This window comes from Erinaceus europaeus, chromosome 12 (assembly GCF_950295315.1).
Source record: "Erinaceus europaeus chromosome 12, mEriEur2.1, whole genome shotgun sequence".
Lineage (NCBI taxonomy): Eukaryota > Metazoa > Chordata > Mammalia > Eulipotyphla > Erinaceidae > Erinaceus > Erinaceus europaeus.
The window spans coordinates 87,119,857-87,241,752 of NC_080173.1; the positions used below are offsets into that span (position 1 = coordinate 87,119,857).

Here is a 121,896-nt window from a genome sequence, read left to right on the forward strand (position 1 = left end):
GTTGAATATAAAACATTAATTCCCCAATAAAGACATTTTTAAAAAGTGCCTGTTCTTTTTCTTGGGGGTGGGGTGAGTTGGGATGGGAGGACAGAACCCTGCATATATCTGTTCTTTGGATTCTTCTTCACACCAAAGTTATTCTTTCTTTCTTTCTTTCTTCCTTTCTTTCCTTCTTCCCTTCTTTATTTTTCTTGCTACCAGTGTTATTGCTGGGGCTTTGTTCCTGTATGATGAATTCACTGCTCCTAGTGATTTTTTTCCCTTTTTAAAAAATTTGATAGGGGTGAAACTGAGAGGGGTAGGGGAGTAGAGAAGAAGAAGGACAAGGAGAAGGAGGAGGAGGAGGAGACGAAGAAGAAGAAGAAGAAGAAGAAGAAGAAGAAGAAGAAGAAGAAGAAGAAGAAGAAGAAGAAGAAGAAGAAGAAGGATCTGCTAAACTGTTTCATTTCTTATGAAGCCCCCCCAACACACACACACAGGTGGAGACTGGGGGCTTGAATCAGGCTCTTGTTCATGGCACAAGCCAAGTTTTATGTTACACTGTCCTCTTAGTTAATGAGTTGGCTTTTTAAAAATATCTATTATCTTTACTTATTTATTGTATTGGGACAGCTAGAAATTGAGGGGGAGAGGGAGAGAAAGGAAGAGAGAAACACAGAAATACCCTCATCACCACTCTCAAAGTTTTTCTTCTGCATGTGGGGGCTGGGGGCTTGAACCTGGGTCCTTGCACATTGTAACATGTGTACTCAACCAGGTCTGCCATCACCTAGCCTTTGTTAAATATTTTCTTTAATATTCACATTTTATACTGATAGCGCTTAGAAATTTACTTTTAAAAATGATCCTTTATTATTTTTCTTAAAAGAGGTGGGCTCATTTTATTTGCTCTGGTCTCCCCCTTTTCTTAGCCGGCATCCATAAGAGGGGGAGGTGTACCTTTTTCAAGGGTGCACAGTTTACCGTTTTCTTCTTCCTTGGCTGAAAATGAACACACTGTCTAAGCATCTGACAGCAGCCCATGTTTGGCTGTGTGCACTGCTGGATACCTTGCATTTATTAAACAAGGTGTTTAGCACTGTGGGGAGGGGGCTAGAACGCTGTGCCCTCCTGATGGAGCCCAGGTTTCAGCAACAGAACTCAGACTTGCTTCTCTAACAAAAGACCCAAGACTTGCGAGCTTTGCTTACCTTCATTTATTCAGATTTAAAAGATCTACTACCTTTCTGCCCCCTCCCCGAACCTCCTTCCCCAGATCCTTGATTCTGTGCCCAAATGGGTCTCTAAAACACACAGGTACACACACAGGCACACACACGCACACGCACACGCACACGCACACGCACACGCACACACACATCTCTTCACCCAGAGCTCAATCTTATTTGATAGGGCCTCTTAGTCTTCATTTTTTCTTTTTTCTTTTTTAATTTTTAAATTATTTTTATATGTTGGATAGAGACAGCCAGAAATTGAGAGGGAAGAGGGTGATAGAAAGGGAGAGAAGGGGGTCGGGTGGTAGCGCAGCAGGTTGGGTGCACATGGCGCAAAGCGCAAGGACCGGCTCCCCACGTGCAGGGGAGTCGCTTCGCAGGGGGTGAAGCAGGTCTGCGGGTGTCTGTCTTTCTTTCCCCCTCTCTGTCTTACCCTCCTCTCTCCATTTCTCTCTGTCCTATCCAACAACAAACGACTTCAAAAACAATAAGAACCGCAACAAGGCTACAACAACAAGGGCAACAAAAGGAGAAAAATGGCCTCCAGGAGCAGTGGATTCATGATGCAGGCACTGAACCCCAGCAATAACCCTGGAGGCAAAAAAAAAAAAAAGAAAGAAAGGGAGAGAAACAGAAAGACACCTATAGGTGGGGAGCTGGGGTCTCGAACCAGGATCCTTGTGTAAGTCCTTGTGCTTTGCACTATGTGCGCTTAACCTGGTGGGCTACCACCCGGCCCCCTGGGGGCATATGCTCTTTATGTAGCTATCTAACTAGTTTGTTATGAATGTTATTTACTGTCTCTCTCCAAGAGACCCTAAGTCCAAGGCAGGAACCATACCATTTGCTTACTCTTCTCCCCTCATTACTCTGCTCAGTGTTGGATATTTGGAGGCGACAATAATCATTATTTGATGACTGACAGATGGATTCTAAAGCTCAGGTTTAAAGGCGGAGTAGGGAGAGGTTATGAGTGAGGGAGGGTTAGTGCAGGGGAGGACTGCGGAGTGAATTATGGGTAGGAATGCATGGCGTGTAACTCACAGTCCAGTCTCTTCCGCTCATGTCCGACAGCCTGGAGTTGGGTATTACAGTCATCAATCCTGAACTGTCTTGCCCATAGCTTCGTCTGCATCTTCCTTCTGACTAGTCTTGTCAGGGTGACCTTCCTTTGTGCAACTATGCTACAGATTCCTGAAATGTGCTCCCAGAGTCCATCCCAACACCCAGCAACTCCACAGTTTGGCAGTTTCTCCAAAGGACCCAGCAATTACACTCCTGGGTATTTATATGCCCAAGGGAGACAGGAACTTACACTCACAGAGGAGCCTGGACAAGAATTTCCGAAGTCACATTATTTAGAACAGCCCAAAGGTAAAAACAATCCAAATGTCCATCAGTTAACTCCACTACTGACTTTGAAGGTGGAAGACAGAGTCCAAGACAAGGAATGGGGCAGTTTTTAGGACCAGAGAGTAGCCTTAGTCTTCAGGAAGAAAATGGGACCCTTAGACACCCCTCCCCCCCCAGACATCAGCAAGGACCTGGGTTCTGTCAACAGCCTGAACAAGCTGGAAGTGAGTTTTCCTCCTGCCTCTCTGACAAGGATTGATCGATATCTTGGTTTCAGCCCACTTGAGCCCATTTAATCCCACATGGATGCCTGACCTACTCCTGAAAGAAAACCAGAGTGTGCTGGTTGAAGACTCCAGGTTTATAAGAACTGGTTGCACAGACTGAAAAGCAAATAAAACTTTGCATGGCTTCCCAGCTGACTTGCACGTTTCTAGACTCAGCTTATTTCCTTACCAAACTTTTCAACTGGCTATTTGTCTCCCTAGAGGGTGGTGTCACATTCCACATGCCTCCGAGCCTTCCTCTGACCATTTCTGACTCACTGGTCTACTCCAGGAGCCTTCTCCATTGCAAAACATGAATGTACAGAGTTCAAACTAAGGGAAATGTAGAGTCATTGTAACCGAGAGAAGTGAACATGGGGATTATGCTAAGCTAGTGTCACATCTGAATTTTGGTTCACGCTCCTAGAGGGATAAGTGATAAGGGAAGTAAACCAGAGGGCTCTGTATTCCCATTCCATCAGGACCTGAAGTATGTCACCAGGAATCTTGTTTTTATACCATCAACGAAAGGAAAGCAAATCTGGAAAACATAAGAGGAATCCAAGCACTGTTTCTCTTATCTGAGAAATAAAAGGAAAAAAAAAAGGAAAGATGCCCTGAAGTAGTAATACATGTAGGACTGAGTTAGGAAATAAGTGAAGGCAAGACCATTAAAAAATCAGAAAAAATCTGTGTCTATATAATTATAGAATCAACCTGTATCGGTGACCTTAGAAGAACTACTGCAGTTTCCAATGGAGGGGATGAGGGCATAGAACTCTGATGGGGGAAACTGTATAGAATTACACCCCTATTGTCTTACAATTTTGTAAATTAATATTCATTCACTAAAAAAACATTAAAAAATAAAGCAAAGACATTTTATTTATTCATTTTAATGAGAGAGAGAGAGACACACACACCAGAGCACTAGTTCAGCTCTGGCTTATGGTGGTACTAGGCATTGAACTTGGAACCTCAGAGCCTCAGACATTAAAGTCTTTTTTGCATAACTACTATACTGTCTCCTCAGTCCAGCTGTTGACTTTTAAAAGCTTGAATATACCATGCTACTCTCTCCTGCCTCCACAGTTTCTTCAGAGAATGTCTGTCTTTGTTTCTGTGGCAGCTTGTACAATTTTTTCTTTGTCTTTAACTTTTTTTTGTCTGTAACTTTTGATCATTTCACGATGATGTGTATTGGTGTTATCCTATTTGGGTTTAGTAATCTGGGAGTTCTCTCTGATTCTCGAACATCTAGAACTTAACTACATACCAGATTTGGAAAAATTTCTGCTACTGTTTCTTGGAGTATGATTTCTGCTCCATTTTTTTCTCTCCTCTCCTTATGAGACCTCAATAATTCTAATATTTGCTTTTCTAATGGAGCCTTCGATCTCATAGTTACCTTGTTTTTGTAAACCTTTTTATTACTACTTTGAAGTCAAAGTGTGGTTCTCTCTTCGACATGGGTAAGTCAACTTTCTTGCTATTTGAGGCAGGAATACATTTTAAATGTCTAAAGTTCATACCCTGTAATTTTGTTTTCAAGTTTTTAATTTTCCTTTGAATTCATGAATTTCTTTCTTAATCCATTTCTTATTAAATTGAGAGCTTTGCATTTCTTCAGATTTCCTGAAAATGAACTTCTTAAGTTCTTTCTCTGATAGCTCTTCTGGATCTGTACTATTAAGTTTCTGGCTGTCATCTTGGTTTTGCAAGACCAGTGATCTAGTTTTATCCATCTGTTCTGGTTTTTGTTGTTGACCAACAGATGGTGCTGGGTTCTTCTTTGTATGTATGTATGGAGAGAGGAGGAGTTTTGAAGAAATGACATAGTATTATGGTGCCTGATATCCCTTAAACAGAGCCCTAGTTCAGTGGGAAGTTGAGGTGGTAGAGGGGTATAAGGTATCCCAGACTGCCTCCTCTTCTCAGATTGATTCCTGAAATTAGAAACCTTGCTGTGAGGTCAAAGTCACTTTCCCATCTGCAGGGTGGTCTGATTCAATTTCAGGATCTCAAGGGAAGCTGGAGCATCTTAGAACTTGTCAGCCTTCCATGATGCCACAAGGGCATAGCGTTTAGTTCCCTGGTTCCCCTGGATGGTCCTTGGAGTTAACTCAAGGGTCTGTGACTTCTACAACTCTAAATAGTAGCCTTGAGCACCCCTGCCCACCCCCCCTTTTTTTTTACTACTTGGTCCCTGAGTGGTTCTGTGCAGGGTCTTTACATCTGTCACATGGATTTGAAGTGATTGCAGATATGATGCGTGCCAGCAGTTCAGTCCCACATTTCTGCTGAGTCTTCTCTCCCTCTCCTTCTGCTCCTGTTGTTCCCACACAATCAACAAACCTTCAGACAGTATTTTGCATTTTTTTTCTTTACCAGAAATTCCAAATGTTCTCTGATAAAATTGGTAGAGTTATTTTGTTGTGATATTTGTTTTTTTGGGGGAGAGTCAATTTTTAGAGACTAGGTTGCCACAGTAGCATTCAAGAAGCCCCCACAATAATTTATTTTCTCTCTCTCTCTCTCTCTCTCTCCCTCTCTCTCTTTTAAACTAAAACACTGCTCAGTTCTGGCTTATGGTAGTGCTGGGGATTGAACCTGACACCTCACAACCACAGGCACTAAAGTCTTCTGCATAATCATTATGCTATCACCATAGAATTTATTTCAATTTTTAATAATTTAGTGTCTCTTCTTCAGAAGGAAATTCCATTCAGTCCCTGAACTCTACCTTTTAGTTCTTAGAACGTGACCTCAGGTCTCTAGGAGCCCACCTTTCTCTTGGCTGAGTGGTCTTAGGCTGCTTAGTGTGGGTTCAGGTCTGGGGAGGAGATGCTGAGGGGCTGGGAATCTCTGCTGAGAAGGACCTGGAGTGGCATGTGGGGGAGTTGTGAGCTCTGTCTGACCCCTGCCTGGCCCCACTCCCAATGGGAAGCGCTCTCACAAGTGCATGATAATCTCTAAGGCTTCTGGATTTGCTCTGTCCCCCGCCCCCCTGCCAGGGCTTGGGGATGAGTGTGTGGTTTTGCTTATTTTTCCCTTGCTGCCAAGGCCCTGTGCCTTCAAGATTCCACCACTTCAAGATTCCACCTTTGCTTTCCAGGTAGAAGGTAAAAGACAGAGAGAGAGGGAGAGAAAGAGAGAGACAAAGAATGAGAGGCATCACAGCACTATTTCACCACTTGTAAAGCCTCCCCTTTTCATGGTGGCTTGAACCAGGGTCCTATGTCATAGAAGGTTTGCTCTCTACTGTGTGAGGCTCCTCTGGCTTTTGCTTCTAATGAAGGAATTTGTCACAGAATTTCTTCTGCCCCAGAAATGGGCCCCTTGGAGACCTGAAAAATGCAGTAATTATGCACACATGTTACACATGTATTTGTGAAGACAAGTTTGTGTGTGACTACAGGAATTCTAAGTGTGACTCTTCTTAGATGAGTCAGCATGACATTTGACTATTATTATTTTTTTTTTACTTATTCCACTTAACATAATCATCTCCAGCTCCATACATTCTATCCCAAATGATACAACCTCATTTATTCATTTGAGAGTATTGTTATATAATCCCATAACTTTGTTATTGTTATTTTATATTAATTATTATTATCTTTATCACCACCATGGTTATTGCTGGGTTTTGGTGCCTGTGTGATGAATCCATTGCTCCTGGCAGTTATTTTATTCCTTTCTTGTTTATTAGGTAAGACAGAGATAAATTGAGAGGGGAGAGGGAGATGGGGAGAAAGAAAGAGAGAGTTACCTGAAGACCTGCTTCATAGCTTGTGAGGCTTCCTTCCTGTAGATGGGAGCAAGGGCTTGAGAACTATAATGTGTGAGCTCAACAGAGTGAACTACCACCCGGTCCCTAAATCTCATGTCTTATTTATCAGTCATCTGCTATTAAATGTTTATATTGACTAGTGTTATGAATATATATTAAATTATAGTATAGTATAGTATATTTTCTTTTTCTAAAATTTATTTATTGAGGAATTAATGTTTTACATTTGACAGTAAATACAATAGTTTGTACATTCATAACATTTCCCAGTTTTCCATATAACAATACAACCCCCACTAGGTCCTCTGTCATCCTTCTTGGATCTGTATTCTCCCCACCCACCTACCCCAGAGTCTTTTACTTTGGTGCAATACGCCAATTCCAGTTCAGGTTCTACTTGTGTTTTCTCTTCTTATCTTGTTTTTCAACTTCTGCCTGAGAGTGAGATCATCCCATATTCATCCTTCTGTTTCTGACCTATTTCACTTAACATGATTTCTTCAAACTCCATCAAAGATGGGCTGAAAACAATGAAGTCACCCTTTTTTATAGCTGAGTAGTATTCCATTGTTTACATATGCCACAACTTGCTCAGACACTCACCTGTTGTTAGACACCTGGGTTGCTTCCAGGTTTTGGATATTACAAATTGTGCTGATAACAACATATGTGTACACAGATCTGTTTGGATAGGTGTTCCTTAGGATATATCGCCAGGAGAGGAATTGCAGGATCATAGGGTAGGTCCATTTCTAGCCTTCTGAGAGCCCTCCAGACTGTTCTGCACAGAGGTTGGACCAATTTACATACCCACCAGCAGTGCAGGAGGGTTCTTTTAACCCCACAACCTCTCCAGAATTTGCTGCTGTCACTTTTTCTGAAGTGGTATCTCATTGTTGTCTTTATTTGCATTTCTCTGACAATCAGAGACTTGGAGCATTTTTTCATGTTTTTCTCAGCATTTTGGATCTCTTCTGTGGTGAATATTCTGTCCATGTCCTCCCCCCCATTTTTGGATGGGGTCATTTGTTTTCTTATTGTTGAGTTTGGCAAGCTCTTTATATATTCTGGTTATTACACTCTTGTCTGGTGTATGGCATGTAAAGATCTCCTCCCATTCTGTGAGGGATCTCTTGGTTTGGGTATTGGTTTTTTTTTTTTTTTGCTGTGTAGAAGCTTTTTAATTTGATGTAGTCCCATAGGTTTATGCTTGCCTTAGTCTTCTTTGTAATTGGATTCATTTCATTGAAGATGTCTTTAAAATTTATGTGGAAAAGAGTTCAGCCAATATTTCCCTCTAAGTATCTATTTGATATTTTTTGGTCTAACATCAAAGTCCTTGATCCACTTGGAATTTACTTTTGTATTTGGTGAAATATAGTGGCTCAGTTTCATTCTTCTGCATGTTTCAACCCATATTTTCCAACACCATTTGTTGAAGAGACTCTGCTTTCCCCATTTAATAGTCTGGACACCTTTGTCAAAGATTAGATGTCCATTGGTGTGGGGGCTTACTTCTGGGCTCTCAATTCTATTCCACTGGTCAGTGTGTCTATTCATGTGCCACTACCAACCAGTTTTGATGACAATGGCCCTATAATACAATTTGAGATCGGTGATTGTGATAACTCCAGTTCTGTTCTTTCTTCTCAAGATTGTTTTGGCAATTCTAGGTCTTTTCTGGTTCCACAGAAACATTTGTAGCATTTGTTCTATTCTCCTAAAAAATGTGGTTGGGATCTTGCTGGGGATAGCATTAAATTTGTAGATGGCTCTGGGTAGTATATTCATTTTGATGATGCTAATTCTTCCAACCCATGAACATGGAATATCTTTCCACTTCTTGGTGTCTTTTTCAATTTCCTTGAGTAATGACTCATAATTTTAAGTATACAAGTCTTTCACTTCTTTGGTTAGGTTTATTCCTAGATATTTTATTGTTTTGTTGCTATAGTAAAAGGAATTGATTTCTGGATTTCAACTTCTTCTAACTTACTGTTTGCATAGAGGAATGCCACTGACTGTGTATGTTAATTTTGTAGCCTGACAGCTTACTGTGCTACCTGATGATTTCCAAAAGCTTCTTGCTGGATTCCTTAGGTTTTTCTATGTATACTATGATGTCATCTGCAAATAGGGAGGGTTTGACTTCTTCTCTTCCAATCTGTATCCCTTGAATTCCTTGCTCCTGCCTGATTGCTATGGCAAGAACTTCCAACACTATGTTGAATAGTAATGGTGATAGTGGGCAGCCCTGTCTAGTACCTGATCTGAGGGGAAATGCTTCCAGTTTTTCACTACTGAGTATGATGTTGGCTGTAGGTTTGCTATATATTGACTCCACTATCTTCAGGAATTTTCCATCTATTCCCATTTTTTCTAGTGTTTTGATCATAAAGGGATGTTGTGTTTTGTCAAAGGCTTTCTCTGCATCTATTGATATGACCATGTGGTTTTTGGTCTTGCTTTTGTTGATGTGGTGGATCACATTGATTGATTTACATATATTAAACCAACCTTGCATGCCTGGGATAAACCCCACTTGGTCATGATGAACAATCTTTTTAATATACTGCTGTATCCAGTTGGCTAGAATTTTGTTCAATATTTTCGCATCTATATTCATCAGAGATACTGGTCTGTAGTTTTTGTTTTTGGTTGTGTCCCTGTCTGCTTTTGGTATCAAAGTGATGATAGGTTCATAGAGGCTGGAAGGGAGTATTCCAGTGCCTTCAATCTTCTGAAAGACTTTTAAAAGTAGAGGTACTAGTTCTTCTTTGAAGGTTTTGTAGAATTCATTTGTAAAACCATCTGGTCCAGGACTTTTATTTTGGGGAAGACTTTTGATAACTGTTTCAATTTCATTAGCTGTGATGGGCCTGTTAATGTTATCTATTTCCTCTTTACTTAGTTTTTGGAAGTTGGTAGGTATCTAGGAAATTCTCCATTTCTTCCAGGTTCTCTAGCTTAGTGGTATATAGTTGTTCATAGAAGCCTCGCATGACATGTTGAATTTCTGCGGTGTCTGTTGTGATATCTCCTCTCTCATTTACTATACGATTTATTTGGGTCTTCTCCCTTTTTTGTTTTTGAGTCTAGCTAAAGGCTTGTCTATTTTATTCACTTTTTTAAAGAACCAACATTTATTTTAGTTGATCTTTTGTATGGTTTTCTATTTTCAGTGTTATTGATTTCTGCCCTAACTTTAGTGATTTCTGTCCTTCTGGTTGCTTTAGGGTTCCTTTGTTCTTCTTCTAGGTCTTTAAGATGTGCAACCAGGCAGTTTATTTGTGCTTTTTCTTGTTTCCTAGTGCATGCTTGTATGGCTATGAACTTCCCTCTCAGTACTGCCTTAGCTATGTCCCAAATATTTTGATAGTTTGTGTCTTTATTTTCATTGAGCTCTTGAAACATTTTTATTTCTTCCTTGATTTCCTCTTTGACCCAGTTGTTGTTAAGGAGTGTACTGTTGAGCTTCCACATTTTGGGACTATTACTAATCTTTTGTTGATTGTTAAGTGTTAGTTTAATTCCACTGTGGTCTGAGAAGATGCTTGGGATGATTCCAATGCTCTTGAATTTGCTGATGCTGTCTTTGTGGCCTAACATATGGTCTGTCCTTGAGAATGACCCATGTGGACTTGAGTAAAATGTGTATTCCAATTTCTTGGGATGAATGACTCTGAAAATATCCAATAGTTCTAGTTTATACATCTCCTCATTTAGCTCCCTCATGTCTTTATTGATTTTCTGCCTGGATGATCTGTCAAGTCGAGAGAGTGGGGTGTTGAAGTCCCATACTATGATTGTGTTTCTGTTAATATATTGCTATAGCTCTTTCAGTAGATGTTTGATGTATTTAGATGGCTTCTCATTGGGTGCATAGATGTTAATAATTGTTAAGTCCTCTTGATTGACTGATCTACTGAGCATTAAGTAGTGTCCATCCGTATCTTTTTAAATTTTATTTATTTTAAAGTCTATCACGTGAGATATGAGATTAGCTGATCCTGCCCTTTTTTGTGGGCCATTGGCCTGTATGATAGTTTTCCATCCTTTCCCTTTGAGTTGTCTTGTTGAGTTAGGTGGGTTTCCTGTAGACAGCATATTGTTGGGTTGTGTTTTCTGATCCATCTTCCTACTCTGTGTCTTTTAATAGATGAATTCAGGCCATTGACATTTATTGATATCAAAGATTGAAGATATTTTAATGCCATTCTTGTAGAGTTTTAAAGTGTTCTGATATATGGCCTATTTATGTTGGTCTGTTTATAGGAGACCTTTCAGAACTTCTTTCAGGGCAGGCTTGGTGGTAGTTGAATCCTTCAGCTGTTGCTTGTCAGAGAAGGTTTTTGTGCCTCCATCTATTCTGAATGACAGTCTAGCAGGATACAGTAGTCTTGGTTGAAAGCCTTTCTCATTGAGCACTCTATAGATATCTTGCCATTCTCTTCTGGCCTGTATTGTTTGTGTGGAGAAGTCTGCTGTTTTCCTATGTAGGTGACTCTTTTTCTCTTGCATCCTTCAGGATCCTTTATCCTTATTCCTTTCCATTCTAAATATGACATGTATTGGTGTCTTTAAGTCTGGGTTAATTCTGTTTGGGACCCTCTGGGCTTCTTGAACCTTTATGTCTTTGATGTTGTCTAGACTAGGGAAGTTTTCATCAATTATGGCCTGAAGAATTCTTTCTTCCTTTCCCTCTCTTTCTTCCTCTGGTAAGCCAATAATGCGTATATTGTTTCTTTTGAAGTCATCCCATAGGTCTCTGTTGTTGTTTTAAGTATCTCTTAATCTCTTTTTGAAATTTCTTACCTCATTTTTAGTTGTCTCTAATTCATCCTCAATCTTGCTAATTCTGTCTTCAGCCTCATTTATTCTATTCTCTCTCCCCTCTACTGTTTTCTGGGGTTCATCTATTTTGTTACCTTGTTCTGATACTGTTTTAGCTTGTTCAGCTAGTTGCGTTCTTAGCTCAGCTATTTCAGCTTTCATCTCTCTAATAACCTTGAGATAATTAGTGTTTTCTTCCAGAGTCTCATTTGTTGTTTCTGCGTTTCTGATAACAATTCTTTCAAACTCTTTACTCACTCCTGTGATTATTTCCTTAACTAGTGTTTGGATGTTGATGTCATTATTTTGTGCTTCACCCTTTGGGGGGATTTTAGCTGGACTCTTGTCCCATTTCATTTCTCCAATATTTCTTCTTGTTGGTTTAGCCATTTTATATAGCATGTTATGAGGTCCCTCTCTCAGTACTTTTCAAATTACTGATCACTCTTGCCTGGATTGACTTGTGTCTAAATAAGGTAATTAAAGGGTTCACAGTTGTGGAAGTTGACAGTTGTTTTAATATTATTTTAATCCCTGAGTTGGAGCACAGTGGCTTAAAAGCCTCTTTTTTTTTTTTTTTCTTCCCTGTAGGCTATGGGAACCTGAGGGCTTTTAAACTATAAGTAGGCTTCTTAGCTTAATCACTGACTCCTGACCAAGGGGTAAAGCAGGGTGGGGCAGAGATTATCCAGTGGTTATGCAAAGAGACTCTCACAGCCCCAGTGCTAGGCCACCGAGGTATAGATCTTCTCCTGAGTTTTCTGGTTAGTTCTCTGTCCCCTGGTGTCATCATAGGGCCTCCCTGCTGCTGCTCCATATTCTGAGGGCAGAAGCAATGGGGACTCACAGTTGCATTTGGTGAGTCTCAGGGGAGTCCTCTCCTCCCTTGAGCTGTCTTTTTTTTGGTGAAACAGACTGGAGGTGTTGTCTCAACTGGTAAACTGCTGGACTGTTACCAGCCCCCTAACCTCTCCCTAGGCTCTTCTCTGTCCACGAGCCACACACCAGTGATTTGGTGGGTTCCTGAAGTCACTCCAGTCCTGTCTTGTGGTCCCAGGTGGTCTCCTTTGGTATTCCCTTGACTCTGATTCTTGATTTCCCCTCCTCTCCAAGCATATTTCACTCCCAACTACCTCCTCTGCACAGTCTTGCAGAGACAAAAATCGCCAGTGTTCACCCTACCTAAGGTCAACCCCCTACCAAAGCCCAAAGCAATATCCACCTTTTTCTCTTGGTGGCCTTTCCCTGGCTGTGTGCTCAGAGGTACAGGCTATACTAACCCACATGGGAGAAGGTAAGAGGAGTCCAGGTCCTTCTTAGGGTCAATAAAAAACAGGGCTTCTCAAAGTGTGGTGTGGGGGATTGAACCTGGGACTTTGATGCCTCAGGCATGAGAATCTCTTTGCATAACCATTATGCTATCTCCCTCACCTAAGAACAGCTTCAAGAGGGAAGAGAGACATGCTTTCGGAGTCTCTTCCCTTCATGGCCATGATAAACCTTCCTCTTCTTCCATGATAAACCACCAAAGAGAGAGAGAACTTAGGGATAAACTTACAGATTTTAATGTTTTCAGGACTGGGATACATTAAGGGGAGAACTAACAGGGGGTTTACTAGCAAGAAAACAGAGATGGGATTCCCAGAGGGGTGGGCTGGGCTGACTAGACTGAAAGTTCACTAGGAACTTTTTCTCTAAGAGTTTCTTCTGTCTCCAAACCTTCTATAGTCACTGGGTTCCTTACACTCGAACTTGCTGCTGTTCCTTTCTCTTTACCTCTGCCCAGATGTCTGACAGGTCTTGGATAAATTGCTGGATCTAATAAAACAAGAGATCTGAGTTAGCTCCACCCAGCAAGAGGCCAGCCCATTCAAAGACAGGCCATGCCTGGCTTAACTAGTAAGGTTGACAATTCTGAGTCATCAATTAAACTTAAATTGGATTCACTGTTTTCTGTTTTAAAGACCATGAAGTCAGTATGACACACGGGAAAGAGCGCTGCCTTGGAATGCAGGAGACTGAACATTCTAACACATCCCTGGGGCAAATTGCATCATCTTTCTGGAACTCAGTTCCTTCATCTTTGAAAAGGGAAGAGGGAAAAGGGTGGCCTAGCTGGCCTCTATGATCTCAGCTTGAAAATCTCTCCTTTTGAAGAGCATGTCTAGAGATAAGATCGTAGAGGCCAACTCCCAAGAGTCTGTCAGTTTTAATACTGTTAAATATCACACCAAATGCAGGGTGTGAGTGCCTTTGGTCAGAAGTGAGATGATTTTAGGTGGCATATGGCCATGGTATTAAATAGCTTTGTAGCACAGAGTGATAAAGTTATTTCTGGGGCAGTGGCACACCCCTTAGAATGCACATGGTACCATGTACAAGGACCCGGGTTCAAGCTCTTGGTCCCTACTTGCAGAGGCTGGGAGGTAGCTTTATGAATGGTGGAGCAGTGCTGCAGCTCTTTCTCTCTCTCTCTAACTCTCTCTCTCTCTTCCTCTGTTTTTTTTCTGTTTACATAAGAAGGGAAAAAAAGAAAGCCTCAAAGAACAGTGGAGTCACAGGGACAAAGCCCCAGAAATAACCCTGGTGGCAAAAAAAAAAAAAAAGTTATTTTCTTTTCAGTTTCATTTCATTACTTCAAAAGTAAGGGGTGTGGTCAAGGCTTGAACCTGGCACCACATGGGAGGTACTATGGCACTGAAGGAAGCTCTGCTGTGGTCGTGTCTCCTCTTTCTCTCTTTCTATGTGAATTAAAAAGCAGCCTGGAGGGGTGAAATTGTCCTTAGTTAAAGAAAATCCGACGATTTCTAATAAAATTTTACCAATTTCATAAGCTTGCTGGTCCCTTCCCATTAAAAAGTTATTTATTTACTTATTGAATAGAGACAGAGAAGAATCAAGAGGGAAGGGGAAGATAGTGAGGAAGAGAAATAGAGACACCTGCAGCCCTGCTCCACTGCCTGTGAAGCTTTCCTGCTGCAGGTGTAGACCAGCGGCTTGAACCTTGGTCTTTGCACACAGTAACAAGTGTGCTCAACAGGTGCACCACTACCTGCCCCCCCAACTTGTCTTTTCTTAGAGTAGACCTTGGATACAGATAAATATATATGAAAGATAGGAGAGAAAGGACTAGACATCACTCTGGTACATGTGCTGCTGGGGACTGAACTCAGGCCCTCATGTTTGAGAGTCCAGTGCCTTGGCCACAGGATACAGGTCTTCTGTGTCCCAGTAGAATTTAACAAGACTGTTTTGTACAAACAATGCACCCCATATAAGGAAGTCTTGCTCTGCCTGTGTTGGTTGAGGTCAACGGGCTTAGCTGTAATGCAAAGTTCTCCATGTCTGGAACCCAAGCCAGGACTACTAGCTGGGAACTTGTTGGAAATGAAAACTCATTTGGGTTCTCATCTCAGATCTTGGAGTAGGAGCTGGAGGTGGAGGGTGGGGGTGGGAGCTGGGTGTGAGCTCATGACTTCACTGGACCCATCCAGAGCTGCGTTGGATGCAGAGGGCCCAACTTTCTGACACCCACCCTGTCACCTACCATGTCCAGCTGTTTGTGTGTGTCCTCCACGGCCACCTGGGTTGTCTCTTTCAGTTGTTTGCTCACGATCTGGAAGAGGTTCAGTGTTGCCATCTTAATGGTACCAAGCAGGAGGGTCTTCTTGGCGGCTGTGTTCTGGATGTGTGCCCAGCGAGATTCCTGCAAAGCGGATGGGGCAGGGCATTATCAGGGAGTGTGTATGTATGAGTGTGTGAGTGTGTGTGTGTGTGTGTGTGTGTGTGTGTGTGTGTGTGTGATAAGAGACAGAGACAGAGAGAAACAGTGAGAGAGAGGGAGATATCCAGCTGCCTAAATCCTACTGCCCCAGTTACAGTGTGTGCATGTGACCCAGTTGCCGTGAAGTCCATTTCACCAGTGTGTGTGTGTGTGTGTGTGTGTGTGTGTGTGTGTGTGCGTGTTTTCTCCAGCTGCCCCCGCCCCAGCCTGGGCCCCTAACCCAGATAATGACGTCACTGCGGGCACGGTCAAAGCGCATCTGCAGGCGGGCCAGCTCGTTGTTGTGCTGCAGGATCTCATCGTCCTTCTCTTCCAGGTAGCGCGCCAGTCGCGCCTTGGCACGCTCGATGTTCTCCTGGCCCTCCTGGGCCGACTGCATGAGGTCGCGGTGCATGCTCACCAGCGTCTTGTAGCGTCCAATAACTTCGTGGATCTCTTCAAACTGCAGCGGAGATGGAAGGTGGGGTGGGGGTGTCACATTAAGCACGCTGCCCCCTAGAGGTCCCACAAAACTGCCCTGACCACCAATCGCTCGCTGTCCCCCCAACACCACCACCACTGCTTGACCTAGGGCCAGTCCATGGCAGAGCCTGTGAGGATGTTAGAGTCTGAATGGGCCTGACTACATGTTAAAACCACCCTAGGAGTTTTTAACCTGGCATCTACCTCTGGAAGTTCAGATTCACCAATAAGTCTGAAGTTGTTACAATAAAAAAAAAAAAAAATATATATATATATATATGAATATCACTGTAATCCATTATCCATTAACCTCCCAATGGAAAAAATAAATGAAAATAAAGGAATAGGGTAAAAAAAAATCAGTTGCTTCAAAATGGCCAAGTGGGAAGACATGGGGGTGTCTGTTCTGAGCTGATCACTGTCACAGTTAGGTGGAGTAGTGAACATTCAGTTGACTGTTCTATTTTTATATGTGCCTGGAATGTTCCACAATAAAAAGGCTGAAAAATCTCTCACTGATTGAAGAAAGTTACAGAAGGATAGGGAAGACACGATTCATAGCTTATGAATATGGAATCTATTGTCAAAACACGGAAACCAAGCATGAGTAGGAAAAATGAAAAATTAAAACACTTGGAAGGAGGGAGAGCAGAGTGAGGCCTGGAAAGGGACCCCGAAGAGGCTTCAGAAAGCGGTGTGTTTTCTCTCAGAACAAAGACTCAGGGGAGGGGGAGGGGTAGTGGAGGAGAAAGATTAAGATTTGACAAAGCGATGTATTGAGTGCAGGGGGCTGTTAGCCATTTCTCTATAATTTTTAGTGTGCTTAAAATAGCTTGAAAGGAATCAAGGAGAAAGGAAGCGAGAAAGAGAAGGAAGGATGCTGACTACAGAATGTCTGGCAAACTGGTAGCCTGGAATAAGGCAAAGATTAACTCTTTCTTTTTTTCTGCCCACGGGGAGATTTTTTTGTACATGTGTGACTTTTTTTTTTTTTTTTTGCCACCAGGATTATCAGTGGGGCTTGGTGCCCACACTATGAATCCACCACTTCCAGAGGCCATTTTTTCTATTTTTATTTGACAGGACAGAGAGAAATTGAGAGGGGAGATAGAGAAGGGGAGAGGAAGATAGGCACCTGCAGACCTGCTTCATGCTTGTGAAGCAGACACCCCAGCAGGTGGGGAGTGGGGGCTCAAAATGGGGTCCTTGTGCACGATATGTGCACTTTACCAGGTGTGCCACCACCGGCCCCTGATTCTTTTTCTTTTTTTTTTAACCAGGGCACTGCTCAACTCTGGCTCATGGTGGTACAGAGGACTGAACCTGGGACTTTGGAGCCTCAGGCATGACAGTTGTTTTCCATAACCATTATGCTATCTACCCCCACAATTCTAGCATTTTTGGCAGACTTTTTTTTCCTTTTCCATCAGATAGAGATAAAGGGGGTGTGGGACAGAGTGGGGAGAAACAGAGATAGAAAGAGAGAGGCCACTGCATCCTTCCGCTATTGATGAAGCTTCCTCTGCTCCATATGCTCCCATATAGAGCAGGCGGCTGCAGCCTGGGTCCTTGCACATGGAAAACTGCTCTACCAAGTGAGCCAGCTTCTAGACCCCACAGGAAAACTCTAGATTGGGTACATTGGTGGTCTGGAAAAGCAAGAGGCAGGGGCTGGGTTCCAGAAACACTTAGGAGGCAGGAGAAAGCAGATCTGCTGACTCATGGCTTTGGGGATAGAGGGGAAGAAAGCAGACCTGCTGACTCATGACTGTGGGGATAGAGGGAGGGGGGAAGGGCAGGCCCCAGTTCTCTCCAGGATGTGGGTCAGGACTAGGAGTGACAGTCATTCACCAACACTGGACACACCAAGCAGAGGGGCTGGCTTGTAGGCAGCAGGAAGCAGATAAGTTGTGGACTTGGATTGAGAAATAGGGAGCTGATATGAAGAAGAAATCCAAAGCTTTACAAATATGCAGAAACTGAAGGAATTCACCACCACCAACCCTGTCTTGCAGGAATTACTGACAGGAGTCTTAGAGGAAAAGCAGTAAAGGAACTCTAACTTCAAATGAGGTCGTCTGTGGTAGAATAGAAATGGGAACTCAACAACAGCAACTTAAGGAGCAAACCGATAGGGAAAGGGATGGAGGGAAAGACAGAGTGCTGTGACCAATGTGGGCGAACCGCGGCCAACCATCAAAGACCCAGACATCAGAACAAAACCTCTAAAATGGCAATCTTTGCCCCGCTATTGCTGGAAGCAGAAGTGCCCGGTGGGATAGGTCAGGAAGAGAGGGGTGGAGATTGGACGACTCCACATGGAGGTGGAACTTGGAAGACAGAGTTACGGAGAACACAGGATGAAATTTGGATTGGGGCCTGGTGCACTGCACCCAAAGCAAGGGACTCTGGGGAGGAAATGGGATAGGGAGTCCGGGGTAGAGGGGGCTCTGGGGTTCTTGATGGGAGTGAACTGGAGTATGTAGCAGGCATCTGCCATGCAGAACTGGGAAACCATACATATGTGTAGACAAATGTGCCATAATTCATTACCCTTCCAATAAAATTAAAAAAAAAACTGAAAAGGGTCTGAAGCTTCTATCTCCCCTGTACTTGGTGATGTATTTTTGTCTTTTTGGTTATTTTAATTGAAATAAAGGATTTTGCCTGCTCTGAATGCGAGCCTTGACAATGATCTGTTGCTTTAATACACATCTTCACTCATCCCTCCCACCCACCCCTAACTCTGCTGCGTTAGTAAACCAACAATTTACTGCACTTTAGAATGGAGGAAATAGCACATCTTTGGGAAACTGCTTACATAAATGAGCTAAGTGCTTCTATGTGGAAATTGCAGACATCTTTTGTCTCCTCATTCCCCCCCCCCCCCCCACACACACACAGGATGCAGAATCACAGGCCTCGAGAGTTCATTTCACTCTGGTGGGCATCCCCTCAATACTGCTGTCACATGGGGGTGCCGGTGGGGGTGGGTAGAAGAGACAGGCACTGGCACAGGTAGTACCCAAGGATTACTCAGAGAGGAAAGCAGGGGTGAGTCTGGGACACTGGGAGCCAGGAAAGTTCAGGCAAGATACTAGGGAGATGATGAACCCCCCCCCCCCCCGAAGAATCAGAGGAGAGGCCAGAGGGAAGGAAGATAGCAGGAGACAGACAGACAGACAGAGGCCCCAGACACGTGGGTGACACAACAGCGGGAGGAGGAGCAGCTCCTTGTCAGATGCTGCAGGATGTGGGGGGTGGGAAGAGGGCCAAGAGGGTCCCTTACCTCTGGGAGTAGGTGACTTCAGGAAAAACTGTTGGGGCTGGTGGAGTAGCTCACTTGGGTAGTGTGCTGACCCAGGTTTGAGCCCAGTCCCCACCTCATTGAAGGAGTGTTTGGTGTTTTGGTCTCTCTCTCTCTCTCTCTCTCTCTCTCTCTCTGCTATTGTTTTTATCTAAAGGAGGAGGAGGAACAACCATTATTAGTGGTGTGGTGACAACAGGGTTCAGGGCTAGTCCTGAGCAGGCGACCTAACATCTCTGTCTCTCCAGTGAAGTCACTGGAGTTTTGAAGTTTCTGCAGTTTTGAAACCAAAGAAAGACCCAACACTGGCCGCCAGCTATAGACCAATTTCTCTCCTCTCCGTGTGTTACAAACTCCTTGAGAGGCTGCTTCTGTCACGTATTTCTCCTCTTACAGAGAAATTCCTATCACCTGACCAAGCTGGTTTCTGCCCAGCAAGATCTACCTGCGAACAAGCCCTGGCCCTCTCAACTTACATTGAAAATGGATTCCAGAAGAATTTGAACACGGGTGCTGTCTTTGTTGATCTCACAGCAGCCTATGACACGGTCTGGCACCGTGGTCTCCTAGTCAAGATCTCAAGATGCCTGCCTCCATCGTTTCTTCTCCAAAACAGAAGATTCCGGGTGCATCTGGGTGACAAGTCTAGCAGATGGAGACTTGTCTCAAGTGGCCTCCCCCAGGGCTCTGTTCTGGCTCCTACGCTATTTAATATTTACATCAATGACCTCCCAGAAACTTCTTCAAGGAAGTTCATCTACACTGATGACATCTGCTGTGCAACTCAGGCATCCAAGTTCGACATCCTCGAGGAAACACGACAGACATGTCTCTGATATCTGATTACTGTAAAAAATGGCGACTAATCCCTAGCACTGCAAAAATGGTATCATCATCTGTTTTCCATCTACACCATGCCTCGGCCTCGCGTGAGCTTAATGTGCAGATTGGCGATATGAGAATCCGGCATGAAGCCCAGCCAGTCTATCTTGGCGTTACTCTCGATCGCACCCTGTCATTTCACGAACATCTCATAAAAACTGCAGCAAAGGTGGGCGCGAGGAATAACATCATTGCAAGACTGGCCAGCTCCTCATGGGGCGCGAGCGCTTCCACACTACGATCATCATCTCTGGCATTATGCTATTCCACTGCAGAATACTGTGCCCCAGTATGGTTCCGTAGCCCCCATGTCCACTTGGTCGATTCCAAATTATATTCCTCCATGAGGATAATTTCTGGAACCATCCGTTCCACTCCAGTTCCATGGCTGCCAGTCCTTAGCAACATCGCCCCGCCAGATATTCGTTGGGATGCGGCATCATCTAAGTTCATTTCCCACGTCTATGCTCCACCAGACCTGCCAATATACTCTGATATCTTCGCCCACCCTGTCCAACGCTTGACGTCTCGTCACCCAATCTGGTCCCCTACGCCTACACTGAACTTCTCTGTTCCCGACTCTTGGAAACAGAGTTGGCAGTCAGCTGAGGTCAAGAACAAACACCTCATCACAGACCCCTGCGAGCGTCAACCCGGCTTTGACCTAGCACGTTATGATTGGGCCCTCCTCAATCACTATCGAACAGGCCATGGCCGGTGCGCCGCTATGTTCCATCGCTGGGGAGCCAGAGACGACCCAAACTGCCCCTGCGGCTCCAGACAGACTATGACCCACATAGTCAACGACTGCCACCTCTCCAGATTCAAAGGAGGTCTCGAAACTTTACATCAGGTTCAACCTGACGCTGTTGACTGGCTACGGAAGAAGGGCAAACGCTAGAAGAAGAAGTGAAGTCACGGCTGGGGCAGCAGGCTGGGTATTCGGCACACACTGAGCACCCCAGCTCAGCATTAGGCTGGGTGTTTTCTCAGTCTTTCTCTATCTCCCTCTGCCCAGTTTGCTCTCAGGAGGGTGAAGATCAGGGGCAGATGAAGTCTGGGTCTTAATGTGGGCAGAGTCTGTGCTCCAAAAGGAAACCTCGTTCCCCAACACATGGTATAAACACATGACTTGTGAGGAGGCATTTGTGTGTGTCATTGACACAGACACAGAGATTCACCACCAGGCTCCCAGCCTCTCCAGGGACCTTGTTCAGCCACCTCCCAGGACTAGTGGCCATGCCTGGTGGAAGGTTCTCAGCTGCCTCTCCCATACCCCAACACCTTGTGAAGAGGAGGCAGGGCTGGGAAAGGCCCTCCCCGCTCTCACCTCAGAGTTCTCCACCACTTTCTCCAGATACTTGTTGAAGATGGAGTAGTCTTGCAGCTTGCCACTCAGCCGCTGGTGTTCCTGACGCAGGGCTGCCATTTCCTGCTTGGCCTTGGCCAGCTCCTTTATGTGATGCCTCTTGAGTTCCCGCTCCTTGTTGGCTTTCTTCAGGGCACGGATCCGCTTCTGATCATTCTCCTGGGGCCAGGGAGGTGGTATGGGTCAGGCACTGGCCCTGATTGGTCAGGACCCAGGCTAGTGGCACCCTCACAAGATCCCTGCCTGCCTAGTTCAGGCCAGGGCGTCTAGGGCATCCATGTGGACAAGGAGGTGTGGGGTCAGGATCTCCAGGGTTACCCACAACTTTATGAGGGGGTTTCTGTGGACTGAGGGGCCTGAGAACACAGAGGTTCAACTGCTGGGACAGGGGGCCAGTCAGGACATGAATCTGATGCTGTGAGACAGGACTGGGGAAGGGTGGGGGACCCCCAGTGCACAGTACTGGGCTTAGTGACTGGAGAGAACGCAACTCTGGGGAAGGCTGAATAAACCCTAAGTTGAGCTCAGGAAGCTTGCAGACAAAAGTCTTGCTTTTGCCTAGTGGTGGCCATTAGTCATAGGACAGAGCCCTGGGCTCAGACCTGGAAGGCCTGGCTTTTCTCCTGACTTGGTATTTTGTGCCTCAGTATCACTCATAGTAGAGCTGAGACACAGTGGCAACTCCCTTCCTTCCAAAAGCTGAGGCAATGGTGCTGGGGTGATAAGGTGACTAGCTGGGAGACAGATCTGCTTCAGAGGATCTGAGGGCGCAAGGCCATCCCGAAGGCCATGTTTCTAGTGGCACCAGGCCAAGGCAGGAGGAGATAATACAGGCAACTAATTCAATAGCCAGGAAGACAGAGGTGAGGGTTCATCCGCTAAAACTGGCCCAACTTCCCCTTCCTTCCCAAAGCTCTCCCTAACAAGAGTGGGGTCAAGGCCAACCTCACAATGCACTTGCGCAGTGCACCTCTGGGGATGGCAACTGGAGAAGGTACATGGAGCTCTGACCCAGAAACCCAGGAGAGGGAAGAGGTCCATTGTGTCACACTCCCTTAGGGGTCTTTTAAATATAGAGATGTCCAGGCTTGACTTGGGGCTTACTGAAACAAGGAGAAAGTCCTTGGTTGGGAGGTCTGTGTTTATAACCACAACACAGTAGGGCCTCTGCTAGCAGTTGGAGAAGCCCTTATGTCCTGCTGCTCCTAATTACTCCCAAAGTTCTTCTTCTTGGCCAGTGAGAAAGACTGGATTTTTGGAGATGTTGCCCAATCCACTCTTTCCCACTTGGTTTAGGCATATAGGGAGACAAGGTACTTAAGAGAAAGACTCCCAGAGACCAGAGGCCTGTAGTTATGTTCTGGGGATGGGCCAGGTTCTCAAAAATTTGCGAGTGCTGGCTGGATTGGACCTGGAGAAATCTGGATTTTATTATTATTATTATTATTATTATTTTCCTCCAGGGTTATTGCTGGGGCTCAGCATCTGCACTACAAATCTACTGCTTCTGGAGTCCATCTTTTTTCCATTTATTGTTGCTGCTGTTGGATAGGACAGAGAGAAATTGAGAGAGGAGGGAAGGACAAAGAGAAGGAGAAAAAGACAGACATCTGCAGTTCTGCTTCACTGCTTGTAAAGCAACTCCCCGGTAGGTAGGGAGCCGGGGGCTCAAACTGGGATCCTTACACTGGTCCCTGCACTTCCGTGCCATGCCATGTGTACTTAACCTGGTGTGCCACCGCCCGGCCCCTGGATTTTAATTTAAAAAAATTTTATTTATGGAGAAAGAAGGAGAGCGAGAAAGAACCAGGCATCACTCTGCTGCATGTGCTGCTGGGAATTGAACTTGGGATCTCATGCTTGAGAGTCTTATGTTTTACCTACAGCACCAACTCCTGGACCATAAAATCTGGATTTTAATTTGGTTGTTGCCCCTTTAAGGATCCATTGAGAGGAGTGATCTTGGATGGACTCTGATGCCTGGACATTTAACTGCCGTTGTCTGGACCTTCAGTGCAAGGATCGGGGTGGATGGGTGGATGAGGTCAGAAAACCAAAACTCTGATCCATCTTTGCATCCCTATGCTAAGTCTGGTCATGGTACATTCATTGATTATTCATTTATCATGGATCCGTCCACACATCCATCCCTCTGGATAAACTGAGTGTACCAGGTGCAGGCAAGGAAATAGCAGACAGTAATCTGGTGGAGCACGGACTGATAAGTTCACACGAAATAACAGACACTGATAAATGGGAAGGTCCAGGCATTACTGGAACACCGAGACATCTAACCCAGGGTAAGGACAGTGAAACTGAGAGGCAGGGGGAGGAGGAGGAAAGGAAGGAAGGAGGGAAGGAAGGAACAAAGGAGAGAGGGACTACTCTTTTAAACACACGAATGCAGTTTGAGCGTGCCTGACCAGCTGCAGTGGCCACATCTCTTCATACCTGGATGAACTGTTCAAATTTCTGGATGTGGGCCTTCAGCTGGGCCTCCTTGACACCCAGTTCCTCCCAACGCAGGTTCAGTGTTTCCATTCTGCGCTGGAATGTCTTGGGGTGGGGGCAGCAGAGAGGTCAGTAGGGTCCCTGATGTGAGCACTGATGAAGTCTCAGCTCCCCTGTCCAAGGGCACCTATCCCCAGGCCTGCCACTTTCCACCTCATATTTGATGCTGAGCAGAGCATTCTGAGATGTCTAGAACCCACCACCCAGAACATCTGGTTCTAGCCCAGCCATAAAAGCAAAGACGGTCCTCAGGCTCCCTCTAAGTCCCAAGACCACTCTGGGACCCCAAGCCCCTAGGTCCTACCTCCTTCTTCTGTTCCATAGCATGGTGCATAATCTTGGCCTCTTTTTTCTTTTCCAGAAGTTGGATGGATGGGGAATCAGACTGCTCCTCAGTGTTGGGGAACTTCCTGTCAGAGACATGGGTGGTGGTAGGGGCAGGGGGGGAATCTGTGGGTTCCCAGCACCTGGGGGCAGGCAGGGACTGGTAATAGCCCTAGAGACAGGCACCTATGGGCAGGGAAGGGGCTTGTCTCCCTACTTGGGCAAAAGTCCACATGGGTGGGCTGAGGGGGAGAGAAGGGTCATGCTAGATGGGGCTGGTGATGAGTCTGAGGGGTTGGGAGATTGGGGTCCTTGGGCTGTAGGAGCAGGTAGGAAGGTAGGGCAGGAGGTGGGTGTGGACAGTCTCAGGCCCTCAGACACTCACTGCAGCAGTTGCAGCAGCCGCTCGCCATACTGCAGCCGGAAGTACTCAGCCAGATCCTCTTCCTCCATGATGCCCAGACTCATGGCTATGGAGACCTAGTGGGCCAGGCAGCCAGATCTTCACAAAGTGTGGCTGGTGAGTCACAGGCGGCTCAGGGGGTGGTGGCTGGGCTCTTGCTCCTCCCCTCTTTCTAATTTTCCGGGGACGGGACCGCAGAGGGTGGTGGGTGTTTGAGAGATTCCAGGGAAGGTGGCTGGAGGCCGGGACTATTGGGTCAGAATGATGTGTTGGGGGGCGGTGACAGAGTTACGGTTACCTAGCAATCAGGCACCTGGTTCCTCAGGTAACTCATAGAACCCCCGGGCTTTACCCTCTGTCCCCATTGATGCCCCCCTTGCTGGGGCCTGACCTCCACCCTTGTCTTTACTCCCACAGAAAGCTGGAAGAAGTCTAGATCAGGGGCTGATTAGGTGTTGATGCCCAGGTCAGGAGGCAGGGCTGAGAAGGGGGGTTTGGTAGAGGGTGACCCAGTAAGCAGGCCTTTCCTGCACTCTGCACCCCAAACCCCCTCAGGTGTGTGTAAGGGTGAGTGAGGAGGCTGGGCCTGGGGCAGAAGTCCCAGAAAGAAGGTGAGGGAGGAAGCAGGGTACCTTGCTGAGGAAGGGCTGGAAGCTCAGAGAAGTGAGCTTATGGAAGGCAAGAGGAGGCCAGGGATAGAGAGGACAGTGGTGTGTGTGTGTGTGTGTGTGTGTGTGTGTGTGTGTGTGAGAGAGAGAGAGAGAGAGAGAGAGAGGGAGAAGACGGAGTGTGGGAGAGAGGGAGGAGGTGGTGGTGCGTGAGGAGGGGGTAGGCAAGAAGCCTGGAGACCTAAGTGGCTTCACACCCCCCCCCCCCATCGTCTCCCCCTGGAGAAGGACCCAGGGCAGGACGCTGTGGCAGACTCAGTGCCATCTCAGAGAGTCAGGACCTAGCACTATGAAGAAATGTCAAAGGGTGTCACATCAGTGTCACACATCGTTCCTGTTTACTTTATGTTGGTTGCCTCTCGAATTCTGTCGAAACATTGTGTGTGGATTTGTTTTGCCGGAGGTTTCCGAAGTTTCCATTGTCTAAATGTGACTCCTTGTGAGCGAGGTGTCTGTCTGCGGGAGGTAACGGCGGCGGCCCGACCTCGTGCTGCAGTGGCGGGTCCCCGCAGGCTGGGCGCGGACTCGGTGGAGGTGGGGGTGGGGGCGGGGGTCGCCGGCCGCTGTGCTCGGCTGCCCCGCGGCATTGCGTGTCCTCTGGCGCCCCCTGCGGCACCCCGCGGCTGAAAGCGGGACCCAGGAGGAGCGGGGACTTGGGGGCCTTGCCCGCCCCCCCAACCCGACTTCTTCCCACTGCCTCCCTATTTCAGAGGCAGCTGTTGAGGAGACTCCTGAGGATGTACACAAAGCCTTTCATAGGATGTCCCACACCCCACCCAGGACAACCCCCCCCTTCATGCTAACCCCCTCACCTGGAGGGCCGGCTCCTCAAAAAACAGAGGCAGGGATGGGCCTAGAAAAGTTCATGGTAAGTGAAATAAGACAGAAACAGAAGGATGAATATGGGATGATCTCACTCTCAGGCAGAAGTTGAAAAACAAGATCAGAAGAGAAAACACAAGTAGAACCTGAACTGGAATTGGCGTATTGCACCCAAGTAAAAGACTCTGGGGTGGGTGGGTGGAGGGGGAGAATACAGGTCCAAGAAGGATGACAGAGGACCTAGGGTGGGTTGTATTATTATGTGGAAAGCTGAGAAATGCTATGCATGTACAAACTATTGTATTTACTGTTGAATGTAAAACATTAATTCCCCAGTAAAGAAATTAAAAAACAAAACAAAACAGAGGCAGGGAGTCCCAGCAAGAGCATCACTAATGATCCTGAGCTCCTTAGAGTATTATCCTTAGACCTTGGCACACTTTGGGGGGTCTCCTCCCTTTTAACTGAGGGGGATTCAGCAATGCTGGCCCTTGAGAAGGAGGCTTCTCTGATAGTCAGTGTCCCCTGGTGAACATGCACATCCTTGTCGTGTCCGTGGATCATCGTCTCTTCAGGGCTTCCCACATGTAGGATCATGCATCTAGAAACAGATGCTTCTTGCTTTTTAAATTTGGATTCCCTTCCTTCCTCCCTCCCTCTCTTTCTCCTTTAAAAAATCTTTTTATTGGGAGTTGGGCGGTAGCGCAGCAGGTTAAGCACAGGTGGCGCAAAGCGCAAGGACCAGCGGAGTAAAGATTCCGGTTGGAGCACCCGGCTTCCCCCCCCTGCAGGGGAGGGCGGTGAAGCAGGTCTGCAGGTGTCTACCTTTCTCTCCCCCTCTCTGTCTTCCCCTCCTCTCTCTATTTCTCTCCCCTATCCAACAACGATGACATCAATAACAACAACAATAATAACTCCAACAATAAAACAAGGCAACAAAAGGAAATAAATAAATATTAAAAATATTTTTATTATCTTTATTTATTTATTAGATACAGCCAGAAATCAATTGGGGAGAGGGTGGTAGAGCTGGAGAGAGAAGAAGAGACATTTGCAACCCTGCTTTACCAGTTGTGAAGCTTTCCCCTGCAGGTGGGGTCTAGGGGCTGTAACATGTGCACTCAACCAGGTACACCACTACCTGGCACCCCCTTTTAAAAAATTTTATTAGTGACTTACTATTGATTTACAAAATTATAAGATGAATATAATACAGAGGTATAATTCTGCACTGTTCCCACCACCAGAGTTCTGTGTCCCCATTCCTTCCACTGGAAACTACAATAGTTCTCCCATGGTCACAGATGTGAACTGACTATTATTTCTGTAGCTGTCTATCTACATTTATATTTTCCCATGGCCCTGTCTTCTCTTACTTTCTAAATCACATCTACACCCGTTACTATTTTGAGTATTCTTCCTTTTTTCCTCTTTTCTCTCTGGGTCCTGATGGAGTTCAGAGGAAGGGAAGACAGAGAGGGGGAGAGAAAGACAGACACCTGCAGACCTGCTTCGCCGCTTGTGAAGTGACTCCCCTGCAGGTGGGGAGCTGGGGGCTTGAACTGGGATCCTTACGCTGGTCCTTGTGCACAGGTCCTTATGCTTGTCTCCACATGCACTTAACCAGCTGTGCTACCGCCGGACTCCCGAGTTCTGGCTTCTTTAGTTGCTTCTCTGATGGACATGGGTGTTGACAGGTCGATCCATACTCCCAGCCTGCTTCTTTCTTTCCTCCTTTGCCTGCCTGCCTGCCTGCCTGCCTTCCTCTCTCTCCTCTCCTCTCTCTCTCTCTCTCTTTCTCTCTCTCTCTTTTTTTTTTTTTTTTGCCTCCAGGATTATTGCTGGGGCTTGGTACCTACACCCCGAATCCACTGCTCCTGGAGGCTATTTTTCCCTTTTTGTTGCCCTTGATGTTTATCGTTGTTGTTATTATTGTAGACCTGCTTCACTGCTTGTGCAGTGACACCCCTGCAGGTGGGGAGCGGGGGTGGGTGTGTCGCTGCACAAGCAGTGAAGCAGGTCTATGGTGAAGTGAGGTTACAGGACATGTTGGCGGGGTCCTCTGCCCAGGGAAGTCAGATGGAATCATGATAGTGTCTCCCTTTCTTTTCTACATACACATACACGTCATCCTGCTGGGTATATTAACTCATGAAGTGATGTAAGTTTTGAGTTAGCAAGGTGGTAAATGGATAGTATACAATATTCACTTGCTATAGATCCAGCTCAAGTCCTATTTCTCCACCATTCAGGCCCATTTCCTAGAGATTACTGTATTCAGTAAATACTTATGTCAAATACCTGCAATGGGTTTGAGGAGCTTCTCAACTGGGGACTCAGTGAACATCCTGTTATGGTGGTTGTGGAGGAAACAGGAAACAGAGTCTAGTGACCACATCGGAGATGTCCTCATGGTCCTGTCTTTGCTACCCCCATGGTGAGAAGAGTGGGGAGATGTGAGGGGTAGAGACAGAAGAGCCAGTCAATGACTATGGACCCAGATCTATGGACATGCCATAGATCTTCCCAGTTGGACTTTTTTTTTTTTTAATACTCAAGGCTCTGTGGGCAGGAGGCCCAGAGTTTCTGAGTTTTCCAAGAGCCTGTAACACTACCTGAGACCTGGAAATGGTTACTGCCTCTACAATACAAAAAAAAAAAAAAAAAAAAAAAAGGCTACAAAATAGAACATAACTGTTTAAGAGAATGCACACACATATACCAGTCCAACTTCATCAGTTGTTGACTTTAGCACTCACACAGCATTTCACACATTTGAAACTCATCTGTGAATCTGACTTTCTCACTTCTCAAGGATCCCCCATTATGCATAGATCTGAAAGGGGCGGGTGTGGGGATCAGAGCAAACTGCGAATTAAGTGAGTTACTCATGAATAAATCATTCTAAAGGCGAAGTCCTCTCACTTGTCCCTTGAATTGTATTTGCTGTCAACAAGGGTATGCCTTGGTCTGCTTGCTGAGTCAATATCTAAAGTTTAGTTATGGGAGTCGGGCGGCAGCGCAGGGGGTTAAGCGCAGGTGGTGCGAAGCACAAGGACCAGCATAAGTATCCCGGTTTGAGCCCCACCTGCAGGGGAGTCTCTTTACAAGCGGTGAAGCAAGTCTGCAGGTGTCTTTCTCTCCCACTCTCTGTCTTCCCCTCCTCTCTCCATTTCTCTCTGTTCTATCTAACAATGACATCAATAACAATAATAAAAGAAAAATCAAGGGCAACAAAAGGGAAAATAAATAAATATAAAAAATTAAAAAAATAATAAAGTTTAGTTATGTTTCTTGTAGGGCTGAGTCTCTAGAGTTTAATCTGACAGGTTATCACTAATAGAATTGTGTCAGATCAGCAGCGTCAGCAAATGCAGCCTTCTTTCCACAGGCTAATTCCATCCTGGCAGTTGGCTGAGTCTGAAGACAGGCTTCTTCACTGGGAGGGGGTGGGGATGGGTGGTGGGATTTCCAGGGAAAGGATAAGGCAGAACCCTGCTTGTATTCACCTTGTATTCACCTCAGGCTAGTCTTTAGCTGACCCTGTCTCTTCCCCTCTCTGTCTCCCCCTTCCTCTCGATTTCTGACTGTCTCTATCCAATAAATAAATGAAGATAATAAAAAAATTAAAGAAAATAAACATCAAACCTGACTTTTTAAAAAGATAATATATTTCCCTCGAATACATACATATGTAGTAAAAGTGTAAAGAATGACTGGAAAAAAGTAAATAATGAATTTAGGGTAATGGCCACTGGCGCTGGTGAAGACAGGGGACTATCTATCACCTACCAACCTGTGCATGTATGTATTAGATTGGGCACCAGGACACACACGTTCAGAGGAGAATCAGGCGTGTTCAGGGTGGTATGGCTGTAGATAATGACATACATGTTCAATTTACTGTTCTATAATTTTGGGCATGTCAGAAATATTTAATAATAAATCAAGAAAATGGCTCACCTGTTCCTGTTGCGGCTGATCAGGTTTGTCATTCCCAGCACCTTTGCCTGCACGAGGTTCCTTATAGTCAGTGGCTTTTCCTTCCTGCCAACACTGTCTCTTTCGTTCCTTGAAACTTGATTGATATTCCACCTTCTAAACTTGACATCCACTCTTGCTAACAGCTCTCTCCTGTTGGATGTTTCCCCATTATGGATCTTTATCTCCTTGGAAACTATAGTTTAAAATTATCTCAGTGTTTCTTACTCACTGCCTCTTCATTTATTGCACGGAGTTACAGAATTTCAGGAATCAGAGCAACTTGAGATTATCTCTTCCAGAGTTCTCTGTATGTAAATGAAAAAAAGCAAAGACTTAGTGACTAAATTTTGAAGCAGGGCTTCTAAATAAGGCACACTATTTAGGTTTTCCAAAAGCTCCCAGACAAGGAGTTCTCTTTGCTCCTAGTTTGATTAGAAACCAGGAGATGGGACCAGACACGGGAGGGAGGTTGATGGATACCTGAACTGAACACAAAAACTGGAAGGAAAGCCAAAGGGAGGTAAAAACAGAACCTGCCCAGAGTCAAACAGATGGCAGCCCAGAGAGAAAGCATCTTACATGCAAGAAACAGTATGTTGACGTAAGACTTCTCAGTATCTGGAGTTGAGTGGTAGCACAGAGCGTTAAGCGGGTTAAGCGCACGTGTAAGGACAGGCTAAAGGATCCCGGTTCGAGCCCCTGGCTCCCCACCTACAGGGGGGTCACTTTACAGGCAGTGAAGCAGGTCTGCAGGTGTCTTTCTCCCCCCCCCCCGTCTTCCCCTTCTCTCTCCATTTCTCTCTGTCCTATCCAACAACGATATCAATGACAACAACAATAATAACAAAAAAACAAACAAAAAAACAAAGGCAACAAAAGGGAAAATAAATATTTAAAAAGACTTCTCAATATCAAAGTGGATGCAAGATAACAATGGAATGGTATTTTTTAAAATTAAAAAAAATTATCTTTATGTGTTTGTTGGATAGAGACAAATTGATTTGGGAGGGGGAGAAAGACAGAGAGATACCTGCAGCCCTGCTTCACCACTCACAAAGCTGTTCCCCTGCAGGGGGACCGGGAGCTCAAACCTGGGTCCTTGAGCATTGTAACATGTGCGCTCAACCAGGTGCACTGCCACTCGGCCCCCGGAATAGCATTTCAAGAGGACTTAAGGACAGAGGCTTTTAAACTTCTAGTGCTTGAATGCATTTTAACTACCATTAAAATATGAACATGAGCCAATATTGTGAAGTACATAAATTCTTCAAAAATTTATCACAGCAAGACTTTCTTTGAAACCATTTAACGATCTGTTGTCTTAAAAAAATATTCTTTGGATGTTTGGAGCTGGGGTCTTGTGCATACATGACTTCATGGCTCTGAGCTACTTTTTTCATTCAGATAAAGAGACAGAAGGAGAGCAGGTCAGGCGGTAGCACAGTGGGCGTGGCGTGAAGTGCAAGGACTGGCCTAAGGATCCCAGTTGGAGCCCCAGACTTCCCTCCTGCAGGGGAGTCGCTTCACAGGCTGTGAAGCAGGTCTGCAGGTGTCTATCTTTCTCTCCTCCTCTCTTTCTTTCCCTCCTCTCTCCACTTCTCTCTGTCTTATCCAACAATGGCGACATCAAATAACAACAATAATAACTACAACAATCATAAAACAAGGGCAACAAAAGGAGAAAAAAACCAGCAAAAATTAATTATTTTTTAAAAAGCCTCCAGGAGCAGTGGATTCATGGTGCAGGCAATGAACCCCAGCAATAACCCTGGAGGCAAAAAAAAAAAGTATCTAGGACTGGGAAGACATAATGGTTATGCAAAGGCCTTTCAAGCCTGAGGCTCTGAGGTCCGAGGTTCAATCCCCAGCACCACCATAAGCTAGAACTGAGCAGTTTTCTGGTAAAAAAAAAAAGAGAGAGAGAGAGAGAGAGACAGAGGGAGAGACATCACAGTACTGGAGCTTCTCCTGATGTCATAGCACCTCCCATGTAGTGCTGGGGCTCAAATCTGAGCTATTAGATGGCAAGGCATGTGTCCTATGTGGTGAACCATCTCTCTAGCCCCCCTTCCCCCAGTTTATCTTCTTAGTAGCTGTCCTGGGGATTTCAATTGGCATTTTAATTTTAAACAAGTTGGTTTGAATTGAAAGCAAGTTAATGATAATAGGCTATCAAACTTTTAGATCCAAATATACCTCAATTTCTTTCCTCTTGTGCTATTATAGACACTTTTTATAGAATATAAGTCTATCAATATTTTTATAATTATTGATTTACAATCAGATTAGATGTACAACAAAAATATCTATATATTATTTACTTCTACAGTTACCTTTACTAGTGCTATTTATTTTTCCAAACTACTGACAAATGTGCTTTATTACAATCTGAGAAACTCCCATGTGGGCAGGGTGGTGGTGCACCTGGTTGAGCACACATCCTACAACAAGGACCTAGGTTCGAGACCCCATCTGCAGGGGGAGAGCTTCATGAGTGGTGAAGCAGGGCTGCAGGTGTCTCTCTGTCTCTCTCCCTCTCTATCATCCCTTCCATCTCAATTTCTGGCTGTCTCTATCCAATAAAGATAATTTTAAAAAGATAAAAGTAAAAAAATAAAAAAAAAGACTCCTGAGAGTCGGGAGGTAGCAGATTGGTGGCGCAAAGCACAAGGACCAGAGTAAGGATGCAGGTTCAGTCCCCTCAGCTGCCCACCTGCAGGGGAGTCGCTTCACAGGCGGTGAAGCAGGTCTGCAGGTGTCTATCTTTCTCTCCCCCTCTCTGTCTTCCCCTCCTCTCTCCATCTCTCTCTGTCCTACAATGATGACATCAATAACTACAACAACAATAACTACAATAATAAAACAACAAGGGCAACAAAAGGGAATAAATAAATATTTTAAAAAAAAGGACTCCCTTTAGTAAAGCTAGAAGTTTCTGCTTTTATTTATCAGGAAATATCATAATTCCCATTTCATTGTTAAGATATTTTATTCATTCATTTATTTATTCATTTATTGGATAGAGACAGAAACTGAGATGAAAGGGAGAGATAGAGAGGGAGAGAGACAGCTCAAGCACTGCTTCATTGCTTGTGAAATTTCCCCACTCCCTTACAGGTGGGAGCCAGGGCTTTGAACCTAGGCCCTTGAGCATAGTAGTATGTGTGCTCAACCAGGTGTGCCACAATCTGGCCCCATCACCTTTTTTTTAAAAAAACTTATTTTAAAATTATTATTAGTGATTTAATAATGATTAACAAGATTGTAGGATAAGAGGAGTACGAATCCTTATAATTCCCACCACCAGATTTCCATATCCCATCCCCTCATCACCTTTTTTTTTTTTTAAGGAGAGTTTTGCTGAATATAGATTTCTTGATTCATAACAAAACAAACCCAGACATTTAAAAAGGGTGGGGGAGATAGCATAATGGTTATGCAAATAGCTTTGAAGTCCCAGGTTCAACCCCCCAGCACCACCATAAACCAGACTTGAGCAGTGATCTGGTTAAAAAAAGGGAGTTGGGTGTTAGCACAGCGGGTTAAGCGCAGGTGGAGCAAAGTGCAAGATCTGGCATAAAGATCCCGTTTGGAGCCCCCACTCTCCACCTGCAGGGAGTTGCTTCACAAGCGGTGAAGCAGGACTGCAGGTGTCTGTCTTTCTCTCCTCCTCTCTGTCTTCCCCTCCTCTCTCCATTTCTTTCTGTCCTATCCAACAATGACATCAATAATAAAAAACATTGAAAAATAATAGAATTCTTTTTTTTTCCCAATTTCTTCCGCTTCTTTCCTTTTATTTATTTATTTTTTTATTGGGGAATTAATGTTTTATATTCAACAGTAAATACAATAGTTTTTACATGCATAACATTTCCCAGATATCCTACTAGGTCTTCTGTCATCCTTCTTGGATCTGTATTCTCCCCACCCAACCACCCCAGAGTCTTTTACTTTGGTGCAATATACCAATTCTAATTCAGGTTATACTTGTGTTTTCTCTTCTGATCTTGTGAGAAAAAAAATAGAATTCTTGATTGATAATTTCCACCACCCCCCCGCACTCGTACACACACACACACACACACACACACACACACACACACACACACACACTTTGAAGATGTCATTCTGCTACTTTTGCTTGCTCGATTTCTCATAAGGAATCAGCTGCTGATCTTATTGAAGATTTCTTACACAAGATAGATGGTTTCCCTTTTGCCGCTTTCAAGATTTTTTTTTTTTTTTACTTTTATAAGTTGGACTATTGTGTATCTAGGTGTGAGTCTCTTTAATTTACTCTACACGGAATTTGTTAAGCTTCCTTGGTGTGTACCTTAATTGGACTCAAACCTGGGTCATGCATATGGCAAAGCAATGCACTATCCAAGTGAGATATTTTTCTTTTCTTTTCTTTCTTTTTTTTTTTTTGCCTCCAGGGTTATTACTGGGGCTCAGTGCCTACACTATGAATCCATTGTTCCTGGAGGCTATTTTTCCCCTTTTGTTGCCCTTGTCATTTATCATTGTTTTTGTTGTTATTATTATTGTTGTTATTGCTGCTGCTGTTGTTGCTGGATAGGACAGAGAGAAATGGAGAGGGGAGGGGAAAGCAGAGAGGGAGAGAGAAAGAGAGACACCTGCAGACCTGCTTCAGTACTTGTAAAGCGACCCCCCTGTAGGTGGGGAGTCTGGGGCTTGAACTGAGATCCTTACACTGGTCCTTGCATTTTGCACTATGTGTGCTTAGCTCGCTGCACTACCACCCCCCCCGTGAGTTATTTTTAAAAATTAATTTATTAGTGTCAATATTGATTTACAAAATTATCAAATAACAGGGGTATAATTCCACACCAATTCCACTACCAGAGTTCTGTGTCCCCATTCTCTCCACTGAAAACTGCAATAGTTCTCCCAAGACCACAGATAAGGATCGACTATTATTTCTTTAACTGTCTATATATTTTTATATATTTGCCCTTTTTTTCCCCCTATGGTCCTGCTTTCTCTTACTTTCTAAGTCACACCTACTACTTCTGAATGCTTCCCCCCCCCTTTTATTTCCTCTTCTCTCTCTGGGTCCTGATAGAATTGGAGTTCAGAGCCCTCTGGTCATCTTCCCCTAACATTTCTCCCCCTCTGGGAGTATAAACCAAAATTATTTATGGGGTGCAGAGAGTGGAAGGTCTGGCTTCTGTAACTGCTTTTCCACTGGACATGGGCATTGGAAGGTTGATCCATATCCCCAGCTAGTTTTTATCTTTCCGTAGTGAGGTAGTGCTCTGGAGAGGTGAGGTTCCAGGAAGCATTGGTGAGGTCATCTGCCCAGGGAGTTCAGGACGGAATCACAGCACTACTGCAACTTGGTGGCTGTCATTTAGTGAATTTCTGGAGAGGTCCCAGTTATATTTTGTTGAGTTTTCAGGTGGTTTTTTTGTTTGTTTGTTTGCTATTTTTTCCTAGTTTATCAGGAGCATGATCTGAAATGGTTACTACTCTATAGCCATGCCTCTAAATGATTTATTTTTTGCTAGCCCCAAAGTTTTTATTTTTAAGGTTTGCTTCCTAGGGGGATATCTGATCATCCAGTATAATTTAGTTTTGAGCTAATGATCAGTCTGAAGATTTCCATAAATGGCTTCTCTATTTGTCTTCTAGCTTTTTTTCACAAGGGGATCTTTGTCTGGTGGTAGGCATTCTTTCAAGCTTAATCACTTCATTTTAACTTTCGCTTCCGGAGTGCATAGGATGTGAAGGTCAGCCAGAGAGCAGGACCAGGGCTGTTTTCTAAGGTCTTTCCCAAGCATGCCAATGTACACAGTTATCTCCATGCCTAAGGACACACCAGATATTTGCAAAGTTCCCTGGGGTTTTCTAACTCTTCAAGGTTTGCTTTTAAATGTTTGTTGCTGTTAGCCAAACTCTCATTTGCACCAATGAAAACGACAACATTCGGCAGCTGAGATATTGCCAGGAGATTGTTGTTGTTTTTGGACCTGCCACAGGGATTTTTTTTTTTTTTCCCTCCTCACTGGGCTGACTTGTGTTAAGTCAAATCGCTACAACACCTTAGGAATGGAGATGTTGGTGGTAGTTGCTAATATGAACAAATATTAGCTCTAGGGATAAGAGGATTTTTAATGTTTTCTTTTAATTTATTTACTTATTTTTAATTTAATTTTTTATTTATAAAAAGGAAGCATTAGGGCAACAAAAGGGAATAAATAAATATTTTTTTAAAAAAAGGAAGCATTGACAAAATCATAGTATAAGAAGGATACAACTTCACACAATTCCCACCACCAGAACTCTGTATCCCATCCCCTCCCTTGATAGCTTTCCTATTCTTTATCCCTCTGGGAGTATGGACCCAAGGTCATTGTGGGATGCAGAAGGTGGAAGGTCTGGCTTCTGTAATTGTTTCCAAGCTGAACATGGGCGTTGACAGGTCGATCCCAGCCTGTCTCTCTCTTTCCCTAGTGGGAAAGGGCTGTGGGGAAGCAGAGCTCCAGGACACATTGGTGGGGTTGTCTGTCCAGGGAAGTCTGGTCGGCACCATGCTAGCATCTGGAAACTGGTGGTTGACAAGAGAGTTAACATACAGAGCCAAACAAATTGTTGACCAGGGATAGAGTTTTTAATAGAGCTCCAAAAGATGTTAGTCTTCTCCATCAGCATTAAAATAGCTGATTTTTTTATTCCTTATTTTAGATAGACACACACACACACACACACACACACACACACACACACACAAAGTGAAAGGGACCACAGCACCAACATTCCCTTCAGTGTGCAGGGGGCCAGGCTTGAACCTGGATTGTACACACAGCAAGCAGCACACTACCTAAGTGAGCTATTTCACCAGCCCTAAGACAGTTAGTTGACTCTTGATAACTTCTATGATACCAAATGTGTGTGAGAGAGAGAAGGGATGGGGATAGCTCCAAGTTAAAATGCCACAGACACAGACCAGGCAGTGGCGCACCTGGTTAAGGGTACACAGTACAATGTGCAAGGACCCAGGTTCAAGCCCCTGTCCCCACTTGCAGGGGGGAAAGCTTCACAATTGGTGAAGCAAGGCTATCGCTTTCCTTCCTTACTTCCCCTCTTGTCTCAATTTCTCTCAGTTTATATTCAATAAGTAAGTAAAAATATTTTTAAAAATTGCCACAGACACCACCATCTTATTTATGGTTAGCAATTGTTTAGAATTGTTTAAGTGCATTTGATCGCTTTGTTATAGTTTCATAATTTTACAGTGGTTGATTTTTTCATTGTTTAGCCAGTATTTTTTTTTAAAGATTTTAATTATTTATTAATGAGAAAGATAGGAGGAGAGAGAGAAAGAACCAGACATTATTCTTTACATGTGCTACTGAGAATTGAACTCAGGACCTCATGCTTTAGAGTCCAATGTTATATCCACTGCACCACCTCCCAGACCACTTTAGCCAGTATATATATATATGTGTGTGTGTGTGTGTGTGTGTGTGTGTGTGTGTATTTTAATGTCTCCAAGGTTATTGCTGGGGCTTGGTGCCTGCAATACGAATCCACTGCTCCCAGAGGCTATTTTTTCCCTTTTGTTGCCCTTGTTGTTTATCGTTGTTGTTGGATAGGACAGAGAGAAATCGAGAGAGGAGGGGAAGACAGAGTAGGGGAGAGAATGACAGACACCTCTCGTGAAGCGACCCCCCCCTCCCCCTGAGGTGGGGAGCCGAGCTCTAACCAGGATCCTTACTCGGGTCCTTGTGCTTTGCACCATGTGTGCTTAATTGGCTGTGCTACTGCCCCACCCCCTTAGCTAGTATTTTTGTTGCTTTTATGGAAGAGTGGATTACCAAGATCCTCAGTTCACCATTCTAGAGTTAGTCTCTCTTGAAAATTCTTTTTGCCCTGTCCCTCAACAGGGCTTCACTGCTGTGAAACCACTTTTTCAGAGAGAAATAGACAGAAAGCCAGAGGGAAAGCTAGCACAGCACTTCTGCAAGTGCAGTGGGGCTGGGCTCTAGGGCCAGATGTGTCCGTGACAAAGCAGGTGCTCTATTCAGGTGAGTCAGAAAGCATTTTTAAATAAGAATTTTTATGGGAGTTGGGCTATAGCGCAGCGGGTTAACAGCACATAGTACGAACTGCAAGGACTGGAGTAAGGATCCCAGTTCAAGCCCCGGATCCCCACCTGCGGTGGGTGGGTGGGGGGTTCACTTCACAAGCAGTGCAGCAAGTCGGCAGGTGTCTATCTTTCTTTCCCCTTCTCTGTCTTCCCTTCCTCTCTCGATTTCTCTCTGTCCTATACAATAGCAATAACAACAAGGGCAACAAAATAGAAGAAGAAAGAAAAATAAAAAAAGGCCACCAGTAGTAGTGGATTGGTAGTGCAGGCGCCAAGACCCAGTGATAACCCTCCAGGCAAAAAAGAGAGAGAGAGAGAAAAGAATTTCACAGCAATGAGTTTACCACTTCATACCTGTGAGAATGCCATACACTAGAAAGAACAGAAACAAAAAATGGGGAGCCAGGCAGTGGAGTAGCGGGTCAAGTGCACGTGGTGGAAAGCTTACAGAGCCGCATTAGATGGATCCCTGTTCGAGCTCCTGAAGTCGCTTCACAAGCGGTGAAGCAGGTCTGCAGGTGTCTATCTTTCTCTCCCCCTCTCTGTCTTCCTCTCCTCTCTCTGTCCTATCCAACAGCGACAGCAATAACAATAAAGACAAACAATAAGGGCAACAAAGGGGAAGATAAATAAATAAATAAATAAAGTTTTTAAAAAATAAACAACAAATGTTGGTGATGATGTGGTGAAAAAAGGCACCCAGGGAGTCGGCCGATAGCGCAGCGGGTTAAGCACACGTGGCGCGAAGTGCAAGGACCAGCAGAAGGATCCCGGTTCAAGCCCCTGGCTTCCCACCTGCAGGGGAGTCGCTTCACAGGCAGTGAAGCAGGTCTGCAGGTGTCTGTCTTTCTCTCTCCCTCTCTGTCTTCCCCTTCTCTCTCCGTTCCTGTCTGTCCTATTTAACAACGACGACATCAACAACAACAATAAAAAACAATAAGGGCAACAAAAGGAAAAATAAGTAAATATTGAAAAATTATTTCAAAAAATAAAAAAGGCACTTTAAAAAAGTTTTCTTTTCAATTTTTATTATCTTTATTTATTGGATAGAGATAGAAATCGAGAGAAAGGGGGAGACAGAGGAAGAGACACAGAGAGGCACCTGAAGCCCCTACTTGGCCACTTGCAAAGCTTTTCCCCTGCAGGTAGGGACCAGAGGCTTGAAGCCAGGTCCTTGTGGACTGTAATATAAGCATTTAACCAGGTGCGCCACCGCCTGGCCCCAAAGGGAACCCTTCTACATTGCTTTTCAGAATTTAAAAGAAGAAGTGGGTCCGGGCTGTAGTGCAGCGGGTCAAGTGCACATGGTGCAAAGTGCAAGGACCGGGGTAAGGATCCCAGTTTGGAGACCATTCACATGTTAAGCCAAGAGGAAGAGAGAGAGAGAGGAAGAGAGGAAAGCCCTCAGAGCTCTTACTCAGATCTTGACCAGAGAGGCTCACCTAGCAGAGAAATAGTGAAAAGCAGCTTACTCCCATGTTGACGTAGGCAAAGGGGGAAAAGCCAGGCCCATAGGTTTAGTTTCTAACACCCAAGCCCCTTTCTAGGCCACACCTGTCACCACTCCCATTTCCTGGTCAGCAGTTTCCTCCGCCCTCTTACTTCCTGACCCTCAACAGTAACACTATAAAGGTGTTCAAATCCTTCAAATTAAGGCACATGTTTAATGTTTAATTTGCCACAAACATCCCAGAGATTTTGGTGGGTGGTGACAAATGTGTTCTAAGATGAAAGAGGAAAAACAACAATAACAACAACAAAAACAACCTTAAAACAAGAAGATCAAAGAGGAAGAACTCATTTTACCAGTATTAAGATATACTATACAGTTAAGTGCTAAAGACAGTGTGACATTAGTCCAGAAATAAACAGACTAGTTAAATTAATTAATACCATGAGGTGGAGGAACAGGAAGGTAATTCAGTCTATGATATTTTAAAGTTTCATTAAACAGAGAAATAGAAATGTGGATCTCTATCTTAAACACATGTACAAGAAATCCTAAGTGGGTAAATGACTTAAATGTGAAAGATGAAAACTATGAAACTGATTTTGAAAAATGGAAGGCTTATCTTTGTAACTTCAGAGTGAGAGTTATTTAAGATAGACATTTAAATAAGAGAGAGAGATTTATCGTGGTCCGGAAGGTGGCGCAGTGGATAAAATGTTGGACTCTCAAGCGTGAGGTCCTGAGTTCAATCCCTGGTAGCACATGTACCAGAGTGATGGCTTGTTCTTTCTCCCTCTCTCCTCCTGTCTTTCTCATTAATAAATAAATAAAATCTAAAAGAGAGAGAGAGAGAGAGAGAGTTAAATAAAATCCTAGTAAATAGTGAGAAGAAAAATTTTTTGAAGGTTTAGTTACATCAAAACCAAAGATTCCTGGTCCTAAAAGGAAGCCTGAGATAAAGTAGACAGATGGGTGGCAGACTGGACAAAGTTATTTCTAGCATGAAGAATCAGCAAAGAATTAACATTTAGAACATTAAAGTCACTCCTGCAGAACAAGAAAGAAGACAGGAAGCTGATAGGAACAGAAACAACAGGATAATGTGGAAACCAGGACTGTAAGCTTCAGAGGTTTGCATTTAACTTCAGTTAAAATTGTAGTTGAAAGCAGAGGTTCCCCAACCACAGTGAGAAAACCTTGGGTGAGAAATACTTCTGGAAAGGCCAGATAGTAACTTTTGTTTTGTTTTAATATTTATTTATTTATTCCCTTTTTGTTGCCCTTGTTGTTTCACTGTTGTAGTTGTTATTGATGTCATTGGATAGGACAGAGAGAAATGGAGAGAGGAGGGTAAGACAGAGAGGGGAAGAGAGAGACACCTGCAGACCTGCTTCACCGCCTGTGAAGCAACTTCCCTGCAGGTGGGGAGCCAGGGGCTAGACCCGGGATCCTTACTCTGGTCCTTGAGCTTTGTACCACCTGCACTTAACCCGTTGCACTACTGCCCGACTCCCAGATAGTAGCCTTTGATCCCCTTGCTGGGGAGAAATCTAGCAGGGTCATAAGTCCCTGGAAATTTTGCCATTTCCAAATCATCCCTACTCCTGTAAAGGGGAAGAATGGTAGTCTTGGATTTTCACTTGCTCCAGTGTAAACTTCCCATCTCCCTCTCCCTCTCTCATTTTTTCCCCAAAGAGACCCATGTACACTTAATGTTCCTATCAGCACAATTTGTAATAGTCCAAACTTGGAAGCAACCCAGATGCCCAACAACAGATGAGTGGCTAAAAAAGTTATGCTATAGAGCAGGGGTAGGTAGCATAACAATTATGCAAAGACACTCTCATGCCTGAGGCTCCAAAGTCTCAGGTTCAGTCCCCCACACCACCATAAGCCAGAGCTGAGCAGTGCTCTGATAAACAAAATAATTTTTTTTTAAAAAAATAAAGTTTTGCTACACACACACACACACACACACACACACACACACACATATATATACATACAATAGGATACCACTTGGCTGTTAAAAAATGATGATGTCATTTCCTTTGCCTCATCCTGGATGGAGATTGAAGGAATCATATGAAGTGAGATCAGCCAAAAGGAGAAGGGCTATATATATAATAATACAGGATAATCTAACTCATAGGTAGAATGTAAGGAACAAGGACAGAAAGGAAAAACACAAGTAAAGCTTGGATTGGGTGTGGTTTATCGCACCAGAACCAAAGGACTCTGGGTGCTCCAGCAAAACATCAACTTTTCACAGCACTAAAGCATCAGAATTGAATTAGAAATTCTACTCCCAAGGGGACATGGTAGGCACGCTGGTCACTGTCCCCTCGCCGACCAGAGGTAGAACATGCAGTCATTTCTTTTCTTTTTTTTTTTTTAATATTTATTTTTTTATTTATTCCCTTTTTTTGCCCTACATGCAGTCAATTTCTCACTTGCTCTACACTTACTCTGACACCGACCCACCAACCCTCATCATGAACAAGACAGCACTAAGGTGGCCTGTTTTCTCAGGAAGAGATACCAAAGTTTGCTTTGGGCTGGCAGGGCTGGTTGCTATCTATGGGTCTCTCTTCCTAGCTTCTCTCCTGGAGTCTCTCTCTTTCACACAAAGCCTGTTCATCAATGGCACCTGGTCCTTGGTGTTTCTGTGAGTTTCTCTGCCAACTAGAGAGCTTTGGGACAAGCCCTCAGAGTCCTTTTGAACAAGGAAGCACAACTGGAGTTTTCTCTGTGTGTTTTGTGCCCTCTGGTGGAGAGATTCTAGACTTCAGTCTTGGTTTGCTCTCAGAAACCCTCTTTACTTTCAGTTTAGTGCTCTCCTATCTACTAAGGTGGAAATAGAAAAATGGTTTCTCAAACTCCAGAGGACCTTACCCTCTGGGCAAGGGTGGTAGGAAGGCAGGAGGTTAAGACTGAATCCCAAACATGAAATCACTAATTTGAAGGGGTATATACAACTATATCCACAACTACATTATTCATAATAGCCAAGGGGTGGACTCAGTTTAAATGCGGCGTGGAGAGATGATTGGATGAGGAAGCTATGGGATATATATTCCGTGGGATACTACACTGAAATGAAAAGTGTGCTTAGTGAAGGAGGTGAAAGACAGCTACCAATGGTTTTGTTTATACATGGAATCTCGAGAGCTGAGGTGCATTACCTTCCAAAAACAAACAAAAAACAAAACAAAACCAAACAAACAAAAAACAAAAGAAAGACTAGCCAATACTTAATGATGGCCTTCTTGGTCATTTGCAGACCAACTCATCACCTGGGGCCCACGTCAGGGGAACCCTTAGGTTTCCTCATAGTTTCAATGGCCTAGACCTCTAGTGCATCCCTCTCTCCACCACCACTGGTCACTTCCACCAGAAATGCCATTGTAAGCCCTCTTGGATTCTTCAGGACCCTCTTATGAACTACTAATGTCAGTGTTTCCCAGAGTGTCTTCCGGGAATACTAGTGTCTGAGAGCAGGTTATAAAGCCAGTTACTAAGGGGAATTACAGATCTGACAGAACCAAGTAAGTGACGATAAGGCCTTTCATGCTTAACCCGCTAATATGTTATACAGGTTCCTCAGAGGTTACCATAAGGCACATTGTTTCCCAATGTGGTTAGCCACAGAATGCTTTTATAATGTGCCTCCCAGCCCCCCTTCACTCCCACCCCCACCCTCGTTAGGAGAAAGACTTCTTAAAAAAAAAAAAAAACACTTGGGAAATAATAGGCCAAGTCAGCCTGAGCTTCTAGATTAATGGCTTGTTCAATATTTACTTTTCTCTTAGCTGGAACCAAGAATTGCTGAGAAAGTCAGACTTCATATCTCTGGTGGGCATCAGGCAGGGACCAAGAATTTCTTTCATCACGGGGCAAGGCAGTGGTGCACCTAGTTAAGTGCACACATTACAGTGTTCAGGGACCCAGGTTCAAGCCCTTGGTCCCCACCTGCAGGGGGAAAGCTTCACAAGTGGTGAAGCAGGGCTGCAGGTATCTCTGTCTCTTTCTATCTCCCCCTCCCCTCTCAGTTTCTCTATGTTTCTATCCAATTAAAACTGTTAAAAAAGAATTTCATTCATGTTTGATTCTGTTTTTAGAGAGTTGTTTATTAATGAGAGAGAGATGGAACCATAGCATCACTCTGGTACATATGATGCTGGGGATCAAACCCAGGACTTTATGCTTTTAAATCCAATGTTCTAGCCACCACTGGGGTCACAAAAATACCAGCTAGTTAATACAGCAAAAGTCAAACCTGGAAGTCTTTCTGACCTGGTCCTTTGTTCAACATGCAGACCTACTTTATAATCTCCATCAGGGTTTCTTCGGAACATTCCAGCACTCAACCATCATCCCTGCTAACTTTGGTTCAACTTCTCTCTTGGTATTGGTATTGGTCTTGTCTTGCCTTGTTCCGGTTGCCTATGTTTATTCTGTTAGATCCTCTGGCTGACCTTTGCCCCTGGTTCCTGACAGGGAACTCTTAAAGGCTTAAGTCCATCCAATTGTGAGAGTGTCTTTGTCAGACAGGGAGAGCCTCTCAGAACACACCTGTGCTTGTGCTAATACGATGACTCAGAATGGCAGCTGGTCAAGCCAGAAAGACTAACCATGTGATTAGAAGCTTGGGGGTGTTGAAGCATGTGACCGCAGCCTGGTTTCTGCAGGGGGTGGGGGGTGAGAGGCTGAAGATTGAGCCACAGATCCATGAGTCCTTGAATTGTGCCTATGTGGTGAGGCCCCAGTTTAAGCTCTGTGGGCACTGATGACCCAGGACGGTCATTCTCTGGGTGTGGTGTGTTCTGACTCCGCAGGGATGGGGGCACCACATGGTGAGACCCTCCCAGACCTCCCTTTCCTATTTCTTCCTCTGGCTGATTCTGATTTGTGTGCTTTGAGTGCACTGCATTTTATTCACTCTGTATTCCCCACAACAATGAGCACACATCTATAAAAGTGGTGCATTCAACTATACTGGAAACTGCCAAAGCCCTAGCTTCCTCAGCTTCTTTCCCACTTAATTCTTTTTCTTTTTTTTTTTTTTTCCTTCTTTTTCTCTGCCTCCAGGGTTATCGCTGGGGCTCAGTGCCTGCACTTTGAATCCACTGCTCTTGGAGGCTATTTTTCCCTTTTTGTTGCCCTTGTCTATTGTTACTGTTGTTGTTATTCTTGTTGTCATTGCTGTTGTTGTTGGATAGGACAGAAAGAAATGGAGAGAGGAGGGGAAGACAGAGAGGGGGAGAGAAAGATAGACACCTGCAGACCTGCTTCACCATTTTTGAGGCAACCCCCTGCAGGTGGGGAGCTGGGGGCTTGAACTGGGATCCTTACGCCAGTCCTTGTACTTTGCGCCATGTGTGCTTAACCCGCTGTGCTACTACCCGTCCCCCCAATAAATTCATTAGATCCATAAGTATTATGTATATGACCTGGAGGTCCTCATGTTCTTTCTTCAGCCTCAAGAACACTTACTCAGTTCTTAAAAATAAAAATAAAAAAAAGGCTGGGAAGACAACATAATAGTTATGCAAAAGACTTTCTTGCCTGAGGCTCCAGAGTCCCAGGTTCAATCCCCAGCATCCTCATAAACCAGAACTGAGCTCTGGTAGCTCTCTGTGTGTATCTTTCTGTCATTAAAAATAAATAAATGATATATTTAAATAAATATATTATATGTGTTATATAAAACTATATATAATATAGATATATGTATATTGGATAAAGACATAGAAGTTGAGAGAGAAGTGAGAGAAAGAGAGGAAGACCAGAGCCCCGCCCCACTAGGGAAAGACAGAAACAGGCTGGGGGTGTGGATCGACCTGCCAATGTCCATGTCCAGCTGAGAAGCAGTTACAGAAGCCAGAACTCCTATCTTTCATACCCTCAAAACAACTTTTTAAAAATATGTATTTATTTATTCCCTTTTGTTGCCCTTATTGTTTTTTATTGTTGTAGTTACTATTGTTGTTATCGTCATTGGATAGGACAGAGAGAAATGGAGAGGGGAGGGGAAGACAGAGAGGGGGAGAGAAAGATAGACACCTGCAGACCTGCTTCACTGCTTGTGAAGCGACTCTCCTGCAGTTAGGAAGCCGAGGCCTCCAGCTGGGATCCTTCTACCAATCCTTGTGCTTGGCGCCACCTGCCCGACTCTGTCCCCCCCCCAAAAAAAAAAAAAAAAAAAAAAAACTTTGATCCATATTCCCAGTGGGGGAGAAGTGATAAGAGGCAGAGGATAAGAGGCTCTGAACTCCAGCTCCATCATGCCCCAGAGAGAGCAGATGAAAATGGGAGAGATATTTAGATGTAGTAGCAGGGTTATATGTGGCTTGGAGGAGTAGAGAGAACTGGACCTGGGGAGTCAGGCGGTAGCGCAATGGGTTAAGCGCAGGTGGTGCAAAGCAGAAGGAAGAGGTTTGAGCCCCCGGCTCCCCCCCTGCAGGGTAGTCACTTCACAAGCAGTGCAGGTCTCTTCACCTCTCTGTCTCCCCCCCCCCATTTCTCTCTGTCCTATCCAACAACAACGACATCAATAACTACAACAATAAAACAACAAGGGCAACAGAAGGAAATACATAAATAAATATTTTTTTAAAAAAAGGAATGGGGGAAGATTATAGTTAAAAAAAAAAAAAAAAGAACTGGGCCTGAGCCTGGAAGGAAAGGAAAAAGGAAGGAAAGGGGGGCGATTATGGGCAGATGTAGACAGACAGTTGTAGAGATGACGGTTAACCCATGCCTGCAACCTTGGGAGAACCGTGGTGGTTTGCAGTGGAGGGACTGGGGATTCACAACTCTGGTGGTGGCAATGGTGTGGAATTATACCCCTGTTGACATGTAATTTTGTAAGTCAATATTGAGTCGCTAATAAAAGATAGAGAGTGAGAGGAAGAGACACTGACAGCATTGCTTCAGTGCTCATGAAGCTTCTCCCTCCCCCCATCCTGTAGCGGTGACAGGGGGTGGGGGGGAGGCTTGAAGCCAAGTCTTTGTGCATGCTAATGTGTGCACTCTACTGGGTGCACTACTGCCTGGCCCACCTACTCAATTCTTCACTGAAGTCCTGTTCTGCATACTTTTGTTTGTTCAGGAGGGACACATGTTTGGGTTTTACTGAGTTTTCTGTCTACACAGTAGTGTTACGAAATCCCCAGTAAATATCATTTTCCAGGTGTCTTAAATCTTAATATGTAAACTTTCCTGCTTTTCTCCACTTTCTTAGCCACTGAGCAGAGTAATCAAAGTCTCAGGTTCTGGTTCTATCAGACTGGGTCTGAATCCCAACTCTGCTGCTGATGACCTGTGTGGGATCAGACCAGTGACTGAGCCATCAGTCCTGCCACCTGTAAGTTGGAGGGGGTGACCTTGCTCTAAGGGTAAAGTGAGCTAGTACACATCAAGTGCTTAGAACAGTACCCAGCATACAGGCACCATGCAACCCTGACTGTTCTTTTCATAGTCCACTAAGAAAGCAGCAGGGAAGGGGGTCAGGTGGTAGCATAGTGGGTTAAGCGCACATTGCCTGAAGTGCAAGGACCAGCATAAACATCCCGGTTCGAGCCTCTGGCTCCCCACCTGCCGGGGAGTCGCTTCATGAGCGGTGAAGCAGGTCTGCAGGTGTCTGTCTTTCTCTCCCCCTCTGTCTTCCCCTCCTCTCTTGATTTCTCTCTGTCCTATCCAATGACAACGACATCAGTAATAACAATAATGATAACCACAACAATGGCAACAAAAAGGGGAAAAAAAGAGAAAAGAAAGAAAGCAGCAGTGAGACAGGCGGGGCTGGAAAGAGAAACTGAGTGAAGGAGTAAATGGATTAGCCATGTCAGAGTCACCTGAAGACTGCATGAAAAGTATGGAACTTGTGACCGTGGAGGTGGCATAGTGGATAAAGCACTGGGCTCTCAAGTGTGCGGTCCCAAGTTTGGTCCCCGACATCACATGCTTTGGGTTTTCTCGCTCTTAAATAAATCTGGAAATACAGAGAGCTTTTCAAAGAACCAGGAGCAGAAGAAGCAATCCGTAAGCCCCCCCCCCACGCTTGGCTGGCTCTCCCCCCACTTCCAGGCCTGTCTAAGAAGCAGCTGATGCAGCTGCAGCCCTCCGGGCAGTGGTGGGAGCAGACCCTTAGGCCAGGGGCAGAAGCAGCAGTTTTAGTTGCTGCAAATCCCAGAAAGGTGGTGCAGGTGGAGAAGCCCAGGGAATGAAGACACACCTGCAGGATATAACCATCCTGAATCAGATGGTGGGCAGTGTGTGTGTGGGGGGGGGGGGGAAGGGCACCTACAAAGCCAAGACCTTTAAGCCAGTGGACATCAAGGAGATGATGGCTTACCCACTGCGTGGGCCAGTCCTCCATCAGTTACGAGCCCTCAAGGCCCCGCTGATCCAGCATCAAGTCACTCACTCCTCCTTTCTCACCCCCACACTCCCCGAATGGGCTGCTCATCCAACCAAGGCATATAGGCTGTCTTCTCAGTGATGTGGATGGGCTGGCAGGCTGAGGAGTGAGTGCCCTGAGCTGGGGTAAGGAGAGCAGGCCCTCTGACGGCCTTTCTGCCAGTCAGCTCATGTGTGACTTCTGAGACTGTGTTCTTGCTTATAAAATGCAAATAGCAGGGAGTCGGGCTGTAGCGCAGCAGGTTAAGCGCAGGTGGCGCAAAGCACAAGGACCGGCATAAGGATCCCGGTTCGAACCCCAGCTCCCCACCTGCAGGGGAGTCGCTTCACAAGCGGTGGAGCAGGTCTGCAGGTGTCTATCTTTCTCTCCCCCTCTCTGTCTTCCCCTCCTCTCTCCATTTCTCTCTGTCCTATCCAACAACGACAACAACAATAATAACTACAACAATAAAACAACAAGGGCAACAAAAGGGAATAAATAAATAAAATAAATAAATAAATAATGCAAATAACACTGTTGATTATTCTGGGAAGTTGTTGTGTATTGAGTGGGGGGTATTCAGATCATGTCTTTTCTGCCAGGAAGTTGGTATGTTGAGCAGAAAGGAACATGGTCTCTGAAGAAAGACAGGCCTGGATTCTAGTTCTGACATTGTGAGACAGGTCACCAGGTGGTGGCTGAGTATCTAGTGCCCTCTTCTTCCTCCCAGAACCCTGATTTTGCTTGGGGTGGATAAGTACCATGGGAAAATTCTCTACCTTGCCGTTTAGGGTGGCTTTGTGACACAGTTCATGCAGGAGTCTGCCGTAGATTTCTGGGAAGGCTTTGTGTTTTCACTTATTTCCATTTCTCCCTTTGTCTTCTTCCTGCCTGGAATATGAATGAGAGAACTGGAGGTACAACAGTCATCTTATTCTTCTGATGACTAAGAATGGGAAACCAACGAGCTGAAGTGAAGAGATGGGAAGACTTAGGTCTCCACTGGCACTGAACAGCTATACCAGCTCCGGATTGCCTATGACACTTACTATGTGAGACAAAGAGACCCCTAATATCTGAGGTAGAGGGAGTGTTGTTATTGGCTATTTGTACCCTTTATAATAGTAATTTTTTTTAAAAAAGGATAAATTCTCTAGAACTGTTTAACCAGTAGACACTTGTGTATTTGTTCCCCTTCTCCAATGGGCAGACATTTTCAGCCTTTGTCAAATGTGGCCCTTTCTTAAGCCCCTACCCTGTATTTACAGGTAGATAGCACTTGAGCAGCTCCTGCCCCCAGAACCCTGCATGTATATGCTGAGTGGTGGACCACCTGCAGCACCCTAACCCTGCAAAGGGTGGTGCATCCTAATCTAAGCACATCCCCCCACCCCAAATCTCCCTGAGCTTTCGAGTTAAAACAGGCAAAATATGAATCCAAAGGCAGGACATTGCTCTCGTTCTGACACAGAGATGGAAGACAGTTCTAAGAACACAAACAGTGGACAGTAAGAATGCAAACCCACTAACCTCTACCCTTCCCACAACACACATTACAGGCACATCCTGCCTCCTTATCCTTAGGTAGCTGGGCACGAGTGTGGCCACTTGTCTATGGTGGGGAGAGAGAGGCCTGGTTTTCGGTGTCTTTCTCACCTGCCCACAGCATGTCCTTATAGGACCAGGCTTTTAGCTTTAGGAAACATGAATATGCATGGGACCCACTGATGTCATCCCTTTGCCAGCAGGATACTGGTGTGTGTGTGTATGGGGGGGGGGCTCCCAGTAATTTTCCTGGAACTGATAGTTTGCTTAGATCACTCTGGTCATAGCTGAAACCAACTGCATCAGACTCAGTACCAGCCAAGCTCCCATTAACCTTACACACCGAAATGTAGTAGGAAGCAAAACTTTCTTTTTTGGCTAATACATTTTATTTTTCTCTCTTTCTTTTGTGCCTCCAGGGTTACTGCTGGGTTCAGTGCCTACACTATGAATCCACTGCTCCTGGAGGCCACTCCCCCCATTTTTATTGGGTAGGACAGAGAGAAATTGAGAGGACAGAGAGGGAGAGAGAAAGATAGACACCTACTGATATGCTTTGTCACTTGTGAAGCCCCCCCAGCCACCACCCCCCCCCCGTGCGCAAGTGGGAGGACGGAGGGCTCAAACCTGGATCCTTGCACAGGTGCTTCTGCTTAGTACTGTGTGCACCACGACTTGTCCCCCTGCAAATATATTTTCTCTCCATTATTAAAAACAACAGAACAGCAAAAATGTTGAACCTTTTACTAGAAAAGTACAGAAAATCTCGCAGTAAGATGACTGAGGGCTCTGGGCACAGATATGCTCTCACTCTTTCCCCCAAGGCTCCCTGTGGCCCGGCAGGCGGCAGTGGGGGGAGGGAGCTTTGGACTGTGTCCTCAGTGGGCTGGGTTTAGTCCAGGCCTTTGGCTCCTTCTCAGACCCATGTGCCCTGCCCTTCTCTCAGTCCTTCCGGTCTGTGTGCTCTTCCCTCATGGCCTTCACTAGCCAGTCCCGTTCTGTTCCCTGCTCAGAGTCACTGGTGTCACTTGTCTCCACAGCCAGGAGCTTGGAGTAGTTGATTTTCCGTTCTTGGGGCAGCCGTGGCTGAACAGACAGGAACAGGGCCAGCCAGAGCAGCAGGGTCACACAGCAAGCCCTATAGAGAACAGCCAGGCCGAAGCGCATTGCCACGAAGCCCCCCACAAAGCTGCCCAGGCTGCACCCGCCCCCGTAAAAGTGGCCTCGGAACATGGCACTTAAAGGCCTCTCGGTTTCAGGGGTAGCCAGGTCCTCTATGGAGGCCCCTACTGTCCACCACAGAGCCCCGGTGCTGAAGGCACTCAGGATCTGAGCAGGGAGGACAGACCACCAGTCCCAAAGGAATGAGTAGTACAGCAGCTGCCCCGCCAGGCAGCCCAGCCCCAGCCCCACGGTGCCCACCCTGGACAGTTTCCTAAGCAACGTGGCTTTGAATGGATGAAGCATGATCTCCCCTAGCAAGCCCAGGGCCACTGAGAACCCCATGACCAGCTCACTGCTCCCGTGGTCCTTCATGTGCCAGAAGAGGAAGTTCTGCACTGTGCTGGTGGTGATTCCTATGAGAAAGACTGTGAGGGCGAGCAGAACCAGGCGGGGGTCGCCTCCTACCAGGGACAGCGCTTTGACGGTTTTGTAGCTGGGCTCCTGCAGCCTGCAGACGGGGACGGGGAAAGCAATGCTCACCAGTAACGCCAGGCCGCTGACCAGCGAGTAGCCGTAGAAGTGCACCACGCCCCAGGGGCTGTCAGTCAGCAGCCAGCAGTCCAGCTGCCCCACCAAGGTGGCGATGCCACACACGCCTGCCGCCATGCCCAGCAGCCTCCAGATCCACAGGCTCCTGTAGTGGTCGGTGGCATCCACGAAATCCAGGTATTCGTAAAGGCTGTCATCGGCCACCTGCTCCAGGGGGGCTGTCAGCAGTTCCCAGAACACCATGAATCCCAAGGAGAGGATGAAGGTCCACCGCAAGCCCTCCAGGGACAGGTCAAGGGCCTGGGCGTAGTTGGTGGCTTCTGACGAGTTGGCTGGACTCCCTGGCTCTGTATCCCCAGCAAGCAGAGGGACTGGGGGACTGGCCACTTTAGAAGCATCTTTCCTGGGGGGACCTTGCCCTCCGGAGGTGATAGGAGGCAGAGCTGGGGGTGTGCTCCTGGCTGCTTCAACAGAGTCCATTAAGGAGCCGGGCAGCAGGATGAAAGGTTCTTGGACACTTGAGCGCGAAGGTCCCACTGTGAAGCCAGAAGTGTCCACCGTCCTGGTCCTCTCCAGGAGGCTGGGCCCGGTGGCCGGCCGGGTGGAGGTGGGCTCCAGCGCCGAAGAGGAGCTGTTCTCGGCGAGGGCGCCCCCTGGCGGAGGCGAGGCGGTGGTGGCCACGCCGTTGCTGCCATTGCAGGAGCGGGAGCCCAGATGCTTGTCCACCGGCGGCACCAGGACCATCAGCAGGCTGGCTCCCACCGAGCCCAGCAGTGAGCCGATCAGCAGCGCCCTCCTCTTCTGGTAGCTTTTGGCCAGGAAGGCACAGAACGGCGCCCAGAAGGCCGCGACCAGGTGCTTGGTTCCCATCAGGATGCCCACCCAGGCCGCGGCCAGGCCCAGCTGCCTCAGGTAGAGGGTGAGGAACGGGGTGACACATGCATCCCGCACCCCGCACACCAGGTGGAAGAGCCTGGCCACCCCCAGCGCCCGGCTGATGTCCCACTGCGGGTTGGCGCTCATGGTTGCGGGGCTCCGTCAGACCCCGGCTGGCGGCGGGCGGTGCGGGGCGCTGGGCGGGCGCGGCGCCATGTCCCGGGAAGCGGGCTCCGGCGAGCAGCAGGCGGGGTTGCGCCCGCCGCCTCCCACAGCGCTGTGGCCCCGCTCAACCGCCGCCCCCGCCCGCATGGCCCGCCCCGCCCCGCCCCCGGCCCGGATGTGGCCCCGCCCCCGGGCCACGCACCTGCAGGCCGCACCTGTCACGTCCCGCTGCCTCCTCCTGGGCACAGGGCGGGCCTTGGGCTTCTGCACCTGCCCGACCTGCGCAGGTGCACGGGGTCGCGGCCTGCGGTCTCCAGGGGGCGCTCTCAGACAGACCACCTGGGCCCCACGCTGTCCCGCACCAGCCCCAACCTGAGCTATGGAATAAATGCCTGATCTGGTCAGGCAGAGCATGGAATCGGAACTCAGCTAGCTCTCTTCTCCTTCTCCTTCTCCTTCTCCTTCTCCTTCTCCTTCTCCTTCTCCTTCTCCTTCTCCTTCTCCTTCTCCTTCTCCTTCTCCTTCTCCTTCTCCTCCTCCTCCTCCTCTTCCTTCTTCCTCTTCTTCTTTTTCCTCTTCTTCTTCCTTTTCTTCTCCTTCTCCTCCTCCTCCCTCTTCCTCTCCTCCTTCTCCTTCCTCTTCTTCTTCCTTTTCTTCTCCTTCTCCTACCTCTCCTTCTCCTCCTTCTCCTCCTTCTTTCTTCTCCTTCTCCTCTTCCTTCGTCTCCTTCTCCCTCTTCCTTCTCCTTTCTCCTCCTCCTTCTTCTCCTTCTTATTTTTCTTTTCCTCCTCCTTCTCCCTCTCCTCCTCCTCCTTTCTTTTTCTCCTTCTCCTTCTTCTTCTCCTCCTCCTTCTCCTCTTCCTTCTTCTCCTTCTCCCTCTCCTGCTCCTCTTCCTCCTCCTGTCTTCTCCTCCTCCTCCTTCTTCCCCTTCTCCTTTTTTCGTCTTCTTCTCCTTTTCCTCTTCCTTCTTCTTCTCCTTCTCCTCCTCCTCCTCCCTCTCCCTGTCCTCCTTCTTCTCCTCCTCTTTCTTCTTTCTTCTCCTCCTCCTCATATTTACATAAGAACCACTCTGTTACTCACAGGCCTCTACCCCACACCTCTCCACACTTATCCCCTCTTTGTCTTTTCTTCAAAGCATGCACCACTGCTCAAAGACACTTGTTTCTGTTTCGTGTTTATCTTGCATATGGTTCTATAAGTATGTACTGATTCTTGCTCAGAACCAAAGCAATGATGAAGGCAGCTCTGTTTGAGTCCACAGAGCTTAGGACTGTTTCAGTGGATATAAGCTGGACCCCTTCACTTCTCCCTCCCAGAGGCATGACTTTATTTGATGCAGTTTTCTTCAGCCGAAGTGAACTCCAGAGAGCTAACTGCTGAGATCTATCTTGGACTGACACCCCAGCAGCTTCCCCCAGCTTCCTGACACTGTGTGTCTTGGAAGGTTTTAGTACACTCAAGGGTGCAGTGTGCTCCAGTTTGACAGTGTACATTCTAGAGGTGCTCCTGTGCATCATCATCATCATCATCATTATTATATTGCCTCCAAGACTATTACCAGGGTTTAGTGTCTGCGCAATGAATACACCTCTCTGGAAGGTCTTTTTTATTTTTTGGTTAGAGACAGAGAGAAATGGAGAGGGAAGGAGAGGAGAGAAGAGAAGAGAGACAGAGAGAGAGAGAGAGAGAGATACCTGTATACCTGAAGCATGGCTTCATCACTGGTAAAGCTTCCCCCTGCAGGTGAGGACTGGGGGCTTGAACCTGGGTCCGGGTGCATGGCAATATGTTTGCTCTATCAGGTGTGCCACCGCTTGGCCTCTGTTTTCTCACATTTAATCAGAAACCACACTTGAGAGGCAATGACTACAAGCAAGTCAACGGACAGTTGTGGCTCCATTAATTAGCATGATAGCAACTGGCAAAATCTCCTGGGTAAAATCAGTGGTGTCAGAGTCCCATGGGTAGGCTATCATTCTTTGGGATGCAATTCCTCTATTAGCAATCAAGCTATAAGAATCTAGATACCCAGGGAGCCAGGAGGTAGCGCAGTGGGTTAAGCGCATGTGGCACAAAGTGCAAACACTGGCGTAAGGATACTGGTTCGAGCCCCTGGCTCCCCACCTGCAGGGGAGTTGCTTCACAAGTGATGAAGCAGGTCTGCAGGTGTCTGTCTTTCTCTCCCCCTCTCTGTCTTCCCCTCCTCTCTCCATTTCTCTCTGTCCTATCCAACAACGACAACATCAATAACTACAACAATAAAACAACAAGGGCAACGAAAGGGAATAAATAAATAAATATAAAATAAAATTTAAAAAAAAGTTAAAAAAAAGCATTTAGTAACAGGGGCCAGGTAATGGCACACCCAGTTAAGCACACATAGTACTAAGTGCAAGGACCCAATCAAGGATCTGGGTTAGAGCTCCTGGCTCCCCACTTGCAAGGAGGATGCTTCCTAAGCAGGGAAGCAGGTCTGCAGGTGTTCATCTTTCTCTCTCCCTCTCTATCTCCCCCCTTCCTTCTCAATTTCTCTCTGTTCTGTCCAATAAAATGCAAAAAAAAATGGCCACCAGAAGCAGTGGATTCATAGTGCAGGCACCGAGCCCTAGTGACAAGCCTGGAGGCAAAAAAAAAAAAAAATCTAGTAATTGTGAATACTCACATGAAAGTAAATCAACTTGCATAATTTTAGTGCTAGCAAAATAAGAAAGATCATGTTCAGGTAAACTCCCTCAAAATGAGCAATATCAGTGATTTCTGGTTCCCCCCCCACCCCCAAACCCCGAACCCCTCCTCCCCAGCTTCTGGAGAGGAGGTCACATCCATCTGCTCTGCAGCCTTCACCTGCTCTGGGCTGGACTCTGAGGGCAGACATCCCACCATGCTGGGGTCTATCCTGGTGCCCACAACTAAGCTTCTGGGACTGTGGTTCTCACTGCCACTCACAGGTTTTCTTTCTTTCACTGTGAGACTTTTTGCTCAAAACTACCTGAGCAAACCCGCCCTACCTGCCTTGCCTCATTGGGGTACACATACTCTAAGGCTGCCCTTGTGCCTCTCTACCTAGACATCCCAGGCAGCCCCATCTCCCTAATCCCTGTAGGTAATGGGAATGTGCTCAGAGATCTGCCCCTTGGCCCACAGGGGGAGTAGGGCTAAATGTACCTCTTTGTCTTACCGCCCTCCAAATTTGAACAGGATTCTCCCACCCCCAAGCCCTCCATACCCTGGGATGTCACCCAGGAGGTAGGACTGGACTTGAGGCCAGGCCTTGACACTCTCTCACTGAGTCCTGGGGACAGGGGAAGTAACTGATCCTGGGCCATTGATTTTCCCTGTTATGTGCAGAAGGAACTGTTTGAACTCAAAAGCTGAGGATTTTGATGTTTTTAATCTCTGGATTCTCCAAGTCTGCATTTTCCCCCTCTGTTTTGGGCCACTGCCAGGCAGAACTCCCTAAATGAGTGTGCATGAGGAGAGGCATAGACAGGTCTGGAGCAGAACTCCCTAAATGAGTGTGCGTGAGGAGAGGCATAGACAGGTCTGGAGCAGAACTCCCTAAATGAGTGTGCGTGAGGAGAGGCATAGACAGGTCTGGAGCAGAACTCCCTAAATGAGTGTGCGTGAGGAGAGGCATAGACAGGTCTGGAGCAGAACTCCCTAAATGAGTGTGCGTGAGGAGAGGCATAGACAGGTCTGGAAGCAGAACTCTGAGTACTTCACGCAAGTCTTACCCGGTCTAAGTGAGTTCATTGGGTCAGACTGAGTGCTATCAAAATTCATCTGTGTTAAAACATGAACTTGGAATACCAAATGGTCGCTAAGACGGTGTCATCATTGGGAGAGCAGGGGCTGAAAACTTTGGGGGCTGCAGTGAGAAGCTATACCCCGTAATCTTAGACTCTTGTAGACCACTACTACATGACTACTAATAAATGTTGCTGGGCCTTAGATGAAAGCAGAATGACTTTAGTGTGCATTTATTGACTCTGACATTTACCTTTTAACCTGGAGTGAAACCTGCCTAGCCCTGGGTGGACAATGGCCTGAGACAGGGAGAGAGCCAGACTCTGAAGGGAGAAGGTGCAGCTGTCATTACCTGCATTCCCTTTCCTTCCAGGCCACAGGATCCTGGCCCAAACAGCAGCTCTTGGTTTTAAGATCCAGGCAGGGAGCTTGAATTGGGGAGGTGGGAATCAGAGGTTAAAAACAAAGAGTGGACATCTGTGAAAGTAGCTGGCATGTGTGTATACAGCTTTGCCAGGGCCATCCTTTGGCCTTCCTGTATAACCCTGTTCCATCACCCTGCTTAGCACCTGTGCCCCACGGCAACCTGCTGGCTCCCAGTTTAGGTAGTAGTCTCTGGGGAGGGGGCTCACTCTAGCAGTCAGTGTGAGTGTTTGGGGGTGGTGGGGGTAGTGTATCCTTCCTTTTGGGCCTGCTGCCCATAGGCTCTGCTCTTCTGCTGTCCCTTCTGTCCTCACTGGATGATGCCGGAGAATGTGTTGATGGGCATTTGCAGGGGTTTGGGCTTGGCTGTTGTCCTTTCCACCTCCTTCTGTAAACCAGGCCATGGTGCCTTGGACTTCTGGGCCCCAGAACATGGCTCTGGGCAGGGAGTGACCTCGAGTCTGTAAAGAGAAGCCAGTTCAGGAGGTTGAAAAGTCCAGGTCTTCCCCAGGGCATTCTAAGGTGGCTCCTTTACTGTAGGGCACACAAGAGGGGCCCTCCATAGAGGGAACAGAGAGAATTGGACAAAAAGAACACGCTGGGCCTGAGGTAAACACTGGGAGAGGGGAGCATGCCTGGATGGTGCCCCAAAGGGCACCTCCTTACAAGAGACCAGGGAGGGCTACATTAAGGGGACCCAGTTGCCACAGAAAGTCAGCCTATGTCAGAGGGATAAGCCAGCACAGGCGACTGGATCAAAGCTGAGTGTTGGAGAGGACCTGCCATCTCAGCTCCTTCTAGGACCAGCTCCTGAGAACATCTGCTCTTGTCCCTGGATTCACACCTTATGGCAGTGACCCAAGTCCACACCCACTGGGGACACCTCACCTGACAACATCCCTGAAGGTGCGCTGGCTGTCTTTGTCCAGCAGCAAGGTCAGAAGCCTCTGGTCCTGGCTCTGGATCTGGATGTTGGCTGTCCGGAAGTTGTTTGTCACTGTCTACAAGAAAGAGACAGCTTGCCTAAGTGTCATCTCCAATGGCAGATGGCCCTGTCCTTATCTTCTCCCCTACACTATGGGGAACTTCCTCAGTCCAGTCCATAGAGTCCCTAGATCTCTTCCCTCTGTGACTCCAGTGAGGAGAATCTTGTAGAGACTTCTTCTTGGCTGTCTTGGGTCCTGACTCTCCCTTCCTTCCCGCAGCCCTCCCAGTCCACTGTCCTCCAGCTTGAACACAGCCCATTGATCAAAGTCGCCTGGGTGTCTTCTGTGTGGTGGGCATGCTGTTACACGTAGGATTTGGGGGGCATTTCAGGAATGTAGAAGTCCAGAGGAGCCAGGCTGAGAACACATGTTGTTATGTGCAACGACCTAGATTGAAGTGATCCCGTCCCCTCCCCCCCCACCAGTTGCCAACTACAGAGGATAAGCTTCATGGGGGATGAAACACTGCCACAGGCATTGGTGTGGCCTGGAGATTTCTGAGAGGAGACATTAGCTTGAAGAACAGTCCTGGACTGATAACACCACTGGGAAACTTAGCCAGAGAAAGTAAGGAATTTTTAGAAGAACAAGTTTTTCCACCCAGGTTTTTCACAAACAAAACTCAGTAAATATGAACTCACTGTTGAGGAAGCGTACAAGGAACTAAATTACCACGGGGATCAGCAGACCCAATAAATTGAAGATTAGACCCCAAATAATTACAGCTACTCTAACACCTCACAAATGTATGCATTAACATAAAGTAAAAACATAAAAGTATAAACTATAATAATAAATACATATAAATTAGTAAAATGTTTAAAATGAGGAAAGAACTATGGGAGGAATGAACCCCACAGGAAGTGAAAAATATACTGTTAAACTTTTCATTTCTTTTCCATTGATTCTTAAATGAATTTTCCCCAATATCTTAACATTTCTGAAGTTAGGAAGTACTTTGCAATTAATGTGACGAGAGAGTGTTGTTCATAGTTTGGCAGGTATTGTTTCTTTGTGGTATCTAAAATTAAATTATATCTTTAGTTTGGTGAGACAGATAATGGTGTTTTAAAAGAGTCAGACTTATTATATCATAATTCCAGAGGTAGAAATCACGAAAGGAAAAAAAAAGTCATTGAGATTTTGCTATGTCAGAATTGAACCTATTTTTAGATTAATATTGTTGGTATGCATGAGACCCCTTCTGTTTCATTTGGTTTAAATCCCCCCTGCTTAACACTATTCTATTTACATAACCACTTCATTCTATTTATATAACCGCTGTTAAGAAGCACCTCCCTCCAGGGCATTGGTTCAATCCCCACTGTTTCATGATATGTTTTTGCTCCACCCCCCCTCCTTGTCACACCCTGATCCCTTCTTTATCACACCCTGATTTTCACCAGTCACTTTTCTCTCCACCCTCTCTATGTCACATCCTGTTTCCACCTTACTTGGCAAGTATATATAAAGACAGCATTGTGAGTTTTAGAGTACTGCACTTTGAGTTTAACTTAGCTCGTCTTAGATTGTGCTGCGTCCTGCATGAATAAAGAGACACTGCCTACAACCCAGCCATGAGTCCCTGGTCGTCTGTTACCCGCCCGTGAAGCCAGCCCGGCGAAAACAACTTAACCCATTGAAAACAACATAGCCCGTCGAAAACAACATAATATAATAAAAACATTAAAAGAAAAACTGAGGAAAATATTGATAAAATATGTGCTTACAGAGAAAGACCTTCCTGCCAGGTTGGAGGACTTGACAACCTCAGTCACACTGACATTCAGACATGTTCGGTCTGTAACGTGAGCAGCCGTCGGGGGGCAGTGGGTGGACCCTGGAACTGAAAGGAATGAGATGGGGAACAGTTGTGAATGGATCTCCAGAAAAGAAAAGGAGTTTGGGATTCTAGGTCCTAGGAAGATTTCCAGAAACCCATCTTTTTATTGATTTACTAATGATTGACAAGATTGTAGGATAAGAGGAATACAATTCTATACAAATCTCACCACCAGAATTCCATATCCTTTCCCCTCCACTGCAAGTTTTCCTATTCTTTTTTTCTATTTGTTAATTTTTTATTAGTGGTTTAATGATGACTGACAAGATTTGTGGTATAAGAAGGGTACAATTCCATACAGTTCCCACCACTAGCATTCCATATCCCCTCCCCCCCTTAGAAGTTTCCCTATTCTTTATCCCTCTGGGAGTAGGGACCCAGGATCATTATGGGGTGCAGAAGGTGGAAGGTGTGGTTTCTGTAACTGCTTCTCCGCTGGACATGGGTGTTGGCAGGTCGATCAGAAACCCATCCTGACACCCCCACTGTGGCCCCCTTACAGACCCTCTTCTGTCCCCACTTCCCAACTTCATCTCTGTCTTAGCCAAGCTTCTGTTTCCTCCTGACCATCCACCTCCTTCTCTGGTTAGCTCATATTTCTGTGTCCTCAGGTTGTTACCAACACAACCTCTTTAATTTGCCTCCATGTGTACCCCTCCGTCAATGCTTAAAATGCAAGGAAAACCTACACAGGATTTGGAATAGGATAGAGGTACCAAGGGCTACTAGTCTCAACAGGTTGAGAGCCTTCACTAGACTTTCACTAGACCGTATAATGTGTCAAAAATACAGTGTGCCATCAGACTCCCCTCTTCCCTCTCAACAAAAGAGGAGACCTTAGATGTCTGTGCCTGCGAAGAAGTTTCTTCCATCACCTGGCTAGTTCTGACAGGGTTTTGCTGTAGAAAAAATTGCTGGGAGGCACATGAGTTAGAGTAGGTGTGGGCAGAGGGAAAAGGGTTGTGAAGAAATGAGAAGAAATTAGATTTTGACAATAAGAGTTAGCTAGCATTCTAGTTGACCGCATGCAAATAAATTAGCATATTTTCTTATTTCCATCTAAAGCAATGAAAAGACAGGTAGAGAGAGAGAGAGAGACCCTGGGCATCTTGCCCCAGGCCACACTGATGGTAAGTGACAGAGCTGGAGAGTGAAGCTTGTACATCTGGTTCTAGCATCTGTACTCTTGCCCCCACATGCCCTGCTCTTGAACCACCTCTAGTTTAAGAGCTATTGCCAAGGTGGTAGGTCATTTTCCTGTGTTACACACCTACAAGTAAGTGTGGGTAGTAGCACAATGGTTATGCAAAAAGATTCTCATGCCTGAGGCTCCAAAGTCTCAGGTTCAATCCCCCACACCACCATTATGCCAGAGCTGAGCAGTGCTCTGATAAGCTAAAATAAAATAAAATCTACAAGTAAATAAAATCTACAAGTAAACAATGACTTGATGTGATAGAGATTCCTATGTCAACCACAAATTCAACTTGCCTGGGAACCACTTTATTAGGAAATAATCAAGGCAACAACTATTTCCATGGGTTTCTTCTTGGAAGCACTTACTAATATGCTGTAGGAGTGATGATGCCCATATAAAAGCACAGTTGTTTTATAGACAGAGGGAGGGTTGTCATAACTAGAATGCCAGCAAAATCACTGAGGAGTCTAGAGCGAACGACTCATAGCTGTATGGGAGCAGGAATCAGGAGAAGTATTTCCTCACTGACATGCCAGCCTGGCTAATCTGTATTTTCATCCTGTATTTATTATGGAATATTCTAAATCATGCTAATACTTCCATGGTTAATTGCATGCAGTTTTTATGGATGATGATTTAATAGTAAATTTTGTAACCCGTGTTACCAATCTTATCATGAGAGGGAATTGACAATAATTCAGTTTTAGCAGAGTTTTAGTAGGCTATAGTTTTAACAGTTTGAGTAAATTATGTGAAGTGCAGGGACTGGCTCAAGGATCCCGGTTCGCGCCCCTTGCTCCCCACCTGCAGAGGGGTTGCTTCACAAACAGTGAAGCAGGTCTGCAGGTGTCTAAAAAGAAAAAAAAAGTGTATAAAATATATAAAGTATGACTACTTAGAGTATGCCAATTTAGTGTATTTGAAGTTTAAAAATACTCACTTATAAGATGATTAAGTTGAAGTTGTGTGCTAAAGACATAACATATATTTCTAAAAGTGTATTAAAGTGCCTATAAAATGTCTGACAAAACATTAGAGTGTTATACCCGGGACATGTCCAGACTGATTTAAATTGCCATAAAGTGTGGACCCCACACATAAGAAGCTAGTGCTATTACCTATGTTACCGGAAAGGCAACAAGCCTGCTCCTCCCTTAGTGAGAAGGATGCATGGCCTGCTATTTGGACCAACATGCCCGAGTGGTAGCCTACTCATGACCACCCCTCTGGAAAGCCCAGACCACTCCTTGGAATTCCCCCATCTAAAATTAGCTAATCGATTCAGACATCCAATTCTGTAATCAATGCTTACTGCAACCCCACCCAGATTGAAGGTCTAAATAACTAGCAGTGTTTACAGTCCAGTCCTGGGGTTCCCAGTGCTAACCGGACTCTTGGCCCAGCTGAAATAAACTCCTTTTGTTTTCATCCACCCTCGGCTCCAGTCTCTTCCATATTTTGCAGAGTGGAGAAGATTCCTTATCAATCATCATTCCGGATGACCAGGGACCTAATATGAGCTCACTTATAGTTGACTATATTTTTTAATTTTGTTCTTGTTGTCCCTGGAGCTTCACCTCTACAAGATGAGATTTTTAGTTAGAAAGTGAGAGACGGAGATAGAGGGAGAGAGAGAAAAGAATTATAGCACCAACACTTCCCCCAGTGGAGTGGGGGCCCTCAGCTTGAACCTGCTCCTTGTTCCTGGCAAAGCAGACACCTCCCAGATGAGGTATGATGTTGGTCGAGGCACTGATACATATTCCAAGTTAAATAATCATGTAACAATCTACTATCTAATATATATACTATAATTAGATACTTAGACACTGAGTTAGATACTTAGAAGTAAATAATTTTAACCAGTGGTGCCTTTTGTGAACTGGAGAGTACTTGCCCCAGGGAAATACATTCAACATGAAACATTTGCAAAGGTAATGCAACCAGCTCTGCTGGCCAGATGCTGAGGAAGGATGCTGAGGAAGGATGCTGAGGAAGGATGCTGAGGAAGGATGCTGAGGAAGGATGCTGAGGAAGGATGCTGAGGAAGGATGCTGAGGAAGGATGCTGAGGAAGGATGTGGTGGCCTCACCTTCCGGTCGTGTCTCTACAGACACCCACCCCAGTGCTGGAGCACATGCTGCTCTCTCGGGAGCCCCTTGAGGTAAGCGGTGAGCTTCACCAGGGGCGCCTGCCCCAACTGAGGGGGCCTTAAGCACCTCTGTGATCACGTGGGTGACCAACAGGGTGGGGGACCTGCCACATCTTCCATCACTAGCTCTCTTTCTTGCCTTCAACTTCTCTCCCTCTCCCTCTCTCTTCTCTGCCTCTCCTTTTCCCTCTTCCTCTCATTCTCCCTCTCTCTCCCTCCCTCCCTGCCCCCTCTGCCCTGCTCTGGTTTATGTTGGTGTTGGGGGTTGAGTCTGGGATATATGATCCTCAGGCACAAAAGTCTATTGCCGAAATTATGTAATCTCTGTATCTATCTATCTTTCTGTCTTCTTCTTTCCCAGCTCCTTACCTTCTGTGTCATTGGCTGGAAGGGTCTTTAGAACCAACTCAGTGGCCCGTAGGGAAAGGGTGACCTCTCGAGTTCTGTGACTGAGCAGGTCCTGAGAAGAGGGGTTACAGGTCCAGATGGGGGGGGGTGTCATTAGGACAATGCATACAGTCACACAATCACACTCCTGGTTCCTACCTCTGCTTTATACCCTTCCCCTAAAGCCCTATTGTGTCACTCATGCTTGGTAGCACCAGGAACCATGGGTTTTCTAGACCTGAAAGCCCATCTCTACATGTTCAACCTTTCAGACCTGAAGGAAAAAGTTGTGTGTAAGGGAATAGTTCTCTTGTTATTTAATTTATTTACTCCTTTATAATAATAATTATTGTTATTGTTATTAGCCAGAGGACTTTTCAGCTCTGGCTTATGGTAGTGCTGGGGATTGAACCTGGCACCTCAGAGCCTCAGGCACAAAAGCCTTTTTGCATAACCATTATGCCATTTCCCCAGGCCTGTTCTTTAAATCAGATCACTTCCTATTCTAGCTATAAGGCCAGCTGCAACCCATCCATTCCAGAAAAACTCTCTGAAGTCTGGAAAACTCTGGGGAGAGCACCAAAGAAGTGGCAGACATATCCATGGCTCTGCTAAGCATCCCTGCACCTTGTCCACCCCTGTGATCCTGATACCCATTTATATCCAGCTCTGCACCCCCCACCTCCCACTAGCACCACCACTGACCTTCTGATAGCAGATGGAGAGCTCTGCTCCCGGGCCCTCGGCCACACCTCTCCTCCTGGGTGTAGAACCATCTGAGGGATGAGAAGAGACTGAAGGTGAGAAGTTCCTCCCTCTTCACCACCCTGAAGCCACTGCTGACTTCACAACATCTGTCCCGGGGGCGGGAAGAGAGCACCTTGGGGGGTGCTGGGTGGGTTTGGAGGGACCCAAGGGTGCCCTATATTCAGCAGAAGTGGGATGGGCCGATTGTTAGGGGGATGGGAAACCTTTTGGAAGTGGGGTTTGGAGACGTTGACAGGGCAGGCTTTGACACAGGGGAGCAGAAGCTCACCTTTGGGGAATTTGGAGTCTTGGATCTTCACCTTCAGCTCAGTCAGAAAAATGTCCTCAGTAGGGTCTTGGCTCTGGTCACTGAAAAGGATCTGGAAATGAGGGAGTGCGTTTGGAGAAGGCTGATTCTGCTCGAGGCAACTCCCCTCCACCTCCTGCAGAGCCTAGGCATGTGGATGGCAGGAGACTCTAGAAGCAGAGCAGGCCCCGGCCCCCATCCTGCCAATGCTAGATTCTGAGCTGCTTCCGGTGATAAAGTGGACTTGACGCGCACAGATCTCTCCTCTCAATAGCAATATAATATAGCGCTAAATAGTGGGATAGACTCTTATTGAAACCCATACTCCCTGTAACCATCGCCCTCTAGTGGGGGAATGCAGGAGTGGGGGATAAAACCCAATTAAGGAGGGCTAGGGAAACCTCCCCTAGATGCTGGAAGGGGGACAAGAGGATGGAGGTCAGAAATGAGAAGCTGGTGGTCTTCACCCTGCAGACACACAGAAAGAAGGACTAGGGAGAACTGATGGATTTTCAGAGGACCTGAAGGAAATTTTGGGGGAGAGGTGGCTGAAGAAGGAACACAGGATTAAAGAGAGGAAAGTCCAAGTCTACATGGGGCAAGAGAGCAGGTTTCAGAAGCATGATGACAAGTTTTTTTTTTTTTTTTTAAAATATTTTTTATGTTATTTATTTTTTAATATTTATTTATTTTCCCTTTTGTTGCCCTTGTTGTTTCTTCATTGTTGTTGTGGCTATTGTTGTTGTTGTTGATGTTGCCGTTGTTATATAGGACAGAGAGAAATGGAGAGAGGAGGGGAAGACAGAGAGGGGGAGAGAAAGACAGACACCTGCAGACCTGCTTCTCCCCTGCAGGTGGGGAGCTGGGGGCTCGAACCAGGATCCTTACGCAGGTCCCTGCGCTTTGCACCACGTGCTCTTAACCCTCTGTGCTACCGCCTGACTCCCTAGGTTTTTTTAAAAATTAATTTATTATTGGAGAGAGGCAGAGAGAAGTTGAGAGGGGGATATAGAGAGGGAGAGAGACAGAGACACACTTGCAGCCCTGCTTCACCACTCGTGAAACTTTCTCCATGTAGGTGGGGACCAGGGGTTTGAACCTGGGTCCTTGTGCACTGTAATACTGTAATGTGTGCACTTAACCAGGTGTGCCACTGCCTGGCCCCGACCAGAGTTTTTGAGAACAAGGTTGGAGAAAGGGAAAAGTCCCTCTCAAAGCAAGGCCTTATTGTCTCCTGTTGATCAGCTTCACAGATGCTGACAATGTCAGGCAGGACCACTAGGGGTCTGTGACCACGAGGGGTCTTGACAGGGCTCAGACCACACCACAACCTTGTCCAGACAGAGGCAAAAGCTTGGAGCAAGCCACGCCCCTCTGCCCACACTTAGCCCTTCCCTTGTGGTGTCTAGAAGAGATATTGTATACACAGCAGATATGGAAGATTACCATTTGTAGTCTCAGAAGATTGTGGTAGGAATTACTGACATGTCCAATTACTGAATTAACCCACCTTCCAAAAACATTATTCTATTCATCTATTTATTATTGAATAGAGTTGGATATAAATAGAGAAAGGGGGGGCGGAGAGAGAGGGAGAGAGACACCTGTAGCCCTGCTTCACCACTCGTGAAGCTTCCCCCCATTCAGGGGCTTGAATCTGGATCCTTGTGCATTGTAATGTGATTTTTAACCAGATGAGCCACTGCCTGGCCCCCAAAACTTCATTCTAGAACAAAGCCCTGCTGTTTGGAAACCTCCCCTAAATCACTCAACCAAGCCTGAATCCTTTGTTCTTCCATCCTTCTTCCCTCCTTTCCTCAGCTTCTCCTTCATTTCCTCATTCCCTTCCCTTGCTTCCTTTTTCTTTCTTTTTCCTTCCTTTACTTCTCTTCCTTCCTTCCTTCCTCCCTCCTTCCTTCTTTCTTTCTTTCTTTCTTTCTTTCTTTCTTTCTTTCTTTTGCGCTTCCTTTCTTTCCCTCTTTCTTTCTACGTAGAGTCTTCATGTATGCATGATCTCACTACTCAGACCCAACTCTTTAGAGTCAGAGACACACAGGGAGGGAGGGAGAAGAAGAGATACCACAATACTGAAACTTCTTCCTGTGCAATAGTTTTCTCATGTGGGGTGTGTGTGTCTGTGGAGGCGGGGGTCAGAGTCCAGGGCTATGCTTGTGGCAGGGCTAACAGCCTCTTCTTGGGGTGCCTCATGGTTCTTCTTGGTGTGCAGGCCCTCACTGTAGTAAGTCCAGAAACCCAGTTCTGTTGGATTACCAATGCACCCCTGGAGTTCTAGAGCAGTGACAGTTGTTCATATCGAAGGTACTTGCATTATTGAAAGTAATTTTCAATTTTCCCCCTTTACCAGTCAGAGAGGCTTTATTTCTCCTGTTTACTTGTTTTCGTTTGCACTTTGGAAGTCAAAGAGAAGGACTATATCTCTCATTTAGGTTAAAACCAGAAAGGCAACAAGGAAAAGCACTATCACAGGATGCAGAGTGGAGAACAAACACTCAGCAAGACAGGAAGTTGAGGTGGAGGCTGAAGGAGTAGTCAGCCCCTAGACGCTATGGGAGTCTCAAGGGCACATGGACAGAACATGCCCTGGAAGAGGGAATATGGAGTTAAAGAAACAGTCATTACATCTTCACTAACACGTAGATTCTAACTGAATTCCAGGGTAACACATCCATGTTCAAGTCTGCTGCAGAAGTTTTTGTGTGGGTGTGTGTGTGGGGGTGCAACTTGGTTGGACCACTGGGTAAATGGGGACTCCAAAAGCATGAAGGAACAAGGGATGGAGGAAAGGTGGGGTGGAAGACTCAAAAGTCCTTTTTGTTGAGCCCTCTGATTAGGTGGCATCTGACCTAAATGGTCTCATTTAACCTTAGTAGATCACTTTCATTAGCCGTAGTAGGTAGGAAAAGGACGAGACCGCAGAGATACTGTTATTTGCTCAGAGTCACAGGGAGCTGTGTGAACAGCCCAGGTCTGAGTCCAACCCCCACCACCCTGGGCAAAGTTTTGGTGCCGTGGTGTCTTTCCTTATTTGCTGTCTCTCTTTTATCTGGAAAAAAAAGAGTTGGCTTGCGGTGTTGAAGCACCAGTGAAAACAAAAGCAAAATAAAACATCTAACAAGAAGAAGACAAGATTGCATCAAGGGGCTGTTGGATGCTGAGAAATGGAAGGGACCCTCAGATCTCTCTGGGGTCTATGAAGGGGGGTGGTAGTGTTGGAAAGGGGAGCAAGCCCTGATGGGTTATGAATTTTTGTGATCATATATAAGAAAAATAGACTTTAATATTTCTGAGGTAAAAGCATGTCTTCATGACAATGTCCAGACCATTCTCACCTCTATTCCCTATTTTCCATGAGGATCAAAGACTAAGGAGAATCTTCCCACATAAAGAAGACCCACTTCTGCTTGAACTAGAGGTTCAATTATCTGATCCAGTCAGAGATTAAGATAAAGATAACAGTCAAGAATATTTAGATGAATATATGACTTGAATGCTGGTAATGTGTGTTTTCCTAGGGTTCTGCAATAGCCTCCTTTAGATTCAGTGTGGGAGACTTACCTTGACTGTGTAGATCTGGAAATAGATGGGTTGGGTGCCCATGCGAACATAGTAAGTGATTACATCCAGGATGAAGGGATCCACAGTCCGGGATGTGCCCAGGTTGGGAGGCTATGAATGAGACAGAGAATGTCTCTGTTAACCTTCTCCAAGCCTCTGTGTGAGGTGCTATTTTCTTAAAAGTGAAACTCCAAAGGCCCCCATATACCATCTGTGATACACTAACCTAGCAGGCCCTTCAACATACTCCAAGCCCCTCCTGCTACCCAACTTCTACCCCTAATGAAAACGTAATTGTCCAACGTCCCATTTCCCAGGGCTCTTGATTCATTCAACTGCACAAAGACATATCTGAAACTGATCTATGTGAGTACCATGCTGGGAGCTTGGGGCAGACAAGAGGCTTGAGAATATGACCAATGATGAACAATTCTGAACTAGAGTTCTAGATTTGGATTACTTATTCACCACCCAGGGAGCTTTAGCATGAGAGGCTGAGCCTCTCTTTTAGTTCTTATCAACTGAAACTAAGAATTTTGGGGATGGGGCCAAGATGGCCAAAAAAAAAAAAAGAGTCTGTTTTCCTCCAACTCTGAAACAACAGCAAAGTTGCAACACACATGGAAAACTCCACATAAAAATGGGTTTGGATCTCAATCAAGTTTCCAAGGCAAAAACTTAACATCCAGACAGATACAGAGAGACACCCTCACCAAAAGTAAAAAGGCATTCTGCATAGTAATAAGTCACAATCAAGAAGTGAGTCATAAGATAACACTCTTTAATCTGGTGAGCATGTGGTGGGCTGAACCAGACCCCAGCACTCTATCCTACTACAATTTAATGTTTGCAATTTTATTACACCGGGTGGTGGTGCACTGGGTCCAGTACACACAGCACAAAGCACAAGGACCTGCTTAGGGATCCCAGCTTGAGCCCCCAACTCCCCACATGCAGGGTACATGATGCTTCACAAGAGGTCTGCAGGTGTCTACCTTCTCTCTCTCCCCCACCTCTATCTTCTCCTCCTCTCTCAATTTCTCTCTGTCCTATCCAATAAAATGGAAAAAATGGCCACCAGGTGCATTGGATTGATAGTGCAGGCACTGAGCCCCAGTGATAACCCGGGGCTCACACACACACACACACACACACACACACACACACCATAGTAACTGACCCTGGGGTGGAATCAGGGTCTGTTACTTAATTTATGGTAAATTCCCAACCAGAGTCTGTTCTTTCACAAGCCTGTGGAACATGTACAACCTCAAACTTATGGTCAATACCCAAGTTGGTTCAAACTTAGAGCTACAGCCTCAGCAAGGTACTTATGGCTATGAACCCTTGGTTACTGCCTAGTACCACTCAACCACAGACCCCTAATTCTAGTCCTCATGAAGCATCAAGTGTAATGGTAAGATCATGGAAATCACTCACAGTTATGAACAAAGGCAGTAGCTTGAAGAAAACCTCAAATTCAACAGAGCTATATAAACTTCCTTAAGAAGACTGGGGATCAAACTTGAGACCTCAGGTATGCAAGTCTGGCACCCTCTTCGCTGTGCCACTTCCCTGGCCATAATAGCTTTTAATGTTCTTTAGATTGTAGCAATAATACTACCCAGCTATAAGGGGAAAAGATACCACTAACGGTTGTAGGAAACAATTTTCTTTTTTTAAATTTCTTTTTATATTTATTTATTTTTCCTTTTTGTTGCCCTTGTTGTTTTTCATTGTTGTTGTAGTTATTATTGTTGTTGCTGCTGATGTCATTGTTGTTAGATAGGACAGAGAAAAAATGCAGAGAGGAGGGGAAGACGAAGAGGGGAAGAGAAAGACAGACACCTGCAGACCTGCTTCACCGCCTGTGAAGCGACTCCCCTGCAGGTGGGGAGCCAGGGGCTCGAACCAGGATCCTTATGCTTGAACCAGGATCCTTATGCTGGTCCTTGCACTTTGCGCCACATGCTCTTAACCTGCTGTGCTACCGCCCGACTCCCTGCAGGAAACAATTTTCAAACATATGGAACAAATCTATCAAATGGAGTAAAAGCTGTAAAACTACACTAGGGACATACAAAAAACACCTTAATAAATGAAGTACTGTAAATGTAATTTAATATGCCAAAGATGCTAATTCTCCACATTTCAACCAAAATTCCAATATGGGGTGACCAGATGGTGGTGTCCCTGGTTAAGCACATGCCTCACCATGTATGAGGACACAGGTTTGAACTCCTGCTCCCCCACCTGCACAGGTGAAGCTTCATGAGTAGTGAAGCAAATCTGCAGGTGTTTCTCTTTCTTTCTCCCTCTCTATCTTCCTCTCCCCTTCAATTTATATCTGTCCTATCAAAAAAAAAAAAAAAAAAGGATGGGGGGGAGGAGGAAAAATGGCCACTAGGAGTGGTGAATTTTCAGTGCAGCTACCAAGTCCTAGTGATAACAATGAAAAAAAAAATTCCTCATGGGGCTAAAAAGAAATATGACAACATTCTAAAAGTTATCTGGAAAGACAAATAAGCAACCACAGCCTGAAGAGTTTTGACAAAGAAGAGTGAAGAAGTAGGCTTATATTTTAAAATGTAAAAGTTATAGCTTGTATGGGAAGGAATAGATCAATGACAAGGGTAGGAATCCAGAAATAAACTTAAACATATGTAAGAATTTAGTAAATGATAAAAGTGGCATTACAAATTGATGGGGCAAGATGGTTTCTGCAACAAATACCTTTAGGACAAATGACTAAACATTTGGGAAAAATAAAACTACATACTTCACACTAAACACTGAAATTAATGGCAGATGGACTATTTATGTGCAAATGTGGAGACACTGAAAGGATTCAAGTGAATTATCAGTAAATATTTATTTAATCTTCAAAAAGAAAAAAATTTTTGGAAGCATGACTTCAAAAGCAGAAACCATAAAGGGTAAAAGTCTATGCATGACTGCATAGAAATATCCATCTTTGGTGAATTAAAAATCAATTGCTGAGCCAGGAGATAGCTCACCCAGTAGAGTGCACACTTTGTCATGCACAAAGCCTTGGGTTCAACTCCGCAGTCACCACATGAAAGCATTGTGCATGGCCAACTCCATGAGCAATAGATGCCTCTTCTGTCTCTCTCCCTCCCCCTCTCACTCCCTTTCTCTCTCTTCCCTCTCTCAGTCTCTTTCTCTGAGAAAAAAAAGTCCACCAAGAGCAGGGAATTCACACATTCATGGTGTCCTCAGTGCAAAAATAAAAACATTCACTACTGACAGAAGAGACTAACAAGGTAGGAGAAAACTGTCAGCAGCACCTATGGCGGCAAGAAGGCCAAATTTCTCTTAAGATATAAAAACCGGGGGTTGGGTAGCGCAGGTGGCGCAAAGCGCAAGGACCCGCGTAAGGATCCTGGTTCAAGCCCCCAGCTTCCCACCTGCAGGGGAGTCGCTTCACAGACGGTGAAGCAGGTCTGCAGGTGTCTATCTTTCTCTCCCCCTCTCCGTCTTCCCTTCCTCTCGCTTTCTCTGTCCTATCCAACAACAAACGACATTAACAACAACAATGATAACCACAACAAGGCTACAGCAACAAGGGTAACAAAAGAGGGAGGGGAAGGCCTCCAGGAGCAGTGGATTCATGGTGCAGGCACTGAGCCCCAGCAATAACCCTGGAGGCACAAAAAAAATAGATATAAAAGCCAGGGCCGGGTGGTGTCACACCCAGGAGAGTGCACGCAGTACCATGTATAAGGAACTGGGTTCAAATTCCTAGTTCCTATCTGCAGGAGAGAAACTTCACAAGTGGTGGAGGAGTGCTGTAGGTGTTTGCTTCTCCCTCTCTTATCTCTCACTGTCCTTATAAGAAAGAAAAGGAGGCGTCCGGGAGTCCGGCTGTAGCGCAGCTGGTTAAGCACACGCATGTAAGGATCTGGCATGAGGATCCCAGTTTGAGCCCCTGGCTCCCCACCTGCAGGGAAGTTGCTTCACAGGTGGTAAAGCAGGTCTGAAGGTGTTTATCTTTTTCTCCCCCTCTCTGTCTTCCCCTCCTCTCTCCATTTCTCTCTGTCCTATCTAGCAGTGATGACATTGATAACAACAATAATAACTACAATAAAACAACAATAACAATAACTACAATAAAACAACAAGGGCAACTAAAGGGAATAAATAAATCAATAAAATTTTTTTTAAATCTTGGGAAAAAAAAGGAGGGGTCTGTGCAGTGTCGCACCTGGTCAAGCACACACACTACAGTGTGTAAGGATGTAGGTTCAAGGCCCTGGTCCCCACATTCAGGGGGAAAGCTTCATGAGTGGTGAAGCAGAGCTGCAGGTCTCTCTTTCTATCTACTGCTCTTCTTCCCCTCTCAATTTCTATCTCTATCCAATAATAAATAAATAATATTTTTTTAAAAAAGAAAGAAAAGGAAAGGGAAAAAATAGTGATAATTCTGGTACCTTTCCCTTTTTTCTTGGGCTATGCTCCCCTCTTCATAGTTTGTGTGCTCTGGAATCAAATTGCATGGTACCAAGGGGGACTCTACTTCTTTTTTTTGCCTCCAAGGTTATCGCTGGGGCTTGGTGCCTGCACCACGAATGCACTGCTCCTGGAGGCCATTTCCCTCCCTTTTGTTGCCCTTTTTGTTTATCGGTGTTGCTGTTACTATTATTGTTGTTGGATAGGACAGAGAGAAATTGAGATGGGAGGGGAAGACAGAGAGGGGGAGAGAAAGATAGACACCTGCAGACCTGCTTCACTGCCTGCAAGTGACCCCCCTGCAGGTGGGGAGCCGGGGGCTTGAACCGGGATCCTTACACTGGTCCTTGCGCTTTGCACCACGTGCACTTAACCTGATGCACTACCCCCAGCCCCCAGACTCTACTTCTTACTATGCTGATTTGGATGAGTTACTTCATCTCTGAGCCTCGGCTGCTTGATCTGTGGAGTGCGGATGCGCAGTACTCTCCCCCGCCGACAAGAGAACCTACTTGGCAGGGCAATTGTATGTCAGTGCTTGGAACAGCGCCCAGTGTGCTCAAGTGCTCAGGAAACACTAGCTATTATTATTATCAAGAAACCATCACAGGAAACCCACAAAAGAAGGAGTACAACAGGCCCACATGCTTAGGAAAGAATGTCTAACTTCTTCTTTTACAACAGGGCCCCTGCCAGAGGAGCTGTACGTGCTTTGAGTGAATCCCAATCCCTCCTGTATTCTCTGACTGCCTCACTCACCTGGTGGGGGGGGAGGTTCCTGGATCTGACTCTTGAGCACCAAAGGTAATGTCTGACATCAGTCCCCCACCCTACCCTGGCTGCCCTACCATCTCCGCCAGCTTGTGGATGGCAGGACACAGGGTGTTGACGGTTCTCTCATACCACGGGTCTGCACAGCCCAGGAACGCAGCCAGCTCTCCCAGTTCAGAATTCATGGGTGCCACCAGCTTCTGGGGAGAAGGGAATAGAGCATATCTGTCAGACTTACTTACTTTCTTTCTTTCTTTCTTCCTTCCTTCCTTCCTTCCTTCCTTCCTTTTTTCTTTCTTTAAAATATATTTATTTATTTATTTTAAATATTTATTCTCTTTTGTTGCCCTTGTTTTATAGTTGTTATTGATGTCATCGTTGCTGGATAGGACAGAGAGAAATGGAGAGAGGAGGAGAAGACAGAGAGGGGGAGAGAAAGACACCTGCAGACCTGCTTCACCGCTTGTGAAACGACTCCCCTGCAGGTGGGGAACCCGGGGCTCAAACTGGGACCCTTACACTGGTCCTTGCACTTCGTGCCACATGCACTTAACCTGCTGCACTACCGCCCGACTCCACAGACTCTCTTTCTAGCACTTTTTTCCTGACCAGAAGATACCCCTCACCCCCTGACTCCAAATGCCAGTCCTAGGCAAACTTTACGGATGAGTTCGCATCATTTAAATTCCTGGGGCCTCTGTTTCTGCACTATGCAAAGACATTAATTTTGATTAATTTAGTTTTGTTTATTTTTATTTCCAGTTTTCATTACTGGGGTGTCACTGCTCTGGGTCCACTTTTTCAGATAGAAAATGACAGAGAAAGAGACAGAGGAGAGACACTCTAACACTGTAGGTTCCCCAGAGCGGCGGGGACCAAGTTTGAGCCTGGCTTGCACACATGGCAAAGTAGGCATTCCATGAGGTGAGTCATCTCTCTGGGCCAAGACCATTCTGTTTCATATCTCAGACGAAGCTGGAGTGCCCTTCACTGAAGTCACTTGGTCAGAGACTTTAAAAAATGGCCACCAGTCTTCAAAGGTGTCGAATCAAGAATTCCCAGAGATCAACAGGGCCTCAATACCTCAGAGGTCTCTTGTTTTTTTTATATATTTATTTATTTTCCCTTTTTTGTTGCCCTTTTTTATTATTATTTTTAATTGTTGTAGTTATTGTTGTCGTTAGACAGGACAGAGAGAAATGGAGAGAGGAGGGGAAGACAGAGAGGAAAGATAGCCACCTGCAGACCTGCTTCATGGCTTGTCATTTGAAGCGACTCCCCCGCTGACTTCCCTCAGAGTTCTCTTGTGAGCCATCCAGGTGAGTAATGGATGAGGAGAGTTTGAAACTCATTTCCACAAAAAGGGAAGGCATCACCACCAGAGGGCAGCCTTGTCTGCGGCTTTTGATACAGATACCATCTAAGGTCCCGCCTACCTAGCGTTCCCATGCACACACACACACACACACACACACTCCACATCTTAAGGAAGGGTGGTCCTGGTCCCTGGGGCCAGCAGATGCCAGGCTGCAGAGCGTTCCTGCCCAGCTACAAAGGAAGCCTTCACCTGCTCCTGCCAGTCCCTGGGTACCGACCCCCCCCCCCCCCCCCCGCCCCGCCACCTTGGGAGCCATCACAGGGATGTAGTAGAGCTGCAGGCTGAGTCTGGGGGTGAGGCAGAACTTCTGGGTGTCCCGTTTCCTGGCAAAGGGGTGACAAAGCACAACAGTTAGGGCAGGGCTGGTGGCTGGGACAGACTCGGTCCTGCACTGGGCTGGCAGTTCTTTGTATTGTCACTTGACCCTGGGCTTACTGTCTCTGAGCCCACCTCTCCACTGCAGGCCTGGAGCACCATGGGGCGGAGGGGAGGAGCTCTGACAGGCAGACTGAGCAGTGCGGTGGGTGGCCCCGGGTTCTCAACGGTGGTGTGGGGATGGTGGAGCCCAGGCTGGGGATGCGCCCCCTCCCCTTGCCCCCCAAGTGCCACTGCTACTCCTGGATCTTTCACCAGCCCCAGCCAGGCCCGCCCTCGCACCCTCTCTTTACCTGAGGCTGTGGTAGGCCTGGGCCAGGCGCCCCAGCATCCGGTCATCCCCCAGCACCAGCACCCGGGCGGTGTGTAGCCTCGAGACTCCTGGCAGCAGCTCCCCATCCCCACTGGGCCAGCCTGTCCTCCTGTGCAGCCCTGGGGGCCCGTCCCAGCTGCTGGGCATCAAGATGTAGGGAGGCCAGGCCCGCTTCTTAATGCCTCCTTTGCGCTGCAGCCCCACCCGCTCCAACTCCGGGCTGGGGGCGTCAGGCAGCTCGTCAGTGCCCGTGGGAAGGTCCCGCTCGATGCCACTGTCAGTGGACAGCACCGACACCCGGGCCAGCCGCCGGTCGGGGGCAAGGCCCTGCAAGTCCAGGGCCTCCAAGTCGACGCTGAGCCGCAGCTGGGACCTCGGACGCAGGAAAAGCACCAGCTCCTTCCCTGGGGTGAGAAGACAGGGGTTGGGGGGGTGGGGGAGGTGGGGGGAATGAGGGCAGAGTAGGCCCCCTCCCTAAGCCTGTTCTTCCTTCACCGTTCAGATGAGCAGAAGCCCCACAAGACTCCATAAAGGAACCAGATGTCTGCAAAGAAGAACCATGCACACCCCTGTTGCCTCTAGCCACAGGAGACCTCCTCAAAGCTCTGGAAAGTTCTGCAGTGAAACAAGCCCTGTAACCCAGCACCCACCCCACCCTGGAGCCCTCTCTGTATCTGCTCATGAGCACCAAGCCAGACTTCCAGACCTTTCTGTTACGTGTGGGTAACTAAGCCCCAGAGAGAAGCTGAGTCGGCCTAGGGGGATGCAGCAAGGAAGTGCAGGACTGGAGCCCAGCTCTCCCTAGGGAAAAGGGGCTAAAGGGGGACAGTGAGGCTGGGACACTGCTGGGACGAAGGATTGTAGTCGGCCTAGCAGGGCTTGTGGAAGGCCCTTCAGCTCTGGAAACCATAACCCCTGTTTGTATCTGCTTCTTTTTTTAAAAAAATGATTTTATCTTTTTATTGCTACCAGGGTTACTGCTGGGGCTCGGTGCTGGCACTACTAATCTTCAGCTTCTGGCAGCATTTTTTTTTCTTTCTATTTTATTTTTATTTGACAGGACAGAGAGAAATTGAAAGGGGAGGAGAAAATAGAGAGGGAGAGAGAAAGAGTGACACCCAGGGGCTGGGTGGTGGCACACCTGGGTGAGCGCACATGTTACAGTGCACAACGACCTGGGTTCAGGCGCCCTGTCCCCACCTGGAGGGGGGAGAACTTTGCAAATGATGAAGCAGTGCTGCCAGTCTCTCTCTGTCTCTCTTCCTCTCTCTCTTACCTTCCTTCTCAATTTCAAAGTCCCTGTCCAATAAATAAATAAAATAAAATAAAAAAGAAAAGAAAAGAAAGAGAGAGAGAGAGAAAGAGAAAGGGAGAGGGAGAGGGAGAGAGAGAGAGAGAGATTGAGGGAAGGAGAGACCTGCAGACCTGCTTCACCACTTGTGAAACTTTTCCCCTGCAGGTGAGGATCAGGGTTTGAATCCGGATCATTGCATATGGTGATGTGTGTGCTTCACCAAGTGCCTCATGTCTGTTTCATTTTGGGGACATACATCATCTGTTGGTGACCCTGCACATGTAAGCACTTCCTTGGCCCCCAAGGCCAGTGGCCATCACCTCCATAGAGAAAGCGTGTCTTTTTGCCAGGTGGGCAGAATGACTCCAGGAGCATAGGGTGGGGGGGGGGGGGAGAGAGAGAGAGAGAGAGAGAAGAGAGGAGAGAGGAGAGAGAGGGGAGAGAACGGTAACACACACACAGAGATGGACACAAAGAGATGGAGAAATACACACAGATTCATAGAGGTGCACAGAGAACACAGAGACAGACAGACACCTCCCCCCCCCCCCCAGCAATCTCGGGCTGGCCCTCCACTGTGAAGGTCAAAGGGACTTACAGAGCTGCTCCTTATCTGTCCACAGGTGGAAGGTGATGTATGGACTGGGCAGAGGGATGCTTGGTGGCCGCTCTTGGACGTGGTCACCTGAAGAAAGGAGCAGGCTGTGGAGACCACGGAGGAGAGGATTGTGGGGTTTTCCTCGGCCCTCACTTCCCACTCCCCAGCTCTTGTGTGGGGCCTAGAGAGGACGGCAGAGACCTTCTCCCTGCAACATCTATCTGGTCTGATTGGGTCTCTGCCTCTCTGCCCCCACCATCTCACTCCGGGCCTGAGTGTGAGCTGTTCCCTTCCAGTCTAAGGACGCATGCTTGGTGACTTCCTGCTGCCTGGAAGCATCCTAGCTCAGCTCTTAGGACCCTTCACCGTCAGCTCTCAGCATTTTTCTCATCTTTCCCACCCACTGCTGGTCCTCTTCTGCCAGCCCCCTGCAGCAGTCAGAGCCTCTCCAGTTGTTCTCAGGCAGCCTGCCTATGTGCAGGTGGGATGTCTCTTGCACACACTAGGCACTCAATTACCGTTTGCTCTTGTGGATGATGATGATGAGAGCTCACCAGCCAAGTGCTAAGGGCATTGAGAACCTAGCACTCCAGGGAGAGGCCAGGGCCAGGTCCTTTCTCTCTTCCTTCCAGATACCTTCCTGACCACTCCAGCCTAAGCTTCTGCTCTCCTCAGGGACTTTACTGGCTGTACATTGATACACACTTAGGACCTGGTTCTTGTCTTCTTATTTCACTTCTCCAAAGCATGCATGGCTCCCCTTTTAAAGAGGCTACAAAGTTTCCTTTGGTGAGAATAAGCTGCACTCAGGGGCTTGTCAGACCTGTTCTACTCACTGCACAGGCTATATACACTATAATGATTTCATCTGTTCCTGCAACAACCCTGAGCCACAAGACACTATTATTATTCTCACCTTATGAAGAAAAGTACTATAATTATCCCCCTTCCTTCACAAAGCAAGAGCTGAGCACACAGACAAGCTTAGTGACCCAAAGTCACACAGTAAGTGGCAGAGCCAGAATCTGAGTCCGGGAAGCCTGGTTCCAGAATCTATATTCTTGTCCTTGACATACTTGTAACCACAGTCCTGGTCTCTCCATCCCCCCATCCCCACCCCTCGGAGTAGCAAAGACTCAGGTTGCTGAGATGCTCAGAGCAAATCTGGGTGGGAGGCAGGTGCTTGGATGTGGTAGGGATGGTGATGGTGACCCAGACTGGGTCTCCCCCAGTCCTCCCAGAGTTATTACTGAGTTAGCAAGTGGCACCCTAGACAGAGCAAAGCCAGATTAGTCTTGGGGTTTGTAGAAGGGAGGCTGCAAGAACAGGCCATGTGGTAATCACAGAAATTAAAGCAAACTGACAGAACAGAAGAGGCCAGGTAGTGGTGCACCCAGTGAAGTGCATGTATCACCAAATGCAGGGATTCGGGTTTGAGCCCCCACTCCCCACCTGCAAGGGGTCCACTTCATGAGCAGTGAAGCAGGTCTGCAGGTGTCTATCTTTCTCTCTCCCTCTCTGTCTCTCAGTCCACTCTCAACTTCTTTCTGTCCCTTCTAATAAAACTAGAAAGGAAAAAATGACTGCTGGGAGTAGTAGATTTGTTGTGCTGGCACTGAACCCTATTGATAACCCTAGAGGCAGTAAAAAAGAAAGAAAGAAAGAAAGAAAAAGAGAGAAAGAAAGAAGGAAAAGAAAAAAAGTCCAAAAGAAGGGGATGGGGAAATAACTCACTTGGGTAGTGTGTGGCTTTGCTACGTGCGTGACCCAGTTTCAAGCCTGGACCCCACCACATTGAAGGAAGCTGTGGTGCTATGTCATCTCTTTCACAGGCCCTTTCTATCTATTTTAACAATAAATAAATAAATAAGCCCAATAGAAGACATGAGAATAGAAAATCTGTGAGGTGGGTGGCCCAGGAGGTGACACAGTGGATAAAGCATTGGACTTTCAAGCATGAGGTCCTGAGTTCAATCCCTGGCAGCACATGTACCAGAGTGATATCTGGTTCTTTCTCTCTCCTCCTATCTTTCTTATTAATAAATAAAATATTAAAAAAAAGAAAATCTGTGAGGTGGTGGGGGTAGATAGCACAATGGTTATGCAAACTGACTCTTGCGCCTGAGGCTCCAAAGTCCCAGGTTCAATCCCCCGTACCACTCTATAAGCCAGAGCCGAGCAGTGCCCTGGTTGAAAAAAAAAAAAGAAAAGAAAAGGAAAGAAAGAAAGAAAGAAAGAAAGAAAAGAAAACCTGTGAGGCCGGATAGACACTGACCCAGCTGCTGTCTATAATTAGATACACATCACATGCTCTGTGGGCCATCAGGGACACTGGCTTCTATAACCTAGCACTCAAGAACCACACAGCTTGAGTTTGAATCTTGGCTTTACCACTGGGTGATCCTGGCCAGGGATTTTAGGCCCATTGTAATTCAGTTTTCTCTTCTGTCAGATAGGGGTTGCCATCTTGTAAATTTGCCAGGAGGAGTAACTGATTTAATGTAAGCAGTATATTTAAATCCATGCAAAGTGCTTAGAACAGTGGCTGAAGTAGGTAGGCATCTATTTTCATGACCAAGTGACCTACCTTGTTAGCATAGGATCTGACCTGCATTCAGTCCCCACGCTCCTAGGACCAGCCAGATGCTCCCTCAACCCCCACCACTGCCCGGGTCGCTGCTGTCCCCCACCCCTGTGGAGAGGCAGGAACTCTGGGCTGGCACAGAACTGCTCTCTGGCGCCCCCTGATGGCTCCTTGGGTCTCCTTGCTTCCACCCATCTACCCTCTGCTTACCTCCGCAGCGCCCCCTGGAGGCTGCCACCGGCCCTAACACTGAACGGTAAATCTCCTCCAGCTGCTCCAGAAGGCCTTCCCGGTTGGGGTTGGGTTCGCAGGCTGTCTGCTCCACCGCAGTCACCACCGCGTGAAAATAGCGCACCAGGGCATGGCGGGGACTGTTCTGTTAGGGGGGGGGGGTTGTCAGAGTCTTGAGTCCTAGCACAGCACCCATGCACCCAAGCTCACAAGGCCCCTCAACTTGGAGCCTCCTGTCTACTGGGACTTGGTGCGGTTTGTCCATGGAGTCTCTGCACTTCCAGGGCTCGGTGTCTGCCCCACCACAAACGCCAGTAACTGCTAATCCCCTCTGCCCCTCACACCTTGCTGTCCTTCACACACACCTCTGTGTCACTCTCTCCCTGGAGCTGTGCCCAGATCAAAGTCTGCCTCTACTAGGATGAAGCGCCATAAAGGCAGGACAGGACCCATGTCTATTTTTTTTAAAGATTTTTTTTTATTTCTTTATTGGGGAATTAATGTTTTACATTTAACAGTAAATACAATAGTTTGTACATGCATAACATTCCCCAGTTTCCCATATAACAATACAACCCCCACTAGGTCCTCTGTCATCCTTTTGGATCTGTATTCTCTAAACCCACCCACCCCTACCCCAGAGTCTTTTACTTTGGTGCGATACGCCAATTCCATTTCAGGTTCTACTTTTTTTTTTCTTAAAGATTTTTTAAAATTTTTATTTATTTATTTTCCCTTTTGTTGCCCTCGTCTTTTTTTTGTTGTTGTTGCTGTTATTGATGTCGTTGTTGTTGGATAGGACAAAGAGAAATGGAGAGAGGAGGGGAAGACAGAGAGGGGGAGAGAAAGACGCCTGACGACCTGCTTCACCGCCAGTGAAGCGACTCCCTTGCAGGTGGGGAGCCAGGGGCTCGAACCCGGGTCCTTACTCCGGTCCTTGCGCTTGGCACCACGTGGGCTTAACCCGTTGCTACCGCCTGACTCCCCCATGTCTATTTTGTTGGTAGTTACACTAACAACATTTATAACACCACCTAACACATAGTAGGTGCTCAGCAAGCGCTTGTCCAGTATTTCTTAAGCTGTCATTCCCGTCCTACTCTTTAACACCTCGCCTTTTGTATTATTATTATTTTTTAATATTTACTTACTTTTATTTTATACATTTTACCAGAGCACTACTCAGCTCTGGCTTATGGTGGTGCTAAGGATTGAATCAGGGACCTTTGGGGCCTCAGGCATGAAAGTCTCTTTGCATAACTATTATGCTTTCTCCCTAGCCCAACTATTCCTTATTACTACTTTTTTTTTTTTTAAATAACAAACTTGCAGAACACTCTACATCTAGTGTAAAGGATATGCTTATCTTTTTAAAATGTTTTTTATATTTATTTATTTTCCCCTTTTGTTGCCCTTGTGTTTTTATTGTTGTTGTAGTTATTGTTGTTAGGACAGAGAGAAACGGAGAGAGGAGGGGAAGACAGAGACGGGGAGAGAAAGATATACACCTGCAGACCTGCTTCACTGCTTGTGAAGCGATTCCCCTGCAGGTGGGGAGTCAGGGGCTTGAACCGGGATCCTTACACAGGTTCTTGCACCTCCCACCACTTGCACTTAAAACCCCAGTGCATTTAGAACCAGCTCCGCTACCGCCCAACTCCCAGGGTATACTTATTTTAAACTTAATGTATTTATTAACATGTGTGTGTGTGTGAGAGAGAGAGAACCAAAACATCACTTAAGCGTTTGCAGTGAAGGCTATCGGCCTCAGGACACTATGCATGCAAACACTCTACCACAGAGGCATCTCAAGTCACTTGTTTTTCTTGATATCAGCTCAATGTTATGGTTCAAATTTATTTCTAAAGGAGCTTTCATATTGCTATTCAAAATAAAAAGGCAAGTGCCACTCATCATAAATAGCAAATAATTATGATTACTATAGTGACCACAAAGTTCTATATTAAATCATAAGCATGAGCAAGAACCTGGGTTCAAAGCCCCAGTCCCCACCTGCAGTGGGAAAGCTTCACATTGCAGTGAAGCAGTGCTTCAGCTGTCTCTTTTCTCTCCCTTCCTCTCTGTTTCCTCTAACCACACCTCACTCCATCCAGAGCCCAGTGTGCTGGGCTCCCGATCCTGGGGACAGTTTCGAACCAATGACTAACAGATAAGGGACTACTCCCTTCACCCTGATTTGGGACAGCTCTTGAAAGACCAGCACAGTTCCAGAACTTCCTGCAAAATCAGTTGTGAGTGAGCTCTCTCTGGAACTCAGTGGAACAAAGAAATGAGGAAAAGGAGATGTTGGGACTCTTGCTGCCCCACCCCCCTTTTTTATTATTATTGCTGTTGTTATTGATGTCGACATTGTTAGATAGGGCAGAGAGACATGGAGAGAGGAGGGGAAGACAGAGGGGGAGAGAAAGACAGACACCGGCAGACCTGCTTCACCGCCTGTGAAGTGACGACAGATCTTGGTAATCTGTGACTGGTCTCCAGCCACCTTGCCAACCTAACAGAAGTTAGTTCTTACAGTGTTGTCTCCAGACTCTTCCTCAACCTTACTCCCACACCCCTTTGGAAATCTCTGACCTCAAGGCTTAGCAAAGACACCTCCCTTGGTTCTTGCTCCATGGGGGCAACTCTCCTTGGAGATAACCCACCTCCAGCACCCAGCACACAGTGATGGGTCACTGGGGGCTGGGTGGTGGCAGGCCCATTTAAGCTCACATAGTACTAAGCGCAAGGACTGGCCCAAGGATCCAGGTTTGAGCCCTCAGCTCCTCACCTGCAGGGGCAGGGGGATGCTTCACAAGTGGTGAAGCAGGCCTGCAGTTGTCTATCTTTCTCTTTTCCTCTCTCTCCCCTTCCTCTCTCAATTTTTCTCTGTTCTATCCAATAAAATGGGGGAAAAAATGGCCGCCAGGAGCAGTGGATTCATAGTGCAGGCACGATGCCCCAGCAATAACCCTGGAGGCAAAAACAAAACAAAAGGGATGGGTCATCATGAGCTGGCCTGCCAGTCATGAGAACCTGTCAGCTGGCCCTGGGGACAAGGGGAAGCCAATAGACTCCACCTGGTTTCAGAGCTGGCACTGAGCCGACAGGATGCGGGCTGGGGGTGAGATAAAACCTATCCACCAGGCAGTGACTGGCTAAATCAGTTCTCCCAGGCCCACCTGTCCTGAAGTTGACAAGCTATGACTGGGAATGGCATCCCAACTGATGGTGATGGTAGTGAGTGGTGATGCTGGCGGTGGCTCAGAGTGTCGGGGAGTGGCAGTTGTCACACTAGTGTCTGGGAGCCCCAGCACCTTCCCCCCAGCATGGAGAAGATGATAAGCCATGTGATCATTGAGAACTCCTAACTTAAGCTTCTGAGGGTCTCTAACTTAAGAACAAGAAGGCCCCTCCTTGGTGTTCTTTGTCTGCTCACCACCCCCCATTCTCTCTCTATCTCTAAAAGTGGACTCTGAGCACAGTGGACTCTGCGTAAAGTGAGGTGGGGTTGGAGGAAGTGGGCAACAACATTTTGTCTGTGCCTAAAAAACACAGCATTTACTTTCAGCACTGATTTTTTTTTCTTTAGCAATTTATGTATACAATAGAGCTGTTCATCACAGCCCTGAACTTCTCCCCATTCCCAGCCTCTCAACCCTAACCCATTCCTGACACCCTTAAGCCCTTGTCCAGTCTCATTTGTGAGCCTGTCTTGACCCCTCGGCTACCGCTAAGTCAGATATAGAATGAGACTAGGGTTCTTCTATTTCCCACATCACCAAGAAATCACAAGCAGTGTCCCTGCATGCTTGGCATGGTTATGTCAAAATGATGCCTTCACCTCAGTCTGGTCAGTGAGCAAGAAACAATGATCAGAGATGTGGGAGGGGCTGCTGGGGCTGCTGGGTCAGCAGGAAAACTGATTGGGAAGCACATCCCTTCCCCACCTTCCAGGGGAGTCATGGTTAGCTGCAGGGACAGGGGATAGTAGCTCACACTATGCGTCTGCATAGTAAAACCAAGATGGGGTGTGTGTTAGGGAAGGCATGCTTCCATATGCAGCTGTGTGCTGTGGCCTCCCCAGAGGGTATATTATAGAAAGAAAGACATAAATGACATGGGGATGAGTCAAAACCCCCCCCTCTCCAGCTCCCAGAGGGTGGGCACCACAAAGGAATGACATTCGAAAGGTGTGAAGAGAAACTGAATAATAGAAAACAGTTCTATGGTTTATAGAGGGACCCAGTCGTATACAAAAAGATAACACCAAGGTCCAAGGTGTAGCGTTTAGAATGTGGAGAATTCCAGATGGGAAAGGAAGGGCGGAAAACCAGCATATCCGGTGCTTTCTGAAGGGCAAAGCAGGGTCTGAGACAGATGTTGGCTGAAAGAACCATGCACACTTCCTGGTAAAGGACAGACAGGAGCGAGCTCACCCCTTGAACACACCCTTGCTTCTGAGTGCCTGCTCCCTTCTATGGTAGCAGCACCACATTCTGAGTCAGAGATTCGCAGAACCTTAGTTATTACACAGCCCAGCCATCCTGGAGCGCAGGAGTCCTTCCCAGGAAAAGGTCATGTCCAACAGCAATGGACTCACTACACAGACAGTATTTATTCTTCCCCAGCCAACAAGTACAGCCTCCAGACACTTTTAGTTCAGAGAGTCTAGACTGTGGAAAGGGGATAAAAGTTGAGTAGGAGGGACCAGGACGTGGCTCACCCAATTGAGCACATGCATTATTGTGCTCAGGGATCCAGGTTAAAGCCCTCAGCCCCCACCTGCAGGAGGGAAATTTCACAAGCAGTCAAGCAGTGCTGCAGGTGTCTCTCTTTCTCTTCCTAGCTTCCCTCTCAATTTCTCTCTGTCCTATCCAATAAAATGGAAAAAGTGGCCACCAGGAGTAGTGGATTTATAGTGCTGACATCGAGCCCCCATGATGACCCTGGAGGGGGAATAAAGTTGAATAAGATAAATAGGCTAGAGAATAATGTGTATGAGGGTGGGAAACAGAGGGCTAGTTAAATAAATAAAGAACAGTATGCTCAAAAGAGATAGCGATATGCCTCCATTCAAGGCACCTGCTTCCCAAGGAAATTTTCCATGTGGCTTATTTCCAACAGCACAGGAAAAAATAAATACGATGTGTGTATGTGTTCATATGAAGCTAAGTTTAGAGGGTCAGAGATGTCAGCTAATTAGTGTGTGGGGGGAGGCTAGGAGGCAATTAAGTGTAGGACTGAAAATATAGAAGCAACCTAAATGCCCATCAACAGATGTCTGAAGAAAGAAGCTATATTACTCACCAATTTAAAAAAGTAATAATATGTCTTTTGGGACAAAGTGGATGGAAATGGAGGTGACTGATTATTAGTTAGTGAAGTGTGGAAAGAAGGAAGTGAAAGACGACTGTATGGTTTCACTCACATGTGGAATATAGAGAATTGAAACACACGTCCTGGAAGAAAACCAAACCAAACCAAACCAAACCAAACCAAACCAAACCAAACCAAACCAAAACAAAACAAAACAATGTAGTCAACCCATCTCTAAGACCCTGGGGGAACTATGGTGGTTATCCTGGGGTGGTGGTGGGGGGTGGGGGGAGGGTGACACGAAACTTTGGTGGTGCAACTATACCTTTATTATCTTATAAGTCATTATTAAATTAATAATAAAAACAAAAACAGGGCTGAAGTCAGATCTGATTTAAAATACTAGCATAGTTACATAGTTTATGTGAGCACAAGCTAGCCATTCCTCCTCTGTGCTTGTGTTGTGACAATGCTACCCCTCTTGCTGTGACAGTGCTACCCCTCTTGCTGTGACAATGCTACCCCTCTCAATGTCCTGCTGAGGACTGAAACATGTGAGCTGCAGGGGTCCTCTTCATAGGTGGTGAAGCAGGTCTGCTGGTGTTTGTCTTTCCCTCTACCTCCCCATCCTTTCTCAATTTCTCTCAGTCTTATCTAATAAATAATTAGAAGGGGAAAAAATGGCCACTAGGAGCAGTGGATTCATAGTGCCGACACTGAGCCCCAGTGATAACACTGGAGGAGAGAGAGAAAGAGGGAGAGAGACTCCTCCCTGGTATTGCAGATTCCAGATTCTTACCCAGACACCACATGAGAGGTGCTACAGAGCTGGTGCTTTCTGCTTTTGCTGTGGTGTCTCTCCCTCCCTATGCCTCTTTTGCTTTGTCTTTCTAGCTGAATGAAAAGGAAAAAAGAAAAAGAAAAGAAAGAAAGAAAGAAAGAAAGAAAGAGAGAAAGAAAGAAAAGCTAAAAAGCCAAAGTGGTAAAGTCACACAGGCACAAGGCCCTGGCTCTTCATGCAAACAAATGTGATGGGGTGGGGTTAGTCAGCATAATGGCTTTGCACAAAGACTCTCATGTCTGAGGCTGCAAAGTCCCAGGTTCAATGCCTCACACCAGCATAAACCAGAGCTGATCAGTGCTCTGGTAAAAGAAAAAAGAAAAAGTGATAAACATCTAACATGTTTTAACAGAGTGGTGGGAATGCAGCAGACATTCAGTAAACAGTAACGGCTATGATTCCAGTAATTTTATTGTTATTGTTAAGGAAAACTGTTAATTTACTGACGTGTCTGGGTAGAGCAGGAATATGAGGGGGCTTTTGATATTCCTCGGTGAGCATGAATTTTTAAATTTGAGGAAGAGGTGGCATAGGAACAGGAGAAAGGGGGAGTCCAACAGGGCAGGCAGGGGCCTGGGCTGGAGCCAGCCAGGACCTGGCCAAGCGCTTACCTGCAGCTTCTTTTGCAGAGCTCCTGCCCAGCAGGCCTGGCCCAGGGCCGCCTCCAGGGCGTGGGCGACGATGTGCCGCATGCAGGCCTCTGGAGTCTGCTGCTCCTGGGCCGCCTCAAGCTCCAGCAGCAGGGCACTGCACACGGAAGGAGAGACCAGCTCAGGATCCACGAAGAGGAACACTCTGAAGGCAGAAGTGGGGTGGGGGGCTGATAAGAATGATGGTTCCTGGAAGAAAGATCACTGCTGCGGGGGGGAGCACCCTGGAACCTTGGAGCCCTCTTGCCCCCCAAGTTAGCTAGTTCTTTTATTCAAATCCAAAAGCCAGTGGGAGGCTAGTAGGGAGTGGTGGGAAGTGTGGGGCGAAAAAAAAAAAAAGCCTTCATGGTCCTTCTAGAAAAGCAGTTGGGTGGAGGGTAGATGCCGTTAGATGCTGTAATGGTTATGCAAAGAGACTCTCCTGCCTGAGGCTCCAAGGTCCCAGGTTCAACCACCGGCACCACTACAAGCCAGAGCTAACAGTGCTCTAGTAAAAACAAACCCAAAGCAAACAAACAAACAAAAACAACAGGGTTGAGGTGGTTCTGGGTGGTGGTGCACGGGGTTAAGCACACATAATACTAAGTGCAAGGACCCATGCAAGGATCCCAGTTCAAGCCCCCGGCTCTCCACTTTCAGGGAGGGAGTGGGTAGCTTCACAAATGGTGAAGCAGGTAGCAGATCTGCAGGGGTTTCACTGTCTTTCTCCCTCTCTCTATTACCCCTCCCCTTTCATTTTCTCTCTCTTATCCAATAAAAATGAAAAATGATCTCCAGGAGCAGTGGGTTTATAGTGCAAGCACTGAGCTCCAGTGGTAACCTTAGAGGCAAAAAAAAAAAAAAAAAAAGGGAAAAGAAAGTAGTTGGTGCCTCTACTCTCATGTCTGAGTTCTAGTCTCAGTCTTGCTTCCTCCCTCAGTGCCATGACCCCTGACACACCACCTCTAAGAGAGACCCTCAGTCCTCCCTGCTCTGACAAGGGTTGGACACTTGTGTATGTTGCTAAGCATTCTCTCAAATCAGTCTCCTCCTTGGTCCTCTGCTTGGTAAGCACTCCCACAGTGGTTGGGTAGGAGGGGAGTGGGTGGGTGCAAGGCAGCCCCCTTCCCTCCAGAACAACTCACCTCTCCTGGTAGGGATACAGCTCACTCTCCAAGTTCTGTTCAGCGATGACCAGCCTTTGGTACAGCGTGCCTGCAAAGAAGACCACTGGCAACCAATCCATCCCCATTCCCTGGCCATGTCCCTCACCTTCTTCCCACTTGGAGCTCATCAGAATCCTAGAGAAAGGGACCAGACTGTGGGCAGGGCTTCCAATGCAGATCGGGACACAGGGGACCAGATGCAGGCTGGTCTTACCTGGGACAGTCATCTCAGTTTTCAGCCGGATGGCGCAGTCCAGGGCCACTGTGCAGTAGGGGGCGGGCAGGGTCAGGAGCCTTGTGCAAAAGGCATAGGTCCTCTGGTAGAGCTCTTCTGGGATGCCTGTGGCCTGGGGAGAGGGAGGATTTGGGGTGTCCTGTAGCCTAGGTCATGGTGGTCCTGGCTGGGTTGAGATGGAAGTGGAGGAAGGCAGTACCTGCCAGCCTGACCTGAGCTCACAACACTTTCCCAACTCTACACAGCCAATTCTTTCTCCTGGCATCTATAAGATATCTCCCTCCAACTTACCAAGGGAGAAATTCATCTCGACTCTTTCCACCATCAATCAACTCCCTTCCCAATCCTCCTTCCTTCCTTCCTTCCTTTCTTTCTTTCTTTCTTTCTTTCTTTCTTTCTCCCTTTCTTTCTTTTAAATTTCTTTATTAGGAAATTATGGTTTACAGTCAACAGTAAAGTAAAATACAATAGTTTGTACATGTGTAACATTCATCAGTTTTCCACATAACAATTCAAACCCCACTAAGTCCTTCTCTGTCTTCCAGGACCTGAAACCCAGCCCGCCTCTCAGCCCAGAGTCTTTTACTTTTTTGCAATATACCAACTCCAGTCCAAGTTCTGCTTTGTGTTTTCTCTTCTGTTCTTATTTTTCAACTTATGTATATGTGTGACATTATCCCATATTCATCCTTCTGTTTCTGACTTATCTCACTTAACATGATTCCTTCAAGCTCCATCCATAATGGGGTGAAGAAGGTAAATTCACCACTTTTAATAGCTGAGTAGTGTCCCATTGTGTGTATAGACCACAACTTACTCAGCCTACTCAGTAGGACACCTTTCCTGACTTTTCTGTTAGATTAGGACGGGGCCTCTCCATTTTTGTCTCTGCATGCTAGGGACATGGCACAGCTAGTATGGAGAAGCCGACATGGAGGCAAGTGATCTAAGAGTTCTTCTAGGCTCCTGCCAGCAGAGAGTGTCCACAGAGAGGAGAGGGCAGCATGGCCCCCTGACCCCTCTGCCCAACTCACCTTGGTGAGCACGTACATTAGAGTATGCAGCAAGGGGATGATGACGTGCCGGAAGTCCTCGCCTTCTGCCTGGAAAAGAGGAAGTTATGGGCACTCACTGGGCTGGGGTTAGGGAGGGCTTGCCTCATGAGTAGGAGGCAGGGTGGAAGGCAACATCCACTGTGCTCATGGCAGTAGGAAAGGGCTATGTTCTGCCCTCATCCCTACCCCCAGGAATGGAGGAGCAGGGAGTGAGGGGGTCTAGATGTGAGGGCCTGGTGAGGTGGGGGGAAGCAGTGCAGCCACCTGCTCTGGGAAGGAGCTGGTAACCCACAAGTAAGTTCCCACCTTAGACACATCCTTGAGTTGCACACAGAATCATTTTAGAGGACACAATATAATTCTGACAACTTTCTGTGGCTATTCATCTACAGTGAGAGGTGCTTTCTGCTTCTGATGCATAGTTCATATGAGTGCATATGAGTGTGTTATAGAATGTCCTTTAGTTGAGAGTCCAAGAAGAAAATGTTTCTTGTAGACAAGTACAGTAGGATGGGGGTTGGGTGGTGGCACACTGGGTTAATCCCACATAGTCTGACAAGTACAGTAGAGAGAGGAAGATACTTACAAGTATCTTCCATGCAGGTAGACTTAGGGGGATTAGGAAGGGAGAATGTTGACTGCATGCCCAACCAGATGGATTCTTTCTCAAGGTTATCCTGCCTGACCCCTGAAGCCCCCCACACCTACCTTTTCCAGTTCTCTGAGCAGAATCCGGACCAGCGTTGGGCTCTTACTGGGATCTCGCTCCACCTTCTTGTGCAAGGACCATCTCCACATGCCTGGGTCACACAAAGGGGAGCCCAGCATGGTCAGGCTGGCCCAGAGGACCCTAACAGACTTCTGTCTCTGAGAAGGCCCCTGAGTTCTGGGGTACCAGATGGTGATTTTGAATAGTCATAGGCCAGGCCCCTCAACCTGGAGCCACCTGGGTATGGGGTGGGGGAATTCTGACTTGCTCTTCTCTCTTTGTGCAAAATCAATTCCCAGGACAGAAAGGTGGGGAGGTAGGATACTGGTGTGTGTGTGTGTGTGTGTGTGTGTGTGTGTGTGTGTTTGTCTGTCATATAGAGTGTCACTATTTTCACTCAGCACTTGTAACCTTGTTTCTGGAAGTCATAAGGGTCTGGAGTGCTGAGGGTGGGGGGGATGGGGGATTTTGTTTACAAAGAGTTTTTGGAGCGGGTGGTGGATGCTAGCTTACCCAGTAGGATGCATGCCTTGCCACATGTAACCTGGGTTTAAAACTCAGCACTACATAAGAGCATCATGACACTAGGGAAACCTCTCTTGTCTTTCTCTCGATCTGAAATAAAAGAATGCAATAGCCAACCCAGGAGTGATGAAATCATGCAAGCACAAGAACTCTTCACCACACACATGTGAAAAAGAAGCAAAAACAAACAGACAAACAAACAAAAACGTGGTGCAAAGCACAAGGACCAGTTAGGAGCCTGGTTCGAGACCCTGGCTCCCCACCTGCAAGGGAGTCGCTTCACAGGCAGTGAAACAGGTCTGCAGGTGTCTCCCTGTCTCTCTGTCTCTCTTCCTCTCTATCTCCACCTTCTCTCTCAATTTCTCTCTGTCTCTATCCAGTAACAAACAAATAAATAAAAAAAAATTTTAAAAATGAAGTGGAGGGAGCTTGGCTGGAAGCCCCTCACTCTGGAAGCCCCAGTCTGGTTCACTTTGCTAAGAACATGTGGGCTAGCCGGCTGACTGGAGTGAGTGGGGGCTGGAAGGGGCAGGTGGGCACATGCCTGCTGACTCTTACCTTGGTTGCTCTGTAGTGCTGGGCCCTGGGCACTGAGCTCCCGAAGGACAGCCTGCACACTCCGCTGGAGGTCCAGTTCCACATCTAGGTGAGGGGAGATCATTGAAGTTTTAGAGCTCAGCACCCCCACCCTCACCCTCACCATGTCTACCACCTCTGAGAATGTCTTTGGCCGTTTCTGAGAGCCTGGAGCTGGCAGCCAGCATGTGGGCCTGGGCTAGAGCTAGAATAGAGCCTTTTAATCAGCTCTGTTATGTTCACTATAAAACCAACATTTCCCAAAGCACCAATGTGTGCAAGCACCAGGGAAAGCAAGATAATTTCAGATGGTGCCCGAAGGGTCCAAACATTTCAATGATTACACACATTTCCCTCTCTCTCTCTCTCTCTCTCTCTCTCTCCCTCTCTCTCTCTCTCTCTCTCTCCCTCCCTCCTACAGGGTTATTGCTGGGACTGGGGCTGTGTCTGTACTATGAATCTATGGCTCCTGGAGGCCATCTTTTTTTTTTCTTCTTCTTCATTTTTTTGCCATTGTTGTTGTTGTTATTGCTGTTGTTGGATAGGACAGAGAGAAATGGAGAGAGGAGGGGAAGACAAAGAGGGGGAGTGAAAGACAGACACCTGCAGACCTGCTTCACCACCTGTGAAGCGACTCTCCTGCAGGTATGGAGCCAAGGGCACCGCGGACCAGGATCCTTACACCAGTCTGCGCTTTGCGCTATGTGCACTTAACTCGCTGCACTATTGCCCCGTCCTTTTTTGTCATTTAATTTTTTTAACAGATACAAGCCACAAGTTGCCAGAACCATGGGATGAGCAGTGTGTTGCTCCTTCTGTTACGATTCAGGCCAGAAACCAGTGCTGAGCTAGGCTTACCCTTGACTCCCAAGGTCTCTCCACCATGAGGTATTTCCTATACAATCACCCGAGGAAGGAGAAAGGAAGCTCACAGACTGTAAGAAAATGGTGTCAAGGTCTTGTCATGTGTGTGACCCAGGTTCAAACCCCAATAACAGTTGGGAGGCGCCATGGCACCAGAGAAAGCTCTGGTCCTGTAGTATTCTCTCTCTCTCTCTCTCTCTGTGTCTCTCTTTCTCTATAAGTCTGAATGAAAATTGGCTTGAAACATATCAGATAAGTGCAAGGACAGGTGACAAAGCTCCCTCTCGGAGTGGACTTTACTCAGCCTTCTCCTCTCCATTAGGCCCTGACCTGGACTCCTGTCTTGTCTTTGGTTTGACTGTCCAGCTTGTGCAAGAATTCTGCATCAGTTTATAGAAACTCACCCCCCCCTTGGCATCCGATGGAGTTCCTTAAACTCCACTTTTGATCTATTCCTTTGGCAAGAGTCTTGCCAAGCCTCTTTAACAATAACCCCACACCCTGGTAGCTTTTACAGTAATTTTCTTTAAAAAAAGTTTTAGTTTTTTTTTTTAATCACCTCCAGGATTATCACTGGGGCTTGGTGCCAGTACTACAAATCCACTGCTCCTGGCAGCCATTTTCCCTTCTTAATATATATATATATATATATATATATATATATATATATACACATACATATATATATACATATACATATACATATATATATATATATATATATATATATTCCCTTTGGATAGGACAGAGAGAAACTGAGAGATGATGGGGAGATAGAGAGAGGGAGAAAAAGACAGATACCTGCAGACCTGCTTCACCACTCATGATGTGGACCCCTGTAGGTTGGGAGCAGGGACTCAAACCCAGGTCCTTCAGTTTGGTAATATGTGCACTTAACTGGTTGTGCCACTGCCCAACAAATGTATATTTACTTATTTCTTATGAGATACGAGGGAGAGAAAGAAGAGCAGAACACTACTTAACTCTTGCATAAGGTGGTGCTCAGGATTGAACCTGTGGTCTCCGGCATGCCAGTTGGGGCTTTACTGGGCTGAACCCAGTAGAGCATTTCCCTAGCCGCTTCTAGTACTTTTTTAAAAAAAAGTTATTAAAAAAGAAATTAAAAAAATTATTCACTTTATTTATTGGATAGAGACCATCAGAAATCAAGAGGGTAGGGGGAGATAGAGAGGGAAAGAGAAAGAGAGAGACACCTGCAGAGCTGCTTTACCACTTGCAAAGCTTTCCCCCTGCAGGTGGGGACCAGGGGTTCGAACCTGGGCCCTTGTGTACTGTAACATGTGCGCTCAACCAGATGTGCCACCACCCGGCCCCCACTTCTAGTACTTTTACATCCACTGGTCTCCTTGCCCTGTTGGTTAGTGGTACCTTCCATTTGCCTCATTCTGAGTACAACCAGACCTCTCTCCTTGAAACCACCTTGAGCGGAGTCTTCATTACCACTTTAATACTGGCCAGAATAGTTCTCTTTCCCTTTGACTGTGATTAGGTTGATGGGGTCGTAGTGTGAAATGCCAGAATAACCGACATTTGGGAAATGTATAGCTAAGAGTCGGGCTTCATTGCTCTCCCAACCATCCAGTCACCCTGCTGAGCCTTTCTTCACCATCTGTCAATGTAATATGCTTCCATCCATGCTTTCTTCCCTCTGTCCTCCACATGGTGTCAGATTTGCATCAGAGTCTGGTGGCTCCTTCCCTGTTCTCCATCTCATAGGTGTCTGTGCAAAAAGCCCGACGTATATAAGATCCTGTCTTGGTATCTGCTTCTCAGAGGATTGTGACTAACACAGGAAGTGGGGGAGACACACCTCATACCGCCTCACAGCAGATTCCTCTTTACAGTGAACTCCAACCTGAGTCCGTGTCTTTGTAGGTAAGCATGCATGCTCTGGCAGCCAGACAGTGCAAACCACACCCCCCCAGGGCTTCTCCTTTTGTCTTGGTTGTCAGGAAACTTAGAGCCAAACTGAGGTCAGCCTCAAAAACTGGCTCGTCTCATGTGACGGGGACTTTTCTTCGGTGGACTTGTCTTTATTCTTTATTTTGATGTTTTTATTATCTCTATTTATTTATTGGATAGAGACAGCCAGAAATTGAGAGGGAAGGGGGTGGTTGAGAGGGAGAGAGATAGAGAGACACCTCTTGCAACACTGCTTCACCACTCACAAAGATTTCCCCCTGGAGGTAGGGACTGGGGGCTCTAACCTGGGTTCTCGCACACTGTATGTAACACAGTTGTCTGGCCTTATGCTTAACACGCAACTTCATTATCCCTCCTTCCTTTAACAAGTAGGAAGGACAGATTTTGCTAATTGAAAAACCAGCAGACTGTGGTCCAGGAGTCAGAACTTGTCACTTGTTCCCTTGGATCACGCCGAGACCTGCTCCTGCATCTCCTCTGAGCTAGGAGTAGGTAGTGGGAAGGCAGTCTTATACATTCCATCTTTGCCCACCTGACAGCTCTGCTGGACAGTGCAGCATCTCCCCAAACTGGTGTAAAGAATGGTCATGAGTTTCATTTACCCATCTCCACCTTGCATGGAGGCTTAGTGAATTAATACAGGGTGAGTTGTTAAAAAATTAGTCGATGCTCAGTCTTTTTTCCTTTTGTCCTTCCTCTCCCTGTTTCTCTCTTTCCCTGTCTGCCCCTCTCTCCTACTCCTTCTAGATCCCTCCTCCATCTTCACACTGAAACTAAACTTGTGATAGCTGTAATTTCCTTCCTACCTTCTCATTGTCCTCTGAGCCCTAGACCCCCTTATTTTTCAAAGGAAGTTCACTTTTCATGTTTCTGAGAAAAATAGAGAAGTTGCCAGTAGCTCTAGGAGACAACCCCAAACAAATTTTGTTTTCAAAAGTCTGGGGCAGCCGGAAGAAGCTCTCAGACTTGGGTCTACATCTGGCCCACAGACATGCTTTGTTGGGGGCTTATAGATAGTCTTGGGGGGGGGATGTAAATAGTTGCCAGCATTTACAAATCAAAAGATTCTGCCTAAAAGTCTGAGCTTCTGTTATCACTCAGAAGTCTTCTGATACTGGGCATGCATCCGGTGTGTGTGTGTGTGTGTGTGTGTGTTGGGGGGCCCAGTGGGGGTTCTCCTGGAGGTGGCATGGCTTCTCTAAGTGTGATAGTCCCCATGTTCCATGGTTTCAGTCATCTATGTCCTCTTCCTGTCCCCTTGACTTTGAGACACCTGGCTATCTGACTGAAATAATCAGGCTATCTTGTCTACAAGAGGTGTGGAAGAAGACTTCTGCGTTTAACCAGAGGAGAACACTAGCCCAGGGTTGAGAGGCTGGAGTCCCCAAGACTTTGAGAGTACAGGGATTGAGGAAGGCCAGGGCTAGCTGGGATAAAGCTTTCTAGTGGTGGCAAAGATCTCAGGTGAGGACAGCTGAGTACTAAGTCTGTGTCCTGAATGCCGCCTTTACCAGAACACAAAAATGTTCTCAAGAAGGGGTTCCATCCCATTTCCCTAGCTCCCCACCCCCGTGGAGCGTGCAGGCCTGCTAAACCTGTACAGGAGGACTATCGTCACAGTGGACTGAACACAACAACCTCCACCCACCTTCCAGACTTGGTAGACCTCATGCTTCTCCCAGGATCCCAAGGAAGAGGAGACACTTTGGTGACACTGTAATTCATTCTGACCATGGAAAGTGAGATATATAAGCTGGATTTCACTTCCTCAAAAGAAAGAAGGAAATAGGGTATTTTTTGTGCCTCAAGTGTGTCAGGGGCTGTTCATATTGAGACACATGTCTAATGTCACTGGTGACTCAGGAGGGCCAATAAGTGAATGATTATTATCAAGAAGGAATGATCACTATCTTGATTATTACCTTTTCCTCCATCAAGGAAAGTGGGGGTGTTACTATTAGATGGTACTGTTAATGGAGGAAATATGCTGTGGACTGACCTTTAACCTCATGGAAGGAACTTTTGCTGAAACAGACTGATGGGGGTGCTCTGGAGACAAGCAGACCTCCCTCTCTCACACAGGAAAAACTTACCTTACTCCTACCTACACTGGACACATAATAACAAAAATATCTTTGAGTGGATCATAAATCAAGACCACTAACTCTTCTCATGCCAGAAATATCCCGAGCCAAGAGCCTATAAAAGGCCACCAGCCTGTCCCAGGGTGGGCTTCTCAGCTCCCCCGGCTGAGCCCTTTCACTTCCCTGGCCAGGGGTTCTAAACTCTCCCTGGCTACTTCATTAAAACTTTCCTTAGGGGGGCCAGGCAGTAGCACACCGGGTTAAGTGCACATAGTGTGAAGCTCAAGGATCCTGGTTCAAGCCCTGGGCTCCCCATTGCAGAGGAGTTCACTTCACAAGTGGTGAAGCAGGTCTGCAGGTGTCTATCTTTCTCTCCTTCTCTCTGTCTTCCCCTCTTCTCTCCATTTCTCTCTATCCTATCCAACAGCAACAGTAGCAACAACAATAATAGCAACAACAACAACAATAGAAAAAAGATGACTTCCAGGAGCAGTGGATTCATAGTGTAGCCACCCGGCCCCAGTGATAACCCTGGAGGCAAAAAACAAACTTTTCTTTGTCCACATACCTGACTCTGCTTGCCCCATTAGTGTCTCATATTTCTAACAGTTAATTCTTAACACCTAAATAGCACTTGAAACACACACACGTGCACACACACACACACACGCGCGCGCACACACACACACACATTATATATGCATGTGTTAATCAAGCCAATTTCAATTTTTGTACTAAGAAGACAGCATTTTGGGGACCAGGTTCAAGCCTCTGGTCCCCACCTACAGGGAGAAAGTGTCACGAGTGGTGAAGCAGGGCTACAGGTTTCTCTGTTTCTCTCCATCTCCCCTTCTCCTCTCTGTCTCTAACTAATAATAAATAAAATAAAAACATTAAAAAAGAAGACAGCATTTTTTGCAGACTCCCCTTGCAAATGGGGGCAGGGGGGATGCTTGAACCTGGGTCCCTGCACATAGTAACATGCTAGGTCTACTAGATACACTGCAGCCCAGCCCCCCCTCACCCATGCAGTGTTTCCCAGTATATAACCTCATTTGATTCTGACAAGAGCCCCATATGTTTGACAGGATAAATATTGTTCTCTCTGTTTAGATTCCAGATCAGAAGCTCTGCCCTAACCCTTATTTCTTCTTGAACCACAGAAGGTCAGAGCTAGGGTGGGTCCTGAAGTTTCTCTTCCCCATTTACAGATGGAGCAATGAGGCTGAGAGAGGAGAGGCAATTTTTACAGAGGGCCACAGAACTGTTGGAACAGAACTTTTTCTGTATAAGTACTGCATGCTAACAGATTGCGCCACTGGAGCTCCAAGGAACAGAACTTTTTCTTTCTCAAGTGCTCTTTCTTTAATTGTACGTGTGGCTACTCATGTGCTTACAGGAAAAAAAAAATAAAGAAAGAAAGGTACAGCCAGGTGAACTTATGAGTATAAATCCATCTATATGTGTCTGGGGTTTGAATGCAGAAATAAATGCTCTTGATAAGTTACCTGAGAAAATGTTCCCAGCTCCCAAATCAGGATAAATGTTATTACATCTCAAGAGACGATAGGGAGGGGAGGGAGATGAAAAAGAATGACAGGTCCAAACCATGACTGAGCCCCTCACGTTCAAGGTCTGCTACTCAACCACAGGTGATTCAATGCCAGGACTTGGCAATTCCCATTTCCCTTGTCCTGTGAGATGGACAGATTCTCCAAGCTCCCTCTTAGTGCATTTGACCTTTCCCCTAGTGCCTTCCCAGCACAGGCTGCCCTATAGAATCACCTGGGAACTTTTTAAAAATGACAGTGCACAGCTCACTCTCAACCAATTAACTCAGAGCTCTGTAGGAAGAGTTTAATAAAAAAAATTCTATAGTTTCCCAGAAGAATCTAATATTACAGACAGAGTGAGAACTACTGCCTTAGATGATAAGCTGGAGGACTGATACGTTAGTAAAGGAAGGAAGTAGTGATGAGATGTTCAGGGCTTACAGAGGACTGTCATTCTTGAACTAAGGCTGAAACTCAGATGTTCAGACGGCCCCTCCTCAGCACTGCCCTTGACCATCACAGACATGTGGGAGTTTCAAAACAAGACAACTGGAGAAAGGTGACTTCTTTTTTAATGTAATCTTCTGAGGTTTTCCTTTGTCTTATTGAAGTTATGTTTTTAGATTTTTTTTAAAAAAATTTAATTTATTATTGGATACAGAGAGAAATTAGGAGGGAAGGTGGAAATAGAGAGGGACAGAGACAGATGCCTGCAGCTCTGTTTTATAATTCACGAGGCTTTCCCTCTGCAGGTGGGGACCAATGGCTTAAACCCAGGTCCCTGTGCACTGTAGTGTGTGTGCTAAACCAGGTGTGCCACCGCCTGGCCCCTACATATTTTATTTATTCATTTTTAATGAGTGAGAGACACAGAGAGAAAGATAAAGAGAGATAGAGAGACCAGAGCATTGCTCAAGCTTGGTTAATGGTGGCACTGGGAACTGAACCTGGGATGTTAGTGCTTCAGGCATGAAAGCCTTTTGCATAACCATTAATCTGTTTCCCCAGTGTAGTCATGGTTAATTTTATGTGTCAGCTCAACCAGATCGCAAGGTAACAGAGCTTTGGCCAGATATTATTCAGGATGTGTCTTAAGAATATTTGTTCGAGTTTACTATTTAAATTGATTGACTCCAAATAGCAGAGTGCTTTTCATAATGTGTGTGTGTGTGTGTGTGTGTGTGTGTGTGTGTGTGTGTGTGTGTGTGTGTGTGTGTGTTTGGGGGGGTGGTGATGGAGCATTCAGTCAATAGGTGTCCTGAACATAGAGCAAAATGTTGGCCCTCTCTCTCAAGTAGGAGGGAATTCTGCTTGGCTGCCTTCTGGCTTGGACGTGTTTTTTTTTTTTGTTGTTGTTGTTTGTTTTTTCCCTGACCCTTGATTTGAGTAGAAAGAAGGACTCTTCCTGAGTCTTGAGCCTCTAGGTCTGTGGAATCAAACTACACTGCTATCAGTTCTAGTCTTCAGCTTGCTGACTATAAATCTGGGGACTTGTCAGCCTCTATGATCTTGTGAGCCAATTACTTATAATAAATACCCTTCCCCATATGTGTACACACTTCCTATCTGTCCTGTTTCTCTGAAGAGCCCTGACTAATATAGCCACAGGGGACCATGGCCACCACATGGGAAAAACTGGTGAGTAATCACACTTTAAAATTTCTACAGTCTTCTGCAGCTGCCTGGAGTATGGGAGGGGTGGACACGTCCACCCAGAAGACAGGTCACTTGAGACATACCAAATCACTGCTGATGTGACTGAATTTGTAAATCCCAAAGGGCTATTCCCTCCACTTTCTGGTTATCTTTCATCAAAACCAGGACAGAAATCAAAATGTACCAGTCTTTCTGGTTTGTTCTCTTTCTGAAGCTATTAACCCCGGGTTCCATGACCTCATCCCAGATGAGCTAATACAATTAGGAATGTGGTTTATGTGCTTTCCAGTTTAAACCTGGAGCTCCTGAGGCTTGTTAATTCTGAACAGGTGAATAATATCCAGGACTCGTTGGCATTTATGAGTTGTCAGAAGTTGAGCTTATCTTGACCTTGGCCCCCTGAAAGGCCCATCTTCCTTGAACCCATAGACCTCCCTCTCCCAACAAGGACCACATGCACTTGTCCAGCTTTCTTGTCCAGTCAGGCATGACGACACATATGAAAATCTCTTAGTATGCAGATAGCACCATCTCATCATTGAGAGTTTTGGAAACCCATTCAGACATGCCACTCAGCTGCTCATTGAAACCAGGAACAAGGATGCCTTATCTACTAGAGTGACTCAGCTCAGGGACCTTTTCCATTCCATGCCCAAGCTCCCCCATACTCTCCCACCCCCATGCAGTAAAGTGCTCAGGCTGTTTTGAGATGTTTGCAAGCCTACCCCTGTTTGCAGGAATGACAACATCACCATAGTTTTAGTTGGTACCTTTGAAGCATTGCTCTTTGGTAGCCCTCCAAACATAGATCCTATTTTTCCGGCGTCTTGCTTCTTAACTCCAGGATGACAGGGTGCTGAGGGCTATAGGAAGGTGGGGGAGAGCTCAAAACAACTATAATCTGGGAAGATGTTCAGGGCAACTGCTGCTGTGATCATGATGGGTAACCCTCCATTTGAAGGCAAGCATCCTGACTTAGAAGCTATCTTCCCCATGTGCCACTGAGCTGTGGAGTCATCTGTCACAGATTTGGGGGAGGATGCCCACCGTCCTCATCTGCCCAGAAATCCTCCCTGCTTACTGGCATCTCAGAAGGACTGCAGTCCAGGTGCCCTGACCTATCCTGATCTTGACGTGGGCACAGGACCAAACTTTGACTCACTCCCTCACCCTCTAGTGAGTCTTCTGTGGATGATGGCTGGGAGGAAAGCTCCCTTAGTGTGCTCTCCAAGGACTGCCTGCCTCTTCCTGTTTTGGTAGAAGATCTATTCTGTTCCTTCTGGTGTTTCATGCTTCAGTAGTTCATTTTTGGCCACTTAAAAAAAATAGCCCTGTGGTTTTGTATTGCTTTGTATGCAAGCATCTTTACTGGAATACCTTTTGAAAAAACGGTACCGTGCGTGTTTATTATAATTATAGAGAGTGCAAGATGAGTTGGTTAGGAAGTATCTTGGAGATTTCTCACAGTGCTGATCCTCCCCTCCCAGTCTAAGCTCCACTTGGTTAAAGATAAAATGACCTATTGCAACACCAGCATTCACTAGGCTTTCTGAACTAATCGAAGCTTCTTCTGATGAGGTGAGGCTCCTAGAAGGTAGCAGAGTGAGGAAAGGATGCAAGTCCTAGGAATGACAGTCTGTACTTGTCTTGGGGTGTCCTCTCTCTTGACTCAGGACAGAGAACTCTAAGAGCATTAGAGTCCGTGCCCAAATGGTCTCTGAATCTCAATCTGTTTACTACTGAATCACCTACATCTTAATGGAAGGCGCACTTCCCCCGTGCTGTCCAGCAAGAGCCTAGGCTTTGGAACCAACCAGGTTTGGGTTCCAGTCCTGCTCTGCCACTTCCTAACTGTATAGTTTTGAGTATGTCACCCCACCTCTCTGAACCTCAGTTTCTCTTCCATTAAAATGAGGACAATCATACCAATGATCCTATCTCACAGAATCCACCTGACAGTTGCACAAGGCAATTCATAGTAATATGATTAAGAGCACTTAGTGGATTGCTGGGTTGTGTGGTTCAAACCCTGTATTGATCTCACAACACCTGCATGACCCTGGGAACCATATCTGTTCTCTTCGCGCTACACTTAGCCCTTCTGTAAAGTGAGAGCAGTAATTCCTGTCTTATGAGTCAACATGAAGACTAGATGAGCTCACACAATTCAAGTGTTTTTACTTGAACTACCACTACTTGGTACAGTGTAAACACTATAAAGGTCCTTGTTCAATAAACTCAATAAAGGGTAAAGTCTCAGCTATTATTGTCAGTAGTCCCAATATCTAGCTCAGAGCTACAAGCATAGGGGTTTATATAATTGTATGCAGGTCCATTTTTTGGAAGCAGCCTCACATTTGAAGAGCTGAATTGAAGACTTACAGCACAGCCAGGTGGCAGTAATCCCACCAACCCTGGGGCATTCTTACCAACTCCACTCTGCACTGGTGCCTCCCCTCCCCCAGCCACCACCACTACCACCACTGACCTGAGCTCTCCATGGGAACCAGGGGCAGCTGAATGGAGCCAGAAGTGGTTGTTGTTCTGCCAGAGGTGCTTCTGCAAAGGAAGAGGAGGGTTAGTATCAGTGATGGGAAAAGGTGGAAAGTGTATCTGAAGAATGGAGGTGCTGCTTGGGCATCTAGTCTTCTGGAACCTCGAAGGGAAGCTTCTCTGTGGAAGTCTGGTTGCCCTTGACAACGACATCCAATAAAGGTAGTTGAAAAGAAAAAAAGTCCATCAGACCCATTAGGATACTTTAAAAAATATTTATGTATTTATTCCCTTTTATTGCCCTTGTTGTTTTATTGTTGTAGTTATTATTGTTGTTGTTATTAATGTCATCATTGTTGGATAGGACAGAGAGAAATGGATAAAGAAGGGGAAGACAGAGAGGGAGAGAGAAAGACAGACACCTGCAGACCTGCTTTACCGCCTGTGAAGCGACTCCCCTGCAGGTGGGGAGCCGGGGTGCTCAAACCAGATTCCATACGACAGTCCTTGCACTTTGTGCCACGTGTGCTTAACCCACTGCACTACCACCCAACTCCCAGCCCACTAGGATTTTTAAAAAGAAAAACAGACAATAGCAAATATTGACAAAGATGTGAAACTAGAGCCTTGGTCCATTGCTGGTTGGAATTTTAAACGGAGCCGGTGCTACAGAAAACAATGACAGCTCGGCATAGAATTACTACATGACTCAACTCACTTCTGGGTAAATGCCTAAAAGAACTGTACATTCGGACTCTGAGAGTTACTGGTGGGCCAGCAAAATAGTTCTCTTGGGTAGTGTGCTTCTTTGTCATGTGCACAACCCAGGTTTGTGCCTGGTCTCTACCACCCTGGAGGAAGCTTTGGTGCTATGATCTCTTCCAATCTCTACCCTCTCTGTTTGTCTCGATCTTAAAAGAAAAAAAAAAGATATTTGCACACCTATGTTCATAACAGAATTCAAAATAATCAAAAGTGAGAAATAATATAAATGTCCATAAGCAGATGAATGCATAAGCAAAATGCAATTTAGACAAACAGTGGAAAATTATTTTCCCTTGAAAAGGAAGGATAGTTTGCTATGCAAACTCTGAAAACCTCATTTTAAGTGAAATAAACAAGATCCCCAAAGGCTAATACTATATGACTCCTCAAGGCAAATTTACAGAGGTAGGAAGAATAAAGGTTACCAGGGCCTGGGGAGTGGGAGGAGCAAGAGTTTGTTGTTTAAGTGGTACAGAGATTTTGTTTAGGGTGCTGAAAAAGATCCAGCAATGGAGAGTGGTGATGACTGCACACTTTTATGAATGTACTTGAAGCCACTGCATTGCACTTAAAAGTGGTTAGAATGGCAAGTTTTACAGCACACATATTTTACCACAATAAAACAGACTAAAGGGGGACTTCTGGGGGCATGGCTATGGAGTAGGAGCCATTTCAGACTGCTTCCCAGACAAACTAGAAAAAGCAATAAAAAATCACCTGAAAACTCAAGAAAATATAACTGGGGTTTCTTCAAAGACTCAGTGAGCCACAGATGCTACTACAATCCCCTCCTGAACTCCCTGGGTAGAGGACCTCACCAATGTATCCCAGAACCTCACCTCTCCAGAGCCCTTACCCCACTAGGGAAAGATAGAAACAGTCTGAGAGTATGGATCAACCTGCCAACATGCATAACCAGCAGAGAATCAATTACAGAAGACAGAACCCCCACTTTCTGCATCCCAAAAAGAATTGTGGTCCATATTCCCAGAGGGTGAGAAATGTAAGGGAAAGGTCATTGATCCCCAGTTCCATCAGGACCCTGAGAGAGAAGAAGTAAAAGGGAGGACATTTGGAAATAGTAATAGGTGTAGGCGTGACTTAGGAAGAAAAGGTAGGACCATGGAAAAGTGGGAGGGAGGGAGGGAGAGAGAGAGGAGATAGATGACTATTTGTGGCCTTGGGAAAACCACTGAAGTTTCCAATGGAGGGAATAGGGACACAGAATTCTTGTGGATGGGAATAGTATGGACTTATATCCCTGTTATCTTATAGCTTTGTAAATCAATATTAGATCACTAATAAAGAAATTTTTTAAAAGAGTTTCAACATGGAAAAACATAGTCTGTACTCACCTACCAATGAGCAGGTAAAGAACCAACAGAAAAGTGTTCAAAAGCTCCTGTGTTAATGAACAGGCTTTTGAATGTATCACTGTGGTCCACAAGGTAGCAAGGTAGCAAGGAGATGCTGTATCAGCTACTACAGCCTTAAAACAAAGTTGGTGTCTCTTTGGACTTTAAAATTGTTCCTGTGTAGCTTATTTTATTTTTGCTTACAAGAGGGTTGTTGTTGTTTTTCCCATGGGAAAAAGAGTTAGTGTAATATTTACAATTATACATGGGGCTGAAGACTCTGAAACAAAACTGTTGCTTCGCATGTGTGAGGCCCTGGAGTCTATGATGGGCACTGGATACTGCCACTGTATTAAAAAACAAAAACAAAAACAAAAAAACCACAGCTCTACTGTAGCAAAGACAAGCTCTCTACAGGGGGTTGGAGGGCACTGGGAGTTCAGTACGCAATGATGAATGATGGAAGAGGACCCGAGTTGGCACTGGGAATGGTATGTGGACATGGAGAGATAAGAAAATGTATTCATGTGACAACTATCTTATAAATAATTATCTCCACAAATAGAGTGATCTGGAAAAGGAACAATAATGAAATTAATAAGGCATAATTTGTTGTATTGTGTTTCCCAGGTGATTGTATTATGTCTAGTTTTTTTTTAAACATATTTAAAGTTTGTGGCAACCCTGCCTTAAGCAAGCCTATTATCACCATTTGCCAAATAATGGAGAACAGTCTGGAGAACTCTCAGAAGGCTAGAAATGGACCTATCTATCATCCTGCAATTCCTCTCCTGGGGATATATCCTGAGGAACTCAACACACCCATCCAAAAAGATCTGTGCACACATATGTTCTTGGCAGCATAATTTGTAATAGCCAAAACCTGGAAGCAACCCAGGTGTCCAACAACAGATGAGTGGCTGAGCAAGTTGTGGTCTATACACACAATGAAATACTGCTCAGCTATAAAAAATGATAACTTCACCATTTTCAGCCGATCTTGGATGGACCTTGAAAAATTCATGTTAAGTGAAATAAGTCAGAAACAGAAGGATGAATATGGGATGATCTCACTCTCAGGCAGAAGCTGAAAAACAAGATCAGAAGAGAAAACACAAGTAGAACCTGAACTGGAATTGGCGTATCGCACCAAAGTAAAAGACTCTGGGGTGGGTGCGTGGGTGGGGAGAATACAGGTTCAAAAAAGATGATAGAGGACCTAGTGGGGGTTGTATTGTTATATGGAAAACTGGGAAATGTTATGCATGTACAAACTATTGTACTTACTGTTGAATGTAAAATATTAATTCCCCAATAAAGAAATTAAAAGAAAAAGTTGTGGCAACCTTGCCTTGAGCAAGCCTATTATGACCGTTTGCCAAATAGTGTCTGCTCACTTTGAGACTGTGCCATATTCATCGTTGTTGGTCCAGGGAATGAATTCTTCAGTATAATAGCAAAACATGATCCACAAAAGAAAGAAGAAAGATAAACTGGCTATTGCCAATTTTTTTTCATTTGGTTATGTAAAAGATACCTTAAAAAGATGAAAAATGAGCCCAGTCCCCTCTGCAATGAAGGAGTTCTGGTGCTGTAGTCTCTCTCACTCTCGTTTGGCCTCTGCCTCTATCTTAAAAAAAAAAAAAAGTTAAAAGACAAAGTACAGACATGAAGAATAATATAATAGACTTATTCAAAAATAAGAAAAGACATAATGGCCCCAAATGGGCAAAATATATAAACAAATGGTTCCTTAAAAATCATATGTGGAGAGCAAATAAGTACAAGGGAAAAAAAGAATGCTACTAGCAAAATGTAATCGTAGTGGAATGCAGATTAAAACAAGGATATACCACTATTGATCTAATGCGTGTATGATACCACTACTCCTGGATCAACTGCCTCATTCTTTTTCTGAGAGAAGGGGGTAGGGGAGAGGGAGACAGACAGAGAGAGGAGAGACATTATAGCTTGGTTCCATCATCCGCAGAGCTCTCCCTATGCATGGTGCTACCGAGTGGTGGCTTGGGGACTTGAACTTGGGTCCTTATGCATGGTAAAGTATGTCCTCTACCCAGTGAGCAATCTCTCAAACCCCCAATGTATTAACCTTTTAAAATTAAACTTTAAATTTTGAGATATTTAAAAATTCAGGTGCACTTGTAACACTTGTAAGAAATAGTACAGAGAGAGCCTCTGTGCTCTTTCCTTGGTTCTCCCAAGGATAACACCTTCTGGAATTATAGTTAATATCATACACAAGATATTGACATCAAAGTCTCCTATTCATATTTCCACAGTTTTACATGTGGTCTTTGTATGAACACTGAGTGAATCCCTTATCTTATAATGATACACACTAAAGTACAAAAATGGTATCAATTATGTGGGCTTCCAGGTCACTTTCAGTTTAATACATTACTACATCTTCTGATTTTGTATGACTATAATAATTATTGTTATCATCATTATTATTTTATCAGAGCACTGCTCAGCTCTGGTTTATGGTGGTATAGGGGATTGAACCTGGAAACTCTGGAGTATTGGTCATGAGAGACCCTTTGTATAACCACTATATTACCTCCCCCACACCTGATTTATTTATTGATTTATTTTTTTAAAAAGGATCACTTTTTTTCATAAGAGACACATTGTTCAACTCTGGCATGGTGGTGGTTTTAGAAAATGAACCTGGTTTGTCTGGGCCCTTGGACAAGCAGGTCTGGTGCGTCACTTCTCTATCTCCCTGGTTCCATCTTCTGATCATTTAATTTTAGGATTGACATTATTTTTATTATATCACAGATGGTACTGAGTAGAATACTTTCAGGACCTGGGCAGCAGTGCACCCAGTTGAGTGCACACGTTACCACAAGGGCCCGGATTTTAGCTGCTCCCCATCTGCACGGGGGCGGGGGGGGGGGGAAGCATTATGAGTGGTGAAGCAGGCCTGCAGCTGTCTCTCTTTCTCCCTCCCTCCTCCCTCTCAATCTCCCTTCCACCTCTCAATTTCTCTCTGTCCTAATTAATAAAATTGAAAGACTGAAAGAAAAAGAGAGATAGAGAGGCTGAAAGAGATAAAAGAAGGAAGGAAGAGAGAGAGGGAGGGAGGGAGGAAGGAAGGAAGGAAGGAAAGAAGGAAGGAAGGAAGGAAGGAAGGAAGGAAGGAAGGGAGAAAAGAAGAGGCCACTGGGAGCAATGGATTTATAGTTCCAGCATAAAGCCCCAGCAGTTACCCTGGTAGTAATTAAAAAAGAAGGAGGAGGAGAAGGAGGAGGAAGAGGAGGAGAAGACTCACATATGTGTAAGTTGTAAAGCTTAATGTGGACACCCATGTATCCACCACTCAACTTTGAGCCCTGCTAGTGCATTGTGCTGTGTGTGTAACTTCAAACCAGGAGGAAAAACAATAAAACCACCAAGATGGTGGCTATTCTTTCCCTTCCTGAGATCTAAGGACTGCTGGATTATGAGGAAAGCCAAATGGCATCTAAAGAATCTAGTTCAAGTCTCGGCTCTCCATTTCCTACCCCCTCACCCCTGATTTTGAGTGTGCGGCCCATCACTGGCCTCTCGGGAGCCTCACTCCACCACCATTTTGTGAGACATGTACCCTAAGAGTTCCACACAGGGTGTCAAACTATTTCATCACCCCATTCCCATAAAGGACTGCTGTGGAGATCAGAGATCCAAAACTCCACCAGAGAGTCAAGGACTGCTGTGGAGATCAGAGATCCAAAACTCCACCAGAGAGAAGAGTGTGTCCAGCTGGGGAGACAGCATAATGTTTATGCAAAAAACTTTCATGCCTGAGACTCTGAGGTTTCAGGTTCAATCTCCAGCACCACTATATGCCAGAGCTGTGCAGTGCTCTGGTATATCTCCCCCTCCCCTACCGTGTGTGTGTGTGTGTGTGTGTTTGTGTGTGTTTGTGTGTGTGTGTGTGTGTGTATCTTTTTCTCTTATCTTAAAAAAAATTAAAGAGAGAGGAGTGTGTCCAGCATCCATGCTGTCTTCCCCTTAAAATTTACTCTAGGATCTGTTTTTGTGGGTAAGACGAGATACTAAAATCTGAGTCTGAAAACTCAGCCCTTAAGGAAGATGACCTTTCCAGTCTAGTGGGGAGAGGCTAAAAATAGCACCATACTATGGTCAGAACCACTTTGGGAATGAATCAAGCATGGGACAGATAGATTAGGGGTCTAACCCAAAATCTAGAGGTAGTGGCAGAGAAGACAAGCTTCCCAAATGGAACCCAGGGAATCAGGTTCCCAGTCCCTGCCTCTCTGAGCTGCGTGGAGACGGATGTTAATATCCCCTGTTTCAATCTCATAGTCCCCATCTGGGTACTGGCATCCAGGGAACCCCATATTCCTCTCTTGTATGGCTGACAGTACTGTCCCTCATGGGTATCTGAGCCTCCACTCCCCTCCACAGTCTTCCTACGTCTTCTCGTAGTTCTTCATCCTACCTAGATAGAGCCCTGTCTGGCCTCTGTGGGCCTCCTCACTGCCTCTGGCTCACCAGGCTCACACCTTACAGTTCTTGGTGTCGCTCCATCATGGCAAGTTCAGCCCTATCTCAGAGCCTCTATGTGACTCTTTCCAGAACACCTTTCTTTCAGCTTCTTTCACAGGTGTTTCCTTTTCAACATTCAGGTATCATTTGAAGTGTCACCATTTTTTGAGTAACATTTTCCTGATTGCTCTATTTAAATGCCCCCCTCCCCTGAGTCAGGCCCCATAACACTCTGATTCACATTATTTATCAGGAGAGAAAAGTTTCCTGTGTGAGTGTGAGCCCTATTGGCTACAGGTTAGAATGTGAGCTCTACAGACCTTACGTTCTGGTGTATTTTATTTTTAACTTTAGCATGTTCAGTGCCTGAGGTGACATTGGCACATCCAGGAGACAGTGAACAGGTGCCCCTGGACACATATCTGATGGATAAATGGAGATGAAGTATCTTGCCAAAAGTCATGAGGCCAGTGAGAGATGAATTTAGGTATAGAGCTCAAATCTCAGCCTGGGATGTGTGTAGCCATTTTTTCTTCCTCACTGCTAAATCTAAAGCTCTGGGAAAAGAAAAGGAATATTTACTCTCAAATAAATAGGAGTCACAAAGAAATCAGCAAAAAAAAAAATAGAGAGAGAGAAAGAGATGCATATCTCTAAAGTCACTGTATAAAGTTGAGGAAACTCTGGACTAATTTTTAATTGAAGGTTAAATTTAAAGAAGCTTAAATAGTCACTGCCAGAAAGCCTCTTGAGTTGTTCATTCTTCCACTCATTTGTTCTTCCACTTATTCACCCATCAAACATTTATTCACTGCTGGCATATCTCTGTGAGGGTGCTGGGCATACTTTGAGCTATCTCCATGTTCCTCTACAGGATATCCCCTTCAATCATGTGGGGTTGATGACCACATAGGGGTGGGGACTGGGAGTGGGAGGCTGGGAGGTGGAGAACTTTGAGCAGACAAGATTGAGACACACAGAAGGGACTCGAGATTGAGACAGGAAGTGGAAAAAAGTGAAACTTGACTCGTTCTCAAAACCCATCAACAGCATGTCATTTGTTTTCACTTCAGGAGTGAGATTACTTTCTTAGGAAATAAAGCTTGACACCACAACACACAACTAAGGCCTCTCTCTCTCCATATATATATAATCTTTATTTATTGATTGACTAGACAGCCAAAAATCAAGATGGAAAGGGTAAGGGGGAGGTAGAGAGGAAGAGAGAGACAGAGAGACATAGCCTGATTTACCACCTGTGAAGCTTTCACCCTGCAAGTGAGGACCAGGGGCTTGAACCTGGATCCTTGTGTGTTGTAATGTGTGCACTTAGCCAAGTGTACCACCACCCGGCCCCAGATATTTTTTTCTCCACACTTCCTCATGAAAACGAACTGCACGTTCCAAACAGGGACAGTGTGAAGAGTCCAGGAGCTGTTGGTAGGTGGAGGAAGTCTCTACCCGACCCTGAATGGCTCCAACTTTTTGACTCCTGGAGTTGTCATCCCCTGTCAGGAGCATAGGTCGTGCCTCTCTCTCTCACACGTTTGCTCATTTACCTGGCCGGAGAGGTTAGAGATTTTGTAATTCAATCCCGAAACGAGGCACTCCGAGTCCTGTCTGCTTACAAGGCATGCTCCTTTCTTATTTGAGCACAGGCCCCTCTGTGTTGGAGGCAGTCCTGTTAAGAGCTCTCTCTGCTCTCCCACCTACCTGCCGATGTGACAGAGGTTGGGAAGTGAAAGACATACACAGGACTGTCTTGGTCATAAAATCTAGAAACAAAGGCTGAGAAATCCGTCTTTGAAAAGACCTTGGAACCTCTGTTTGGGTTGCTCAGAGGCCCACTGACTTTCTTCCTGCTTCTTGGCAGTGTTCTAAGTGGTTGAGGCTGTGAGTAAATCAAAGAACATCCATGGGATACTGTATGTGTGGGAGAAATTGTGTGAATATGGAGTGCTTAGCAATGTATCAATGAGACATTGTCCTTGCTCTGAGGAGCTGGGGGGTGGGGTGGGTGGCAGGCTCTTACTCTACTCTGCCTATAGCATTTAGACTTTACTTTCATTTGTTCAATAGTTTTTGAACCTTCTTATAAATCAAATTCTGTCTTACATGTACAAAGTAGAACTAAGACTTCAGTTAATGATTAAATAGTGCATGGATTGTTGCATTCATTCATTCAGTGAATTTTTAACTTTTTATTTATTTATTATTGGATAGAGACAGAGAGAAATTGAGAGGAGAGAGAAAGAGAGAGAGAAAGAGAGAGAGAGAGACATCTGTAGCCCTGCTTCACCACTTGTGAAGTTTTCTCCCTGCATGTGGGGACCAGGGACTTGAACCTGGGTACTGGTGCACTGTAATGTGAGTACTTAAACAGCTACACCACCACCTGGCACCCATACAGTGAAGATTTATTGAGTCCCTTCTATATGTCCCTCACTGTTCTGGGTCTGGGGGGCATGGCAATGATTTAACACAGACAGAGTACCTGCCGTCATAAACTTTGTACTCTAGTGGCTATGTAGCGAGGGTGCAGAGAACAGGGAATAAGTACAATCATTAAATTGTGTTTTAGATGATGATACAAGAAGCCCATAAGAAAAGTCTGGTGAGAGAAATGTGAAGTTTCAGAGTTGAGAGGGAATACAGGTTTTTTTCTTTTCTTTTCTTTTTTAATAGAGACAGAGAGGCAGGAAGTGTGAATGAGCCCATAGCACTGAAGCTTCCTTCAATGCAGTGGGGCCAGGCCTGAACCTGGGTCATGCATGTGGTGACACCTGCAGGAATATGGTGCCAGCGGAGCTTAGCAGCAGGGCCAAGCTCTGAGGTAAGAGACCACTGAAACTTTCAAGGGACAGTGCAACTGGGGTACAGTGGGGCTGGACTGTGAGACAATGTGGGGAGACATCTGACATCTCTTTGTGACTGCCTGGAGCATAGCCTTGGAAGAGGTACTGTCTTCCCCTCAGGGGAGAGGGAAGAGGTATTGGCTTACCAGTAGAAGTGAGAGTAGGTTAATGACCCTGGGTTCATACTCCCAGAGGGTTAAAGAATAGGAAAGCTATCAGGGGAGGTGATGGGATATGGAGTTCTTGTGGTGGGAATTGTACCCCTCTTATCCTATGGTCTGGGATGCATTGGATCGACCTTCTCGTGGTGCATCCTGTGAGTACCCATTCATTGGGGAAACTGACGATCCTTCCTAGCCGACTGACTCCACATGGATCCCAGTCACTTTCAAAGCCAGCAACAAGCAGCTCCTGACAGCTTTCAACCTGACGCTGTTGACTGGCTACGGAAGAAGGGCAAACGCTAGAAGAAGAAGAAACCTATGGTCTTGTCAGTGTTTCCATTTTATAAATAAAAATTAAAAAATAAAAAGAATTGAGAATGAGCAGCTTATAGCCCATTGTGAAAAATGGGGTTCCCTCAACTCAGGGCTCCTTAGCTATGAACTACCTCTCTGCTGCCCTCATGAAGCCTGGGGGACACGGGGAGGGCGGGGGGATCAGAACCATAGTACTAATCCTGCTTGGTTTACTACCGTGCCCCACTGCCGCCCCCAGGTCTGAGCACTGATCCATAGGGTGGCTTCGGAATGCAGCAGAAAGAAGCAGAAGCAGGGAGGCAGAGCTATGAGCAGAAGATCGCTTTCTCTCCTCTCCTCTTCTCTCCTCTCCTCTCCTCTCCCGGATCAACTAGGAATACAAAAGGAGACCACCCGGGACCGAAACAAAACAGGACTAGAATGACCACAGGAACCCAGTAAATCACCGGTGAGTACAAACAAGCGTGGCTGGTGACAGAGAGGAGAGAGGAGCCTAAGGAGAGATTAAGTGACTGCTAACAGTTCAGCAGTTTATCAGTTGAGACACCACCTCCAGTCTGCTCCACCAACAAGGGGATAGCTTAAGGGAGGAGAGGACTCCCCAGAGACTCACCAAGTGCAACTCTGAGTTTCCATTGCTACTACCCTCATAATCTGGAGCATCGACAGGGAGGGACACCAGGGGACAGAGATCTAACCAGGAAACTCAGGAGAAGACCTATACCTCGGTGGCATAGCTGAGGGGCTGTGAAAGTCTCTTTGCATAACCACTGGATTATCTCTGCCACACCCTGCTTTATCTCTTGGTCAGGAGTCATTGATTAAGCTGAAGCCTATTGATAGTTTAAAATCCCTCAGGCTCCCATAGCCTACAGGGAAGGGAAAAAAAAAGAGGCTTTTAAACCACTGAGCTCCAACTCAGAGATTTAAATACTATTGAAACAACTGTTAACTTCCGCCACTGTGAACCCTTTAATTAACTTACTTAGACACAAGTCAATCCAGGCAATAGTGATCAATAATTAGAAAAGTACTGATAAAGGGAACTCATAACATAATATATAAAATGGTTAAAACAACTAAAGAAGAAATATTGGAGAATCGAACCAGGACAAGAGTCTGCCTAAAAGTCCTCCAGAGGGTGAAGCACAAAATAATGAGTTCAACATCCAAACATTAGCTAAGGAAATAATAACAGGAGTGAGTAAAGAATTTGAAAAAATTGTAATCAGAAATGCAGGAACAACAAATGAGAATATGGAAGAAAATACTAATTATCTCATGGCTATTAGAGAGCTGAAAGCTGAAATCGCTGAGCTAAGAAGGCAACTAGCTGAACTAGCTAAAACAGTATCAGAGCAGGGCAACAAAATAGATGAACTCCAGAAAACAGTAGAGGGCAGAGAGAATAGAATCTATGAGGCTGAAGACAGAATTAGCAAGATTGAGGATGAATTAGAGACAACTAAAAAAGAAGTAAGAGACCTCAAAAAGAGATTAAGAGATGCTGAAAACAACAACAGAGTCCTATGGGATGACTTCAAAAGAAAAAATATACGCATTATTAGCATACCAGAGGAAGAAAGAGAAGGAGAGGAAGAAAGCATTTTCCAGGTCATAACAGCTGAAAATTTCTCTAGTCTAGACAACATCAAAGACATAAAGATTCAAGAAGCCCAGAGGGTCCCAAACAGAATTAACCCAGACCTAAAGACACCAAGACATATCATACTTAGAATGGAAAGGAATAAGGATAAAGAAAGGATCCTGAAGGCTGCAAGAGAAAAACAAAGAGTCACCTACAAAGGAAAACCCATAAGATTAGCAGCAGACTTCTCCATACAAACACTACAGGCCAGAAGAGAATGGCAAGATATCTATCGAGTGCTCAATGAGAAAGGCTTTCAGCCAAGAATACTATATCCTGCTAGACTGTCATTCAGACTAGATGGAGGCATCAAAACCTTCTCAAACAAGCAACAGTTGAAAGAATCAACTATCACCAAGCCTGCCCTGAAAGAAGTTCTGAAAGGTCTCCTATAAACAAGCAGACCACCACAAATAGGACATATATCAAAACACTCTAAAACTCTACAAGAATGGCGTTAAAATATCTTCAATCTTTGATATCAATAAATGTCAATGGCCTGAATTCACCTATTAAAAGACACAGAGTAGGAAGATGGATCAGAAAACACAACCCAACAATATGCTGTCTACAGGAAACCCACCTAACTCAACAAGACAAACACAGACTTAAAGTGAAAGGATGGAAAACTATCATACAAGCCAATGGCCCACAAAGAAGAGCAGGAACAGCTATTCTCATATCTGACATGATAGACTTTAAAATAGATAAGATTAAAAAAGATAGGAATGGATACTACTTAATGCTCAGAGGATCAGTCAATCAAGAGGACTTAACAATTATTAACATCTATGCACCCAATGAGAAGCCATCTAAATACATCAAACTTATACTGAAAGAGCTACAGCAATATATTAACAGTAACACAATCATAGTAGGGGACTTCAACACCCCACTCTCTCAACTTGACAGATCATCCAGGCAGAAAATCAATAAAGACATAAGGGAGCTAAATGAAGAGAGAGATAAACTAGAACTATTGGACATTTTCAGAGTCATTCATCCCAAGAAACTGGAATACACATTTTACTCAAATCCACATGGGTCATTCTCAAGGATAGACCATATGTTAGGCCACGAAGACAGCATCAGCCAATTCAAGAGCATTGAAATCATCCCAAGCATCTTCTCAGACAACAGTGGAATTAAACTAACACTTATCAATTAACAAAAGATTAGTAACAGTCCCAAAATGTGGAAGCTCAACTGTACACTTCTTAACAACTTCTGGGTCAAAGAGGAAATCAAGGAAGAAATCAAAATGTTTCGAGAGTTCGATGAAAATGAAGACACAAGGTATCAAAATATTTGGGACACAGCTGAAGCAGTCCTAAGAGGGAAGTTCATAGCTATACAAGCACACATTAGTTCATAGCTATACAAGCACACATTAGGAAATAAGAAAAAGCACAAATAAACAGCCTGATTGCACATCTTAAAGACCTAGAAGAAGAACAACAAAGGAACCCTAAAGCAACGAGAAGGTCAGAAATCACTAAAGCTAGGGCAGAAATAAATAACATTGAGAATAGGAAAACCATACAAAAGATCAATGAAAGTAAATGTTGGTTCTTCGAAAGAGTAAACAAAATCAACAAACCTTTAGCCAGACTCACAAAACAAAAAAGGGAGAAGACCCAAATAAATCGGATAGTAAATAAAAGAGGAGATATCACAACAGACACTGCAGAAATTCAACATATCATGCAAGGCTTCTATGAACAACTATATGCCACCAAGCTAGAGAACCTGGAAGAAATGGATGATTTCCTAGATACCTACCAACTTCCAAAACTAAGTAAGAGGAAGTGGATAACATGAACAGGCCCATCACAGCTAATGAAATTGAAACAGTTATCAAAAATCTCCCCAAAAATAAAAGTCCTGGACCAGATAGTTTTACAAATGAATTCTACAAAACCTTCAAAGAAGAACTAATACCTCTACTTTTAAAAGTCTTCCAGAAGATTGAAGACACTGGAATACTCCCTGCCAGCTTCTATGAAGCCAACATCACCCTGATACCAAAAGCAGACAGGGACACAACCAAAAAAGAAAACTACAGACCAATATCTCTGATGAACATAGATGTGAAAATACTGAACAAAATTCTAGCCAACTGGATACAGCAGTATATCAAAAAGATTGTTCATCATGACCAAGTGGGGTTTATCCCAGGCATGCAAGGTTGCTTTAATATACGTAAATCAATCAATGTGATCCACCACATCAACAAAAGCAAGACCAAAAACCACATGGTCATATCAATAGATGCAGAGAAAGCCTTTGACAAAATACAACATCCCTTTATGATCAAAACACTAGAAAAAATGGGAATAGATGGAAAATTCCTGAAGATAGTGGAGTCTATATATAGCAAACCTACGCCAACATCATACTCAATGGTGAAAAACTGGAAGCATTTCCACTCTGATCAGGTACTAGACAGGGCTGCCCACTATCACCATTACTATTCAACATAGTGTTGGAAGTTCTTGCCATAGCAATCAGGCAGGAGCAAGGAATTAAAGGCATACAGATTGGAAGAGAAGAAGTCAAACTCTCCTTATTTGCAGATGACATGATAGTATACATGGAAAATCCTAAGGAATCCAGCAAGAAGCTTTTGGAAATCATCAGGCAATACAGTAAGGTGTCAGGCTATAAAATTAACATTCAAAAATCAGTGGCATTCCTCTATGCAAACACTAAGTTAGAAGAAATTGAAATCCAGAAATCAATTCCTTTTACTATAGCAACAAAAACAATAAAATACCTAGGAGTAAATCTAACCAAGGAAGTGAAAGACTTGTATACTGAAAAATATGAGTCACTACTCAAAGAAATTGAAAAAGACACAAAGAAGTGGAAAGATATTCCATGTTCATGGGTTGGAAGAATTAACATCATCAAAATGAATATATTACCCAGAGCCATCAATAAATTTAATGCTATCCCCATCAAGATCCCAAGTACATTTTTTAGGAGAATAGAAAAAATGCTACAAATGTTTATCTGGAACCAGAAAAGACCTAGAATTGCCAAAACAATCTTGAAAAAAAAGAACAGAACCGGAGGCATCACACTCCCAGATCTCAAACTATATTATAGGGTCACTGTCATCAAAACTGCTTGGTACTGGAACATGAATAGACACACTGACCAGTGGAATAGAATTGAGAGCCCAGAAATGAGGCCCCACACCTATGGACATCTAATCTTTGACAAAGGGGCCCAGACTATTACATGGGGAAAGCAGAGTCTCTTCAACAAATGGTGTTGGAAACAATGGGTTGATACATGTAGCAGAATGAAACTGAATCACTGTATTTCACCAAATACAAAAGTAAATTCCATGTGGATCAAGGACTTGGATGTTAGACCACAAACTATCAAATACTTAGAGGAAAATATTGGCAGAACTCTTTCCACATAAATTTTAAAGACATTTTCAATGAAACGAATCCAATTACAAAGAAGACTAAGGCAAGTATAAACCTATAGGACTACATCAAATTAAAAAGCTTCTTCACAGCAAAAGAAACCACTACCCAAACCAAGAGACCCCTCACAGAATGGGAGACGATCTTTACATGCCATACATCAGATAAGACTTTAATAACCAACATATATAAAGAGCTTGCCAGACTCAACAAGACAACAAATAACCCCACCCAAAAGTGGGGAGAGGACTTGGACAGAATATTCACCACAGAAGAGATCCAAAAGGCTGAGAAACATATGAAAAAATGCTCCAAGTCTCTGACTGTCAGAGAAATGCAAATAAAGACAACAATGAGATATCACTTCACTCCTGTGAGAATGTCATATATCAAAAAAGGTAACAGCAGCAAATGCTGGAGAGGGTGTGGAGTCAAAGGAACCCTCCTACACTGCTGGTGGGAATGCAAATTGGTCCAACCTCTGTGGAGAACAGTCTGGAGAACTCTCAGAAGGCTAGAAATGGACCTACCCTATGATCCTGCAATTCCTCTCCTGGGGATATATCCTAAGGAACCCAACACATCCATCCAAAAAGATCTGTGTACACATGTTTTTGGCAGCACAATTTGTAATAGCCAAAACCTGGAAACAACCCAGGTGACCAACAACAGATGAGTGGCTGAGCAAGTGTGGTCTATATACACAATGGAATACTACTCAGCTGTAAAAAATGGTGACCTCACCGTTTTCAGCTGATCTTGGATGGACCTTGAAAAAATCATGTTGAGTGAAATAAGTCAGAAACAGAAGGATGAATATGGGATGATCTCACTCTCAGGCAGAAGTTGAAAAACAAGATCAGAAACGAAAACACAAGTAGAACCTGAAATGGAATTGGCGTATTGCACCAAAGTAAAAGACTCTGGGGTGGGTGGGTGGGGAGAATACAGGTCCATGAAGGATGACAAATGACATAGTGGGGGTTGTATTGTTAAATGGGAAACTGGGGAATGTTATGCATGTACAAACTATTGTATTTACTGTTGAATGTAAAACATTAATTCCCCAATAAAGAAAAAAATTAAAAAAAAAAAAGAAGCAGAAGGGTAGTCTCTTGCCCGGGTTGCTGTCCCCCCTCAGTGCAAGATAAGATGGAAGATTTCCCAGCTGTCTAGAGTGAGGACTGAAGGAATGGGAGTGAGAGGAGGGAGTGAGGCAGACAGGCTCAGCACTAGTGCGTTGGCAGTGCAGGCCCCAGCTTCTGAGAATGGTCTGCTTACTTCCACACCCTGCAGGAAGCACGACCCCAGGGGAGGAACCCCACTCTTGGCTCCTAAGCCAGTCTTGGCAGAGAGAAGAATCCACCACACAGGCTTTCCTATGGTCACCCCTTCTGAACTACAATCTGGGGGTAGTGGAGACTTGGGGGTCCCAGGACCACATTCCTGCCTCCCACCTGTCCTCAACCATCACCCCTCATCTGTGAGGCCCGCCTGGGCTTTCTGGACTTCCAAGGAAGGGGATAGGGAGGTGAGGGACCTGCTTCCCTGCTGGCCTCTGTCTCCTCCATTGTGTCTTCACAGAGTTGGGAAGGAAACACCTGGAGGTGAGGGCAGGCCACTCTTGGGGAGGGGGGGATGACAGAGAGGGAGCATTGTTGCCAGGGGGCTGGGAATCTGGAGAAGAATCTGATGGGGCCTGCACACAGGCAGGGACATCCAGGGATAGATGTCAAGATGATGGCCGCTTGATACACGCATCATGCTGATTGAGGAAGTCTCTTGGAAAAAACAAGGTGTCACAGGTCATGGGAAGGGGTCAGGCAGTTAGCACAGGTCCCAAGCTTTTCTGTTTAGACTTGGGTTAGCCACTGCAAACCTTGGGCCCCCAGTTTCCCTCGCTGTAAAGGAGTGCTAATAATAACCAGTCTACCTCATAGGGTTACTGAGAGAACCACGCAAAGTGAGATTCAAAAACCACTTAGAGCTAAATAAAGAAACAGAACAAACCAACTTCTATAAACATAAGCCATAAACTCCAGGTTTTAGCAATCAGCAGCTAGAACCCTTTTTTTTTTTTTTTTTTTTTTTTGACCAAAGCACCTTTGAACTCTGGCTACTCGTAATGTCAAGGATGGAACCTGAGTTGGCATGCCAGGCCTCTGAGTGACCACTGTGCTACGTTCCTGGCCTTTCTACTTACCTCCTTAAGCCCAGCTTTCAGCCTTGCTCTCCTACTCTGTGGGTCTGTGCATCCCATTCCCTTCTCTGAGAAGTCTGTGGCCTCACCTCTACACACCAGCCCTCCCTCCCTCCCTCCCTCTCCATTTTTCCTCAAAGCTGACGGGTCTCTGTCCATCTCATAGCTGCCTCCCCTCATGGGGAGCTCTGGCACCGAGGATTTCCTCTGTGTGTCAGTCACCCAGAGTTGGCTTTCTGTGTGTGTCACTCAGTTCAGTGTCTCGGTCCCCATACCCAATGTCAGCTGCTCAAAGGTGAAGAGCTGGGCTTGGTCAGATCCTGGTAGTAGATACATATGTCAAAAATATTCGGTGTGTCCAGAGAGTCTGTATGTTTGGCATGACCACCAGCAAATCCACCAGAAGGGAGACAGGTGGATGTCATTTCAGAAAGGTTGCGTGGCTGGTGGAGACTCAAAGACTCTCTGCACCTTGAGTGCCTATTATCGCCTGGCCTATAAAATCAGCATTAAAACCTTCAGCTGACCCTCCAGTTGCTTGTGAGAAACTAGCAGGTAGGACTGGGCAGTGGTGCACCCAGTTGAGTATATATGTTACCATTGCAAAGACCAGGGTTCAAGTCCCTGGTCCCCAACTACAGGATAGAAGCTTCATGAGAAGTAAACCAATGCTGCAGATGTCTCTCCTCTCGCTCCTGTCTCAATTTCTCTCTCTACCCTAAGTAAATAAATAAATAGCAACAACAACGAAAGATTTAGACATATGCCTATATATAATTTGTTAAAAATTAGTCTTAAAAAAACGAAGGGGACCAGGTGGTGGCGCACCTGGTTGAGCACACATGTTGCAGTGCACAAGGACCCGGGTTCAAGCCCCCAGTCCCCACCTGCAGGGGGAAAGCTTCACAAGTGGTGAAGCAGTGTTGCAGGTGTCTCTCTGTCTCTCTCCCTCTCTATCACCCCCTTCCCTCTCAATTTCTGTCTGTCTCTATCCAACAAATAAATAAAAGATAAAAAATAATATATAAAAAAGAAGCCAACAGGCTAATAAATGTGCTCTAAATAACAGGCATGTGCTGTGAGTCCTGTTGTCACTGGCATTGACAGGATTGGGAGAAGGAAGGAAAGGGCTTCCCAGGGGAGTCCTTGTCCTTTCTTTTCGTGGAAACAGGATGAACGGTCTTAACTAGCAGAGTGGGCCTCATAGCCACCACATCAGAGGAACCCTTCTCAGAAAGGCTGGACATTGTGTTCTCGAGGGCTGGGTTGTTTGGGGGCTTCCCCTCAGCACCCCTCCAGCTGCTCTGTTCAGTTCTGCCTCGCCTGGGTCCTTCTCTGGAGATCCCCACCTCAGCCAGCACCTACCTCAGCTCAGCTGCTGCAGCCCAACTCCACACGAACTTCGGTTGCTGGACTACCCAAACCCCTGCTCCAGGAGGCTGCCAGCCCCACAAGCCTCAATGACTTGGAGGAGACACTCGGCCCTGCTGTTTCCAGGTCTGTAGAGAAATGGCCAGTGTCACACAGGCCCAGTTCTGTCCCCTCCTCTTCCTTCCCCTTCCCCACGGCCCTCAAAGCTCCTCCCAGAACACATCCTCTGAGGTCGCTTTCTAAAGAAGTATGTGTGGGGCTTCTTTGTTCTGATTGGGCAGGTGGAGGGACCTCCACAAGTTCTCCCTCTTGGCACTGACTTGGCAGTGATGCAAGAAATGCCTACTTCTCTCCCAACCTCCAGACTCACTGGTAGTTTCCACCAGTCAACACTGTCAGCAGACGGCCCTCAAATGCCTCCAGTTCAGTGTGTGTGAAGAAGTGCATCACTTCTCTCTCTATGCCCACATCTCTGCTCACCTCAGCATTGGAAACCTGATAGCCATCCTCATCACCCTACGCCCTCTCCCCATTGTATTCAAGCAGAACTGAGTTCTGTCAGGGCCTTGAGACATACACCCCCCCCCCATATATATATATATATATATATATATATATATATATATATATATATGCTTCCTCATCCCCACAAAGTCACTGCTTTGTGACAGGAGCATTGCCTTCTCATGACTTACTACAAAAGCCTGGCGTCTACTTATCCACCACAAGCTGAAGATCTTTCAGTTAGTGACACACAGACTTGGCACATTCCACCCCTCTTACAACCCTCTTTCACAGGCTCCCTAATACCTTCACAGGCTCTCTAATACCAAGGCAAATTCCTTGGTGTGACATGCCAGGCTCTTTGAGATCAGGTTCTTCCTTAGATATTATTGTCTCATTCTGACCCTAGCTGGAAGTCTTGGGTGATTCTCAGTGATCCAAGCTTTCACAAGAGCTATGGAATTCTTTTCCCAGTCCTCCTCCTCCTCCTGACTTGCTCCATTCAACCTTTGTTCAGCAGAAAAGAAGAAGGAAAAACAAACAAACACTCAGAGAGGCAAGGGGGAAGAAAAGAGTACCGTGAAAGCGGAAGTGTCAAAGAGGAGATAGTGGTCAACACGTCAAGGGCTGCAGTGAGGACAGGAATGCAAAGAAGAGAAAAACATCTGCTGACCTTGATAATTGGGTGAGAACAGTCTTTTTTTAATGTAATTTTATTTATAAAAAGGAAACATTGACAAAACCATAGGATAAGAGGGGTGCAACTCCACACAATTCCTACCATCAGAACTCTGTATCTCCTCCCCTCCCCTGATAGCTTTCCTATTCTTTATCCCTCTGGGAGTATGGAAGGGAGGATGAACAACATACTCTATGCTCCACTCAAGGAAGATGGGTCCTGAAATTGAGAACAGTCTTGGGGGGCAGATGATATGTTTGCTAGTTGATCATATTCTGTAAACGTTTTTCACACTTTGAAGTCTCATAATATGGGGGGGGGGGAACCTCAGACACATTGACTCTCTGTTCTCATCCTAATGGTGAGATGGCTCTGGAGACAGATGGCTGATGACGTTGTTTGAACAGATGGATTCAGCTGTGCCTGAAACCCCCTGGTACTTGGATTAGATCGTCAGCTGTGTAATTCAAGAAATGTCTCCCTCTCTCCTTTGATTTTCATTAAAGACCACTGGAGTCGAGCTCCTGTCACTTGCCACCAAAGGAAATGTCCTTTCTTACAAGGACTTAATAGGGCCTATTTCACTCCTTAATTTTTCAGAAGGGGCCTTTTGAGAAAGAAAACACATATTCAGCCCATTTAACTCTCTGACTTTACCTCCCTCCCACAGCTACTTATTTTTCTGTTCTCCCTTGTGAATCTGGACTCACAGTCTATCTGGCATCTTTGTGGGAGTGTTCTCAGTTCACATGATGGCCCTATTCTTCCCCCTAGTTCGTTCTGGGAAGGCAGATCTGGGTCTTAG

At 45.8% G+C, this 121,896-nt stretch overlaps 3 protein-coding genes and 1 long non-coding RNA gene across 9 annotated transcripts; all 4 read right to left on the reverse strand.

Moving 5' to 3' along the window:
* Window positions 1–13,004: 13,004 nt before the first annotated feature.
* CCDC42 (coiled-coil domain containing 42) lies at window positions 13,005–25,629 on the reverse strand. Its single transcript, XM_007522539.2, has 8 exons — window positions 25,515–25,629; window positions 24,487–24,581; window positions 24,082–24,187; window positions 23,718–23,822; window positions 21,228–21,425; window positions 15,467–15,688; window positions 15,010–15,168; window positions 13,005–13,280 (listed from the first exon to the last, which is right to left on the reverse strand). The coding sequence occupies exons 1-8, from the start codon at window positions 25,590–25,592 to the stop codon at window positions 13,203–13,205; spliced, it is 1,041 nt and encodes a 346-aa protein (XP_007522601.2). The 5' UTR covers window positions 25,593–25,629; the 3' UTR covers window positions 13,005–13,202.
* Window positions 25,630–43,307: 17,678 nt separating this feature from the next.
* On the reverse strand, window positions 43,308–44,035 carry LOC132541752 (uncharacterized). Its single transcript, XR_009552849.1, has 2 exons — window positions 43,821–44,035; window positions 43,308–43,454 (listed from the first exon to the last, which is right to left on the reverse strand). It is a non-coding gene; the product is annotated as an uncharacterized LOC132541752 (long non-coding RNA).
* Window positions 44,036–50,310: 6,275 nt separating this feature from the next.
* MFSD6L (major facilitator superfamily domain containing 6 like) lies at window positions 50,311–52,621 on the reverse strand. Its single transcript, XM_007523504.3, has one exon. The coding sequence runs from the start codon at window positions 52,224–52,226 to the stop codon at window positions 50,433–50,435; it is 1,794 nt and encodes a 597-aa protein (XP_007523566.1). The 5' UTR covers window positions 52,227–52,621; the 3' UTR covers window positions 50,311–50,432.
* A 3,577-nt stretch (window positions 52,622–56,198) lies between these two features.
* Window positions 56,199–120,056, reverse strand: PIK3R6 (phosphoinositide-3-kinase regulatory subunit 6). 6 transcript variants are annotated; one of them, XM_060204412.1, is made up of 20 exons: window positions 119,903–120,056; window positions 101,270–101,340; window positions 90,663–90,746; window positions 89,579–89,670; window positions 88,850–88,918; window positions 87,795–87,927; window positions 87,560–87,629; window positions 86,397–86,532; window positions 79,605–79,770; window positions 76,811–76,897; window positions 74,899–75,322; window positions 74,475–74,553; window positions 72,930–73,052; window positions 67,612–67,722; window positions 64,018–64,108; window positions 63,687–63,757; window positions 62,964–63,054; window positions 59,132–59,247; window positions 57,304–57,416; window positions 56,199–56,876 (listed from the first exon to the last, which is right to left on the reverse strand). In XM_060204412.1, exons 2-20 carry the CDS (start codon window positions 101,280–101,282, stop codon window positions 56,726–56,728), a joined length of 2,220 nt encoding a protein of 739 aa, XP_060060395.1. In that variant the 5' UTR covers window positions 101,283–101,340; window positions 119,903–120,056; the 3' UTR covers window positions 56,199–56,725. The 6 variants fall into 6 exon arrangements, with proteins under 6 accessions (XP_060060395.1, XP_060060392.1, XP_016043119.1 ...); XM_060204409.1 differs by having other exon boundaries at window positions 72,930–73,049; window positions 86,397–86,580; XM_016187633.2 differs by having other exon boundaries at window positions 86,397–86,580.
* Window positions 120,057–121,896: the final 1,840 nt, after the last annotated feature.

Excerpts from the sequence above, each read along its gene's own strand:
- PIK3R6 (XM_016187633.2), bottom strand. Across the intron at positions 73,053-74,474 it reads TCCCTGTGATGGCTCCCAAG|AAGCTGGTGGCACCCATGAA; the intron begins GTGGCGGGGCGG and ends CCTTCTCCCCAG. Across the intron at positions 57,417-59,131 it reads TGGCAGGAAGGTCTTTCTCT|ACAGTGACAAACAACTTCCG; the intron begins GTAAGCACATAT and ends TCTTTCTTGTAG.
- CCDC42 (XM_007522539.2), bottom strand. The coding sequence starts at position 25,592 with ATGGAAACTTCGGAAACCTCCGGCAAAACAAATCCACACACAATGTTT. Across the intron at positions 15,689-21,227 it reads AAGTGGTGGAGAACTCTGAG|TTTGAAGAGATCCACGAAGT; the intron begins GTGAGAGCGGGG and ends TCTCCGCTGCAG. Across the intron at positions 15,169-15,466 it reads GCAGTGACGTCATTATCTGG|GAATCTCGCTGGGCACACAT; the intron begins GTTAGGGGCCCA and ends TCCGCTTTGCAG.
- MFSD6L (XM_007523504.3), bottom strand. The coding sequence starts at position 52,226 with ATGAGCGCCAACCCGCAGTGGGACATCAGCCGGGCGCTGGGGGTGGCC.